This window comes from Castor canadensis, chromosome 5 (genome assembly GCF_047511655.1).
Source record: "Castor canadensis chromosome 5, mCasCan1.hap1v2, whole genome shotgun sequence".
Lineage (NCBI taxonomy): Eukaryota > Metazoa > Chordata > Mammalia > Rodentia > Castoridae > Castor > Castor canadensis.
In genome coordinates, this window is record NC_133390.1 from 96,331,435 (window position 1) to 96,439,761 (window position 108,327).

Genomic DNA, 108,327 nt, shown 5'->3' on the forward strand with positions numbered 1-108,327 from the left:
GGGAAGAAGTTTCCACCATGACACAGAATCTTTTCTTATCATTTTTGCATTTATTTGTGCAATACATTATTTGGGGCATATCTCCCTAATCACACCTCCCCCACACCAGCCCGGTCCAACCACCTAGGAGCAGAACCTGTTCTGCCTTCTTGTCCTCCAATTTTGTAGAAGAAACTACATAAAAGATAGTAAGAAAAACATGGCATTTTAGCTAGTTTGAGGTAAAGATAGCAACATGGGAAGATTCCTTGCGCTGTTTCCATGCATATATGTATTATAACCCAAATTGGCTCATCCAGACCTCTTTGCTACTTCCGAGTCCCCTTTCCATAGTGGCCTCGGCTAGTTTAAGATAGCTGTTTTTGCTCCTATACAGTGAGCACATCAACCACATTCAAGTTTTTGGTTTCCTTCCCTTGTCTTATCCCTCCTGTGCATGGTCTCCCTTTTGTGTGTGACCTGCATCCAATAATATTACTGCATTTGTTTTAGGTCTATAATCTGCATGAGGGAGAACATGAGATTTTTGGCCTTCTGAGTCTGACTGATTTCACTTAAGATAATATTCTCCAGTTCCACCCATTCACCTGGGAATGACAAAATTTCATTCCTCGTGGCTGAATAAAATTCCATTGTATATGTATACCACATTTTCTTAATCCATTTGTTGGTAGTAAGGCATCTTTGCTGTTTCCATAGCTTGGCTGATGTGAATAGAGCTGCAATAAACATGGGTGTGCAGGTGCCTTTGCAGTAACCTGACTCACATTCCTTCAGGTATCCCTAGGAGTGGTATTGCTAGATCATATGGCAGCAATCTATTTTTAGTTTTTTAAGAAGTCTCTATATTGTTTCCATAATGGTTGTACTAGCTTATATTCCCATCAGCAGTATATGAGGGTTCCTTTTTGCCCCCTGCACTCTTGCCAGCATTTGTTCTTGATGGTAGCTATTCTAACAGGTGTGAGATGGACTCTTAGTGTGGTTTTGCTTTGCATTTCCTTTACAGCCAGGGATGGTGAGCATTTTTTCATGTATCTTTTTAGCCATTTGGACATCTTCCTTTGAAAAGGCTCAGTTGCCCATTTCTTCACTGGGTCACTGATTTTTGGGAGTTTAGTTCTTTGAGCTCCCTGTATATTCTGGTTATCAGTCCTTTGTCTGATGTATAGCTAGCAAAGATTTTCTCCCATTCTGTGGATGCTCTTTGCAGTTTAGAGACCATTTCTTTTGTTGTGCAGAAGCTTTTTAATTTCATGTAGTCCCATTTGTTAATCCTTTCTCTTAGTTGCTGAGCTGCTTTAGTTCTACCAAGGAAGTCCTTGCTTACACCTATTGCTTCCAGTGTATTCCCTGCTCTTTACTCTACTAGCTTCAAGATTTCAGGTCTGATATTAAGCATGACAAAAAATCTTAACACAGGAAGTAAACATGCAAATTGTCTTCATCTGATAATGGGTATATACCAAAACCCTCCAGTAGGCAGTTAGTAATGATGAAAACCAAAAGCCTTCTCACAAAAGTTAAAATGAGTTACTTGCTTTTTTTGCCAGAGTTGTCAATACTTATCCAACTTCATGCCTTTCTTATCTTTGAAAACCCCATTCTTTTGGGAGAAATCACACCTCCACCTCCAATAAAATGATAAATGTTTTGTATTTTCTGCCAGAAAAATGCATGCATATGCACAAACACAAAATTTTACCTAAAATATAGGATCCACTATCCCATTTTAAACACTCTTAGCATATAGACACCTATATGACAAAATTTTCAATAATACTAGTGAAAAAATAAGTCAAATACAAAACAGAGCAGAGGTTGATGAGGCATTCATCTTTCATGTTTGCCTATGAAAATTAGTCTGAAAAAATAAGACAGGAGACAAAATACACTTGGATTTTAAGTTATTTATTTACAAGGTTCTAACTGCTATAGTTGCCTTTAAAAAACAACAAAAAAGGGCCATTTACTATTAAAAAAAAACACAAAAAAGGGCCATTTACTAATTTCTGAAGAGGTACATACAAGAAATTAAAAAAAATTGATAGTTAAACTATTAAGCAGATAGCTGAAAATTAAATAAAAAAATGTTTGCAGTACTACCTAAACAGATAGTAAATAAAAATTCACTTATTCATGGGAGCTTGATTATTTTGTATTATTGATTATAAAAAAATACTACTGTGAACAATAACATCAGACTTTGGAAAATACTTTACAATAGCAATTTTCTAATTTTACATTTAAAAAGCTGACCATACACTTATCTACGCATTTTACAGATTAGTAAAAGTGAGGGCAATTTGAGATTACATAAAAATAAAGAATCTTTACCACAATTCTCCCAGATTTATCCTTACAAATAAAATGCGATATAGTATCAAACTAAATCAAGACTTCCTGGTGGCTAAAATCCCTAAAATACACTGCCTGAAACCTCTATAAGTTAATATCAATATCTTCTTTAGAAAAATATACAATGTCTTATAATCTTTCTGTCCTTATCTCAATTTGCAAAAATATGTTGAAACAACATTCCCCTTAACTGTTACACTTGTTAATAAAGGCAGATCTTTTTAAAATCCACATGCTAGATCTTGAACACATTTGACAAGAAAATAAACTGTAAGAGTGTTTAAATTCATCAAACAGTGCATGTGATTACAATAAGGCCCTACTCACTATTCAATCAACAATCTATGCAGGTTTTTATCTAGCAAGTTTTGTAATATCACTTAATCTCCATACAAATTGAGATACACAAATATGTACTTCCATAAATTCATTCACAAATATTGTACAAACAGATTCACAGGAATATTTGGCACCCACCAATAAAATTTATAGTAAATAAATTTAGTATCAGGGATACAAAGCTACTGATATCATGAATAACTTAAATTATTGGTTTTCAGATGAGAAATCTGAGTAAAGGATAAATTACATCAAAATCAATATAATTTTACATGAATTAACTTGAAAACTCTTTCCAGAAGAAAATTAAGTGGCGTGGTTTAGTGTTACTTATCTTCTTTCCAGCTTTCACCAAGTGCTACTTACAAGTACCATGTGAGTCAGTTTTTTAGTAAAGTATGAGGCTATAGATTTCTATAATTTAAGATTTTTTAAAGTTTCATATCAAATGAGTTGTAGATCTACTTAAAGTATGACTTCTCCTTTCAAAGAAGGAAGGAAGGCTGACCAGGGAAGGAGATGGAATACCCTGTAAAGACAAATTTTTATATTTAAATTTTTTTCTTTAAAAACATTGGAACATAGGTCAGTATTATACCTACTATTTTTACATTTTATGAATTACCATTGCAATTAATTAAAATACATTTGATTATTTTAAACCCTTTAAATAAAGGAATTTAAAATCAGGAGAATAATAAAAGGAATAAAACAAAACTATTCTAGAGTTCTTAAAAACTAAATGGATAGACTAGTTAACTGATATTAACTCAAGTGGGAGAGACGTTGCCTAACTGATAATAGTGATACCCAACTTTCTTTGGTGAGGTATGAAAGGCTCAGTGTTGCAGGATATACAAGAAAAAACTTATAAATTGGGAAATAAGTTTTTGAGGTAAAAAAGTTAAATGCTAAGGTTTCTTAATTCATAAAGCAGAATTGGAGGAGTGAAGTCACTTCATGGGAAATACGTTTCTAAAATTAAGTCATACACTCCCTAAGAGTGTTTGTATTTTTTATGTGGAACTTACATTTATATGTGAGTGTGGGTTTACATATTATAGGTAATTTTGTTCCATATGAAAAATGAACAAAATAGCATACTTCTGAACAACAGTAATTATCAAATTGCCGAGCTATCTAAATTTATTGTGTCAGAAGTCAAAGTTAAGCACCATCAGAATGTTTTACTATAAGAAGGAAGCATACAGAAGAATATAAATACCCAAAAGTAGATATAATCTAAATAAATTATAAGGCTCCTATTTTATTTTAGCGTGGATGAACTGCTAATTGTAACCAAATTTACAGCCAAGTTAGCTGGCTATAAGTTCTCATTAACAAGGTAGTAAAATGAATTGCTTAAAGAGGTAAGTTGATAAAGTATTACCATTCAAGTGATAAAACAATGATTTAAAGAGATAAAAAGTTTACATTTTTCTCAAGTAGAACTTTTATGATTTACCACATTAAAAGCATGTATTTTATATAAATGCCCTAAGTCTCAATTAAGAATTAGACTTGGAATATAAATCTACTTTCCATACAATTTCTCTAAAATGATCACTTTCGTCAATCAGAAAATTTCTAATGGAGCTTATGTTTTTTGGACTTAAGAGTAGGTTGCCTTGAAAAAATATTTTTACTTGGCAATATACAAGAAAAACTATTAAGCCTAAATTCTTGTGAATTCAAAGCAGTATTAAAGTTGTGATTTCAAAAGTCCCAACCTACCTAATAAGTGATTCAATAGAGAAAGAATACTTCCATGTTTTTCACAAACACAAATTTCATGTAGCTAATAAGTTCACATTACACTCCATGAGGCTTGTTTCCATTATTGCTTGGCATAGCTCCTAACTCTTCACAAATGTCAAAGATGACTTGGAAAGAACTTTTTTTTTTTTTAAATTTGAAAAATATCAGTATTTCCTTCTAGTATCATTGAAAAAACTAGCTCGGGAGGCAGAAGGACGTATAGAGCGCCCACCAGTAGAGCTGGAGCGCTGACCATAAACATGCTTAGCAAATCCAATTATATTGCTTGTGGAAACTGAATGGGTAATCTGTTAGAACAGAAACATGGAATTGAGAAGAGGACATGAATGTCTCAAAGATACTTCAGGTACTTTTTATGTATGTATATTGTCTACATAAAAATGATACAACTACAGATAATACAAATAAATTTCCTAAAACTTTTCTATAAAATCTACTTACTTCATTTGAAAGATAGTAATGTTTATCAATAGTTACTATACATGGAGAAAACAAATGAGATACTACTATGGCTTTGAGAAAATTTATAGCTAGTGGAGTGACTCAAGTGGTAGAGTGCCTGCTTAGCAAGCATGAGGCCCTGAGTTCAAATTCTAGTGCTGCAAAAAAAAAAAGAGAAAATTTATAATCTAACAAATGAATGCTAATCTGCATTTTGTCAATTTTAATTGACCAAATTATTTTGCATATATTTCTATAACCAACTAGTTACAACTATTTTTGTATTAGTTAAGTTAACCTTGATTTAAAAAAGTCTGAATAAATACACTCACAAATTTAGCTGTAAATCTTTACTGTGTTAACTAAATATTTTAACTTTTGAAAAAATAACACTTATTGAATATTATGGGCCTTGCCTATATAAATGTCATATAATATAAAAGGCAACCACTTATTAAACACTAGAGTCCTAAAATGTGCCAGGTACTGTCCTAAGCACTTAATATATATATTGACTCATTTAATCCTTACAACTACCTTAGAAACATTTCATAGGTAATGAAAGGGAAATGGAGGAATCTATAATAACTTCCCAAAGGTCATACAGCTAATAAATAGCAAAGCAATGTTATGAAAATTTGGGTTCTAGAGTTCATACTCTTAATCATCACTCAAACTACCTCTTAGCATACAACTACATGATATACCTATGTGGATTTTACAATTTAGTTCTTACAGTAACACTATAGGATAAGTATTACTGACCCTTTTTTCTCATTTGTAAAAATGCAGCTAACACAGAGGAAGAAGCTTACTGAAGGGTACATAGATAAAAAGTGGCAGCCATTTACCTTCTAAACCTATTGGGTTAATAATAATTTAACAAAAACAGCAGATATATCACTCATGTACTCGAAAGTAATAAATGTTAGAAATGTCCTTATCTAATTATTATAGCACTGTTGTACATTTGGATTATTCAGGAAACATTAAAAAATATACAAATGAATTTGGAATCCATATAATCCTCAGTTCAGAGATTAGATTCTATTCAATGAAATAGTAAAAGGAATAAATCCAGCTTCTGTGTCATTGGAACCCATCTGTATAAACAGAACCACAGAATTTACATTGGTAAAGTGACAGACCAGATTAAACATGTTTCTTTTCTTCTGGAAATTTTAACCTATCTCAATCCCAATAAAATTTCATACTGAATAAACTACACATTAAGTACATCTCATGTTGATAATAATAATGTTTTTTTAGTTGCTTTATAAAGAGATTTGATTTTTAAACATACATTTAAAAAAACATATAGCCCATTAAGTCGAAACCACTTACTGCTAATGATGATGTGCTAGACAGACGACTCACTGCATGCTTATCACTACTGGGAGGACTTCTTCCTTCCACTGAGTTGTGGGATGGCATAAGAGCCATTCGTAGAGCTCTTCTTGGAGTTTTGGAAAAAGAGAATGCTCTTGTAACCTAGAGTTAAAAAGAGTTACAACTGGTTAAGCCTAGACAAATTTAATACAGTCATAAGAATATTTGGGCATAAAGAAAGTCAAATACACTATTTTTTACAAATAGTACATGGCAGAATTCTCTTGGCATAAGCTATAAGAAAATGTAGCATGTTGCAGAATATTCCATTCTGAATTTATAGTGGAGCAGCTGAGGTGGTAGAATGCCTAGCAAACATGAGGTCCTGAGTTCCAACTCCAGTCCCACCGAAAAATAAAGACCCTAGAGTACTGACGTCCAATGGATGGAAGAAAGTGAGAGGTAAAAAGCTTCTAGCCTGGAGACAAGAAACCTAGGGTCCTTGGAATCAAACCCAGGTTTTGCACAGGTAGGCAATCTATACCATTGAGCTACATTCCCAGCCAAAACCTAGGTCCTTGTCTGTCACAGTATAGTTGTGAAATCTTTAATCCCAACCACTTGACCTCAATTTCTTTACTGAAAGTGAAGGAATTCCTTTGAATCTTCACTTGACATCTTTATGCTGATTAAATGATGGGCAGTACCAGGATGGTACATGGCCTCCCCCCTTCAAAGAGAAACAAAACAAAACTTGATAATCTAGTAACAAACAATGTGGCTGCAAATTTCGCTGGAACACTACAATTTTACTTCTACTTGAAAAAATTCCTATTACATAAGTAGTCATCTTCAATAGCTCTGATAAGAAAGGCAGGCATGTTCATCGTGAGAAGATTAAATAAAACACATTTCTCGAGTTGGGAATAGCTTCTAGGTCTCCAAACCCAGTCATGTGCCCTTTGCTGAAAAAATAACTGAAGCAATGTTTAATGAATGCATGTCCATCTAGATTCTACTAAAGTCTGGTTCACAGAAGTACCACATAATAGCGTGAAAGATAGCAAGTTATTGTAATTAACATGACAAAGAAGTCAATGAACTAAATTACCTCTGTGGGTCATTTCCTAAAATCGAATAATACCTTTGTTGTATAATTTATCTTTCTACTGGTGCTTATAGCAATATTATTTTCTTATAATCTGAAAAACATACATAAGAGATATATTAAATAATTTCCCTAAACTCACCTTTTTTGAAGTCTTTCTTATGGCTCTAGATGCTCTACTCAATGTACTATCCATATCTTTCGTATTTACTTCAAAGGATTCAGGATCAGCCATGTAAATAAGATTCTCCTGTTGAAAAATTATACTTTGTTATTTTAAAATTACAAAAGTAACTTCCTAAAATCAAACCTTTAAGCACTTATCTACATATGAGAACATTTACAAGTGAAGCTACTCAAGATTTGTGGTGTGCCTGATGTACTTTTTACCTTGATATATACTAATTTAAGGGTAGCGGAAAATAAGCACCCAGTAAAAAACATTGCAATGACCATGAACACCAAAGCAAAAAAAAGACTTACTAACAACACTAAAACTAAATAGTTATGAATTTAGAAGACTTAATGCTCAAATATAAAGTCTGCTATAAAACTCATAACAAGTACTTTTCTTAAAATAATCCCAAATTAAAAATGCAGACTTTCAGCTGTGTGTCAGTGGTTCACGTCTATAATCCTAGCTACTTGGGAGGCTAAGCAGAAGGATCGTGGTTCAAGGCCAGCCTGGGCAAACAGTTTGTGAGACACCATCTCCAAAAGTAACCAGAACAAAAATGGACAGGAGGTATGGCTCAAGCAGTAGAGCAAGCACAAAGCCCTGAGTTCAAACTTCACCTCCATAAATAAATAAATAAATTCAAAAATTAGACTTTCTTCTACATTTCTTTCTTCCACAATTTGCATCTGGAAGGATTCTAAAAGAAGGTTCAGACCTGGGCTGGTGAGTGGCTCAAGTGGTAGACTGCCTGCCTAGCAAGCATGAGGCCCTGAGTTCAAAACCAAGTACTGCCCGCCCCCAACAAAACAAACACACAAAAAGAGGTTCTGAACTTGTGATCAAGAGCTACTAGTGTGGAGCTGGTGGAGTGGCTCAAGTAGTAGAGAGCCTGTCTAGCAAGCATGAGGCCCTGAGTTCAAACCCCAGCACCACATTTAAAAAAAAAAAAAGTTACTAGGGTATGGTGGTATTATGGTGGCACACACCTGTAATCCCAGAACTCAGGAGGCTAAGACAAGAGGATTGTGAGTTCATGGCCAGGCTGAGCTACAAAGAGAGACTCTATCAATACATACAAACATATACACATAAAAATAAATAGAGCTCTTAATGTGACAATAGGTAAAACTCAGGGTATATGCTATACAATTCACTTGAAATTGTGTCCAGAATTTTGTGTGAACATGTGCAAAGTGCTTTTCCCTGAGAAGAGTGTTGACAGCTTCTATCACATTCCCAGAGGAGCCAAAAGACCTCATATAAGTCCAGAACCACTGACAAAAAAATTAACCTTAAACAAAATAACTAATCTCCAAGTAATTAAAAATATCTAGTATATTTTATAAATGACTTTTCACTTTCTTTTCTATCCTGCTGATGTATTCCCTAATTTCAATGTGGGCTGCCACAAAGGCAGAAAGTGCACATATTATTTACTTTTTCATCCTAGTACAAACCAAAAAAAAAAAAAAAAAAGCAAATTGTTCAGGGTCTATCAGTGGATGTAGCAATTTTCACTTTAAATTTATAAATCTAAATTGCCAACTTAGAAACTGTCAAATTGCCTCATTACTCTAGGATATTAAGACTATCCCTCAATCTATGGAAACAAATTTTATACAACCTTATAAAAGATGGTTTTTCTGAAAATTTTGTCATACGTGAAATGTGAAAATATCAGTTGTCTAACCCTTAGTACTCATAAAACTTGTACTTTGAAATAAAATGACAAACCTCTTTACACACACAGTGCTGTATTTCTATTGTACAATTAGAAATGCCTGCTTTGCTCCCCACCACTGACAGCTTTGTTTGCTGCAGCTTCTCTAGTTCCTTCACTGAAACAATCAAATCCACTCTGCTGCTCCAGATCCTCTTTTTCCACTTTATCCATTTGCTAAATGACTCTTGAACTAATTTTTTAAAAGCATAACCCACATATCCTGGATCTTGAGCTAATGTAATCCCAAACAGTTAATAGTACTTGTAAGAGTCAATATCTTTAAGAAATATTGTTACTGTATTTTTGGAGTTAAAAACAGAAGACACAAATTTAAAATGATGTAACTCTATTAACCAGTTACTATTCTTTCTTAGAGATATTTTGCAATATACACGCAAAACTACTTTTTACAAAAACAAAATTGGAATCATGCAATTTAGTTTTGCATCTTACATTTTTCAATTAGCCACAGAGTGTATTTTTTCCAAGTCATTAAATACTGAAAGGAATTATTCTACTGCACGGCTGACAGGGCTCTTCTGATTATACCATTTTCTAAGCTAAAACATAAGAAGTAAAAAAAGCAGAGAGTAAACATTTTTAAAGCTCCTGATATGGGAATACTACTTTACCCTACACTTCCAAGACAGGAAAGGGTCATTTTGCCTCACCAGTCCTCTGTACCTTCCTTAAAAAAACAAAAACAAAAAAAACTTTTGTAGTTTGATTTGCAAATGAATTTTACATCTTGTTCTCTTTAAAATTTCTAGTAGGGAATATTTCTCCATATTTTCTGGCTCTTAAAATGTTCTTGTTGTGAATTACTATTTATATTCTTTGCCTATCTTTTTCTATTGGAATACTAGCATTTTTCTACTTAATTATGAAAGTGCTTTTAAGAAATGAAATTTTAAAAACAAGAAATGAATTGATCACATTTTTGCCACTATTTTCTCAAATTTTATTTTACCACTCATTTTATATTTTTTGATTACTTTAACATAGATTATCTATTTGTTAAACTCGATGGATCTTTTTTATTTCTTACCATGCTTCTATGCCTTACCAAGTACTTCCCTATTTAAAAAGCAAATATGTATCACCTATCTTTTTCTTATGTAAGTTTTTGAAACGCTTTCACTTTTTCACAATTAAGTCTTGTATCTATCTACAGCATGTAGATTAGGTTATAGATTTAATTTCCTCTAAGTACGTAACCAATTTTCTTAGTACCATGCATTAACAATGTTAGTTAAGATTCTACATTTAGCACACAATAAAGTCCTATTTTAAGCCATCTATAGTTTTATATGGTCCACATATACATTTTCAAAGAGTGAAATAATGTTCTGATCATTCTAACTTTAAAAGGTAAAATTTAATAACTCATAGAGGAAGTACTATTATCTTATTATCTATTTCTGGGTATTGTTTTTCTTTAAAAATCATCTTTGGAATCATTCTGCCAAATTTCAAAGTTCCATACAGAATTTTATAGACACAGCAAAAAATTTAGAAATTAAAGATGACTCAATATCTTAGTACCAGTTTTCATTTCATTTGAGAGTAAAACAGGTCCCTTTGTTTTGTAGTTTTCTTAAAATAACTTTCATGTGTTTCTTATAAAGATATTTCTAGATATTTCATAACAAATTTTACTACAAAAGTCTTAATTTCCTAATTGGTAAATGTCAGCATAACGGAAAACTACTGGCACATATGTATTTAATATATTGGGGCTACTTTCCTAAACTGTTAAAAGTTCTAACAGTTTTCAATGATTATTAATAATCTTGACAATCATTTCCAAAATAACTGAATAAACACGTTTATTCAGTCAGAAATCAGTCAGAAATGTGACTCAAACTCTGCTTTTCCCTGTACACACACATACACACACACACACACCACGCGTGCGTGCGCGCAAGTTTTCACATTATGAAGACTGCCTACATACCATAGTACAGGAATCACATTTCCTAGATTGCTTTACATACAGCACCACAAACTAAGCATAGATGTATAGTGATGCACCACTTAACAACAGGGATCCATTCTGAAAAATGTATCATTAGGCAATTTCATCATTGTGCAAACATCTTAATGTGTACAGTGTACTTCCACAAAGAAGGCTACAGTGTCACTACACAATATAATCCTATAGGTCCACCACTGTATACATGACAGCTGTTGGCCAAAAAGTGTGTGGTATGACTGCATTTCATTCAATCAACAAATTTACATTGAAAATCTAGTAAGATACATAGACAAATTCAGAAAAAAAATGTTTTAACATTTAAATATTTTCCCATCGTTCTGGGTTCTTTTACATTACAAAGTAATCCATCAAAGTTCATTTGAAATGTGAACTTATCACATTGTTTTAAAAACTGAAAGCTGAAAAACCCAATGGATTCAGCTACAAAATAACTCAAAACAATAGGAGAACTTATTTGAAGTGACTGGCAAGAAAGTTAGCATACAGTCAGCCAGGCACAGTTTGCCCAGGCCTGCAATCTCAGTACTTCAGGAGGATGAATGAGAAGAATCAAGAGCTTGAAGGCAGCCTGCACTACACAGCAAGACCCATCTCAAAAAGATAACAAGGGAAAATCCAACCCCTCTAACTCCCTAAAACACAAGACTAACATACACATCAAAGATTCACAATTTAAAAAAATTTAGAAACAGAAAATAACTTAGAAACAGCTAAAATATCAATTTATAATATAGTATTATGGAGAAAATGGCCTAGGTATAAACCTAATAAATGCACATTTTCAAAGAAAACTTTATGTCTATGGTTATAGTTCCAGAAAGAGAGAATAACAAAAGTCACGGACCTTAAAAGCCTAGTAGAATGAGAGTATGAGATATATTTTAATGTAGTTCTCCTATTATTATTATTATAACTATCACCAAACATATAATAACCACGATGAACTAAAAAGGGAAGAAGTAGCTTCATTATTTTTTCTCAATGAACAAATAATTTGCTTCTGATTTGGGGAAGGAAAAGATAGATACAAGGTCTTTCTTTTACATTCTTCAAAGGCTCTGTATTCAGAATGAACCAAAGAGTATAAACACCTAGGTAGCTCATTAGTGGCTAAAATGACAACATAGATATTTGCTATGAAGCACTTCCTTTAGTTCTCTGCACAGAAGAAAGTAAGTAAGGTTAAGTTGCAGACAAAAAGTGTCAAGTGGGGGTAACCTGTCAATAGTCCCAGGCTTCTGTTAATTTCCTTCCCATTCCCTCGTCTAAAAACATCCTTGTGGTTTTTAATCTACTCCTCTAAATTTCTACAATAAAATAAAAATGAAATTTACAGCATAGCCAAAACTCATTTTTATAACATACTAATATAGTTCTAAAAATTTTTATGACTTGCTCAAAGCATGTCAAGCATTACAGAAGCTTTAAGAAGGCAAGAGTTTTTTAATCAGCCCCAAACTCACATGTACCTAAGACGAGTTCTGAAGACAGATGTGCTGTGCTTAAGATTAGAAAGTAAAAATTAATTTCTCCCATTGAGGTATATGATATCAATTTTAGAAGAAAGTGAGTGTCAGTTAAAGATTTTAGGACTCTATTCATGGGTGTTAATTCACAGAAAAATTACTAGCATTTCAGGTATCTTAAGCCAATGCACGTGAGTTATCAGACCTTTTGTCTCTCCCTTCTTTCCTTAAACTATACTGCCTTACTAGTCAGTCCTCAAGTTCCCAGATACTAAAGAAAAAGTATCTACTATCACATGTGCCCTCCCTAGTCCCTTGCATGTGCCTTGGCAATTTCCTCAAACTCTGTAATCATGTTGACAGCTTAGAGTTTCTTACTTACCAAATTAAGGTAGTACTAATAACAGACATATATATTAACAACTTACTACAGGTTGAACGATCCCTACTCTGAAAAATCCAAAATGTGCCAAAATCTAAAACTTCTTCAACAGTGACACAACACCATAATTGGAAGATTTTATAACTGATTCCATGTGACAGGTTGAAGTCAAAATGTAAATGAACTAAAAATATTGTATGACATTATATGGAACATAAATGAATTTCATGTTTAGACTTGAGTTCAATTCCCAATATCTCATTATGCGTCTTAAATATTCCAAAATCTGAAAAAAAAAATCTAAAACACTTGTGGTCCCAAGCATTTCATTTATTTAGGGATACTCAACCTGTATGTATACCTAATAACTAGCAGAAAAATTATAAATACAAATCATACTGGCTCAAAAGCACAAATGATTCATATATGTCTATTTTTATTCTATTCCTTATATAGTTAGAAGTTCTACTTACAAGTTTAAAAAATTCAAATAAATATTGCTACTCATAAGTACTCAGTGGTGGTGATTATATCTACATGTAGAGTTTTTGATTTTTGAAATAATACATAAAGAGTTAATGGCAAAGTATAGAATTATAGCAAAAAGTATTTAATTATCAAGTTAAATTGGGTTAGAGGGTACCACTGTTTAAGGTCTTCAACAGAGCCACTACATGACCTCAGGCAATATGGGACATTATACGCATGGGGATAAAATCTATCAGGAAGGTATTAACAAGAATGAGGATGTCTGAACTTTAATGTTAGCTTTACAATAAATAGTCATTGCTCTTGGCTTTATTTTCACATGTTTAAAAATAAAAGTTCTAACAGAAATAACAGGGAAACCAGTTTTCCCACAGCAAAAAATTAGTACAGCAACCAGAAGGAAATGAAGAAAACAGATATCAGATCCAGACTCCAACAAAATGAAGATAAACTGTGCCAAAGAACCCAATGAAGCCCACAAGAATAATTTAAAAGAAGACATACTACAAGTACTCAATGAGAATTTTAGAGAGATGATACTGGGATAGGGTCAACAAAAATATACAGGAGACACTCAAGAAATTCCAAGACAACAAAAATAGAGAATTTGAAAAAGCAAAAGAAGAAATAAAGGAAACCATAGAAGCACTGTATAATCACCGAAGTGAAACAGAGAACGTGATTAATAAAGAGATAAATGAACTCAGCACAAAAATACACAACATTAAAGAGGAAACCACCGAGGATATGGAAAACCTCAGAAAAAAGAATGAAACAGAACGGCAAAACAAAACGGAAGGCCAATCCAGCAGAATAGAACAAAAAGAAGACAGAATCTCAGAACTTGAGGATGAAATGGTAATTAAAGGAAAAACCGAAGAACTATTAATTAAACAACTCAAGACCTGTGAAAAGAAAATGCAAGAACTCACCGACTCCATCAAAAGACCAATCTTGAGAATCATGGGCATCGAAGGAAAAGAGGTGCAAGCAAAGGGAATGTGTAATCTGTTCAACAAAATAATAACAGAAAATTTCCCAAATCTAGGGAAAGATATTCCCATACAGATGCAAGAGGCCTCCAGGACACCAAACACACCAGATCAAAATAGAACTACCCCACAACATATCATCATTAAAACAACAAGTTCAGAAACTAGGGAAAGAATACTGAAGACTGTAAGAGAGAAAAAACAAATAACATACAAAGGTAAACCCATCAAAATCACAGCAGACTTCTCAACAAAACATTAAAAGCAAGAAGAGCTTGTGGTGAGATCTTCCGGGCACTGAATGAAAATAACTTCAACCCCAGGATACTCTACCTAGACAAACTATCATTCAAAATAGATGGAGCAATAAAAGTCTTCCATGATAAGCAGAAACTAAAACAATATGTGTCCACAAAGCCACCACTACAAAAGATTCTGCAAGGGATTCTGCACACAGAAAGTGAAACCCAACTCAACCATGAAGACAGGCAGCACAAAACCACAGGAAAAGAAAAAGCAAGAAAGTAGAGAGTAACCTCAACTTAGGTACACACAATCAAACCTTCAAACAACTAAGACAACTAAATGACAGAAATCACCACACACCTATCAGTACTAACACTAAATGTTAATGGAATTAATTCACCCATCAAAAGGCACCGCTTGACGAAATGGATTAAAAAGGAAGATCCAACAATTTGTTGCTTACAGGAGACCCATCTCACCGACAGAAATAAGCATAGGCTTAGGATGAAAGGCTGGAAGAAGATTTACCAAGCCAATGGCCCCCAAAAACAGGCAGGACTAGGAATACTTATCTCTATGACAAAGTAGACTTCAAACCTACATTGATCAAATGAGATAAAGAAGGACATTCCATACTAATAAAAGGGGAAATAGACCAAAAGGAAATAATAATCACCAACCTGTATGCACCCAATGTCAACACACTCAATTTCATCAAACATACCCTGAAAGACCTAAAAGCATATATTAACTCCAACACAGTGGTTGTGGGAGACTTTACCCCATTATCATTAATAGCTAGGTCATCCAAACAAAAAATCAATAAAGAAATCCAAGATCCAAAATATACAATAGATCAAATGGACCTAGTTGATGTCTACGGAACATTTCATCCAACTTCTACACAATATACATTCTTCTCAGCAGTCCATGGAACCTTCTCCAAAATAGATCATACCCTAGGACACAAAGCAAGCCTCAGCAAATATAAGGAAATAGAAATTATACCGTGCATACTATCACAATGAAGTAAAACTAGAACTCAACAACAAAAGTAAAGACAAAAAACATGCAAACAGCTGGAAACTAAATAATTCATTACTAAATGAACAACGGATCATTGATAAAATAAAAGAGGAAATTAAAAAGTTCCTGGAAGTCAATGAAAATGAAAATACAACCTACCAGAACCTATGGGACACAGCAAAGGCAGTCCTGCGAGGAAAGTTTATAGCCATGAGTGCGTATATTAAAAAGACTGAAAGATCCCAAATCAATGACCTAATGATACATCTCAAACTCCTAGAAAAACAAGAACAAACAAATCCCAAAACAAATAGAAGGAGAGAAATAATAAAAATAAGAGCTGAAATCAATGAAATAGAAACAAAAAAACCATACAAAGAATTAATGAAACAAAAAGTTGGTTCTTTGAAAAAATAAACAAGATCAACAGACCCCTAGCAAACCTGACTAAAATGAGGAGAGAAAAAACCCAAATTAGTAGAATCAGGAATGCAAAAGGGGAGATAACAACAAACACCATGGAAGTCCAAGAAATCATCAGAGACTACTTCGAGAACCTATATTCAAATTAATTCGAAAATCTTAAGAAAAGGACAGATTTCTAGATACGTATGATCATCCAAAACTGAACCAAGAGGAAATTAATCACCTGAATAGATCTATAACACAAAATGAAATTGAAGCAGCAATCAAGAGTCTCCCCAAAAAGAAAAGTCCAGGACCTGATGGATTCTCTGCTGAGCTCTATCAGACCTTTAAAGAAGAACTGATACCAACCCTCCTTAAACTGTTCCACAAAATAGAAAGGGAAGGAAAACTGCCTAACACATTTTATAAAGCCAGTATTACACTAATCCCAAAACCAGGCAAAGACACCTCCAAAAAGGAGAACTATAGGCCAATCTCCTTAATGAACATTGACGCAAAAATCCTCAACAAAATAATGGCAAACTGAATTCAACAACACATCAAAAAGATTATATTCACCACGACCAAGTAGGCTTCATCCCAGGGATGCAGGGGTGGTTCAACATACGAAAATCAATAAACGTAATAAACCACATTAACAGAAGCAAAGACAAAAACCACTTGATCATCTCAATAGATGCAGAAAAAGCCTTTGATAAGATCCAACACCATTTCATGATAAAAGCTCTAAGAAAATTAGGAATAGGAGGAAAGTACCTCAACATTATAAAAGCTATATATGACAAATCTACAGCCAGCATTATACTTAACGGAGAAAAACAAACCATTTCCTCTAAAATCAGGAACCAGACAAGGATGCCCACCATCTCCACTCCTATTCAACATAGTACTCGAATTCTTAGCCAGAGCAATTAGGCAAGAAGAAGGAATAAAAGGAATACAAATAGGTAAAGAAACTGTCAAAACATCCCTATTTGCAGATGACATGATCCTGTAACTTAAAGACCCAAAAAACTCTACTCAGAAGCTTCTAGACATCATCAATAGCTACAGCAAGGTAGCAGGATATAAAATTGACATAGAAAAATCATTAGCATTTCTATACACTAATAATGAACAAACTGAAAAGGAATGTATGAAAACAATTCCATTTACAATAGCCTCAAAAAAATCAAATACCTAGGTGTAATCCTAACAAAAGATGTGAATGACCTCTACAAGGAAAACTATACACTTCTTAACAAAGAGACTGAAGAAGACTATAGAAATTGGGGAGATCTCCCATGCTCATGGATTGGTAGAATCAACATAGTAAAAATGTCTATATTCCCAAAAGTAATCTACATGTTTAATGCAATTCCCATCAAAATTCCATGACATTCATTAAAGAGATTGAAAAATCTACCCTGAAATTTATATGGAAACACAAGAGGCCACGAATAGCCAAGGCAATACTCAGTCAAAAGAACAATGCTGGAGGTATCACAATACCTGACTTCAAACTATATTACAAAGCAATAACAATAAAAACAGCATGGTACTGGCACAAAAACAGACATGAAGACCAGTGGAACAGAACAGAGGACCCAGATATGAAGCCAGACAACTATAACCAACTTGTCTTTGACAAAGGAGCTATAAATATACGATGGAGAAATAGCAGCCTCTTCAACAAAAACTGCTGGGAAAACTGGTTAGCAGTCTGCAAAAAACTGAAACTAGATCCATGTATATCACCCTATACCAAGATTAACTCAAAATGGATCAAGGATCTTAATATCAGAGCCCAAACTCTAAAGTTGATACAGGAAAGAGTAGGAAATACTCTGGAATTAGTAGGTATAGGTAAGAACTTTCTCAACGAAACCCCAGCAGCACAGCAACTAAGAGATAGCATAGATAAATGGGACCTCATAAAACTAAAAAGCTTCTGTCATCAAAAGAAGTGGTCTCTAAACTTAAGAGAACACCCACAGAGTGGGAGAAAATATTTGCCAGCTACACATCAGACAAAGGACTGATAACCAGAATATATAGGGAACTTAAAAAACTAAATTCTCCCAAAACTAATGAACCAATAAAGAAATGGGCAAATGAACTAAACAGAACTTTCTCAAAAGAAGAAATTCAAATGGCAAAAAAACACATGAAAAAATGCTCACCATCCCTAGCAATAAAGGAAATGCAAATTAAAACCAAACTAAGATTCCACCTCACCCCTGTTAGAATAGCCATCATCAGCAACACCACCAACAACAGGTGTTGGTGAGGATGCGGGGGAAAAGGAACCCTCTTACACTGTTGATGGGAATGTAAACTAGTACAACCACTCTGGAAAAAAATTTGGAGGCTACTTAAAACACTAAACATTGATCTACCATTTGATCCAGCAATACCACTCTTGGGGATATACCCAAAAGACTGTGACACAGGTTACTCCAGAGGCACCTGCACACCCATGTTTATTCCAGCACTATTCACAATAGCCAAGTTATGCAATCAGCCAAGATGCCCCACCACTGACGAATGGATTAAGAAAATGTGGTATCTATATACAATGGAATTTTATGCAGCCATGAAGAAGAATGAAATGTTATCATTCACTGGTAAATGGATGGAATTGGAGAACATCTTTCTGAGTGAGGTTAGCTTGGCCCAAAAGACCAAACATCGTATGTTCTCCCTCATATGCAGACATTAGATCAAGGGCAAACACAACAAGGGGATTGGACTTTGAGCACATGATAAAGGCGAGAGCACACAAGGGAGGGGTGAGGATAGGTAAGACACCTAAACAATTAGCTAGCATTTGTTGCCCTTAATGCAGAGAAACTAAAGCAGATACCTTAAAAGTAACTGAGGCCTACAGGAAAAGGGGACCAGGAACTAGAGAAAAGGTTAGATCAAAAAGAATTAACCTAGAAGGTAACACACACGCACAGGAAATTAATGTGAGTCAACTCCCTGTATAGCTATCCTTATCTCAACCAGGAACACTTGTTCCTTCCTATTATTGCCTATACTCTCTCTTCAACAAAATTAGAGATAAGGGCAAAATAGTTCCTGCCAGGTATCGAGGGGGTGGGGGAGAGAGGGAGGGGGCGGAGTGGGTGGTAAGGGAGGGGGTGGGGGCAGGGGGGAGAAATGATCCAAGCATTGTATTTATGTATGAATAATAAAATTTTTAAAAAGTTAAAAATAAATAAAAGTTCTAATTCTTACATTATTTATGAATGGGCAAAATGAGTGAAGTAGTATAGAATAAAATAGTTGTACTGGGGGAGAGGGGGAGATGGCCCTAACAATGTATATACATATGAATAAATGAATAAACAATAAAAAAAAGTGGTACTTATTTTAAACTTTTAATTAAGCAAGTTTCAATTATTTAGGACATCAAAAAATATGTAATAGAAATTCTTTAATGCCTATGGATTTAAATAATCAGAGATTTTTACATCTTTTATACATGTATTTACATCTTTATACATATATATTTAGAAACACTTTCTCTTCAACATGGCAAAATATTCTCAAAGAAGACATTGACTTAGGGATTTTTAAAAATTTACTATGTGTAAAATCTTAAATGTACAAAACAGCTCAACTGAAGTCACTAATATCTGAATTTATAAACAATTCTAAGAGCAAAATTTCAACAGACTGAAGTAATTTTGTGGTATATATCAGAGCATAGTTAAATGTTTGCTGCCATCTTGTGGATAATTATATCTTATGAATTTTTTTGCATTTGTTAGTTATATTTCAATTTTAGTATTATTAGCATCTGTGGCTAATAATTCAATAGGTTATACTTTAAAGGAAAATTTTCCATTAGCCTTTCATTTCAGTATTAGGGTTATAAATTTGGAAAAGGCTGCATAAACCATCTAGTTTCATATCCTAACAAATCCATTTCTACAATATTGAATTATTAGACTACTGCAAGGAAGCCCATTTTATATATGAAAACCTGCAACTGGGAAACAAATTCTTCCTTACAATGAGTGTTTTGTAATCTTTATAACAAAAACCTTCCCATCATTTTTCTTGCTGGCATTTTGTTGCATGCACTAGCATTAATTCTTTCTATGAACCTTTTGGTGAAACAAACAATCCTTTATGTATGACAATATATAGTCTTGGTCAACTGAAATTTTAAAAAACAAACAAACCTAAAGGTCTGTTTATTGTTTAATACACTTAAGTAGGAGGATTTAATCATTATACTTAAGTCTTTCAATGTCAGACTTAACTGTGTTTTATTCCCACAAGAATGTCCAAAGCAAATCTCACCATACTACAGTACTGAAAAGGGTCATCTATTATGTTAATACATTCAACTCAATTTCTGTCATTTGTGCAAAATAAAGTTTGTTTGGTTGGGTTTTTTTTCTATCTAGTACATGTCTATCCCATATACAGAGAAGACCTAGCATTCATCCCAAGATCTACTACAGGCTACCAGATTTCCAGTAAGTCAGTTAACTTCAACATTTGATTTTCTCATCTGTCTTCACTTCAACCTGTATGATATAAAGATAATTGTATCTTCATGGTGGTATTTGATTTTAAAAGTTGGTGTGAGAAAAATGGATTTGCAACTTCTTCTGATAAAGAAAGCAACACGCCACAGCCTTTTCACTACAAGTTGGCCATCCCTAATCCAAAAATTTGAAATCCAAAATGTTCCATAAATGGACACTGTGGTGCTCAAAAATTTTTGGATTTTGGAGCCATTTTGGACTTCATATTTTTAGATTTGGGATGCTGAACTAGTAAAGTCTATGCAAATATTCCAAAATCTGAAAACCTTCAAGAATCTGAAACACTTCTGTTCCTAAACATTCAGAAGACATATCTGACTTGTAATGGCCATGTCTAAGAACACAATGAAAATCACAGAGCAGGAATGAAGCAAGATGATGTCTAAGTAAAATCCTACAGATAGTCTCCTCAAAGAATATCAAACTACTTTCACAAGTGCTAAGGAAGCTAGCTGAGAGACCATAGTGTCTGCTTTTAGTCCAACAAAAAGAAAAGATGCAATGAAGAAAGCAGAAAGAAAATTTGCCTAAATAACCCCTCCCCAAACTTCAACCAGCATTTAGAGAGATAACCTCTGGCCTGGGGGAAGGAGAATTAAGCCCAGGTCTCATACTTGAAACTCACTACCAGGCTCACCATGGTGAAACCTGGTGCCTCATGATCAAACAATGAGCTGCTGAACTATGTTACCAAATGGCAAAGAGATTGCCTCTATCACCAGTAAGCCAACTCAAGCAGCAGAGCTGAGATCAAGACTCCATCTGCTGGGGAGTGGGGCATATCTTGCACAGGACTGTTTGGGAGCTAAGTGCTAAGCCCTGTGGTGAGACCCAACACCAAGCAGACACCAAAAGCTCCATTCCCCAGCCAGAGACCACAGGCGGTGCCTCTAGATCTAGCATGGCATCAGAGAGAGACCTATGCACTGGTGGGACAAACTTAAGTTTTGATTTGCACCAGTGCCACCTATAGCATGGGCCTGCTTGTATCAATGAGACTATGCAGGTCCTTGTGGCTGTGAGACCCAAGTACAACATAGCTAGATGTCAGACTTGGTATTCATGACACTACTCTTACCAACACTATAGGAACTATGGGCAGCATAGCATGGAACAGAAGACAGGGTAGTTAGCACAGGACTTCACCTTGAAACTCAGTAGTAGGCTGATAAAATCTAACACTGGGCAGATCCCAACAGATCCTCTGGCCTGTGCCCATAGGGGAAGCCTCTGGAACAGCCCCAGTGCCAGGCAGCAATATGTGGTACAATCAGATTTCTATTTCAGCCAGCATCACCTGTGGCTACTTGCACCAATTTTGGACCAGAAGTCCAAGTCAACAGTAGTCACCCATAGCCTTGGTATGGGCCATGGTCCAGTGTAATGCTAGTCATGGAGGACTATGCACTAAGGTGTAACATGGCTAAGAACTGGGCAGAATCCTTCAGTACCCAACCACAGATTGGTGACTATGAACAAGGCGTCTATCCAGGTCTCCCACAGCCCCAGGGAGAGGCTTGAGAGTATGGACTGCCTTTTTAGGTACTCCTCTTTCAAAATAATAATATACAGACTGCAGATGTAAAACAAACATGGATCACCCTCTAGCACTGAAACAATAACAACGTAAAAGCAGACTGGCAGCAAACTTGAACTCAGATGCTATCTAGTGCCGAAATAGCAAAGTAACTACAGGCTCAGAGAAAATAGGCAGTATGCTTAAAATCTCTGGAAAGATAGGCACAAAGCCAGACTACAAAACTGGGAATAATTACCTACTCTTTCAATGTGTAGGTGTCACATACCAAGGGTCAAGAGCTAAAGGAAACCATGACCTCACCTAATAGCCAAAAGGCTCCAGAAGTTGACTAGATTGCATACAGTATGGGCAAACTCTGGTGCAAAATTTAAAACAACTGCTGTAAGAAAACTCAAGTTTCAAGAAAAAACACAGAGAAAAGATTCAACACTTTAACAGTGTTGAGACATTTAACAGAGAGATGGATGCAATTTTTTTAAAAAATCAAATAGGAATTCTTAACCTGAAAAATACACTAACAAAATTAAAAATGCAATAGAAGGCATCAATATCAGGATAGATCAAACATAAAATTAATAGTTCAAAGGTAGGTTATTTTAAAATATAGTCAGAGGAGAACAAAAGAAAAAGGAATGAAGAGGAATGAAGAAGGCCTGCAGAAACTTTGGGACAGCATTAAAAATGCAAATATTTAAGTCACTGGGGTTCAAGACAGATTTGAGAATGGCAAGGTATAAAATTTATTCAAAGAAATAATAATAGGAAAACCTCCCAAACCTAGAGGAGGATACAAATATATAGGTACAAGCAAGTCAAAGGTCAGATTTAACCCAACCTAAGTCTACTCCAAGACACAGAATAATGAAATTCTCAGAGCTGGAAGAGTGGCTCAAGTGGTAGAGTTCCTGCCTAGCAAGTGTAAAGCTCTGAGTTCAAATCCCAGTCCCACCAAAGAAAAAAAATCAAATCCTCAAAGATAAAGGGTAAAGAGAATAATCTCAAGAATGTAAGAGAAAGCAAACAAATGACCGCAAGGGTTCCCCAATTCACCTGCCAGCAAACTTCTCACTAGAATCTTTGTGGAACAAGAGAGTGGCATATTTTCACAATAATGAGGAGGGGAAAAACTGCCATACAAGAATACTGCATCCAGCAAACCTACCCTTTAGAAATGAAGAAGGAATAAAGACATTCCTTCATAAGTAAAAGCTAGTAAAAATATATCTCCATGAAATCCATTTTACAACAAATGCCAAAAGGGAGTTGTCAAACTGAAAGAAAAAAGCATCGATGGCTAAGACAAAACATGGGAAGGTGCAAACTAACCGGAAGAGTAACTGTATGGACAAACTCAGAACCTTCTAATAATGTGAACATGATATGAAAACCATTCATATTTTTAGTATGAAGGAGGAAAAACAAAATCATTTAAAGTAACTATAATTATATGATAAAGAGATAGGCAGTACAGAAAAATGCAAAATGGGCCATTAAAAATCCAAAGTAGGCCAAGTGTGGTGGCTCAAGCTTGTAATGCTAGCTACTTGCAGGTGGAGATCAGAAGGAGGGCAGTTTGAGACAAGCCTGGCCAAAAGTAAAGCTCAATACACTCCATCTCAACCAATGGCTGAGAGCCTGTCATCACAGCTACACAGGGAAGTACAAATAGTAGGATCATGGTCCAGGCCCACCCAAAGCAAGACCAAATCTCAAAAATAACCAGTGCTAAAAAGGGCTGGGCAGTGGTTCAAGTGTGTTGTGCCTGCCTAGCAAGTACAAAGCCTGAGTTCAACCCCAGTAGTGAATACAGGAGGATGGGTAGGTAAAGGTGGAAATTTTTTAGTGTATTTTCTCTATTTTGTATTTTGTTGTTGTTGTTTGTTTCTTATCGTTAGGATCTTATTAAGTTGCTATCCTTCAAAATAGTGTGTTATAACCAAAAACTGTCTTACATCTTAGAGTAATCAAAAAGCAAATTCTGTGGCAGATAAAACAAAAATAGTAAGTAATCAAACACACGACTAGAGTAAATGCCTTACTCTCAGAGTGTGAAAAACAGAAAGGATCTACAATCAAATTAGAAAACAAGTTACAAAATGGCTATAGTAAATCCTATGCATCAACAATCACCTTAAATGTAAATGGATTAAATTATTCAATTAAAGGATATACAGTGACTGAATGCAAAACCATGTGGTACTTTACAAGTCCAAAAGCCTCACTAAATCAGATCCACGGGAGCTAGAAGGCCTTATATAAGAGAGCCTGTCTGTAAGCCAGGAACCCAATGAATGTTTCATGTGCCTAAACTTTTAAAAATCTTTTCCAAAACAACTTATTAAACTAGTTTTCCTGCATATACACCAAACTAAAATTCTCCTACATTCATAATTAATAAGTCATTAGAAATGTACAGATTTAGTCTGAATGTACTGCCAGAGTTTATACTTTCATTACAACACAGGTTTAAAAAGAACTTACAGCATCTGCTTTACAAATGGTGTTGGCTACATGTCGACACAGCATCTTTAGCCAGTTTTCTTTTGGAAGTTCATCTGATGTCATCTGGAAACTGAGCAGCACATTTGCCTGCTCTGTTGGTGGCCTCACAAGCAAGGCAAAAGCATTATGGCAATCTAGGGTTCCAGAATAATAATAAACATTAAGTGTTACTCCTTAGAGAGTCATCAATTTAGTTTCCTCAGACTATCAAACTTTTAATAAAATTATCTCTTCTCCACCCTGCCTGCCCCCTCTTTTTTCAATTAAAAAAAAGAACAGCATAGTAAAAGCACTGGAAGAAAATCTAATAGTATTACTATACCATGTAAGGAACCAACAATTACTTGAGAATAAAAGGCAGTATTTTCCTTTATATTTAATATTTTCTGTGATGAAGTTTTAAGTTCATAAAATATTAGACATCATTTCTTAGAATTCTAGAATTTAAGTTTCAAATTAAAATGGCATTATAAGAATACATCAATAACAACTTTACTTAAATTACCCTTAAGGAAAAAAACTCGGGCTCAGGTGTGGCTCAAAAGGTAGAACACCTGCCTACCAAGTACAAAAGCCCTGAGTTCAAACCCCTAAGGTGCAAAAATAGAACCTATTTTAAACAATGAGTTCCTTCACAATAAAATCCCTTGAAATGGAAATGATCGAAATAAATGTTCCAGGCAACCCTTAATTAATCCAGAGTTTGAAAATGAGTGAAAACAGCTGCATCAGTTGCTATTTTCTTTAAGAATCACTTCTGGCTTGGGAATGTGGACTCAGTGGAAAGGTACTTGCCTGGCACCGCCCCCCAACCTCACTACTACTCCCACCTCTCCCCCCGAAAAAAAGAAAGAAAAAAAAAAAAAAACACATCTTTCCTTACAATCTCAAACCTTCCATCATAAAAATATACATCTAACATCCAAAATGCAGCCAGCAACACACATCACTAGGTGCTAATTAAACAGGTAACACTGTTTCAGGGAGGTATATGTTTCTGGCAATTTCAAGACCTTCAGACAATCTACTTTAATGCTACTAAAGTTGCAAGTGAAAGTTCCTTAGGGCACTGATGTAAGTTTGGGTCTGGAATATTCCCTAAACACCCATGTGTTAAAGGCTTGGTCACCAGATCAGCAGTACTGGGAAGCAGTAAAAACTTTTAAGAAATAGGGCTTAGTGAAAGGTTTTAGTTCATTGCGGGGGGGATGTCCTTGAAGGGGACACTGTGGCACCCCAGTCTTTCTTCTTTCTCCTCACATCCCAGCCATCAGGTGAACAGTTTGTTCTACCATGCACTCCCCACCAGGATGTACTGCCTCACCACAGCCCAAAGCAATGGGACTAATCAGTCATGATCTTAAACTCCAAAATGGTTGAGCTAAAATAAACCATTCTTTTTTATAAGCTGATGGTTTCAGGTATTTTGTTACAGTAACAGAAAGCTATCACATAAATATTTGACCTTATGGCAAGTCTACCAGTTACTTTGGGTGTATTTATTTTATATAAATCTATTCCTGATCCACATTTTTAAATATATCCTTAAAAATGTAGCCATTGGCAACAGGGAAGGTATTAAGAAATGCAGTACAGATAATAGACTAGTGTTTTCTTTTGGATTCTGAAAAATAAAAGTAAGTTTCAATGTGGGAATAAGACAGACTAGGGCACTATTTTAATGCATAACCATTTCAAAGCCTTTTGACTCCTAAGGGGTAAGAATAGTCTACTTTCATTTGAGACAATACAAACTCGGCTTTGTTCCTACAGATGGAGTTGGAATATGTAAGAACAATAACTCTATCAGACTGACAACTACACTTAAAAAATAATTTATCTATTTAAATAAATGAATACAGTAGTAAATGAAACTTTAAATGAATGTAACATTTATTTAGCAGTAACTTATCCAATGGACATACCTTCGGTCTCTCTGATATCCAGCACCTTCTTAATCTGAGAAAGAGGCATTAGGTGAACATGTTTAAGAGAAGCTGGAGGTCGGGTATGGCCAGGAGGACTCCTAAAAGTGCCAATAACTTTGTGTCGTTTTCTCGCTATCTGATTACAGAAAGTAAAAATGCCATAATCGTAATGTGAACAAACACAAGGAAAGACCAAAAGTTACATGAGTCTATATTCAACAAATCTGAGCATTAGTTATTCCAGAATTACTATGTAATAAAAAGCGGAGTTACAATGTGACAAAAGCACATATGTAATTACAAAGCAGAAATTCTACGTTTATAGGAGGAGAGTCCAAAAGTCAGAAAAGCAGAGCAATAGGAAGGGTATGGTGCAGAAACGTCCCAGAGGTGTGAAAGAACTAAAAGAACCGCTCAAAGCAACAGGATCAATACATGAAGGAGTCGTGAATAAAAGGCTGTGAGTTCATGAGAACGGGAGTATTTAAGTTGCTCTGGGACCTCTGTCTTGGGTTTCAAATATTGCTAATCAAGGTTTTCAGTTTAAGAGCAAAATTTAAAGTACCTCAGACCTGTACATTGACTAACAGTAAATAACATAATGGTTTCTGCTCTCATTACTATTATTTACAAATTAACAAAGGGAGCAATAAAGAATTAAACAATACACTAGACAAATACAAATCATAAGTTTAAAATGCCCTATAACTTTAACTTAGCACTCATGCAAAAGGAAGAGATAGGCAACACTGGAGAGGAGCAAAATCAGAAAGTGATTTTGATTTATGTGTAATTTAGGGTATACTGAGATTCTGTGAATTTTATAAGATCTTTATGGTTTTTTGTTTTCACTTTCATGAAGGTCTAGTCTATTACTTTGCCTTTAACAAAAAAAAAAAAAAAAAGACATGTCCTTTGTAGTAATAATGACAGACTAAGTTAGTAGAATTGAGACTGGCTGGCCATTGTCATGAATCTGATGAAGCATGGCTGAAAAGGTACTTCCTTATGTCAAGGCTAATGAGAAAACACCAAATACTCATCAGTGTATCACATTCACACTGAAGCAGAATATCAACCATGTCTATGCTATATATCAACTATACATATCAAATATTAAATTTTCATTTATAAGTATAGTGAAAATAACTGATAGACTCTTAAAGTCATGTAGTCCAGAATAATATACTTTTAAATTAATTTGGCAAAGTAAAATACTGACATTTTCTTTTGGGGCAGTACTAGGGTTGGATCTTGGGGCCTCACTCTCGCTAGGCAAGTACTCTGCCACTTGAGCTATGCTTCTAGCCTTTTTGTTTTGGTTATTTTTGGATGGGATCTCACATTTTTGCCCAGGCTGGCCTTAGACCAAGATCCTCCTACCTACGCCTCCCCACATAGCTGGGATCACAGGTGTGCACCATGACTGGCTTATATTTGGTTTTGTTTTTTTTTTTCCAGTACTGAGGCCTTCACCTTGAGCCACTCCACCGGCCCTATTTTTATGAAAGGTTTTTCAAGATACAGAACTATTTGCCTGGGCTGTTTTTAAACTGCGATACTCCTGGTATCTGCCTCCTGAGTAGCTAGGATTACAGGCATGAGCCACCAGTACCCTGGATTGTTTCTTGAGATGGGGTCTTGCTAATATTTATCCCTCCAGCTGGCCTCCAACTATGATCCAATCGCTCTCAGCCTCCTGAGTAGCTGGAATTACAGGTTTGGGTCACAGCGCTAGGCTAATTAAGTGTGGTTTTTTTTTTTTTCCTTTCGTGACAGTATGGAGTTTGAATTCAGTCTCCAGTTTACAAGCCCTAATTGAGTGATTTTTAAGGAATTTTTTAAGGAAAAACAATAATATATACAAACACCAATGACACAAATGCTGGCAAATTAAAGTTAAAAGTAACCTCAAAACCAGATGAGATGCACAAAAGGAAAATATATTCTTTAATCTAAAATTAATTTAATTTCAGTAAAATATCACCTGTCATTTTAAGACAACATGCAAATTTTACTATGCTGACTGTCCCTAACTTGTATGAAGTGTGATAACTTTTTATCATGTTAAGATGTATATTTTTCATTCAAAATTTGCTAAGGGTTTTACTTTTCTTAAACAAGTTAGAGAATAAGAGTTTATTAGGATAATGAATTTTGAAGTCCAAATTTAATGCTAGAAATAGAGCAGTTTCACTGAGAGTAGAACAAAGTCACTAGACTAGAGAGAGAGAGAAAGAAAGAAAGAAGGAAAAAAGAAAGAAAGAAAGAAAATTTTAAGTCACTGCTCCACCAGGAATAAGGGGATAAAAACCAGAATGGATTGGCATGAAGGTCCAGATAACCTAAACTAATAGATGTATGGAGCCCTCAGACCTAGAAACCTCAACAGGTAAAAAACTAAAAAAGCCCTAAGAAGCAAACAAATACAAGTATAGCAATACTATGTATAGAAAAATTCCATGATAATGTAAATTTACGTAAAATTATGATTGAAATTGACTTCTTTGCCTAGCCCTTATCCTCAAAAGCAGGGGAGGTTAAAATTCTTATTATGGGGGAAGACATAGTTCAGAATTATATGTTACATGATTTTTTCATTTCAGGAGATGGCTGACTTTTGCTATTGTTATTTTTGTAACATTACTGACCAAATGAAAACATTTTCTATTAACCTCATAACTACAAGATTCTACCTTTAACACAAACATACTTTTGGTGAGATTACATTGCACCTGTAAAGTGCTCTGTGCATGCTTATTCTCTAAGATTCCCTTGTATTCTATAATTTAGATAATAATGCACATGGTATAAGAAGGCAGCACTTCAAGAGAAGCAAAGTAGAGAAGGATAAAAGGAAGGGGTACAGACTTTAAAGAAAAAGGAAAGCTACCAATCACTTTGATGAAAGCAATAGATAGCCAGCAACCAAAGTATCAAATGAGTCATCTTGGTTAACTTCTGTTTCATCAAAATGAACATTTTTCTCTTCTGAGATGAAGAAAAATGCATTCCTTTTCAGTCCTCTAGCATGTTTAGTTGTTTTAAGACACATATTAAAAGCATGAAAAAAAAGAGTTGAAAAAGTACATAAACATAATTCAACAATCTGCCTGTGAGGTATTATGGGAAAAAAAAACTGAGCTTGGATAAGTGAGAAGTTTAGATTTAAAATCATTATGTCCCATCTGATATACTGACCACAATAAAACCTGCTAATTTACAGAGTAATCCAGGATACATAAAGAATTCATAATATTCAATTATCAAGTTATTTCCCTCCTTGACAAGTTATCTCCCTGCTTTGCTGGAAAAATCTACTTAGAATTTCAAAAACAACTCATAATTATTTTATAAATCTTGAATTTATATATCTATATTTATACAAAGAAACAAGAAATTCCCAAAATTCATGACCTAAACATTTACTTGCATGGAAATAAATTAATTTTCATTTTCACTTGAATTCAAAGTCATGGAAATTTATCATTCTTTTCAATATTGAACCTTCTAAAAGCATTCCATTGTATTAAATGAACAGCTGATCTCAATTTAAAAAATTACTTCACTGAAAGCACTTCGAATTTCTATGACTCTTTCATCAAAGCCTGGCTGAAGATATTCAGGGAAGTTACAGAAAACATCAATGTTAGTATACTGTATTAAGCACAATTTTACCTCCAGGCAGTCATTGAAGAGGAAGAGAGTTACTTGTTCCCCTCTGTCACAGGGGTGCTCGCCTAAAGAAACTGTTTCAACTCGCTGGACTAAGCTTCGGTGAGAAGATAAAAGATTAGCCTGTGTAGATTGAAACATTAATAAAAGGGGTCAGATCACATGGTACCAAGCAATTTTTAAGAAGTTGTCCTTTAAAACAAAGTGATGCAAAGAAACCTCATTTAAAAGAAAGAGAAACAGATAATAATCAAAAAATACTTACTGGGCATCCATCTACTTCATAAACAACATCAAAAATTTGCTTTTGTGCTTCCGTTTTTCTCTTATCCTCATTGATATGTCTGCAAATTTAACGGTCATTTTAAAAACTTCGTTTAATACAGAACATACATTTCATGTCACAAAGAAATGTCCTTTAATGTGAATGTCTTAATTTTGATAAGTGAATCACTAAAAATATTCTTTTTAAAGTATCCAACTACATTTAAAAATATTCTATAGAATCTTTCAAAAAAGCATGTTTTATTGATATAACTTACTATATTCTTTATTAGCTATACTTTTTAAAATACACTAAAGTTGTATAAAGACTTCATGTTAACAAACAAAATGTTGTTCTAAATACATGTTCAATTAAGGTTTTATGCAAGTCATTCCGAAATCATATGCTAAACATTTCATTGAAACAAAAACTAAGACTACTTCCAGACAAGATGCAATAAGAAGGAATGAAGTTACCCATCTGCCTGAAACAACTAAAAAGCAATCAAAACAAAGAAACCTTACTTGACATCAGGAAATTCATACTGTGGAAAGCCCAAGACTGATGATAGAAAAGCCTTCAGTCAGCAACCACAAGTTATTAAACATTAGAGAATTTACACTGCTAAAAAACCTTATGAATGTGGGAGTGTGGGAAAGCTTTTGCTTTGTTGAGTCAAACCTAACTCAACACCAGAATGTTCATACTGGTGAGAAATCGCACGAATGAAAGGAATGTAAAATAGCCTTTATTTGTGGAGCAAATTCTACCAAACCTCAGAATGATCATGTTGATAAGAAATCCTTTCAAATGAGAGAAATGTGAGAAGGCTGGAGTTCACACCTTGCTTGACATCAGCAGAAAACATAATGAATACAAACAATATGGGAAGACTTTTATTTTGGTCTTACATATTGTTCAACTTGAGAAAATTTAAGAAAGAAAGCTATAAATGTATGAAATATGAAAAGATCTTTCTTCATGGCTCAGAGTTTAGTGAACATTAGAAAATACATACTGGTGAGAGAAACTATGAATGTGAAGAATAGAAATACCTTTTTTATGGTCAGAACTTAATTGGCAAAGGAAAATACATAGTACAAACAGATTACCTGAATGTGAAGAATGTGAAGAAGCCTTTCTTTTAGATTCATGATATAGGAATACTTATACCGAAGCAGAGTCTTATGGCTAACTGTAAGAAAACTGGCCAGATCTTTAGTCATCACTCATATTTTATGAGCAGAAAATTCACAATGTAAGAATCACTATGAGTGGTCAGACTATGAGAACACCTTTAGTTATAACCCTAATATTGCTCAACATGAGAGTATTTACACTTTTGGCAGTGCTGGGCAGTGAGCCCAGGACTTTGTACATGCTAAGCAGATGGGCTACCTCTAAAGCTATATTCCAGCCCTTAGAATATTTACAAAATCCTATGAATATAAAGATTTTGAGGAAGGAGAAAAAAAAAAGGTTCTCAAGTAGACATTCAATTCCTTAGGGACAGGAAACAAATAAGACAAGCCCTTTAATTGTCCTAAAAATCCCTGGTGAAAGAAGCAAAGTTGAGGGTTGAGTGAGGAAAGATGGCTTGTTCGCAGGGAAGATTACTAGAAAAGAGAGCTGTACACAGAAATAAATCCATAGGTCTGCAGAAAGTTCACTGTGTGCTCAGTTGGCACTAACCAGCACAAGTATACAATAAACTCATCTGAGGTTAAAGAAAAACATATCCAAAAAGAAGTGTCAAGTACTACACAGGAAAGAACAATGGTATCAATCAGAGTGGAAAAACTCAAGATTCATATGGCAATAGGGTGGAATACAAACAAAGGTCTTGTCTTGGATAGGGGAAATTTAATGTATCTAAATGCTGTTCTTACACTGCCTAACAAAGTTTAAGAGCAATACATGAAAAGTTCAAACTTCTTATAATAAGTGTGTATCGGGGGGAATTAAAGAATATTTCTAGGAATACAAACATACGTAGCACTCAACAATGTAAAACTGACATTGAGAATCCAATTAAATAACTCAAGACATGTAAAGAAGCAAGAAAATCTGACTCATAATGAGGGAAAAAGTACCAAAAGGACACAACTAATGGAATTAGTAACAAAGGCAATAGGAAGCACTTGGGAGGCTTAGGCAGGAGGACCACAAGTTCAAGGCCACCCTAGGCTACAAAGAGAGATTCTGTCTCAAAAACAAGAATTGTACAGGGAAGATTTAATATATTAAGCAGAAACATGGAAGGCACTATTCTAATAGACCTAGATAAACTATAATGTCTAAAATGAAAAAAATAAAAAATAAACAGCATGTGAATAGCAGAATAGACATTGCAAAAGATTAGCAAAAGCAAAGAAAGCAATAGAAAATATCCAAAATTAGAGAGGAAAAAAAAATGTGAAAACATCACTAAGCTATGGGACAAATTCAAGATGGATGGACAAAATATTTGAGGAAATAATAGTGAAAATGTCCTATACTTGATAAAAACTATGAAACCACAGAGGCATAAACTATAGTGAAATTCAAGCATGAAAACACAAAGAAAACTAAACCAAAATCCTAAGGGACATTAAGAAAATCTGATCTAACAGATCTGACAAAGAAAAATCTGATCTAGTTAAAACTCTACAGGAGGAAAGAAATAACAGTGAGTAAATCCAAACAAATGAAATAAGTAAATAAGGTTAAACTATTACTACTCTGATTCTTTTAAAAGACATAAATTATGTAAAGTAATATTTATAACCATATGTTGCTGGCTTTGTAACATGTAAAGATACTATGTGTTAAAATAATAGCACAAAGCCAAGCAAGGTGGCACCCACCCACAATTCCAGCACTGAGGCAGCTCGGGCAGGACTATGATTTCAAGGACAGCCTGGGCTACACAGCAAGACTATCTGAAAAAAACAACAAAAAATAGCCCAAAATGTGGGAGAAGAGAATAGAGGAGTAAGTTTCTCTATCTCACTGGAATTAGGTCAATATAAATTCTAAAACAGATTCTGTTAATAGGTATATGATTAGCCCAGGAGTAATCAACCAAGAAAATAAGTAAAAAGCTACATAAAAACTAATTTAAAAAATTAAATATTATATTGAGAATACTCACTTTATGCTTAAAAAAAAAGAAATTAAGAAAAGCAGAATGGAGGAATAAAAGACATGAAACAAAAAACAGAAAGCAAAATGGCAGTGTAAATCCAATTACACCAACAATATCAACACATAAAGGAAGAAAACACAAATCCAAAGAGAAATTATCAGCCTAAATTTAAAAAAAAAAATACAGTCCAATTATACACTATCTAAAGAGACACATTAGATTCAAAGACACTTTAAGTTGAAAGTAAAAGACTGGAAAAAGATATAACACAAACAGGAAGCAAAACAGATAAAATACACTTTAAGATAAAATACATTACTAGAGAGACAAAGGGGCATTTTATAGTGATAAAACAGTCAATACATCAGAAAACAGAACAGTTGCAAACATATATGAACTGAATCCAACATATGCAAAGCAAAAAATAACAGAAATGAAGAAGAACTAAACAATTCAAAAATAACAGGTGGAAGAGCTGGTGTGGTGGTGCATGCCAATAATCCCAGCACTGTTCAATGAAAACAACCTGGGCTAAATATTGAGTTTGAGGCCAGCCTAGGCTACACAGTGAGACCCTGTCTCAACTAAAATAAATAAAAACAAACAAACTAAAAGAATAAATAAAGACTGTAAGAGTTCCATAAATCTACAGAATACTCCACCAAACAAAAGCAAAACATCCATTCTTTCAAGTGTACATGGAATATTCTCCAGGGTAAGCCATAAAATAAGCCTCAGAAAAGTTCAAAAGGATTGAAATCATAAAGTATCTTTTCTAATAACAATGCAGTAAAGTTAGAAACACCAAAGAAAACTTCGGAAATTCATAAATATGTGGAAATTAAGAAACACCTATCCAATGGATCAAGAAATTAGAAAATACTTTTGAGACAAACAAAACATAAACTGGGTGCCAAAGGCTCACAGCTATAATTCTAGTTTATTTGGGAGGCTGAGATTGGGAGGATTGCAGTTCCAGGTCAGCCCAAGGAAAAACTTCCCTAGACCCCATCTCAAGTAATAGCTTGGCGCAATGGCACACACCACTGCTGCATGGAAGGCTAAGATGAGGAGGATCATGGTTCCAGGCCAGCCAGGGCAAAAAAAGTTTGTGAGATCCCCATCTTAACAGGAAAAGAGCTGGGTGTGGTGGTATGGGCTTGTCATAACAGCTAAAATGAGAAGCCTAAAACAGGGGAATCATGGTTCAGGCTGGCCTGGGAAAAAGGAAGAACCAGACAAAACAAAAAACACCAAGCAAACTTGAAGGGTTGCTCGAAGAGTAGAGTGCCTGCCTAGCAAGAGTGAAATCCCGAGTTCAAACCACAGTAACATACAAAAAAAGGAATACAACTAAAGCAGTGCTCAGAGAGACATTTAGTTGGAATCTATTTTCTTAAATTAATAATGTAACTTTCTACCTTATGCTATCTTAAGACAGTCAGGAGGGTGGGGAGGAGAGAATAAACTAAACTTAATACAAACAAAAGGAAAAATAAAGATTAAGAGTAGAAATCAGAGACATAAAGAGTAAAATCAACAAAACCAAAAGTTGTTTCAATGAAAACATCAACAACATTGACAAAGCTAAGAAAAAACAGATAACTCAAATTATTAAAGTCAGTGATAAAAGACAGGACACAAATACCAACCTTATAAAATCAGCCACAAGAAAACACTATAAGAAATAGAGCATTAAGAAAAACTGAATACCAACAAATTACTTAGGTATAAAGAACAAAGCTTTAGAAAGACACACAAACTACAGAAACTGATAAATACAATGTGTATGAATAATACAAAGAACCAAAAAAAAAAAATCAAAGAAACATCTCATAAACAAAGAAAAAGTATTTGACAAAATTTAATAACACCTTTTCATGATTAAAAAAAAAAATTCAGTGAATTACCAACAGGTGAGAATTCTATCTAGCAAAGGGAATCTACAAAAAACCCACAGCTAACATCATACTTAGTGGTGAAAGACTAAAAGCTTTTTTCCTGAAGTCAGTAATAAAACAACATGCCAACTCTCACCACTTCTGTTTAACATTGCTATAACTTCTAGTTAGGACAATTAGGCAAAAAAATAAAATAATAAAATAAAAAGAGCTTGTAAAGGAAAAAAGCAAAACTAACTCAATTTGTAGATGACATCTTTATTTACAGAAAATCCTAAGGAATTCACTATAAAATTACAGAAAAACAAGTTCAGCAAGGTGGTAAGGTACAAGAGCAATATAGAAAATTCTATTGTATTTCTACACACTAGCAGTGAACAATTCAAAAACAGAATTAGGGAATCTTCAGAGAGGGCTTATAGTACAATCCCTGAGCAGAGGAGAGCACAGAACCCTGCATTTTTATATTTCCAAATCCCAGGAAGTGACCAGCCCAAGAATCAGTGTGGACTCAAGAAACTAGTTGTGACTTAAGACTCGGACTCATGGACACAGATCTAATTGGTGGGAAGTGCAAGCCTAGAGTGGTGCAGCAGAGAAAAGCAGAGGTAACTGCAGCCCAAATTCTAGGGAAAGGAAAGAGCCAGCTGTGGTAAGAACAGTAGTGCTAGGATACCTATGAGGTGCTAGGATATGTGAAGTCAGGGCACATCCATCAATCATGGCCCATGCCTCGCTCAGCCAGTAAAGACTGCTTTGGGTTGACTGTTTTGTATACTTCCAGAAGGCCAGAGATTTAGGAGATTCAGGGGATTCAGAGATTCAGAGATACAGGGCAGTTGGAACACTGCCCCTGTATAAGAATTCAGCGCGCACACACACACACACACACACACACACACACACGTAAACTGCAAAAGAAAAGCAGGGCAATGGGTGCAAGGGGTGGGGGATAGATCCATTCTCTTCTCAGAAACACAGATTGATACAGTTATTTGTTATTTTAATTTTAATGACTGCTTGGTCTTTACGCTTACTTTATTGTATTCTCCCTCACTGTATTATTTATGGTATCTTTATCCTATATACTATTTCTCTCTTTCCTAGCTTGTTTGTTCTTTGCTCCTTTCCCCATTCCCTTCTTTTTATTATTTAATTCTTAATACCGTCAGCTTTGAAAAAATGTTAAATTCCTATTTTAACCTATAAGTATCCTAGTTCCTTTCTTTTCTAATTATATTAGGATGAAGTTGATTTTTCTAATTTTTTTTTTACTACATTTAAATACCTGGGTTGTTTTCGAATTGGTTTTGTTACTGCTTTCTGCTTTCTGTCCTCAAAGTGGTAATGGGATCTTAACCTCAAAATAATGCCATCTACTAGGAAGACTCCCATAAAATTTAAAAAAAGAAAGATGGAGGGAGAAAAATCCCTGAAAGAAATATCCAGCCTTATGCACAAATCACAACATAGAAAACAAAATAATGGAAAAAATGACCAAATTCAAAGATATTAAATGACTGAAATGCTAGACAAAGAGTTCAGAAGTCTAATTTTAAAAATGATCAATGGCCTCAAAAAGGACTCAAACAAATAAATGGATGAGTCAGTTCAAGGCATGGATGAGAAATTCAGGAAGGAAATTGAGATTCTGAAGGAAAAACTGGAAATGTTGGAAATTAAAATTTTAATAAAATAAACAGTGAAAACCATCACCAATAGACTAGATCAAGCAAATGAAAGAATATCAGGTACTAAAGGCAAGGACAAAGAAATATTACATTAAGAAAGCAATAAAGAAGAAAAAAACACAAAAAAACCAACCATGACCACACTTTCAAGTACTCTAGTACAAGTACCAGATCAAGAGACTAAACATAAGAATCCATGAGGTAGAAGGAGCTAAGACACGAACGGAAGGTATATGAAACCTATTCAATGAAATTGCAGCAGAGAATTTCCCATTTTAGGTAAGACATAGACACATCCAACATAGACGCATTTAGAACCCTAAACAGACATGATCAGAAAAAACCTCTACAAATCACATTATAGTTAAATGTCAAGAGTACAAAATAAATGATATTGAAAGCTCCAGAAGAAAAATGCCAACTTACTTAAAAAGGCAAACTTATCAGATTTACAACAGGCTCCTCAGCAAGACAGGAAACCATGGAATGATATATTTCAAGCCCTGAAAGTAAACAACTGCCAACCAAGATTATTATATCCAGCCAAGTTATCTTTTAAAATTGAAGGAGAAATAAAGACCTTCCAAGGTAATAATGAACTAAATCAATTCACAACCAGTAAAGCCAGCATTGTGAAGGAAAGGAATCCTTCAAACAGAAAAGGAAGAAAGATAGTCACAAACCTGAGAACTCAGGAAAGAATAAATTTCAAGTCAGTAAATAGATGAACAAATGAGAATTAGGAAAGAATTGAATATGCTCAACTCAGTAAACCAGCAAACTCCTTAGATGAATAAGGGAGAAAGAAGAGAACAAACAGACCTTGAATCAACCAGGAAAAAAAAAAATTAGGAATTAGCAAATACCTCTCAATAGAACCCTAACTGCAAGTGATATTAACTCTCCAATTAGAAGATACAAGCTGGTTGACTGGACTATAAAACAAGATCCAACTGTTTGTGAATTACAAGAAACACCCCTCACTAGAAAAGAGACACACATACTAAAAGTGAAAGGATGGAAAACAATATGCAAAAAAATGGAAGCTGAAGAAAGGAGTAGTTATATTAATATTTGACAAAGTAGACTTCAAGCCAAAATTAGTCAGAAGATAAAAGGAAAGTCACTATACATCAGGGAACAAGCTGTCAAGAAGATACAGTGATTGTAAATATATATGTACTAAACATAAGTACACCCAATTTCATAAAAGAAAGAGTACTAGACATAAAGGAACAGATAGCTCCAGTACAATAACAGTGGGTAACTTCACTATGCTAATCTCATCAAAAAATAGATCATCCAGAAAAAAGAATCAACAAAGGAACCTCAGGGTTAAACTGCACCATAGATCAAATGGACTGAATAGACATCTACAGAATATTCTATCCAACAGCTGCAGAATATACATTCTTCTCAGCACTATAAAAAACAGTTCCCGTAATTCAACATTTTTTGAAAATCCACTATAAGCAAGACACTTAGGGTAAATAAATTCTGAACAAATTCAAATAATGCTGAAAGCAAAAGAAATCTCTTTAATCATCTGCCTTATAGTGCCTTGTAGGGCTTATTATTCCTATAGCAGCCAGTTTGACACTATTCTAAAGGAGGTAGCTGGTCAAATGATTAGACTACTAGCTACTATAATACCTACTGTTAAAAATAACCTATTACTTTATCATGTTTACCAAAACTTTTATACATAAATAACAAATAGCATAAGCTAATTGTTAAGAGCATTCCACTCACTTACCAGGTAAACTAGGCAAATTAAAACCTCTCAGCTTTTCTCTTTTATAAAAGTATGTAAACAATTACTGCCTACTTCATAAAGTTTGTTGAAATACTGTATAGTAGAGTATTTTAAATAGGGTTGGAAAAAAAGACAATTATCACTGCTTCAAAATTATTATCCTTTGTCAGGATAGCAAATCAAAATGATGAAAGCTGGCTGGTGAAACATTGAAAAAGGACATAATCAAAAAAAAGAAAAGGAAACAAAAAAAATGTATCTACATAACCTTTCAGCATCCACAAATGATGATGTTAGTTCATTTGAGCCTTATTCTCTCATTTGAGAGAGGGGTCTCTGTTAGATCTTCTCTCCATAAGATAGTAAAACTTCTAGTACAGTAAAAACTTGCATCCATCTTAAGAAAGGATTTCATAAAAAAGCACCCATGGAATCTAAAAAATCATTTAATCAAATGTCTTAAGATACATTGAGTTAACTGCTTTCCATGAGGCAAAAGACCTGATGGCAACAGAGGTTTTCCACTCAAAGATCACTTCTGAACAGACCAAGGTTTTCAACTTAGACCTATGGTCAACAGTCTAAGTTTAATAACCAAGCTCTCTAAATCAATTTCATTGAGTTTTTAATTTTAATACACTTCCAATCAATGGTGCCATTTACTTCCATAAAATTCTAGGTAAGAAAAAAATTAAGTGAAAAAAGTATTATAAACCTTTTCTTTTTATTTCACCATTGTCAACTTTCCAAGTTACATCTAAGTAATTAATATTAATGTGAAAACAGTAAGATGCTTATGGCTGGAGGTATGTAAAGAAAATGTCTATTTTTGCATTTAGAACATTTTCAAGTTTCTGAACTTGAAAATTGCTCTCTGTACTTGATAGTTTATGATTTCGGAAATATTTTGTTCAACATATTCCTATAATACTTTTCATCTTTTTAATGTATAAATATAGTACTAGAAAAATAATTTAGGTATTATGTTCCAAAAATTTGCTATTGATATTTTTCTATTAATGACTAATACATTGACTCTATTCTAAATCTAAGGAACAATAAAAAATTGAAATAATGCACTCACGTCATTACTTCTTTTAGTGATCCAATAGCTTTTTCTAAAGTGCTTTTGTCAGGATTTTCATCAGCTGTGTGCTTCTTGAGATCTGTCATAATAAAATGTTTTTTCAATGATTAAAAATAATTCAAGTCAAGCATGATGGTGCATAACTATAATCCCTGCTACTTGGGAGGCAGGGGCTAGACAAAAACAAAGTAACCTTTTGTCTCAAAATAAAAAGAAAGGGCTAGTTAGGGGTGAAGCTCAAGTGGTAGAGTGATTGTGTACCATTCATGAATTCCTTGGTTCAGTACTACGAAAAGAAAAATTGTTTTCCATCAAAGTCTTAAAAATTCTGTTGCGTTGTTTTTGGGGGAGGTGGCACTGAGGTTTGAACTCAGGTCCTTATGCTTGCTAGGCAGGTGCTCTACCACTTGAGCCACTCCAGCCCTTTTTTGTGATGGGTCTTTTTCAACATAGTCTCAAGAACTATTTTCCTGGGATTGGGTTTGAACCTAGATACTCTTGATCTCTGCTTCCTGAGGAGCTAGGATTACAGGTGTGAGCCACTGGTGCCTGGCTAAAATTCTGTTTATCTTGATATATGTTCATTGCTTTAAAGATAACATCTAGGGTTGGCTGAGGGCCAGTGGTAAGAAACTACTGCCTAGCAAGTGTGAGGCCCTAAGTTCAAAATTGTCAGAGACAAGGCTCCCTTTGTGAGCCATTCTGTCTTGACCTTGCCCTGGAACATTTTGCGGTTGTTCGTCTTCCTGGGACATCTTGCATTTCTCTGAACATCCTGTGTTCATGCAAATACCCTGCGGTATGGCACCACCCGCCCAACTTCTCCATCTCCAGCACAAGATGGCGCCGTCCCTGCTTCTCTTCTGGGAATTTACCTTGCCGCAGGCGCGAACGTGCACCCTATCAGAAGTCCTATAGCAGAACCAGCCAACCAGCCTGCACCTCGTCATACCCCTCACTCCCTCATCACATAAATACCCCTGTGTGAACAATAAAATTTTGCAGCTTGATCAGAACTCCTGTCTTGCTGTCTCCTTCGTGTCTCTTGTCCCTTCATTCTTCCCCTTCTAGGTTCGCTACCCACACTGATGTGTCCTGCAGGACGGGACACAAAATCCCAGTGCTACCAAAAATATATATAAAGATAACATCTTACCTTTACTTAAACAAGTTTTCAATAAGGAAGCATGATGGTACAGGCCTGTAATCCCAGCATTCAGGAGGCTCTTGAGTTCAAGGCCAGCATTAGGTATATATACTGGGACCCTGTCTCATAAAATCAAGAACTGGCTGGGCACTGGCTGCTCATGTCTATAATCCTAGCTATTTGGGAGGCAGATATCGGAGGATCTCAGTTCAAAGCCAGCCTAGACAAAAACTTTGCAACCTTGAAAACACCCAACACAAAAAAGGCCTGGTGGAGTAGCTCAAGTGGTAGAGTGCCTGCCTAGTAAACATGAAGCCCTGAGTTCAAATTCCAGTACCACACAAACAAAAAAGAAATCAAGAACTGGAAATCTCAGAGGTACCACGCTTGCCTAAAATGTGTAAGGCAAGGGCCAAGCACCAGCAGCCAAAAAAAACCTCTATTTACAATTGTGTTATTTCCATACATTTTTTTACTATTATCTCAATTGCTCTCTAATAACATTTGGGGACCCCTAGATTCCTCAAGTTCCATAGTGCTGAATAATCCTCGTATATGATCCTCAATTAGTTCATAAACCCTTAAATATTTTATATTTCATATTGGAACCCATGACCCCTCACAGAGCACATTTGATGCCCGTAAGCAAGCTTTTTTCTTTTAGAGGCTCATGTTTAACATGTCCAATCTTCTTATCCAGGCTGTTTACTGTGACCTCTATGGCATGCCTGACACATTCCTAACGAATTTATATTCAATCTAGTACCCTGTGAATCTAATCTTTTATGTGGAATAACAGTTAAAAAAAAAATTAAAAGTCAAGTTCATTTCAGTCAGTGACATCTGACAGACTTCTACTTAAAGAAAGCATTTAGTGAAACAATAATCATATTGGAAAAAATGAAAGTTTTAGAAACTTGAGGGTTTGACTATTTAAGTATTGTCATAATCTAAAAACAGAATAAGTTTTAGAGAGTGGGGAATCATTTTATACTAATTCTCAATTCCATGGATAATCTTAAAGAAAAAAAAATCACCAATTTTCAAATCAGTACTACAATTCATACTAACCAAAATAGTTCACAGAAAAATAATAGGTTAAACAGTCAAAAAATTAGCCTCCTTATCTGCTGTTCATATTAAGTTTAGACATCAAAATTCTGTGTTTTTCTTTTTTTTCTATCTTTGTTTTTTATTTTGTATAGGGTCTCACTATGTAGCCCAGACTAGCTTTGAACTTTTGATCCTCTTGCTCAGCCTCCCGAATGCTGGGATTACAAGCACGCACCATAGTGCCTGCCTCAAAATTCCTTAGCTTAGAATTTTTTTTCTGTTTGTAATTTAGCTTTCTTACTTTAACTTTTAAAAATATAATTACAAACTGACACTGTCCTAATAATACTCACTACTTTAACCAAACTAAGTATAAGTGAATGTATATATGCTTTGCTAAAACTAGACACAAAATGTGTTCATAAAAACTACACAATGAAACTCTCTTTAACTGATATTTGTAGGCTTAAGCTCTAAAAATAAATCAGTAAGTAAAAATATAGATTTCAAGAGTATACTGAACAATCTAACACACATACACAAAAGCTCTAAGTATAAAAACCAAGTATACAAAACTTTCCTAAAATTCATGGGACACATGAATCATTATGATTTTGTGGGTAAATTCTGTGTTACTTGGATACAAATTGATTTTGAATTAGTGACACACCATGAGATACAGTATTTTTTCAAGTGGAAAAACAAAGGGTACAATACTAATCAACACTGTTGATATCAGAAGAGGGGTATTTCAGCCAAGACTGAATTTTTTTGTAGCATAGGGTGACTACCTTTTAAGATTATCATGAAGATGTTTTCTATGTAAAAGACAGATAAACTTTCATGCTAAAATCTAAATAAAATAAAACCTAACTCCTTAAGAAAAAACTATTCCATAAAAATATCTAAAGTACTGTGAAAAGAGATGAGACAAGTACCATTTAAAAGTAAAGCGACGCTGGGTAACCTCTGCACTGGTCGGATGAGAAGCTCGACAAGGCTTTGCCGTCCACATTCTGGCTTAGCTTGGTTTATCTGAAAGGAATTCATTTATTCAAAAATTATGCTAAATTTTCTGCAAAAATTAGACAGCCTGCATTATTAAATCCCACATTATCATTAGTGTCCTTGACAAGACTAATAGAGAAGAGGTGGATAGCAGCTGCTCTCTGGTACATCATCACAATTAAATCATTTTTCTGGGCCTGAAATCACTCCTGGCCAGCAAAGGCCAACAACTGACATAGAAAATGAACTCCTCTACACACCTGTGTATATCCTAAGTCTCTCTCCTAAGTCTGTATCATTCACAAGGAAAAGTTTGAAATTATTAATTGTGCTGACATGATCGGACAAACTAAGATACTAGCAAGGGAAAAATATCATTAAGCGCAAACCATGTTGAGAATTAAAAACTTTTTTTTCTTTTTTAAATAACCACACACAACATTTTCATTCACTCAACTGTCTTTTGGCCTCTGCTCATAACATACCAAGTCTTGTGAAGTTACCACTGTCACACACAGGTATAACTAAAATTAAGAAATAATGTTAAGGTGTTTTCTTTTGTTTTGACAATACTGGGGGTTGAACTTAGGGCCTTGCACTTGCTAGGCAGGCTCATACTTGAGCCACTCCACCAATCTGAGGTGTTCTTACATGGATACAATTTTGTCAAAGTTATAATTTATTTTTTATTTTGTTATTTTAATGAATTCCTTCAGAAATTATCTCAGATCTATTTGAAAGAAATGTCGTAGAGTGCTAGGCTAGCATGTGCAAAGCCTTGAGTTCATACCCCAGTAGTTTCAAAAAAAAAAAAAAGGGGGAGGGGGGAATGTATATTACCTTGAGAAAAGCATGAAATCTGGGTTTCTGTTTTTCACATTTAATAATTGTTTCCTTACTCATTTCAAAGAAGTTTACAAAAGGAGGGTATGTTTTCACCAAATCTTTGGACTAGGAACAAGAAAGGGAAAACAAACAACTTGTTACACAGGTTACCTTACAAATGAAAGTTTGCCAAATAGTCAATGGTCACAATCTGGCATATTGCATATGCAAAAGAAAAAAATCTTGCGTAAGAAAATTTTAAAACGAGTTTCTTCACAAATCAATTGCACAAATAGATACTATAAACTTCTCAGTAAAGAGTTAGTTGCTATACACAGTGCATCAATTGTTACAGATAGCCTAAAGTTTTAAAAACCCCTAAAGAAAGGCTTAGAAAGCTTATTATATTGACAAAAACACAAAGATACAATTTTGAAATTCAGAATATATTAATTATATTAGAGCTGATCTATACAGAACATAAAAGTATGTGATTATTCATTGAAGACCAATTATTTATTAAAAGACCAATTATATTACCCCAAAATGCAAACAGAAAAGGAAAATTTGCCAGGCGCCAGTGGCTCATGCCTATAATCCTAGCTACTCAGGAGTCAGAGATCAGGAGGATGGTGGTTCAAGGCCAGCCCAGGAAAATAGTTCACTAGACCTTATCTCAAAAATATCCAACACAAAAAAAGGCTGGTGGAGTGGCTCAAGGTGCAGACCCTGAGTTCACGTCCCATTACCACAAAAAAAAAAGAAAGAAAGAAAAGGAAAATTGTCTTGGGTAGTTGAGGACATTCACAGGCATCAAAAAACTATGTGGTAATAATCTGCATATTTGGAATTTTCAACCAGCCAGAAAAAAAAAATCTATGAGATTATATGGAAAGGAAGTTAGGGAGAGACCTCCAAAAAACAATAGTAGTATGTCTCCAGAACATAAAGCACACTAAAACTTAGAAATCCTACTCAAAGAGATTTCAAAAAAACTTATACAGTAAATCCTTTCCCCAGCATGATATCAAAATGAACATATTTTATAAACTTAAGCTATGTGGTTCATTTTTCTTTTTCCTTTTTTTTTTTTTTTTTTTTTTTTTTGGGACAAGGTCTTGCTATATAACCCAGGCTGGCTTCAAACATGTGTTCCTTTTCCCTCAACCTCCCAAGTGCTTGGATTATAGATGTGAACCACCACACCTAGCATTTCTTTTTAAAGGATACTCCTCTAGTGCTAGAGACTAAACCCAAGGCCTCATGCATGTTAGGCACTGAGCTACACAATCCAAGCTATTTGAACCAATTCATTAGAAGCCTTTAAGCAGAAACAGACATGACAGCAAAAAATGATTTCAACTAAGAAAAAAGAAAAAATACATACAAGGGTTCAATAAAATCATTAATCTGTGAGGATTTAGGCTGGTAAATAATTTGATATATAGTAAAATGACTACAGCACAGTGAGACAATTAGTGCTCTTCTAATGATGATCTTATATTAAGTTTGTGTTATCAGAAGCATTTTTCAACAGTCAAAAACAACAACGATATATTTTATGAACACAATCATATCAAAGTTGTAAAACCTCTCACATTTATACAAGTAAATTTTCTTCTGTGTCAGTCCTCGAGATACTAACCTAAAGCAGGACTAAAATACTTACATATTTAAGAAAGATGTCACCAATGCTTTTGCTTTCATCCCAATTAACAATAAGGTCTTCGAGGTCATCCTGAAATAGACAGCATTTAAAACATTTAAAATTTAACATTTAACTTTATAGCTCCTCAAACATCTTATAGTATTTCCAAGATACTCATTGGAAAGAAGCCTTTACAAAGTGTCTTAACTTGATGTGAAAAATAATATTCCATTCTTTCTCCTCAACATGAATTTTTTGTCTACAAACAACATATTCTTTGAAAAATAATTAAGAAAATATAAACAGCATCAAGTCAGAAAGCCTAATGTCCCAAAATGATGGAATAGATTGATAACTTGTCCAAAATGATGGAATAGATTGATAACTTATCTTATTAACTATAAAGCTCATTGGAATTATTAATTACTTTAAAAATCCTGCTGCTGCAGCATCTTATTTAACATGAGTCATTAAAACTATAGCCTAAAACAGTAAATTTTACCTAAAGACACAGATGGCAAATATTTTAAAGCCGTATGTTTTCTGTCATTACTACTCAACTCTACAGAGTAGAAGGAGCCACAGGCAATATATAAGCATATGAGTGTGGCTGTGTTCTAGTAAGACTCTGTAGTAAAACAAGCTGTGGTCTAGATTTGGCCCATGAACCAGTTTCCTAATCCCTGGTCTATAAAACTCCTCATAGTCACTATAAAATATTACATATTTGAAAAAGTTTAGAAAATATTTATTATAAGATTGATTAAAAAAAAACTTATCAGATGATAAAATGACATGCCAAGAAATGATATGCCCTAATTGAAAGTGATTCTAAAGTAAAAAAATCAATCAATAAGCTTTTATACCAGAGATTCTCAAATAAAAGGAACAAAATGCTTAAATGAGTAGGGCCCTGTGCTCAATCACAAGCACTGAGAGGAAAATGAATACATAAAAAGGAACAAGGTACTAACTAACATGCATTCATACATGAATGTCAAAAACATCCCAAGAGCCTAGCACCAACAGCTCACGCCTGTAATCTATCTACTCAGGAGGCAAAGACCAAGAGAATCTCAGTTCAAAGCCAGCCCAGGCAAATAGTTTGAGACCCCACCTTGAAAAAACCTATCACAAAAAAGGGCTGGTGCAGTGGATCAAGGTGCAGGCCTTGAGTTGAATCCCCAGTACACCAAGTAAAAAAAAAAACCCTGCTGAAATCAACAAAAGAAGGCAATTAATGTAGAAAGGAGAAAAATGGCGGGGATGAACCAATTCAGGATAGTATATACACATGGAAATGTCATAATCAAACTCCTTGTATAGCATTCTTAAACAAAAATGTCTTTAATCAAAACCGGAGAACTGGAAGGTAAAACAGGTCCTGTGGGGGGGGGAGGTTGGTACCAGTGGGAGGGGGAGGATATAAGGAAAGGGTGTGGAGGGTGAATATAGTAGAAATATTATGCACTCATGTATGAAAATGAAAAAATGAGACCTGTTGAAGCTATTCCAGGGATTGGGGGTGTAGGGGCGTAAAGGAGATGATGGAGGGAGTGAATTTAACTAAACTATATTGTAAGCACTTTTGTATATGTCACAATGTACCACCAATACAACAATACGGTAATAAAAAAAGAAACAGGTATATGTTTTTTCACACATTGTATAAAATAACAATCATTTTAATATAGAACATATTCTCTACAAGGAAAAAAGAGACATGCTAAGGGGAAGACAAATACAAGAAATCCATATACTATATATATATGCATTTATATGAAATGCCCAGGAAAGGGCAAATTCACAGAGACAAAGAGAATACTGATTGCTGGGGCTAGGAATGGGAATTAACTATAAATGGAAACAGGGATCTTATTGAGGGTAGAAAGAGAAATGTTCTGAAACATTTATAGTGATGACTCTACCACATAGAAAGTTAATAAATAACAATGTGTATGTGTTAATTATGTACAGCAATAAAGTTGTACAAAAAAATTAACTTAAGAATGTATAAAATTTTTAAATACAACATACAAATATAAACAAAAGTTTCCCAGTTTTTAAGAATAAAAAGGAATCCTGAGACCAAACAATTTAGGAACTACTGTCATGTATACTAGCAGATTCAGAAAAGCTTAAAAAGGAGAGAAGTACTTTTGATAGATGCCACTTTGACAACATAAATGAGAACGTAAATGAGTAATACCTCAAGCATGAGGAAAGCTCAACTTTATTCCACTTGAGAGGAAAAAAAAGGAAGAAAAATATTTTAAGTCAGTCTAGCCTTAGGGCAATATAATGTAGGGATACTGGTGTTGACTCCTGAGGCTTAAATACTGGTTCGAGGGCTTCTTAGTCTTGGACAAGTTTCCAAACTTATATGTACCTCAATTTCCTACTCTGAAAAGCCGTATCTCAAAAAAAAAAAGTTCGGCTACACCTGCCCAAAAATTACTTCACCAAAGAGACTGATAACAAGGAAAGGGTATAGGAGCATGAATATGGTAGAAATATTATGTATTCACATATGAAAATGGATAAATGAGACCTGATGAAACTATTTTAAGAATGGGGCGAAAGGAGATAAAGGAGAAAAATGGAAAACTAAATTCACCTATGAAACACTGCAAGAACTTTTGTAAATGTCACAATGCACCCCCAGTACAAAATGGTAATAAAAAAGTTAAAAACAAAATGAGAAAAAAAATTTAAAAAATAAAAGACTGATACCTGGAAATCATGGATCCATTATCAAAGGAAAATCATTGAAAAGAAAGTAACTTTGCATTTTGTTTTTCACATTTAGCTGCCTACAAATACAGAAGCAAATTAAATGACCTCTAGGACCAATACAGCTTTACCTTTTTTCAAACAAACTGAAACAAAACAAACAAACCCAAGAGCAATGACAGCAGAAAAATAAGACAAATAATACTAGTATCCACACATTTTACAGAAAAGACTTCACAAAGTCTTAATTCCTATTTTTATGATTAATAGCATCACAAAACAGGCAAACATTAAGAAAACATTAACAAAGACAAGTGGTTCAAGAAACAAATGAAGGATCAAAAGTTTGAGGTACAGCTGGGTACAGTAGCATAAATCTATAATCCCAGCACTCTGGTGACTGAGGCAAAAGGATCACAAGTTCTAGGTCAGCTTGAGCTACACAGAGAAATCTGTCTTAAAACAAATTTTATGTACAACTTATATAGGGCCAAAGATGTAGCTTGGTGGTTATGCATTTGCCTACTATGTATAAGGTCCTGGGTTTGACCCTGAATGCTGCAAAAACAACAAAAGTCTTATTTAGCTAATAGTAAACATAAAACATGAACAATAAAAAAAAAAATACAACCAATGTAACATCTACAAATTTACCTTTATCTTAGTGTGTACATCAAAGATATCTGGGATGCTGCCAAAAATAGTCTTAATCTCTTCTGGTGCAAGAATAGGTCCACCACGCTGTCCTTCCTCTTCTAATGGTACCTGAAATAACTTATTTTAAAAAAAGACTAGTTTAAGTAGACTGTAGGAAAAGGGAAAAGAGCTAAAATATAACAGTGATAAAGGAGAGATGAGCTGTTGATAAAGGGAAAAGGGTAGCTGCCAGGCACCGGTAGTTCACACCTATAATCCTACCTACTCAGGAAGTAGAGATCAGGAGGCTTGAGGGTAGAAGCCAGCCCATCTTGAGAAAACCTCATCACAAAAAAGGGCTGGTGAAGTAGCTCAAGGCATAGGCCTGGAGTTCAAACCCTAGTACCACAAAAAAAATTTTTTAAAGGTAGTGAAAAATACTCTCCCTACATTTAAAACTTTTCTAGTCATATACTTATACACTTTGCATATGCATTCATAAATGCCCCTCCTTTACGGAGGCAATACTGAAGTCTGAACTCAGGGCCTCCACTTGCTAGACAAGCATTTACCACTTGAGTCTTTCACAGAGCCCTTTGTGCTTTACTTATTTTTCAGATATGATCCCAGGCTGGCCACACACAGTGATCACATCTATAAATCCTAGCGACCTGAGAGGCAGAGATAGGAGGCCAGCCTGGCAAAAGAAGTTATAAAGATTTGATCTCAAAGAACAAGCTGGACATGCAGTACCTGCCGGTAAACCAAGCTACTCAAGAAGCACAGACAAGAGGATCTTAGTTCAAGGCAGGTCTGGGCAAAAAAGAGCATGAGACCCTATCTGAAGAATAACTAAAGCAAAAGGTTGGAGGCTCAAGTGAGAGAGCACATGACCAGTACCACCAAAAACTAAGAACTGTTCAGTATCTTCAGTAGTATAGCTGGGGGTGTAAGCTCGGCGGTAGACATACTTAGCATGCATGAGATTCTAGCTCAGGCTCCAGCACCAAATGTAACAAGAAAAAACTTTAGGAGCAAAAATTCTACAATCCATTATGTTCTCCAAAACTCACTCACTTAAACATACATACTCTCTCTCTCTCTCTCTCCTCCCTCCCTCTCTCTCTCTCAAACTCTTCATTTCTTCAAGTAGGATGGAAGAATGGACTTTATCTGGGATGTACGCAGCAGTTGGGAGGGTGAGGCAGGAAGATTGAGAGTTCACAGGCCAGCCTAGACTACACAGCAAGACCCTGCCTCAAAAAAAAAAAAAAAAGTTTGTTTGTAGACATTCATGAATTTGAGAGGCTACATTAGTATTAAGTTACTTCAAATCAAATTCCAAAAACTAAAACACTAGTCCTAAAACACAACTTAAAGAGAACACTACCATTGAGCTGGGGATGTAGCTCACTGACAGAGCACCTGCCTAGCATACACAAGGTCCTGCACAGAAATAGAGAGAAAAGCACTATCATGAATATAGGTCACACTCCTTCAATAAACCTTTGATGAGTTTATACTAAGCAAAGCAGTATGAAACTTGTCTCCACTCTAATTTCACGGTCCTTTAAAAAAGGAGTTTTGGTGACTTTAATTGATAAGCAAATTAGAATTCTGAAACTTCAGTGCATTTTACCATGGCCTGAAAGGATTTACATTTCTAGATAATAAATACTACCAGCAAATAGTATATGCTAAAGGAATTTTCTGCTGCTCAACCACATTTTGGCTCACTATGAAAACCTTGGTAAGAAATTCATCTAGGATGATTTCCCTTGAGAAAAAAGAGCAAAGCTGACTTAAAACAAGTTTAATATAACAGAAGGCCTCATAAAACCTTGACAACTTCTAAACAAAAAATTAACTGAAGAATAACTCTATGTCCACCAAGACAGAAGCTTTTCCATTCATGCCTTTTATCAATGGTGCAAGCAAAACAAAAGGCCATTTGATAAAACCTTAATGAGTCACTGTAAGGATTCAAATAAGCTTGGCAAAGGTGGTTCACATCCGTAATCCTAGCTACTTAGGAGGCTGAGATTGGAAGAATTATGGTCCAAGGCCAACTGGGGCAAAGAGTTTGCAAAAGTCCATCTCTAAAATAACCGGAGTAAAATGGACTGGAGTTGTGGCTCAAGTGGTAAAGCGCCTGCTTTATAAGTGCAAATCCCTGAGGTCAAAGACTAAGCGAATACAGCAATTGGCATTTGTTGATCTTTTTCTTGGGCTTACATTTTCTAGTTGTTTCATAACTGTTACTCTTACAAAACTGAGCCCTTGTCATAGTCTACATGTGATTCTACAAGTTTTTACATCATTGAACAAAAAAGATTAAGAAAAAATCCCACTAACCCAAATCAGAAGCTACCTATCATTTTTCTATTCAAATGTTAAGTCTGGTGGCCTTTCCTTCATTTTCTTGTATTTTCTTGCAGGTACATCAAACTATCTTTTTCATTACCTAAAATAAACTTATTCCTTCTTTCCAAAGATTTCAAAATAATGTCTTATTTTGCATCTTTTGGAACCATGAATTCCAGTTTATTCTTTCTTCAATTTTATTTTATAAGGATTCATTAGAACTACTGTTTGTCTTCAGAAATAATCATAGTACATTTTACCAATAGGCAAGCATTGAGTTAAACATTTATGATTTAACCTCTGCCTATTTCATGTGTCACATGAAAAGACTACTAAGAGGGTGGGGGGCAGAGAGAGGGGGCGGAGTCAGTGGTAAGGGAAGGGGTGGGGTCAGGGGGGAGAAATGACCCAAGCCTTGTATGCACATATGAATAATAAAACAATAAAAAAAAAAAAGAAAGGACTACTAAAACAATAGCTTACAGCAACATTGCTGAACTTCATTACTACTGTTTAATCTTTTTTTCACATGTATACAGTATTAAATAAAGCAATGACTATGGAACACATACTTTTTAGAAGGTTTCTACCACTTCTAAATATGAAAGTTGTAAGAATCCAAATGAAAAAACTTGTCAAACCTAACCAAAAAAAAGTAAACTAGTGTAGTAACTAACACAACATACTCAACCAAAACTACAAGATTGTATAGAGGTCATCACAACCTTATACAAAAAGTACTTTTAGCTAGTGGAGTGGCTCAAGTGGTAGAGCACATGCCTAGCAAGCACAAGTCCCTAAGTTTAAACCCCAGTACTGCAAAAAAATAAAAAAGTACTTTTATGAAAACAATTCTCCAGTGAACTCAGACCAACACCCCTGTAATTAATCATCAGGGCCAAGCATTAGTGATTCAAAGAATATGACACAATCCTCCGCAGTTTTGCCTTTGCCTCCATCTGATTCCTTTGAATATACTGGTAGTTTACCATGGCATGCATATTATAACAATGCTTTGCTATTCCCAATCATTTTTCTTTGACTAATCTCTAATTGTTTCAGGTTAACAAAAAGGAACTGCGAAGTTCTGAATCAAACTTGATCAGCTCTAAAATCACCTATTAAGGATTTAAGTCATTAATTTAAAAAGAAGATGTTATTTCTGGATGAATAAAGTTACAACTGTAGGTATGGCACTGCCTTAACAACTGTTTTGGTCATATATGTTCATTCATAACATCTATGTTTAAATTATACTCACATAATTTTCTTGCAAAAAAATATCTTTTATTTTGGTTTGGGTTTGTTCGTATGGTATGTGTGTGTGTACAGTGCTGGGGACTGAACTCAGGGCCTTTCCTATGCTAGGCAAGCACTCTACCACTCAGCTATATCCCCAGCCATTAAGCCAACAAACAAACAAAATAATATTTAAAAAAAAAAATACAGTTGAGCACTGTGGTACACACTTGTAATCCCAGCACTAGGAGGCTGAGGCAAGAATATCTCAAGTTCAAGTCCAGCAGGTTACACAGCAAGTTTAAGGAGGGCTTGGGTGAAACAGCAAGACCCTTTCTCAAAAGAAAACATATATATAATAGAAATAATAAAAATTAAAAAGCAAATCACTAAAATATAGAAGGGAGAACACTGTGGTGGGGCAGAATCTCTTGGATTTTGTACTTAGGAACAATGAAAACCTTTTTATAATCAAACACTTACTTGAATAATTGTTGCCAATATATTCACATAATTACTTTCAGTCTGATAGAGCTCTTTTGCAACTTGCCACCTGGCTGACTGCTTTGAAGGAACTGGAGTAGAATTTTTAGAAGACTTAGTACAAGACTTAGGTGTTTCTGAAAGCATAAAAAGGAAGAAACATTTAATTGGAAGTCAGATCTAAGTACAAAACACTACACACTTAACAGAAAAGGGGGAAGGAAGCAAGCAGGGAATACGTGCTCTTATAAATATAGCACTATATAGATTTTATTACATACATTAACCATGTAGATTTTTTTTTTTTAATTTTTATTTTTACATTTACTTACATGTGAATACACTATTTGGGCCATCTTCCCCTCAAAAACCATTTATCACTTCTTTTCCCTATATTTTTTTTTTTTTTGGAGGTAGTAGGGTTTCAATTCAAGGTCTCATGCTTGCTAGGCAGGCATTCTACCACCTGAACCACTCCCCAGCGTAGATTTTTATTAAACTAAAATATCTGCAAAGGATAAGGCCAGAAAAATATAAATGGCCAAAAATACCATTAATTTCAAATTGTACACATCCTACTACAGCGGCCTATACTTTTCAAAAATATCAAGGTCATTAAAAAAAGGATGTTCCAGATTATAAGAAACTAGAAAGTGGTAACAATGTAAGATCTAGACCAAAAAAAGTGAACTTTATTTTGCTAAAAAGGACATTCATTAGTAAGACAACTAAAGAAACCTGAAATGTACAGTCATTCACCCTATTTATGTTGATTTCTTCCTTACGGTAATCGTAACACGATATTTTAAGAAATGCCCCCTACACAGGATATGTTGGCACAGACCTTATAATCCCAGCACTCAGGAGTCTGAGGCAGGAGGGTCTCAAGTTCAAGGCCAACCTAGGCTACACAGTGAGACCCTACCTCAAAACAAAAGGGGCTGGGGATATAGCTCAGTGGTACAGCACTTGCCCAGCATGCATGATTCAATCTCCTGCACCACTAAAAAAAAGAAAAGAAATGCCCTTATATTTTGGGACAGACATTTAAGTATTTAGAGCTAAAGGATTATCATGCCTGCAACTTATTCTCAAATAGTATAAACATAAAAAAATGTGTGTGCATTTGTTGAGGGGGTGGCATATAGGAAAAGAGATTATTAACTGAATGATCTAAAGCAAACATAACAGAATAATTCCATTTAGAGAATCTGTATAGGAGTCTTTGTAAATCTAAAATAATAAAATGAGCATGTAAATAAATGTAAAAATGATAAAGAAAAAAAGGATTCAGAGAACTCAAAAAATTAAGAAACGTGCAAAAATATGTTTAAAAAAAGGAAAAAGTTGTTATAATCACAAAATTATAATGGGAAACTTTTTATATACATATGGAAGAAGCTCCCCCTTCAAAGAATACCCAACATTAACTAAAAATTCTTTGTTAGTTCCAAGTTCCTTAACAAAATATACAATGTTCAGTCCAATGAGAGTGGAAAAAAGATGCATTAGTATATTTTATATGTACATCATGAAATAAATTTCATAAAAGCTCAAAATATTTTCTCACTATCAGTATGGTTAGAATAACTGGTGTTACATACCACATCTCCTAATGGCAAGTTTTTAATAGGAAAAGGAGTGTATAACATAAAAGAGGAATGGAAAAAAAAAAACAAAACTAGAAATATATTCCCGGCATATCAATTTTTACTTTGATAAATAATTTTAGATATTTTTATATTAAAATAATGTGTACTATGAAATTCTAAGCTCTTTATAAAGATAAAATTTCCCACTTGCCCATACAAGATTTCAGGCTACCAGTTGAAATAGTTTCCAACTATTCTCCTTGGCTACTACACCAGTTCCATAGCTGTATACTTCAATGGGGGTACTTTAATGGGGAAAAAACTGAAATACACTGATCTAACTTTATTATATTCTGTCTAAGCAGGAATTTATAAACTGGGGATTCTGTTTTTTAGAGTATCTACCTAACATTAGTGCCATCTATTTCAATAGTTTATTTCCTTCTTCTGTTTCCTAAACTGCATATTCAAGCTTTACTTCTTTATCATCAGTTCTTACGACCCTACGCCCTTGTCCATTACAAGTATGGAACCAATAAGTTTTCAGATCTACATCATCTAATCACAGTCCTCCTCCCATGCACCTGGCTCAATTTTTCCAAATGCCTACTGGACATTTCCACCTTAACATTACCTGGATTTCTCTAAAACTGCACTACCTTCCTCTAAAATAGAAACATCATTTAAGCCAAGGTAATGTTTGTTTCATCTAAATTCATACTTTGCCTCCATCTTCTCTTATTCCCTTCCTATTACTACAATCTATCAACACTTTCCCAGTGTTTCTTCCTTTTTCTTTACAACCAACACCTATCCTGATTCAGTGCCTTACCATCTCATGGCCCAAGCCACCATAAGACACTACTTGGTCTGGTTGTCTCCAAACTACTTTCCAACTATTCTGCTGAATAATTTGGTAAAAATTATCCTGTTACTCTAGTACTCAGAGGTTTCTAAAATTCTTTGTTGACAATATACAGTTTAGTCATGTAAATCTAAGATTCAAACTTATCTACTATTAGGCCTCAGTTAGACTTTCTAATTTAACTATTACTCCAAAAAGCTGACTGACCCAATATTCTCTAAGGACTCAATTTGTATGCTATTATCTGCATACTTGTTCCTCTTTGTATTCTCAAATTCACATCAATTTTCTGGCTAACTTTAATTCCTTCCAAGAGTATTTAGTGACTACCAACTCTGTACTAAGGTCTGAGAATAAAGCAGAGAATAAGATAGACAAGGTTCTTGTTCTCTTAAATCTTCCATTCTGTTGAAGCAAATCAAATAATAAAGAAGTAAACAAAAAATATAGTTTCTAACAATGATAATTACTACTGAAAACAACCAGGCAAGGAAGGTAGTAGGAAGAAGTGATAGAATAGGATCTAACTTTAGGGAACCCAGTAAGTTTCCCTTCAGGAAGAGAGAGCATTTAGAAAAGTTTTGAGGTACGTGTGTGCTAAAAATATGTGAAGAATAAGTGAAATTTATAGAGTATTATTGGATAGCATGAAACCACATGACTTTGTAGGTCATGAAGGTGATAGCAAGAATACACAGGAACTTAAAAGCTATACAGTATTAACAAAGCCACTGAATGACTTTAAAGCAGAGAAGTGGCATGATCTTAAAAAAATATATATATATATATATATACACATATATATATATAGATATATAGAAAGAGAGAGAGAGAGAAAGAGAGAGAGAGAGAGACCCTTCTATAAGGCTGCATGCAAAGACAAAAATGGAAATGGAGAAATCATTTAAGAGACCACTGCAATCATCTAAGAGAACTTTTTTATAGAATAGACTGATAAAGGAAGGATGGTAAAGGAATAAAGGAGTTGAAAGTGGTAGAAGTAAATCAAATATTCAAATTGGTTACTTTAAGATTTCTATCAGGCATGGACAAGAACATCTCAAGTAGACAGCTAGATAGAAAAGACAAATTTAGGAGTCATCCAAATATAAAAGTTCTTTAAAGCTATGGAATTAAATGAGATCATTTAGAGAGAATACAATAAAGAAACAATGACTCAGAAGTAACATAAAACATTTAGATTTAGAGAGATGTAGGGAAAAGTTACACAAAGGAGAATGAGAGATAAGTGGTACCACAAAAGCCAAAAAGAGTTAAAAATGTGTCCATGAAGAAGTAGCTGTTGATATGTTGAATGCTATGGATTGCATTAAACTGTCTCCCCTGCAAAAACAATTTTATGTAGCAGGGGCTGTAGCTCAATTGGAATGAGGTGAAAAGACAATGAGAAACAAAAGTTAATGGATAAAGGTGATTCTTTGAAAATATTGATGCAAAAGGGAACAAAAAAAATGAGTAAGTGGAGAATTTCATGGCATTAAGAAGCTTTTGACTTTGTGTTTCTCAAATCTAGAACATATTACTTATTGGCAGACTAAAAACAAGAGAGAAAAATACTGGTAATCAAGAGAGAGGCATTAAAGACTGGGACTATGGCTCAGGGGTAGAAAGTTGCCTAGTACTTCAGTTCAGTCATTTGTAAAATAGGGATAATAAAACCTTATCATAAATACAGAAAATATAAAATGCACTAAGCATGTAGAGCTTTATTCAGTCAAAGATTATCCTTAGCTTTTCATGTATTTTCTCCTTGATGAAAACAAAAGTAATTAAAGGCAAGGCCTTTCATAGTTCCTATGGTAAGCATTTATCTATATTCTAATAATTACTGCATACTACTAAATTTTAAAGATAAGTTTTTTCAAATGCGAATTACCTCCATAATTAATGCTAGACTCTGGTGTGTTGGAGATATCTAGGAGTGATCCTATAGAAAGGGAATGCTCAGCAGATGGGCGTTTCCGGGGAGGGAAAGGTGACATATCTGTCTCTCTTGAAAGTTGAGCAAGTGTCTCTTTTAAACGTCGTCTTTTGCGGTTGCTATTTGGGGTATTTAGAGAAAGCAGTGACACTGATTTCTTGAGCTCAGGGGTATTAGCCTGCAATCAAAAGCACAAAAGCTCAATTTTATTTCCATGGTTCTTTACTGAGACAGGAGTAAGAGAAAAATGTAGAACTGGAGCATGGCTCAAGTGGTAGAGCACCCGCCTAAGCAACCACTACATAAATATATATTTGTAAGTATGACAAAATCTGGATTTTGCACAATAATTTTACAATCCTATATGCTACTTGGCACTTCAGAAGCCTCGTAAAACAACAATCAAGAGACCACTATACACTAATTGGCTAACCCCAGCACTATCATCATTACATATTCACCTTTTTGCGTTTACTGTCTGCCCCTCCATTAGTCCATAAACTCCTCAAGGGAAGAGACCAAGCATTTAGTCTGGGCATGGTACTCTCCACTATATGCTGAATAACACTTGATTATAAGAGTTTGCTCCTTAAATCTAAAGCATACTTTTTAAATTTTAAGGGCTTACATTGAGAATAGAAAAGTCTAAAAACAAAAGTGCAATCTGGTACCTACTCAGATTTTATAGAGAAATAATAATCCATACCTCATACATTATTCCTCTCAAAATTATTAAGTCCCAAATTGAAATAAATTTTCTCAAAAAGACTGCTATGATTTGGGTGAATAATATTGCTCTTCCTTAAGATCCAGCAGGAAGACTGGATTTTCCTTGTCTACATTCTACAATTAAAGTCATTGTTTTAATGCATTTTTCCACCTTTCTATTTTTTCAGTGATCCACAATTAATAAAACCCTAACTCTTGAGCATACTAAAAACTTGATTCTGCCTCTCTATTAAGTTTTATCCATTGGCCTTTCTCATATTCTTTTTTGAAAGCCATACTAAACTACTTACTATTTTAATATACACTCAAGCTTTCATACCCTCTCCCACCTGCTGTTCTAACTCTACCTAGTTAGATTAGTATGTTGGCTCAACATTTATGTGGCCCTTTCAATTCTGCTGACTCTCAGAAAGAGTGAGGCTCTGTAGAATACATTACTCAATTATAACATACATTATTTGGCATTGTAACTGTGTGAAAATACACCTTTCCATTAAGTTTATAAATTTCTAAAGACAGAGATGTTACTGCTTATAGCAGTATCACCAAGAATTATCACAGAATGTATCAGATTAACATAATATCCATTATATTGCAGTGTCATCTAATCTACACAAAGACTATTACTTGTGTAATTATTCTGAAACCCCTAAACAAGTCATAAAAAATGATATATATACTGTCATAAGAAATGACATGTAAACTACTTATATCATGTTCTCTAAATAATCTGGATAGAAAAGTATTATTTTTATGCAACTAGGTTCACAAAACAAATACCTAAGGGGCAAAAACATACCTTTTCATACAAATACATAGTTTCTCCAGCTCGTGCATCCATTTGAATACTTCCCCAAAACCACTAGATGAGATAAAAATATTTTAATTAACACTTTAATTTACCATATAAGAGAAACTATCAGTAATATTTTTTTTTAAATCTCATTCTAAAGTTACTTGCCTCTTGTTTGACAACATAAAGTTTCTTTGAAGGTTCAAATGGAAGTTCTTTGACTGTATTCTCTTCAACTATGAGGTGAGTGCATCTTTCATCTCCAACAGATAAATAGCTACCTCCTAAAAGAGGAATGCATACAAGCATAAGTAAGTCAAACTACTCATTTCCAAACCTAAATCTCTAAAGAAGTACTTTCTTTAGAAAAAGACTGGGCAGGCCTGGGAAATGAAATAAATATTACTTTTAAATTATGCTAAATATTACCTTGCATTTCAGTCATTTCTTCCATATTGGTTTTCTCTTCATCTGAAAAACCCAGGAAACTTAAAATGCAATCTTGAAATGGAGGAACTTTAAATTCATTTCTAAAGTCATCAACTGCTGCACGGAAATCCCTAAAAACAAAATACACTTTTCTAAAACCAATCTAACTTATAATTCCATTAGTTAGGTATATCAATTTACAAATCTACAGTAAATCTCAAGTCTTAGCATAATGTATTTTATTGAAAACATATCTTGGTCCTGAAATGCTTACAAAAACTTCAGTTTTTCAGGGCTATAACTCAGTAGTTGATTGTGCTCAACATGCAAGAGGTTTGGGGCTCATTACCAAAAAAAAATGCATCTTCAAGTCAGTCATCCTAGATGTAACTTCCAACAAAAAAATGTGATGATAGATAACCTTTACAAAAAAACTCAAATTCAGCTGGGTGATGGTGGCTCATGTGTGTAATACCAGGTACTCAGGAAGCAGAGATCAGGAGGATCGTAGTTCTAAGTCAGCCCAGGCAAATAGTTGGTGAGACCCTATCTTGAAAAAAACCCATCACAAAAAAGGGCTGGTGGAATAGGTCAAGGTGTAGGCCCTGAGTTCAAGCCCCAGTACCACAAAAAAAAAAAAGAAAATTCAAATTCTTGCTGCATATTTGAAATTTTATATATATATTCTAGAGTTTCTGTAGTTTCATGACATCTTACATAATGAAGTGTCCCAGCAAGGAATTATGAGGTTGAAAAGCTTAGCAAAACAAGGTATTAAATTGCAAGCACCAATTAAAATGGAACCACACAAACATAAAATGAGAAAATACAACACAATCCAAATACACTGATGCATTAAGTATTACCTAATAATTTTAGAATGTTTTGATAAAATTATTTCACAAAGTAAAACCCAAAGATACCTCAAATTCCTTTCAATTTTCTTTTGTTTGTACCCTCTATTTTATTCCCTAAGCTGCTACTATGTAAGCTCAGACTGATAGTGAACTCATGATCATCCTGCTCCCGCCCCAAGAGTGCTATGACTACAGACATTAGCACCATGCCGAACTTAGGAATTTAATTTTTGGCACATGGATATATCTTCACAGCATATGTTGAAAAAAGAAATAGTGAAAAAAAATATTGAATTCACATAATGAACTACTGAATTTCTAAACACTTACTGCTCATTCCGCCTTTCCCATGCTTTATAAATCCATTCTGGCTTCACAATTGGAGTACCCAGGCTAACAGCAACCTAAAAATATTAACTTTAATTGTAATAAATTTTCACTTTATATAGCTGAATTCAAGAAAGTTCTAGCATAGTTTTACATTATGTTTAGCTACAAAGCAGATGAGCGGTAAAGTAAAAGTAACAGAAAAAACTATCTTAAACATACAAGTTAAAATAACTTTAAAACAAGTTCTAGGAGGTATGGCCTCAGTAGAGCGCCTGCTTTGCAAGTAAAAAGCCCTGAGTTCAAACACCAGTCCCACCAAAAAAAGATTCTATGGTACCCAAACTATTCTATTTCTTTTTTGTTGTTGTTGATGGTTTAAATTCAGGGCAGGTGCACTACCACTTGAGCCATGACCCCCAGCCCTTTTTCCTTTGGTTACTTTTGAGATAGGAGTTTGCTTATGACAGGGCAAGGCTGGACCCTGATCCTCCTGTTTACGCTTCTTACATCGCTGGCATGAGAGGTGAGCATCACCATACCCAGCTTTTATTGGCTGAGGTGGGGGTTCTCATGAACTTTTCGCCCAGCTGGTTTCGAAATGTTATCTTCCTAATCTCTGCCTCCTGAGTATTCTGAGTAGCCATGACTGTAGGTATGAACTACCCTGTATGGTTCCTTCTATTTTATTTACCTTTGTTTTTTTTAATTAACGTTACTGGGGTTTGAACACAGGGCCTCATGCGTGCTTGCTAGGCAGGCACCTGAGCCACCGTCAGCCCTTTTCTGTGTTGGGTATTTTTTGATAGGACCTCTCAATGGTTTGCCCAGGCTGGCCTCAAACCTCGATCTTCCTGACCTCTGCCTCCTGAGTAGCTAAGATTACAAGATTGAGCCACCGGTGCCTGGGTCCTTATTCTATTTTCAAGAAATATATCTCTTACTAAGCTCATCTCTATTATATTTTAATGTCTCTTTTTTTCTTTCTGAAAAAAACTGATGATTTCACTAAAACCTTAAATATGAGTCAGAAAACTCACAATAAATTCAAAATTACCCTAAAACTACCATTTGGCTACATAAACATACAGAGGGAAAGTGGGAACAAATGATAAACTTGCTATGATATTCAACTACAATTCTCAGCTAAGATTTCAATTCTAATAAAAGTACTTTTCAGGTGGGCACTGTGGTATACACCTGTAACCCTAGAACATGGGAGGACTGCAAGTTCAAGGCTAGACTGGAGTTCACAGGGATACCCTATCAAAGGGAGGAAGAAAGGGAGACTTTCTCCTGTTCTTTTACAATTTTGACAACCTAAATCATAGAACCATTTTATAAAAACAGAGCTGAGTTTTTAAAAGACCACTTAGACAAGAGTGAAACCTGTTCTCACAGCCCTTTTTGCTATCATCACCAATGGTCAAAGTAATCTTTGCAAATGTTATCCATCTACCAACCCTCACAATCCCAGTCATCTTTCAACACCTAACTCCAAGTTCTATTGCTTCCTCAAAACCTAAGGGGCCACACTCCTAAGATTTATGATTCTTGCTAAGTATATGATAGTGAAAATTGCTTTTGAGATCCTCAATGAACTGTGAGAAAAAAACAGAAGGGTGATTATTAAGCCCATCCCAGAATAATACTACAATGAAATACACAAAATACCACGTTTACATACCCTGAATTTTTCTCCTTGTGTACAGTTTGCCACTAAATGCGTAACTTTTGAATTAAAGTCTTTTCGAATAACTCCACCCATGTGATGAACCAATGTCACCAATCTGACCTCAAAAGAAAAATTGGCAATATTTCATGATTAATTTGAACAAAAATTTAGATAACTCACAATTCATTTATCATTTACTACTTTATAAAGAACATAAAAGATTTTTATGTACATTAAAATGTATGTCCCAAAATATTTTTAAAAGATTAGTTTGTCTTCTACCACTATCTATTTATTTATTTATTTATTTATTTACTTATTTATTTATTTTTGGGGCAGCATTGGGGTTTGAACTCAGGGACTCACACTTGCTAGGCAAGTGCTCTTACCTCCTGAGTCATTCCACCAGCCCAGACAAAATTAACTTAACACAGATAATCCAAGAAAATTAAGTTAATTAAACTGCCTTTCATACTGCCAAAATCCACTGACTGGGCTTTTTATTATCACTATACTGCTTAAATATGCAGATTTTTAAATTCCAGGTTATAGCACATTAAAATTTTCCCCACAAAATTACAGTAATACTCATTAGTTCCAATATACAAAATATTAACTCCCAAAAAGTTTCTATTACTTCTAAGAATATTTTAAAGCTGGATTTGTGTAACAAAAAATTACAATGTGTAAAAAAAAGCTGAGATCACCAATGTTGCTGATAAAGTGCTTAACAACACAGGTAAACAGCCACGGATTTTTTTCTGTTCATTCATATACAAGCCATCCTAGACAATAATAGTCGTCTCTTTACAAGTATTAAAGAGACAAATATTAGCTCTTAAGAACTAAAATTTAAAACCTGATAGAGGCATAGTATTTTCTCCTTCAATATTTTTAAAATAAAATCCTAATGCCAAAAAAGGAAAAAAAATAAGACAATTTAAATTTCTTTTTCTGGAAAAAAATTATTTGAATAGAATTAGTTTTATAATACTTACTAGTTCTTCTTTCTTCCTGAATCCAGTAAAGCATAATACCAGATTCATCATACTTGTACAATACAGTGGACGCCATGAAAACGGCAAAGGCTGAAGAACATAATTTTATATCTGTGAGCTTTCTTTTAAGTAGAAATTAGAAGGTATCTTTCTCAAGCTAAATTTATCCTCTTATAAATCACTTTCTTATTCCAAAGATTTTCTGGCATTTCTCAACATGCAACAAAAAGTAGTAAAAATCCTGATTGCAAATTCCATAATAAAAAAATTTTACAGGTGGTGGCACACACCTGTAATCTCAGCACTCAAGAAACTAAGGCAAACCAGGCACCAGTGGCTCACGCCTATAATCCTAGCTACTCAGGAAGCAGAGATGAGGAGGATCAAGGCTCAAGCCATTTCAGGCAAATAGTTCTAGAGACCTATCACAAAAACCCATCACAAAAAAGGCTGGTGGAGTGGCTCAAGATATAGGCCCTCAGTTCAAGCCCCTGTACCACCCACACACACACACACACAGAGACTAAGGCAAGAGGATCTAAGTTTGAAATCAGCCTGGGCCTCAAATGACATCCTCACACAAAAAATGAATGACTGAATTTCCCATGATTTCCAATCATATTGGATTCATACAATCTAAAAGTACTTCATAACTGGCAAATTAAACATAAAGAAAACATTTATATCTAAATTTTTTGTTTCTAAGTTAAGAAAATGAAGATATTTAGCATAGCCATTTGTTATGGATGAAATATTTACTAAATGGAGATCATGATCTTCACACAGGTTACTTTAATTTCCTTTTTTCGTTCATGTGGCTATTAAAAATGAAATTCACAGACCATATAAATTAATTCATGACTCTAAATGCAGCCTAGCTCTCTCCATTTAGTAAATAGTCCACTCAGTAGTTATATGCCAGAGACAGAGAATGGTTAAGTAAGAGTAGATTTGACTCCCACTATTATACAAGCACAGTGTTGTCGTATGCTCATTACTAGCATCTACAACAACAGAAGGAAAATGACCAAACAATTCAAAGTCAATAAGGCAAGTGTAAGAACGCATGTAATCCTAGCTACTCAGGAGGCAGAAATCAGGAGAATCGCATTTGGAAGCCAGCCTTGGCAAATAGTTCTAGAGACCCTATCTTGAAAATACTCATCACAAAAAAGGTCTGATGGAGTGGCTCAAGATATAGGCCCTGAGTTCAAGCCCCAGTCCCACAGGAAAAAAAAAAAAAGAATGCCCAAAGCAACAAAACCAACATATTGAAATGCTATCTAAAATCAAGAATCTAAAACAGCTTCCCTAATTTTAAATCATATGGTAACTTAAAAAAAGGAAATACAGTATTTTTTATGTACAGCAAAATAAAAGTTTGCATATGTGCATACATTTCTGGACTTTGAGTTTAAGCAAATTATCTCCCAAAGTAGTAAGATTGTGTATGTGTTTATGTACTTACACAGTCATAACTGTTAAATTTTCAAAGGCCTTAAATTTTCACTAGTAAAGTTAACAGTAGGAAAAATTAAAGGAACACACTATAATAGTTATTATTTATCATTCTTATTCTAAATATTACATACTGTAAATAATTAACAGGATTTTTCTGTTTATGAATTTTCATAAAATTCATTATTAAAAAGTCATAATAGATATATATTGTTCTTACCTCTCCCTTTTGTGCACAGTTTAACACAACTGGTGGTCCAATAATTCTACAGTCAGTCTTGTATAAGTCATTAAAGACAGAATCCTGGAAGTCCGTGACTACAAATACATTCTCAAATTCCGGGGAATCCAAACCTTCAAATTCTTCCACTGAGTCCATCTTTATATAAGGCACTTTAATTTCCTTGATTTTTTTCCATTTGGTTATTAGAAATAAAAATAATTTATATGCCACATAAATTAATTCATGACACTCTAAATAAGGCTTAAAAAAATAACTTCCATCTCAACATTTTTAACATATTTAGATTTGCATAAAACTTAAGTTTTATATTATAAACAATACATGTAACAGTGAAAAAATATATGTCTGTACTTACTTGCATTTTTACATATACATAGTCATCCAATTAAGATTTAAAATTTTAAAGATCAATATAAAGGCATAAGATTCTGATTTATTACACTGTGGCCTATAAATCATACAGTATGCATACTAAGTGCCACAAAATTAAAGTGCTGAAAATTTTTTAGGTATACACATTTGATAGCAGAATGAGTTAGAAATTTCCTTCTTTTTATTCTGACCAAGAAAATGAAACCATACGTATGGTTCTTCCTGCACAAATTAACTATCTTCAGAAAAATAAGAAAAAAAAAACTGCAGCACTTAATATTTACAAAAAGGTTACAGGTTAAATAATCATTTCACTACATAGGTGGAAAAGAGAAAGAGGTAAGATACATAGTCAGTTGCAGCATGGCAAACATATGATATAAAAAGTCAAGTTATTTACAGTGAGTTACAGTTAATGCTTTACACAATTTATCTACAAAAGAATGAAGACACTAAAGAGCCTACATAAGGCCCTGGCTTCAATTCACTAGATACATACAAACATACATACATTGACAGATGACTGATAAATGATAGATAGAGGACTGGACATATTTCATACACTGAGGCAAGTTCCCTGATGATTATCACTTGTGATTTGAAATTTTGGAAAATCAGCAAGAATGTAGAGAAGGAGGCAAAGTAAACCTGTGCCTGCTATGTGTTATGAATGAGAGACATGGAAGAAAAAGAAGAAGGAAGAAAAAGAGTTCAAGGCCATGGACTGGAGGGACGGCTCAAGCAGAACAGCTGCTTTGCAAGCTCAAAAGTCCTGAGTTCAAATGCCAGTAATGAAAAAAAAAAAGGTTTAAACTGAATATAAAATTAATGAGAAAAAAAAGCTTATGGTTTAAAGAATACTATCAGATCTTTTGCCCATGCTTAGTCACTTAAATTTAATGATGACGTCCTTAAAACAGATGCTGTAAATCTGGGTTTCAGAAACACCCAAATTTTAGAAGTATAAAAAGTTTCTATTTGTCTAGCTACAGAATGCATAAAAGTCACTTGGCGCCTAATTCCAATCACCATAGAGTGGAGCAATTCAATCGAGGGAAGTGCAGCATGCCACATGCAATGAAATGCTTGACCTACCATATTAGTAACACTTTTTATTAACTTTTCATCTGATTTTCCAGGACAACTTTCTTTTATCTTTATGACAGGGACTTCCATTATTTTAATAGTCTGTGGAAAAGAGACTTCAGCATAAGATTAAGAAAACTATGAAAATATTTACAACTGATAGAAGAAAAATTTCTTTAGTAGAAATAAACTGTAAACCAAAACTCCGTACCTTTAGGGCTTTTATAAGTTCTTCCTGCTTTCCAGCTTCTTGAACCATTATCACTCTTGTTTCAATCTGAGGCATTTCTTCTATTAAAATATAAGATGTTTAAATGTGTTTATCAGGTACTAAGATCACAAGCAGTAGTTTTCAATCCTTCTCTTAGCTGTATGCTTAAATTTTCTATCTTTGAGGTGATCATAACATTCTCCAACATTAAAATGACTTAACTCTTTAATTCAGCAGAAAAATATTGGCCATATATCACTTTAGAAAAAGACAATGTATTGTAGCAGAGTATATAAACATCAGCATTCCTCTTAAAAAAGAAAAGCAATCACTGTCTGGCATAGCATTCCTCTTCAAAGCACATTAAACTTTAGTAAGGACCTGCTTATGAAGTAGCTCCCAGCACTTGGAAGGCTGAGCAGCCTGGGCTACATAGTAAGACCCTTATGTTAAAAAAAACAAGCTGGTTTATAGGTTTACCTTCAACATTTGAAGCAGATCCAATAAACAAGTTGTCCTTAGAAATTTCAGTAACTTTAGAATCAAAAATGGAAGAGTCCGCCAAGCTAGTCCTCCCGGTAGATGTTAATACACTATTGTCAGCCATTGTTTGTACTATTCTGTTGGCTGAAAAACAAAAAATATTGAAAACATGAAACAAACATGATCATTGGGCAAAAACAAGCACTAGTTTCTTCTTTTATCTCTAGAATTTATAGAGCATATTGTCCATTTTCTTAATACTAAACCAAAGAAAGTAACTCTATATCTCTAAGCCTTAGTTTTCTCTTCTGTAAAATAAAGATGCTAACACCTGATTTATAGGAATACAGTCAAAAGTCATCAAATGTATCAAGAAAATAGGGCATTACCTAAAACTAGTCATAAATATTATTCTACCTTCCTCCCAACATGTCTTCCCTCAACCAACCTAATTTTCTTCCTATATTCATTTACACTACCATAACTATCTCAGCAGAAAATTTAGAAATACATCTTTACTCTCCCTTCCCCAAATTCCTGTCAACTCTAACTCAAATATCTTTAGGACCTAGTCTCTCTTCTCTATGCCCACTGGCACGATGGCTACAGGGTCAAATACAACCCAAAACAAGTTTAAAACAGATTTCTGCAGAAATCACACTCCACGTGGTTTTCAGGACTAAGGTCCTAAAAACAACTGTGACCATTATCACTTCCTTCATAACTTCTTCAAGCACCCTCTCTATGTGATCAAATCCCAATTCAACATCAAGTTTACAATTTAGTCCTAGCCTACATATACGACCTATGCTCCAGCAACAATGAATTTCTCAGCATTTTTTAATCCCAAACCACAGTGTACTTCACAACTAACTGTACTTAATACTGCTCAGCTGTCTACCCAGTGTGTATTCCAACCCTGAATTCACACTCTTGACCCATTCTTTATGGATTTCTAGAACCTCTCATGTATAACTAGACTGCTTCCTTATCAGTATTTTCATATTATAATTTGACAAGACAATTAATATGGGTTAATGCCAATATAACTCTGAACTAGGAAAGAAAATCCTTTTGTTTAAGACTTCCAGGATTTAATAGCTAAAAAGTTAGGCCAGGAGGAAATAAAAAGTTTAATTTGTTTTCATTATTTCGAATTGGGGTTTGAGGGGTTGTAGCATGATGGTAGAGTGCTCGTCTAGCACGTTCAATGCCTTAAGTTCAATCTCTAACACTGGGGGAAAATATTTTGTTTTTTTTAAAGAAGTTGATTGTTGGCTGGACGCAGGTGGCCCACACCTATAATCCTAACTACTCAGGATGCAGAGATCAGAAGGAGTGCAATTCGCAGCCACCTCCAGCAAATAGTTTGATAGATTCTATCTCGAAAAAACCCATCACAAAAAGAGGACTGGTGGAGCGGCTCAAGGTGGAGGCCCTGAGTTCAAACCCCTATCTGGAAGTTAAATGCTAAGCAAACATAGCAGGGAGGCCTCATCTTTATCTGGAAGTATACATATGATCTATCTTTTCTGACTTAAAATTACTGAGCTATACAAATATTGCTCCAGTTTCTTAGTAAACAACACAAACTATTCTGTGGGCAAACTGTGAGGTATCAACTGCATTATTTCTTCTGAATGGTGATATGGGGTAGTATGAAATGCACACACTTGTAACAGATTTACACACAGTTGTAAAGTCGTAACTTCGAAGTCAGGCAACTCAGTTTCCTGACTTCCTGTGCATTTAGTAGGGTCAGCCTCAGTTTCCATATGGATGATGCAAACATGGTAATACAACTCAAACCCAGTATATGAAACTGAATCTCATAAAATGACTGACAAATAATTATTCTCATATAACATTCACAACATGGATACTACTTATTGTCGTATCATATATTCATTGCAACTTTTATTCTAAGGTTCTCCGAAAGTGTTCCAATAATTGTAAGACTCTTTATTCAAAATTAATGAAAAATTCTATCAGCACTTTTTTTTTTCTTGTTGTTTTAAATCTCCTGCACTTAATTATTTCCAGTGAAAAAGAAAAGGGCTCTAAATAGCCCTGTGTGCCTTTGGCCATACCACCCTGAAGGAGCCCAAGCTCACCTAAATAGCCCTGGGTGTGGTGGTGCAAACAAAGTAATCTCAGTACTCAAGAGATGAACACAGGAGAATGTAGAGTTTGAGGGCAGCCAGTTTGTGCTATGTAACCAGACTGTGCTATGTAATGATTTAGAGAGAGACAGATGGAGAGAGAGGCCAACCTGCTTTTTAAGAACTGGCAGAGAGATTTTAATAAATCAAGAATACCACTAGATAATGTTTCTACAGTTAGCTACAAAGAATAACTTAAAATGTTCTACTGTATGGTAGGAAAACTATGGTTGACACCTTTTTTTTTTGCCATGTTGGGGTTTGAGATCAAAGCACATGCTTGCTAGGCAGACACTTTACCACTTGAGCCACTCTGCCAGTCCTTTTTGAGTATGTATGTGTGTTGGGTATTTTTGAGATACAGTCTAGCCTTGAACCGCAATGCTCCTGATCTCTGCCTCCCAGAGCAGCAAGGATTACAGCAGTGAGCCATGGCACCCAGCTAATAGCATATTTTTAAATGGTTAGTAGAGAAGATTCTGAATGCTCCCAAAACAAAGAAATGAAAAATGTGATATACCAATTATCCTGATCTGATCAATACACATTGTATACATGTACTGAAACAACACAATTTGGCTAAGGGTTCAGTTCAGTGACAGTGTGTTTAGCATGCATGAGACTCTGGGTTCAATCCCTAACCCAAAAATGAAAGAGAGATTAAACTGTCCCCCATAAACATGTACAAGTATGCATCAAAATTTTTAAAAATACTATGAGTTTACATTTTTTCTATGCTTTCCTCTTTAAAGACCAGCAAAACAGGTGATTAATAATTAAAATTGTTAACTGTATGTATCAATTTATTCTCAAAACAGCTTCAAAATTCATACAGAAAAAGAACTACGTGGCAAACTGAAAATACAATTAACATCCAGCCATCCAATTTCAAGTTGAAATACACTAATCACTGTTTTCCATATTCAGGTATTATAGAAGCTTTTAGTAAAATGACTTTGTTTTGAGGATGGAGAGAGGGCAGTACTGGGGTTTGAACTCAGGCCCTTGTGCTTGCCAGGTAGGTGCTTTACAACTTGAACCACACCTCCAGCCCTCCCAGAATCCTTTAAGAACACAATAGGATCAGTACCCATCAACCTACACAGCTTATTTCTAACTCAGTAACAGAGTCAAGGAGCTTCTCATAGAATACACTGTAACACAGGGTCCCTTTCCACAAATAACTCATTTCAGCTTCTCTTTTAATTAAGTTATTTTAAAGCCATTTTCCAGGATATGTCGGTGTTATTAATACCATTACGACTAACAGTTTTTTAAGAGACAATGCTGTAATACTTGAATGACACAAGAAGCTTATCACAAGTGTGGTGAGCATGCATGTAGAACCGTAAGGCGGGAATGTGATTAGCAATTAACCTCGGCGCTTGCGATGTGGCACTCATCGTCCTGTACCTCTCAATTGCACTTATTTAATCTCTGCAGCGATCCTAGGAGGGGGGACTATTAGCATCGCCGTTTTATGGATAAAGAACGTTGGAAAGGCAGCGATTGGAAGCCACGGCTTGTTAACCACTAAACCATACACAAGTGTGGCCAGGAACGGAAGCCTGGCCCTGCTTCTGCAAGCAAAGACTAAAAATCAAACTTCCTGCAGAATCGCAACCGCGGGGTGAGAACGCGGCGACCAGCGCGCAAAGGCTGCAGGGCGCCGCAGGGCTTGCCAACCCCGGTGCCCACGTCCTTCTCTCCCTCCCTCCGACGCGGGCTCCGGGAAGGCCCCGCGACCCCCGGGCTCCAGGACCCCCGGTGTCCCGCCGGCCCTAGGATGGGGAAGGAGCCGGGAAGCCGGCGCTGGGCGCTCGGGAAAACGCGGTCACCGGGGCGGGGACGCTGACCGCAGGCCCGGCGGGGCCCACGGCTCCTGGGACGCTCGCCTCCTCGCACCTCCCCCACCACGACACACAGTGTCCTCACCCCACTCAAGACACGTCCCGTGAGATCCACCTCTTCAGGCGCCTACTCCCCTCACCAACACCGCCATTCCTCGCAGGGGCTGCCGCCTCCAATTCAAAAAAGCGAGCTGCTCTCTCTAAGAACCATGCCTATTGGCGCGTGATGTCAATCTGCATTTCATAGGCTGGAGTCTCCAGCGGGACGATGATTGGTCGTTGTTCAACGCCCGCCTCCCCGCAGGTGCCGATTGATTGGCTGTACCTGTGTTTCAAATAGCCCAACGGCTTGAGCGTCGAGACGTCAGGAGTTCGTCGAGAAGTGCCCGGATGTGGCCTCTTAGCGATTCTGGAAGAAGCAGGTGTTTCTGTGACTACGGTTTGTTTACCCAGTAAGCATTCCGTTTCCGGAAGACAACAATCATCCCCAACCTTTTTGAAAAAGCGCCATAAAACCCTTAAACTCTTGGTATTCCTCGGATTTTCTAAAATAAAAACAAAAAAATAGAACCTTGCCTTTGAAAACACGGTAGGGAATTGGGGAATGGCCTAGAATTAAATTGCTTCCTCGCTGCTCCCCCTCCCCCCACCGTGAGAACGTCCACTTTCCTCTAAAGTCCAGGCGAGAATTCGTCGTTTTTCCTCTGATGCATATTGCTACCATGAAAACGATTTTTTATTTTCTTCATTTTCTAGCTATAGTACACAAACTCTTAAGACAAATACATCTCTGGACAGGCATGGTGGTGGCAGCCTGTAATCTCAGCACTGGGGAGGCTGAGGAAGCGTCAGGAGTGAAAGGCCAGCCAAGGATATCTAGCAAGACCGTCCCCTCACACGGAACACAAGCAAAAATAAATAAACAGCCGGGTTTCTTCTACCAGGCAATTCGTGCCTGACAATGTTGACTTAAATTTTAAAACGGGGGTCCGCGGTTAGTACCATAACTTTCAACAAGAGGAAGGAAAATTGGTCCTTTGAACAGACACATCCCAAACGGGCCCTGGGGATTTCCACTTCTATACAATTTTGTCAGGCAACTTTACGGTGCCTGAAAAGTCAGTAATGCGACCGCAAAATGAGTGAAGCGGTCTGCAATCCTTGCTCACCAATATTTATACTCTGCCATTGACGGTGATACCGTAATAACCGTTAGGGCGGAAGACAAGACAAATAGCAACTGAAACTTCCCGTAGGAATGTGCTTAGACTTGGGTGTGTCCAGCATTCCACAAAATCTATTAAGCTCCCGTGGAAAGCAGTCCTATTTCCTTTGTGTACTTGTCCAGCAAAACAGGCTTCCCGCCAAAACCACTGCAGGAATCTTATGCTAGCCTAACAAAAGCTGTATTTGCGGCAGTGTGGCTAGCAAATAAACAGACAATACAATCTTCACGCTCACGGTTTTTATTTACGCAGCAGAATTTTACCAATTGGAGGACAGCCCTTGTGATTTCAGGGCTACAAAGATGACTAAGGCACGGACATCTGCTTCTCAAGACCCAGTGACCTGGTGAGGGAGATTAGCAGGTAAACAAACCATTGCAATGCAAGGGGTGGGGAGGGGGGAGAGGGAAGAAAGAAAATGAATGTATACACTGATAGTTTACTAAGCACTTTACCTTATTTAATCCTTTAAACGGCCCAGGAGTACTCATCATTACTTCCTACTTGGAAACTTCAGCAAGGATTCAACTAACTTACCCAAGCTTACCTAGTAAGTGGTACAGCCTACTTTACTACCCAGAAATAATAGATAAGCATAAAGACAGATCTATCTGCAGGTTCAATTAAAGCAATACAAAGGGGAGTATTTCAGATGAGTATAAAACGATTATTTGCCACCAAATCGCACCTAGCAGATGCAGTTGTCTGGTAGAGTAAAACATAATCCTTAACTTTGCATTTAAAAAAAGCTAATGCTGCAAAGAAAAATCTGGCATATGGCTCTTTAACAAGGACAGTCTGGGTAGTTTATTCATAAGTTATCACTCAATAACTATTAAGCATCCAGTTAAGCTCTATACTAGAACTGAAAATACAGCTGTGACAATGTAGACATAGCTCTTGTCTTCATGATACTTCTAGTGGAAGAGCGATATACAGAATGACAATTTATCCTATAGGTTTTCACAAAATTTGAATACATGCCAAACAATAATGAAACTTGTTTTCATTATTGAAAATAATAATGAATAATCTTACAGAGTGAGAAACTCAAGAGCAATCATGCTTCCGGATCAACATGATGGATACTTTTTAAAATAACGTATTTATAGAGTATAGCAAGCTGAATAGATGGCATATTAACCTTTAACTTTAAAAAAATAAGCTAAATTTTAGTTTGTTTACTTGTGTAATATGTAACAGTAAGGGTTGGGTGTGGTTGGACTGCACTATACATGAATGGAAGAATGGGAGACTCAATAAAACTAAGTTAGAAGGAGCTCAGGAGGTGCTTCAGTGTCACAAAGGATTTTATGTTTTGGTTTGTTTTGTTTTCACTCTTACTAGGCAGGTGCTCTACCGCTTGAGCCATGCCTCCAGTCCAGGGACTTAAAACTTTGTATTGAAAGCGCTGAAGATTAATTAAATACCTTGAAACTAGGAAGTTATGTAGTCTGTGTTGTTTTTTAATAATAGCAATCTGACAACAGACTTTCACTTGAAATGGGAAGAGAAGAAAAACCAAAATTATTGAGTTGGAACAGACATGATAATTTGAACTAAGAAAAGATTGTTTGTAGAGATAAAAATAGGAAAAATTAAGCAGAACACCAGTGGCTCATGCCTGTGATCCCAACCACTCAGGAGGCAGAGGTCAGGAGGGTCGTGGTTCGAAGCCAGTCTGGGCAAATAATTCACAAGACTATCTCGAAAAAAACCCATCACAAAAAAAAGGAGGGGGGGGTTGCTGGTGGGGTGGCTCAAGGTGAAGGCCCTGAGTTCAAACCTCAGTATCACAAAAAAAAAAAATCTTTGATTAATCCTCCTGCCTGTCTTACTGTACCACCACTGCTCAGTAGCATTCTCCCAATTTCACCTGAAAATAATTTAGAGAATCTGAATCTTCCCCTTCCAGACACTGCCTAAATTTAGTCCTGCATTATCTGCTATCTTATTTACATAAAACCTTCTAGTTTATCTCTCTGCAACTAATCTCTCTACTCCCAGTCATTATTCACTAAACTATCTTCTTTTAAGAAAGTAAATGCAACTTGTGTAAAAGCAAAACCAAAAATACATATTTTTCTCACTGGTCACAGAATATAGTCCAGGTTCCTAAATACAATAGAGAAGATTCTTCCCAGTAAGACTCTAACCTTATTTCCTATCACCCTCTTTGCTATCATCTATACACTGTGTTCAGCAATACTAAAATTCTTATCAGTCCTCAAACATGCCAGCCTCTTTCGTAAATCTCTACATTAGCATATCCTTTTTCATTTGCCCTGCCTCCTTTATCTGCATGAAAATTCCTATTCATTGTTCTCATGGCTCATGGCTCACTCATGGCTGGCACAGTGTCTCACTCTGTAATCCCAGCTATGTAGAGGCACAGGTAGGGGCATCTCCATCTGAGGTCAACCCAGGCAAAAAGTGGAAGACTCCATGTGAAAAATAACTAAAGCAAAAAAGCCTGGGGGGATGGCTTAAGTGCAAGGTTCTGAGTTCAAACTCCAACATCACCAAAAAGAAAAGACCCCAGTTCTACTGGCTAACTTGATCCTACAAGCTATTATTGTTTCTGTGTATAAATTAAATTATCTACATACTAAATGTTACAATGTGCCTTTTTAACTTTATTTTTCTTGATAAATAGGTAATAACTGTTTCCCCATGTGTTGTTGTTTGGATATAAAGTGTCCCCCAAAAGGATATGTGTTGAAGACTTGGTGTCCAGCTGATGTTGCTATTGAGAGGTGACTGGAGCATGAGGACACTGACCTCACAGATGGATTCATCCATTGATGAGTTCATAGCTGCATGGGCTGGAGGATAGCCCTGGCTGGAGGTCCCTGGGAGTTGCCTTTGAAGCACATATGTGTGCTTGGCCTCTTCCATTCTCTTCTGCTTCTTGTCTACTGTGAGGTGAGCAGCTTTCCTCTGCCATTCCCTTCTGCCATGATGTACTGCTTCACCACAGACCCAGAAGCAACAGAACCAAGTGACCATGGAACCAAACCTGAAAAACTGAGCCAAATAAACCTTTTCCTCCTTTAATTTGTTTCTCTCAGGTATTGTGTCACTGTGATGAAAAACTGACTAATGCACCATGATCAGGGAGCAATATTCTAGGAATAGGACTCAAAATAGTACAAGTTAATGTTTTTGAGAGCTTGTTTGGAGGTTCTAGCAGGGGAGCGCAGCTACTCGTGTACCCTTGACAGAAGAACAGTCTTCCTCTATCAGGAATGGTTGTCATCTTCGGCCGAGGGGAGATGCACATGGAGCAGTGAGGGAGGAAGGACACCCGCCTAGCCAGCCATATCAGCCGAATCAACCCTGGTGATCAGTGGGGTGACAGATGTCACAGCCAGGTCGCCCTCACATCCAAGTTAATGTTTTTAACACAATTGCAGAACCCTGATTTCTTCCAAGTCATTTCCTTGAGATGACTTGCAAATTAACCAACAACAGCTACCACAGAGTTTATTTCTTCCTATGCCCTGTTCCTAGTCTCACTCTGAGCAAGTCCCCACTGTTCACCCTTCTCTCCAGTCTCTTTCCCTTGCCACCAACCCAGGCACCCCCTTTTGCAGAGCAGCCACCAGACTGAGACTCTTCGTTCCACATGCTGTCACTCCCAAAAGGTCCTCTTCCTCCTTGGACCACATAGCTTTGCAAATGTTCCACACCTTAATGCTCCAAAACACTGTTCTAGTCAAGCCCCGCCCCCCCTCGTCTGGTCTAGAAGCTCAAGAGCTTTGGAAAATGGAGCTGGATTCCTTGGGTTTGAGACCTGGCTCTTCCATTTGCCAGTCAAGGGAACTTAAGCAACTTGTTTAACCTTTCAGCGCCTCAGTTTGTCTTTCTGTAAAAGAGTATAGTAGGGCTTATGTCATAGCATTTTTGTGAGAATTAAAAGAGTTGCTTGCGGCCAGGGTGCCAGTGGCTTATACCTATAATCCTAACTACTCCAGAGGCAGAGATCAGGAGGATCTCAGTTCGAGGCCAGCACAGGCAAATAGTTTGCAAGACACCATTTCAAAATATGCAACACATGACAGGGCTGGCAGAGTGGCTCAAGTAGAAGAGCATCTGCCTTGCCTGACACCCTAAGATCAAACCCCAGAACCAAAAAAAAAAGAGTTGTGGTGTATGATTGAAACATGTTTAGACACACAGTAAATATTCAATATATGTTAGATGTTAATCTTTCTACTACCTCTACCACTACAGTGGCTGCTGCACTCCTGCAATCACTACAACTGCTAACTCAGCATAGTCCCTATACTTCATTGCCAGATGGGACTGATGGTTCTTGGCACTGCCTTCTTTATTTTGGACTTTGGTTTTTTTGTCACAAGTCTTGCTATATGGCCCAAGCTGGCCTAAAATTCAATATGTAGCCCAGTCTGGCCTCACACTCATGATTCTCCTGCCTCTGCCTCCCAGGTGCTGGTATTATAGGCCTGGCTTGAACACTGCCTTCTTACTCCAACCATGGGAGCAGTGACACTCATGTTCCCTGCCCCACCTCTGCCATACCAAGGCTGTTCAAATCAGGCATTCTTCTTCCACCAAAGGGAGGACAGTTCATTCTATACCAAACCTAATCTCCTCTCTCTTCTAAGAGAAACCTTGCTGTGCCTACACTGTCTCCCTTGTCTAGAAAATGTGGCCTTCTTGCTCTTGGCCAAGCTACTGTCCCTCCCCCAGGCAAGTGCTAGCCAAGATCCATTACCCTAAATACTAGCCTCTTCCTCCAGCTCTCTTCACTGGAAATTTTATAATTGTTGAATTTATGTCAAGAGGACAAAAACTGTGTAACTGTGATGTGTGTGGGGGTAAGTGTCCATCCAAAGGAGAGTTCAGTCATGTTGACAAGTTCCTTGAAAGAATGAAATTCTTTTGCATCATCCACAGTTCCAAAGATGCTGAATAAAGATGTTTCAGACCCAAAATACTAAAGCAATTGCATTGAATTGAGGTATTTAGAGTACTAAAGTGTGTGACATATTTTTCCCCAAGCAATAAAATAATTTTGGATGTGGAACATAGCACAGCTGAGGTTCTTCCTTTGGAAGACCAATTCCCCCACCTCCATTTCCAAATTGGGTGACACTGAACCATCTGCCATCTTCTTAACTCCCTTCTCACATTTGTTTCTTTTCAGTTTGTTTTTCCCTCTTTGTTTCTTTTTTCCTTCCCTCCCCCTTCCATCTTCATCTTCTTGCTTTTTCACTTACATTCCTTCAGGGCAGCAGACAATGGGGAGTTTAGAAAAGTTAGTTTTGGAATATGGAATAGTTTTCCCTAGCACATACCTACCCTCCTTCACAAAAGAGCAGTATCCTTGCAATCATTCTTCAAATCATAATTGTTTTAAATCTGCTAATGAGAACTGATATATTTGAAAAATTATTAACTTTCTTGCCAAAATGATCTGGGCAACATTTATTGTGGTGATTTTTGTTTTTATTATCTAAAGTTGTGGCAAAATATATTTTCTAGATTCTATTTTAAATATAAAATGTTATGTCATCAAGCAGTAACACTTCCATAGTAAATTTAAATCTTTTATCATAGGATTAATTTTTTTTTTTGGTGGGACTGAGGTTTGAACTCAGAACTTGGTGCTCACAAATCAGGCCCTCTACCACTTGAGCCACTCCTCTAGTCCATTTTGCTCTGGTTACTTTGGAGATGAGGTCTTGCAAACTATTTGCCTGGCGTGGCCTTGAACTGAGATCCTCCTGATCTCAGCCTCCCAAGTAGCTAGGATTGCAGGTATGAGTCACCAGCAGCATTGTTTTACTGGAACTAAATATTAAGATCGTAATATCACATATAAATAATCTCATATAGTTGTTTTTCTCTTATATTGACAACGTTAGCCCTCAAAGCATTTATAAAGTCCATAGCTACAGATAATGCCACACTAGGTACAAGTACAAAGATTCAGTCCCTCCAAGAATTTATCACTTAAGATTCTTCTTCTAATGAATAGCTGTGGAATTCCTGTCCTCTTTTGGAATTATTAACACTTTCCAATTAAAATGTCATATTTCCAAGTTGGTTATAATATAGCATCTTCTAGCCTGTCATCCATTCCTGTAAAATAAGCTTTAGGAATTATAATCACTCTAAGCCGGAAGAAGCTATTTTGCACACCTCAACAGTCAGTAATTAGTATATGACTCTCTGCTTTATGCACATGAATCATTAAGCTATAAATCAATTGACACAGATTTGCAAGACTATACAAATTTAGCACTTAAAGTTTCACTTGGAAAAGTAGAATTAGCGTTCCTTCATGGAACAAAAGTTTTCTAAATATCAGGAAGACATTATTTCAAATTATGTAATTTGACTAGTAAAATGTTAGATGTGGAAAGAAAATCTCTCAAATCTCAAATCCTGATTTTCCAGATGACCTTCACCGAGGCCAGCAATATCACTTAAGGTTAGGTAACTTGTTAGTGGCAAAACCAAGATCAAAAGGTTTATTCCACCAATCTTCTATTTTTAAAGGTATTTGCATTTTACATTATACAAAATTACCAGTATACCTACTCATAATGCATATGTTTATCATTTTAAAAAATGAAGTGGTTTTTCAGTTCTATAAGAGACTTACTGGAGCCAGGCGCCACTGGCTCATGCCTGTAATCCTGGCTACTTAAGAAGCAGAGATCAGGAGGATGGAGGTTTGAAGCCCAGGCAAATAGTTCGTGAGGCCCTATCTTAAAAAAATTCATCACACACAAAAAGTGGGTTGGTGGAGTGCTCAAGGTGCAGGCCCTGAGTTCAAACACCAGTACCGCAAAAAAAAGAAAACCCTAACAGCCTATTGGTCTTGTTCTCCAGTACATCTCCATCACCAGCCAACAGCTCCTGGCCCATATTACATTATCTAAATCTGTCACAAGAGTAGCATTGTAATTGCTCCCAAGAATCCATACTGCCTTCATCTAATCCATTTTTCAGCTTGTATGCATAGTTAGCTGATGAAAATCCAAACCAACTGTGTCATGTCCTCCTTAAAACACTTCAGTCCTCTTAGATCTGCATGGTGTATCCTCTGCCTGCCTCTCCAACTTCATCTGACACCATGTTCATTTCTTTCTTTTGAAGTCTACCTATCCTTGCCTTCCTTCTCAGGGCTTTCTGCACCTGCTGTTCTTTCTACCTACTCCTCCAGTCCCCATTCCTTGGGCAACTTCCATTCATCCTTCAGTGCTTGCCCATTTACAGTTCCTTGAAAGGTCCTCCCTAACTACCCCCCCATCAGAGCCCCACTCAGCAGCCCCCTAGCATCATAAGCTCTCCTTTGTAATAGTGATATAATTATTGGATTAATGTTCATCTCATTTACTTCCTAGGCTACTTGAAGTAGGGATGATGTCTCTTTTTTTGTAGTTGCTATCAATAGGAAATTTACTTTAAAAAAAAATCCGTATGCTAGCATTGGCCCCCCACAAATTGAGCAGGTTTGTTTATAAATGTTATAAAGTTGACCTGCTGAAATTTGTTCACTGAAACATTTTGATTTGCATTAATACTTTATATCCAGTCGTTTATATTAAAATTTCACATGACTGAAAATAGAGAAACTGCCAATACCTGATTGCTGTCCCATTTTCCCACTCGCAGTCATATACTTAGGTACCTTTGGACCCCATGGGGTAAAAAATACCTAAGATTCAGAACTACTGATAACAGGAAGAAGAATGAACCGGTTCCCATCCTAGCATGCGACGTGCTGGGCAGATACAGCTGGATGTCTTGTGGCCTAATTGTTACACATTTGCCATGGGTAGCACACAGGCCAGCCGGGCCTCACTGCCTCCTGCAAAGCGCCATCAGCTCTGGAAGCCAGGTCTGGTTTGGGTTCTGAGCCATTTCGCGCACCAGGCTGGAAGGGGCGCTTGTGAATCCGAAGTTCGGGGGGCTTCTGGTAGCGTCTGGCTTCACCGAGGGCCGCAGGGCAGGCCTGCAACAATGAGGCGTCTTCACCCTCCAGTAGAGGGCGCACTCTAGCCAGTTGTTTCCTGGGGGCTTATAATGGGGGATTTGCAGGCAGTCTGCTCTGTACCAGCCATGGCATAGAGATAGAGAGCGCTTTACCTACCCCACTTTCTTTGGCAGCTCTGGGAGCAGCTGACATTGCAGTTGCAAACACCAACAAGGACTTTTGCTTTAGTTATTTTTCAGGTAAGGTCTTGCATTTTTGCCCGGAGAAGTTGGGCGGGGGGGATGAAAGGGGGTGGGCAGCGGGTGGCAGCAGCAGGCCTCAGATCTAGACCCTCTTACCTACCCCTCCCATGTAGCCAGGCTCACACGGGTGCCCCACCATGCCTTGCTTATCAATTGAGATGGAGTCCTTGTTAACTTTTTGTCGTGTCTGGCCTTGAATCGTTGTCATCCTCATCTCCACCTTCCACATAGCTGGAATTACAGGTGTGAACAACCCTAGCCAGCCACACCAACAATGTCTTTTTGTTCACCATTTTATCTGCAGTGCTTAAAACATAGAAGGCAATCAAATATTTGTTGAAATAACAATTAATGAGTAAGTATGAATTAATAAATTTTTTTAGACAAAGTATCATTAGGTAGCCCAGGCTGGCTTTGAACTTGTGATCCTCCTACCTCTGCCTCCCAAGTGCTGCAATTACAGGTGCGTGCCAACACACATTGCTCTAAATGGACTTACTTTTATTTAATAACTGGTGCTTTTCCCAAGGATGCTAAAAAGAGTTTTTGTTATTGGTATTTTCATCTAACTCATTATTAATGACAATTTTTTTCTGTTGTTTGTTATTAGGTATAATGATGGATCAAGTGACTCATTTCCAGACTTGATCAATGTACATCAAGGATGAAATAATTTGCATCTTTAGTTGATATGAGAGTGAAGAGTCCAAAAATTGAATGATGTTTGAACAGTAGCCAGCCAAGCTATGAGAAGAAGAGAGTTAATGCTAAAAACTACCAAACTGATTCAGTGAAGTCTTGCCAGAGTTTATGAACCTAGGCAATCATACATACCAAAAATTTCATTTTGTTACAACATATTCTTTCCTGCATTATACACTGACAACTGTAAATAGCTTTTTCCAAACCATCAACTGACTTGCAAATAGCTGAGATACCCCAAAGTGATGCTGTCTGCCTGCTTGACTTTGACAGTGACTCCATCTTTGTAGAATAGACCTGCGATCTGAATACTTGATATTTAGGAGTATTACTGTGGTGATTCAAATGCATGGAAAAAGGAATTGCTGAAGAGGTTAAAATAAAAGTGGAACCCAAATCATCAAAAAAGTGATGGATATTTAACATAAGCAGGTCAACTGTAGGTTTTAGAGTACATCCTAGAGGTGATGGGTGTTCTACCAATTATTTAAAGAGGGTTTAATGCTATTTTATACAAACTCCTTCCTTGGCAATAATACACTGATACAAACTTCCTGGGGGGGTTATGAATACAGATTGACAGAGAAAGAGAGACAGAGAGAGAGCCTCTTCAACACAGATGAGACATAAATGGCAACTATATATTTGCAAATCAAGTTCAATAATACATAAAAAGGTCACCCACTATGATCAAATAGGGTTTATTTATTCAAAATTCAATTTAATTCTTGTATTCACAGAATAAGGAGAAAAGACCTTGTGATCATTCCAACAGATGTATGAAAGTGAGGTAATAAAAGTAAATACCCTATGGAGACAGTGGAAAAGCGGCAATTGCTGGAGGTTAGCAGGGTGGGCAAGATGAATAGGCAGAACACACGGCATTTTTAGAGCAATGAAACAACTCTATTATGTGTAGTGGCTGATATATATACTTATAAATTTGTCCAAACCCAAAGGATGCACATCAAGAGTGAGCCTTGGGAGACAGGCAAGGTGGCTCACTTCTGTAATCCCAACTCGGCAGTAGGCAGAGATGGGAGAATTGAGGCTCAAGGCTGGTCTTTGTCAAAAAAAAAAAAAAAAAGTTAGCAAGACCCAATTTTAAAAATCAAGCCAGGGCATGGTGATACACACACCTGTAATCCTAGTTAGGCAGGAGGCAGAGGTAGGAGGATCACACTCCGAGACCAACTGGAGGACAATGTACAAGACCCTACCAGAAAAATAAACTAAAATACAGAGGACTGGGACATGGATGGTTCAAGCGGTTGAGTGCCTGCCTAGCAAGTGCAAAGCCCTGAGTTCAAACCCCAGTCCTGGGATTTAAAAAAAAGGGGGGTAGAGAACCTTAATGTAAATGATGTGCTTTAGGTGGTAGTCATGTGCAGTGCAGGCAAAGTTGTAACAAAGGCACTGCTCTGTGGGAGCAGATTATAATGGGGGCTTGTGCCTGTGAGGCAGCAGGAAAGAGGCAGATGGAGAGCTCTGTGCTTTTTGCTAAATACGGCTGTGAACCTTGAGTTGCTCTAGGAAATACTTCTTAAATGTAAATATGTATTAATGGCTGGGCACCGGTGGTTCACGCCTGTAATCCTAGCTACTCAGAAAGCAGAGATCAGGAGGATCATGTTTCGAAGCCAACCCAAGCAAATAGTTCATAGACCCTATCTCAAAAATGCCCAACACAAAAATGGGTGGCAGAATGGCTCAAGTGGTGGGAGCACCTGCCTAGCAAGCCTAAGGTTCTGAGTTTAAACCCCAATACCACACATACACACACACACACACACACACACACACACAAACCTATTAATGATAAAAATTCTGACCAAACTAGAACTTTTCTCAATCAATGCATTTTCAGTGAAAGACCTATCGATAAAATTCCATTTAATGGTAAAATATTTAATGAGCAAGTAAAAAATGCCCTTTCTTACCATTTCTATTCAGTATCTCACTGAAAGTCCTATTCACTTCAGTAAAATATGAAAAGTAAAGGCCTAAGATCAGAAAGAATGAAATGAAACTACCTTGATTTGTGGGTGATAAAACTGTTCCATAGAAAATCCTAAAGAATCTACAAAGCTACCCTCAGAAATAATAATCGTGTTTAGTAAAGTTGCAATATGCCAAATTAATATGCAAAAATCAATTACGTGTTCAAGTCTAACAGTGACCAATTTGAAAAGTAAGTTAGAAAAAAATTCTACAATTACAATTGCATCAAAAAATATGAAATACTTAGGAATTAATTTAACAAAAAAAATGCTGGCATTCTGCACTGGTCAGTTTTATCATCGTTGTGACCAAATACCTGACATAAACAACTGAAAAGGAGGAAAGATTGTTTCCGCTCACAATGTCAGAGAGTTCAGTCTGTGCTTGGCCACACGCACTTAGGCAAAACGCCATGGTAGCAAGAGCAGGAGCAAGAAAGTCGTGGCGGACAGGAAGCAGAAAGGAAGTCAGTAAGGGATCAGGGACCACATACCCCCAAGGACTTGCCCCCAGGGATCTACTTTCTCCAACAGGCCCTACCTCCTAAAGTTTGTAGAACCTCCTAAAATTTATCACCAGCTAGGGACCTAGGCTTTAACACATGAGCCTTTGGGAGACATTTCACATCCAAATCATAACAACTTCTATACTGAAAACTACAAATCATCACTGAGAGAATTTAAACATGACCTAAAATATTGGAGAGATATAACGTATCCCTATATTATAAAGCTTAGTAGTGTTAAAATACCAATTTCCCACAATTCGATTGATAGACTAAAAGCAATTCCAACTGGGATCTCAGAAGACGTTTTGTAGAAGTTTGTAGGATGATTCTAAAATTTGTTGAAAATCAAAAGACCTAGAATATCCACAGTATAGTAATCTTGAAATCGAACACAGAGAACTTCCACCTGACCAAGACTTACCTAACACTGTAGTCATCAGAAATGTGTTACTAGTATAAAGATGGACAAATAGATCAATTGAACAGAATACAGTCCAGAAACAGACCTCCTACTTACACAGATTTCTGACTTCCTACAAAAAACACCAAAGTAATTCCATACAGAAGGAGAGTCTTCCCAACACACGGTATAAGAAGAACTTGATATCCATATGGAAAGATTCTCAACACTTACCTCATAGAATACATAGAAACTAATTTGAGACGGTTCATAGAATTAAGCATAAAAGCTAAAATCATTAAGTTCGTTCAAGAAAGGGCTGGAGGTATGGTTGAATTGGTAGAGTGCTTGCCTCGCAAGACCTGAGTTCAAACCTTAGTACCACCAAAAAAAAAAAAAAAACCCAAAACTTAAAAACTAGAAATAGATTGCTCACTTTGGCAGCACATATACTAAAAACTAGACATAGAAATATTTGGGTTAGAGGTGTGGTTCAAGTGGCAAGCACAAAGTCCTGAATTCAAACCCCAGTACTGCCAAGAAGGGAGGGAGGGAGGAAAGGATAGAGAGAGAATAAAGGAAGAAAAGGAGAGAGAGAGAGAGAGAGAGAGAGAGAAAGAGAGAAAGGAAAGAAAGAAAGTGTGAGGGAAAGAAAGAAAGAAAGGCATGGAGGGTCGCACCTGTAATCCCAGCTCTCAGGAGGCTGAGGAAGAAGGATTGCAAGTTTGTTCAAGGCCAGCCCAAGCAACAAAGTGAGAACCCTTTATGTTTTGGGGTTTTTTTTTTTTTTTGCAGTACTGAGATTTGAACTCAGGGCCTACACTTTGAGCCACTCCACCAACACTTTCTTGTGATGGGTTTTTCAAGATAGGTTCTCATGAACTATTTGCCCTGGTTGACTTCAAACCACAATTCTCCTGATCTCTGCCTCCTGAGTAAGTAGGATTATAAGTGTGCATCCAGCTGTGAGATCCTTTCTAAAGAACTGGTACCCAGGATGTGTATGGTAAGCCACCCTTCCCCCTACACAGACATAGACATCTCCAACACATATACAGGATATATATAAATGATATAGATCATGCAGCAATGGATACAGATTTTTGTCTCTATAGGTCATATCTTTCTGTACATCCTACAACTCAATGACAAAAAGCTTAGAAAACCAATAAAATATTGTTTACAAATGTAATACACAAAAGATTTGAACAGACACTCCACAAAATAATATGGTAAAAGCTAATGACCAATAAACAAAAGAGGGCTGGTGGAATGGCTCAAGTGGCAAAAGCGCCTGCCTGGCAAGCATGAGGCCCTAAGTTCAAACCCCAAGTACTGCCAAAAAAAAAAAGGTGTTATTACAGATAACAATCCACTTCAGTTGCCAGGTGCTGGTGGCTCACACCTGTAATCCTAGCTACTCAGGAGGCAGAGATCAGGAGGATCACGGTTCAAAGACAACCAGGGTAAATAGTTCAAGAGACCCTGTCTTGAAGAACCTCATCACAAAAATAGGGCTGGTGGAGTGGCTCAAGGTGAAGGCCCTGAGTTCAAACCTCAGTACCTCAAAAAAAGCAAAAGAAGAAAACTTCCAGTGTCATTAGTCATCAGAGAGATGCAAATTAACAGAAATGTAATAACACTGCACACCACCAGAATAGCTAAAATTAAAGACTATTGTGAAAACATCAGAACCCTCGTACTTTGTTAGCAGATATAAACTGCTTTAGGAATCAGTACACCTGTCCCAAAAAGATGTATAAGAATGTTCACAGGCTGCCGATATGCCTCAGTGGTAGAGCTCTTGCCTAGCATGCAGGAGACAAGGCTCTGCATTTGTTCCCCACACCAAAACAAAAAGTTTATAACAGTTTTATTTATAATAACATATTGGAAACAACCCAGATGTCCATCAGAAAACACATAAGCAAACTGTGGTATATTCATACAACAGAATATTACTGAGCCAAAAAAGGAAGGAATCATTGCCACAACATACATGACTCAAAACATCATACTGACTCCTTACTACTAAAAACAAAGCAAAAACATGACACTGAATTAGGGGGTAAAAGGTTGCTGGGCATCAGTGGCTCATGCTACTTGAGAGTCTTGAGACTAGGAGGATTGCAGTTTGAGGCCAGCCTGAGCAGATAGTTTGTGAGAATCCATCTCCAAAATATCCAGAAGAAAAACGTCCTGGAGGTGTGGCTCAAGTGGCAGAGTGCCTGTTTGCAAGCATAAAGCCCTCAGAACAAACCCCAGTTCCATAAAAAGAAAATAATAAGGTTAACATGAGGTTCTAGAATGATTAAATCTAATCTATGATGGAAAAGAATCAGACCAGACCATCTTCTCAGAGAATGAATGAGAAGAGCCATGATAACACTTTCAGTGTTCTTTGCCATTGGGTTACACATGTACCCGCATTTGTCAAAACTCAATGACTAGAGCAGGCAGAGTAGTTCAAGTGGTGGCCAGGCCGCCTCACAATGCAAGGCCCTGCGTACTGCCCCAAACAAACTAACTCAGTGACTATGCAAGTAGTATCTATATATTGTATGGAAATCTTACCACAGTAGACAAAGTAAATAAATATTGCCCTTTAGTTAATGATTAACATGTTGAAGTATTTAAAGGGGATTGTACAGATCTCTATAATTTACTGTGTGTGTGGTTTTTTTCCTCTAGTGGTGGTGCTGGCGATCAAACCAGAGCCCTGAGTATGCTAGGCAAGCACTCTGCATCGGTAACATTCCTGGCCCCCACGTAATTTACTTTGCTATGCATAAAAAATAGATGGCAAGATGGATACATGGAGATACGTGATAAAGCAGAAACAGTCAAACATTAGTGGTATGACCTAGGTGACTTGTAAATAGGTGTTTATTATAAATTTATTTCAACTTAGCTGTAAGAAATTTTTCATAATAAAATGTTAGAGAAAAGATTCAATAAAATTTTTACTGAATGGCGGTAAATTTTATTTACCACCCTGCTTGTAATTCCAACACTCAGGAGGCTGAGATAGGAGGATTGCAAATTTGAGGCCAGCATAAACTATATAGTGAGATCCTGCCTCAAAACACCTACACCAAAATAAAACAAGCAAACCAGAAATTACTAAAAGGCTTGGGGGGTCATAGTTCAATGGCAAGCACTTGCCTGGTATGTGTGTAACCCTGGGTATGATTCCCAGCGCCACACACACACACACACACACACAAAATTTACTAAATAAATAAGAGAATATCAAGGGAATGTGAATAGTCACTGGATATTTGATAATATTAAGGGATTGTCTTTTTATTTTGTGATAATGGCATTGTGGTTATATTTTTTTTAAAGATCTAATCTTTTTTCTTTTTTGTTTACCATGCTAGATATCCAATCGAGGATCTCACGCATGCTAGGTAAGTGCTCTACCACTGAACTACCTCCCCAGCCCTAGCAATACACTCTGAAATATGAAAATGAGACTTTTTCTTTACTGGTATGTATTTTTTTCTTACCTTGTGGGCTTCCCAGCTCCCTTCTGTGTTCCTAAGGTTGAAGAGACATTGGCCATGCTTATGGTACCACTATTAAATCCTAGGCCAGAAATAAAGCAAAGAGGTGACTCTTCTTGCAGAAACTTGCAGCTTATGGGATATCAGTTTAAAAGACACTGGGTCAGAGAGAGTTTGTAAGTCCATAGCAATAGAGCTACTGAAAGTGCAACAAGCTCCAGGGACCAAGTAAACTGTGAATGTAGTGCCAGAGAGGCACAAAAAAGCAAAGAGATTCTATATTATGGACAATGGAAGCAAGTCAGCAGAAACATAAAATTCAGGCAATTGTTATGATTCCATGAAAGTTCTTAACCTTTGCCCTATAGTGAATGAAGAAATGGTGTTGTCTGAGGCTTGTATAAAAAAGTGTTGTATTGAATACTGCCTGACACATAGAAAGCTTTCAATAAGTGCTTGCTATTGCTGTTATTACTTATGTGACAAATATTTATTAACCAGGCACTCTGCTGTGAACTAGGAATAAACCTATGAAGTAAGCTGATAGGGTCTGGTCTAGATAACTCCACTTCTACTGTGCTACTTTCTTTTTGGTACAACTGTAAGTACACAGGTCTCATAGCATTGTAATCATCCATAACAGACAGGTAATTTTTTGTTAATTTGTAGGTAAAAAGACAATGCTTCCCTAATGCATACTAACGTGACAGTTGTGATACTTGATATAGTCACAGATGTAGGGGTAAAAATAACGCTTTATCTCTCATTTTCACCACACACACAGAGTTGAACTTAGTTTTATAGAAGCTATTCAAATATTGGACTATTTTCCCCTTCATTAAATATAATTTTCTTTAATTTTTATAAACGTTTTGCATGCTTCTGTTTTGAAGATTAAGTGGAGCTGTTACATATATCATACAGTTAACATGTTTATCAAGCTGTGGCCAAAGTGGTTAGAGTGCCTGCCTAGCAAGCACAAGAACTTGGGTTCAAACCCCAGTACTGCCAAAAAATAAAAAGAACAATGTTTATCAATATTTTTAAATTATATTTTTCCATTTTCCTAATTAACATCTTTTTTGTTGTTGTATTTTCTTTTTTCTCCTTTTTTTTTTTATTTGCAGTGCTGAGATTTAAACTCAGGGCCTACACCTTAAGCCACGCTACCAGCCCTATTTTTGTGATGGGTTTTTTCGAGATAGGGTCTTGCAAACTGTTTCCCCAGGCTGGCTTCAAATCGGTATAATTTTTGTTTTTTGTCTTTTTTTTTTTTTTGGCAGCACTGGGGTTTGAGCTCAAGGCCTCATGCTTGATAGGTAGGTGCTCTTACTGCTTGAGTCACTCTGCCAGCCCTTTTGTATTTTCTTAAGGTGACTGACCAAAGACCAAGGAATTAATATATATTGTCACTGCTCTTGAGAACACTAATATGAAATTAAAAGGCAAGAACATGCTATCATTTGCCGAACTGTTAAAAGTAGATCCTTCTGGATCTACTTTTCTATTTTGCTTGATTTTTTAAAAATTGTAAACATAGGTTATTTTTAATAACTTAAAACATCCAAAACAAAGCAGCCTTTATTGTACCATCTTTATTTTATTTTTTGAGACAAAGTCTCATTATATGACTTAGGCTAGCCTCAAATTTTCATCCTCCTGCCTTAGCCTCCCAAGTGCTGGGATTGCAGACATGTGCCATCTTCCTTATGAAAACTTTCATGTCCTGTAAGGTACCAATGGCATACATTTAAGCACTTTGCCATGAATGTCCAAAGTATTTTACTAACTCTTTCCCTAAGCAGAAAGAACAAACATATTTTCATGCTATGAAATAAGGAATGTAAGTTGAAAGGCTTATTTACTGGAACACCCTGGAATATCTTAAGATAGAAAGCATAACTGATATAACTATCTGAACTTTTAAAATAATATTATGGCAAGGATTGTAGCTCAGTGGTAGAGCTTTCTCTTAGCAGGCACAGGGCCTAAGGCCTGGGTTCAATCCCCAGCACACTGGCAGGGATAAAAACATTAATAACCATCTACCCATAGTCTACTCCATCATCATATTAAAACAATAATTAGGACTGGTGGAGTGGCTCAAGCAGTAAGAGTGCCTGCCTAACAAGTGAGGCCCTGAGTTCAAACCCCAGTGCTGCCAAATAAATAAACTATAATGAAAATACTTATCTTTCTATCTTAGGTCCATAAAGTTGAATATATGTGTAACAAGATGATCATGGGGAAAAGAACTTTAACTAAAACAAATTTTGTATTATCTTGAGCAAGCTTAAGTGTACTTTAGAATTCTTCAAGAAAAAAATGTATAATTGTTATAGAGTTTCTCTTCTTAAACCAGGAAAAAGGATTTATTCCTAGGCCATGGAAATAAAGGGCTTGGTTCTGGTTCACTGAGTTTGGCTTAAGACACATTACTGGGCTTCACCTCTACCTGCTTCACCTGGTGGCCCTTTCTGTCCCTTCTCTCAAGTTGGACATGTAGCACTCTCTCTTTCCCGTAGGTCCTGAATAGCTCAGGCTCTTTCAAATGCTCTTGGCAACACTACATTTATAAAGGATGAGCATCTGCTTCACAATTCTGGGCCCAAAAGCATCAGTTTCTTTTGTTCTCCAGTATTTCCTATGCCTGCTACTCATTAGGATTGCTGGAAATTTTAACTCACCCCATTTAGCTGATTATATAAAGGAGGAGGATAAGGCAGGCTCTACCCTCTCTCTAGGATCATAAAAAGTCTGGGGCAACCAACTGCTGCCCCATCTTTTGGTCTTAAAATACCATTTCTCACCAAAAGGCTTCTTGGAGAAATCCCCAGGTATTTCATGGCAAGCCATGAGTGTGAGGCTGAGAGCCAGGACACTGAGGGAGTCTAGTAGAGTCACACCCAGGGCCCAAAAGCAACCCGAAGCTGGATGCTGGTGACTCACACCTGTAATCCTAGCTACTCAGGAGGTAGAGATCAGGATGATTGCAGTTCAAAACCAGCCCTGGGCAAACCCAGCACAATAAAGGGTTGTTGGAGTGGCTCAAGGTGTAGGCCCTGAGTTCAGTACCACACACAAAAAAAGAGCAATCTGAAAAAGACCCTGTCCTCAGCCAAACATGGGGCAAAGTTTGATCTTCAGTAGTGTAAGAAGTGTAACATATCGAAATGTTTAAACACTCATGTTTGTGGAACTCTTGGGAAAAGAGAGGAATCAGCTTTGCAGGACGAGGGGAGTCAGTTCCCTCTCCTAAGAATGTGTGAGTCAAGTGGACCAACTGAGCCTTTCTACCTGTGCAAAATGTCTTTCTGCACAGGTGAGTGTCTACAAAGCATCCAGCTAATGAGTGCAGAAGAGAACAAACCAGAACTGACCATTGAAACTAGACAGGAGACACCCTGGACATTCCTTTCCACCCTGGGTCTTACCCACACCAAGTTTTGCCAAAGTTATTGAAGGTAAGTCAGACTTGGCCTCTGGATCCTGACTGCAGGATGCAGAAGCCATGGCCAGACCACAGCCAGCTCCACAGGCCCAGTGGTCCAGAGACTACACAGGCTAGGAAAGGACAGAAGGGGGCCAAACCAGCCTGAGCAGATACAGGAGAGGCCAGAGGTATATCAGGTAAAGAAACAGCAAGACTCAGCCACTGCAATACTGATGCTTCACATGGGGCCTCCATGCAATCTCTAAAGACAAGAAAGTGATTTTGATTTTGGAAGTTAGGCTAGGGCTATGGGAGTGGTTCAGCAGTAAACCACTTGCCTAGCATGTATAAGGCCCTGGCTCCATCCTCAGAAAAAAATGAAGGAAAAAATAAGTCAGGAGGCCGACGGTGACTTGGAGAATGGCGTATACCTGGACATGAGACTTGCCCCTAGGGTGGCTGGTGCCTTTCTTTTTATTTTTAAACAGTTTTGTTGAGATGTCATTCATATTCTGTTTTAAATGTACAGTTTATAGCTGGGGTGTGGCTCAATGCTGGAGCACTAGCTTAACATGCACGAGACAGTGCTTTTGATCCCCAGAACTATAAAAATTAATTGATTAATTAATTAAAATAAAGAAAGGGAAAAAAGTCAGGGCACTATACACAACCCAGAACACTGGGTCTTAGAGGAAGGAGTCTGGTCTTCAGTCCATTTTGATCACCTCTGGGATATTAATTATCAATCCCAGCATAAATTATTTGCAGGCAGTCACCTCTACTCCTTTCAGATCAAGTTCGAGCTGTCATAATTCCCAAAATTGTGACATTTAGTGTTGAGTCCCCAAGGACCTGCAGCTGCCCCTGAGAGTCTTTTCCTGATGGTGTGCTCTGTGGAGTGGGTCTGAGATCCCCATGCAGCTCAGGACTGCCTCATGGTTCAGGAAAAATGCACAGGAGGTCAGACCAGAATCCATCTTCACCTCTAAGAACTGGCCTCTATTCTCCCACCCCATCTCAATGCTTTTAAAATACAAACTGGCTTATTTCCTCTAGGGCAATGCTGACAGGGGCTTCATTGGCCTAGAGCTTTTCATAGAAAGGAACTGTCAATATTGTAAGTATTTTGTTTAACACAACTTATTACACTAAATATCTAAATGATTTATTATGAAATGTTGAAAACAAATTAACATCACTTATTTAATGAACACATTGAAACATATATAATCAAAGTTTCATAATTAATACTTAAAATCACAAGTCTAAGCCAGGCACCAGTGGCTCATCCCTATAATCATAGCTGCTCAGGAGGCAGAGATCAGTCAGGAGGCTATTGGTTTGAAGCTAACCTGAAAAAATAGTTCGAGAGACCCTGTCTCGAAAAAACCTTTCACAAAGAAGGACTCGTGGAGTGGTTCAAGGTGTAGGCCCTGAGTTCAAACCCCAGTACTGAAAAAAAAAAAATCACAAGTCTAATAGATTATCTTAGCCAGGCATTGTGGTGCATGCTTGTAATCTTACCACTTAGGAAGCTGAGGCAGGGCAATCACAAGTTTAAGGCCAACCTGACCTCAAAAAAGTAAAAAATAAGAGTAACAGATTATCTTAAATATTGTATCAACATCTAACAAATTGAAAAACAGAAATATTTATTGTGAAGCATATTAACTACATTTATATTAAGCAGTTAAAAGTATTAATACCATGGATTATGCTTTGTGCCTTTTCATTGTTTCTCTATGATTTGCATTTTTATTTCTTATTCCTTTTAGGAGTTACCTTCCTAGGATTATAGAAATGTTAGTTTTTGGGGTTATATCACCAAGTGGAAAGACAAAAAACACCAATGAAGACCAGACAAGGTTACATATTCTGAATGGTCATCGTACAGGGCCTACCACAGCAGAGCTTCTGGCTTTTTTATACAGTATTAAAATATTGTATTCTAATACTCATTTTTTGTGGGAAAGACTCTAAAGTGGAACTTAGAGTTATATACAACTTAGGTCTTTTGTGCCAATCAAGTGAGAAAAAATAAGAACAGCAGGGGATAAGTCACAAAACGTTAGAGCCAGAGAGCATCTTAAAATCAGTCTCTGCTCAGTTCATTTTCTAAATGATGAAAAGGAAAGAAAAGGAAGCAGATACTGCAGCAGGGAGACTTTTGTAACAGTGCAGGAGTCATGACTCTATAGCCCTGAACAAGGAGGATGGCAAGAAAAAAAGAAGCAAATGTGAGAGGCAGGGTAAACAAAAAATGAAGATTTGCTGCCAGCTGATGAGAGGTAGGAGAATGACATAGAGCTCAATTGAAAGGCAAGCTTCTGTAATTGGCAGCCTGCTGGGGAGCTTAGACGTCACCTATTGCCGCAGAGCTGCCTTGTTCCTCCAGACAGCAAGATCGTTAGAACCACTGGCTAGAGACTACACTGCCTTCCATCCCCAACAGATTTGCTAGCCAATTAGCTTTTCTTTATACTATGCAATAATCTTAGGTGTTTTAAAAATAGCACTTCCCAATGTGTGATCTGAAGATCAGAGCCAGTCTATAAACTGTTACCTGTTCACAACAATTATAGAAATTGAGAGAAACTTCAATAACAATTTAATATTGCTGTGACATCTGAGTACATGATATGTGACAAAAACATCAGTCAGTGTGGTACATTTATCTGTAGTCTCACCTACTGGGGAGGTTGAGGCAGGAGGACCACTTGAGCCTAGGAGTTTGAGACCAGCCTGGGTGACATGGTGAGCCCTATCTGGAAGAAAAAACAATAAATAATTAAGTAAAAACAATCATTTTAAAAGCATAACATTACTTTTTATGTTGTTAAGCAGTTTATATTTTATTGCCCTCTTGGTTTTTTAACTTAAATTTAAGATCACACCTCTAAAATTTGATGTACTATATACAGATGCTGCAGAATATCAGTATGAAGAGATACACATTAGTCCATGCCCAAAAAGATTTGCTACAATACAGAAACATCTTCATAAATACATATAAAATTCTTATGAAATTAGAGGGGACCAGGTTTTTTGAAACATTTTCCAAAGTAATTCAAGGCACAAAATATATACCATTGTAAATATACCCACTCTAAACTTTGCGCTTGTGATATAGTCCATCAAAGATTTGGCTTCATGACTTATAAAACTAAATGTACTGAATGAGATTGTATTCCTTGAGTGAAATACCACAGATCTATAAACACCATGTAGAATAATGCTACTTTTGAGAGCCAGTTTACATCTTTCTTGGGTCTTACTAGACTTATAAACTATAGGTTAACATTTAGAGGGTTGTAGTTGAAAGAAACACAAGAGATCACGTAATGTGAATTCAGAAGTAAAGTTTTAACATAAATAAGTCTGGAACCATAGTCCACCACTGCCACTGCCTAACTTTGGGTAAATTACTTAACCTAACACATCCTCTCTTTTAGTCTAAAATAATACTATTTTTATTTTTTAAATTTTTGTTGTGCTGGTTGAGGTACATTGTGGCATTTACAAAAGTTCTTGCAATACATCAGATACATCATACTTGAATCCACCTCCTCCATCATTCTCCTTTATCTCCCTAGAATAATACTATTTACTTTTTTTTTTTAGCAGTGCCTGGCAAAGCATGAGCTCAATAAAAAAAATTAGCTATTCTCCACCATTCTCACTTACTTATGATGAAACTGAAGTCCAAGAGGCCCAAGATCACATGGTTGCTCCATACTTGAACGTGAACAAGGTGCCAGTGCTCTTTCCAGCACCCCAAGGTTCTTATTAAACAACCATGGTCTGCAATTCTATGAGTTTTTAGAAATGTGTCAGCACTGTATTTGTTTTGTCTTTTTAGAAAATACTTATTAGGTTCAGTATATACTTTAATTTTGTGCATATGTGGTACTTCTTATTTTATGTCAGGCCTATGCACTAATTGCAGAAATGCAATGGTGTAGACCTGTAAATGGGTTGAAAGAGGGAGAAAGAACAAATGCAATAAGGTGTGAGACCTGAGTATCCAGTGAATGTGTCATCACTGGTGAGCCTCTGCTTGATTAATAGGCTGGGTTTATAAAGCAGTAAAAACCATCATTGTGAATCATGCTGTTAATGGTTATGTTAGTTAGGTTGGTTATATTAGTTAGTTGGTTTAGTTGCAAACAGAACCAACTCACTTAAGTGAGCACTTCCATAGTATGCTTGAGGCCCTGGGTTTGATCTCCAACACAGCATTGGGGGAGGGGAGAAAGAGAGCGTAGTACAGTGGTTATCAGAGACTGGGAAGTGTGGTGGAAGGAGAGCCAGAAAGAAGTTGGTTATTGAGCACAAAAAGACACACAGATAGGAGGAATAAATTCTAGTGTTCTATATAGCACAGTCGGGTGACTACAGTTAACAATAATTTAGTATATATTTCAAAATAGCAAGTAGAAAGGATTTTGAATGTTCTCAACACATAGAAACTATAAATACATGTTAATTTCTCTTGACTTGATCACTGCATATTGTATACATGTTCTGAAATAGTATACTGTATTCTATTAAGATGTACATTCTCTGTTCTATAAAGATGTAGTACAGTTATTACACATCAATTTCTAAGCTTGGTATGGTGATGCCTGTAATCCCAGAACTCAGGAGGCTGAGGCAGTAGTACTCTGAGTTCAAGGCCAGCCTGGGCTACATAATAAAACTGTCTCAAAAAACAAACAAACAAACAAGACAATAGTTATCGTCATTTATGATTCTGCCCAGAAAATGAGCAGAAAACACCAAACATCAAGCAATAAGCAATTCCTGACTATGGTATATATCCTGGCCTTAAAGGTGAGATGGGGACAGGTAGACAGAAAGGCAACACACACAACAACGGATCCAGAGAACCATGTCTGGGTAAATTTTGCCAAACATCCGGCTCCACCATTGTCCAAGTACAATAGTTGACCATGTTAGAGGCTACATCTTGGTACAGTGGCTGGCAGTCCCTCAGCAGGAAGTTTCCCCAGAGGCTTCATCTACATTTTGTTATAGCTGCTGTTTCCTGTATACACCTCACCTCAAATCACCATCACGGCTCTGAGGATACCTTATTAGGCATTCTCCCATTCTTGCAAAATCCTTCCATTTCTCAGAAATCTCCACAATTGCTGGGCAACAGTGGCTCATGCCCATAATCCTAGCTACTCAGGAGGCAGAGATCAGGAGGATCATGGTTCAAAGCCATCCTGGGCAAATAGTTCACAAGACACTATCTTGAAAAAAACCCTTACAAAAGGGTTGGCAGAGTGGCTTAAGGTGTAGGCCCTGAGTTCAAACGCCAGTACTGAAAAGAAAGAAAGAAAGAAAGATAACTCCACAATTACGTGCATAAAATTAATATATTCAATCACTTGCAGCCCATAAAAGTGCCAAAGACCCATGATCTCTGGAACTTGACTGCTTGGTCAAGATGCCTACCCTCAGTTTCCTCTGAAGGTGTACTTTTGCTTTCACACTTGCTTGTGCTTTAATAAAACCTTGCTCTGTTAAAACTTCTCTGTATGTCCACCCCTGAATTTCTTTCTTTAGTGAGAACAAGAACCTGATATTCATCTCCAGTGACAAAAGTAGCTTCGGGTTGTTTCTCAACAATTTATGACCTGATTGAGATGAAAGCTTAGCCTAAAGTTAGGGAGCCATTTTGCTAAGCAAGGGATGTTTAGCAAATGGACCTTCTTTTTGGCAAGGAAGAAGTCCCCATAATGAAATTTTATTGAAGAATTCGTGTTGGTTCTTATCAACTTAGGCCTTTAGGAGAAAAAACACATGACTCAGAAAGCTAGCAAAGGATAAGATTCATAATAACAAATGTGAAAAATTTAATAAAAGAAACTTCAGTGATATGCAATTAGTGAGAAGCAGATGACCAAAGAATTTATAAAGTCAGTGAGATCTCAAATTAATAGAAATAGCCTGCTATATGCAATTAAAAATCAGTACATGAATATTTTTCAGAATAGCCCATGAAGTCTCTTCATACTTCATTAGTAAGATTGCAAAGAGCAAGATTTCATTCACCAGATGATAAGATCTCTGCCACTGATTATAGAATTAATCTTGAAATTCTATTGAAAAAGTAAGTCTTCTTTTACAAGTTAATTTGGAATGAGCTAGTCACAAGCATTGCAAAGGCTGAATGATTCATTTTACCTAAGAAAAGGAAAAATAACTTTGGGTCAATGAGTAACTTTAGACCATATTAAGCCATAGAGTTTAATCATACTCCATATTTTTTTTGCAATGATACAATTTCCTGCCAAGTATACACTTCTGTGATCACTCTTGGGCTTCTTAATTTTCCCCCTTGTATTTTTCTTATTAAAGTACATTTTTAGGGCTTACTGAGCCTTTAAAATATACTTATTTATATTTGCATTCTCATATAATTAATAGATCTTGGAACTAGAAAAACTCTTGGAGGTCCTGGGTCCACACCATTATTTTACAAGCAAACAAACAAAGAATGCTAAGCATGCTGGGATTGTAACTCAGTGGTAAACCTACATGCTTAGCATGTAAAAGGACCTGAGTTCAAAAACTAAGTAAATAATTTTCATGAAGGAATATATTTTCTAGCAGGGCACCAGTGGCTCACACCTGTAATCCTAGCTACTCAAGAGGCAGAGATCAGGAGGATCATGGTTCAAAGCCCACCCAGGCAAATGGTTTGAGAGACCCTATCTCAAAAAAGAGGAATATGTTTTCTAAACAAAGACTTTTATTACAGGATCACTTAAAAAGGAAACTGGAAACTATTTACCTACTTTCCCATCTGTTTGATCTATTCTATCTTTATAATTTTTTGGAGAAAAAAAGTAGGATCCTGAAGTTTTGTATTCCTTAATTCTTGGTAAGGTTAAACACTTTCCCATCTGTTTGTTAAATAGCTGTATTTCCTGCTAAATGAAAATATACTGCTAAAATGTACTTATTTTTATCATAGATCTTTGTATTGACACAAACTTCAAAATTCCAAACTTTCAATTTTTAAACAAATGTATCAAAGATCTTTCATACTAGTACAGGAAATTATCATACCTAAGTCACAAACTCTAGGAAAAAAATTCCTTAAACAGTGTGCATGATACAGTATTGCAATAGTGGACTCACTTCCCATGAGTCTTGAAATTACAACTTGTTGAATAAACTATAAAATGCTTCCCTTAATGACATATATATGTGCAAAAAATGAAGTCCCATACATTCTAACTTTTTTCTTGCCTTTTAGCTCCTTGTATCTTTAAGAAGTAAAAATAAAAATGAGTCTAGAGATGTGGTTCAAGGACTAGAATGTCCACCTAACAAGCTTGAGGTCCCAGTACAGCCAAAAAAAACAAAAAGAGAGAGAGAGAGAGAGAGAATCTGTGTATTCCTATGCGATCTCTCTCTTTCAGTGGGCATACCCAAACTTGTACATACACGGAAGGCAGATTTGAAATTAGTAAACAGGTTTTTAATTTTTTGTTTTTGTTTTCGAAATGTTAGAGGTTGAACCCAGGGCTTCACCACATGCTAGACAAGTGCTCTAAGTGTTTTTTATCCCCATTATCATATGATGTACATTTTTGTACCTTATAATATAAAATAATGTAATATGATAATATATTAGATTTTATCAGCTGTATATATTTGTTGAATCTCAGCTATGAACTTAGAATTGAGTCGACGATGGGTAGCTTAAGGAAGGCAATGAGTAGGTAATAGCTTTAACTCTGGGTTCAATTAAAAAAAAAAGAAGAAGAAGAAGAAGAATTTCTGGCACCTGAGCACTTGGCTCAAGTAGTAGAGTGCCTGCCTAGCAAGCACTGAGTTCAACCAACCAGCACTGCCAAAAAAAGAAAAAAACTTTCTGGCAACATACTAGGGACCTAAGAAGAGTAAATACCCAGCAGAATTAACCAATGTTTGTTTTTTCAAGATAAACATTTAAAAAGCAAAAGGTAACAAAAACAAAAACTGAATAAATAACCCACTTGATTTTTTTTTTTTTTTTGCAGTACTGGGGTTTGAACTCAGGGCCTACACCTTGAGCCACTCCACCAGCTGTTTTTTTTGTGATGGTTTTTTTTTGAGATAGTGTCTTGTGAACTATCTTGATCCTCCTGATTTCTGCCCTCTGAATAGCTAGGATTACAGGTGTGAACCACCAGTGCCCAGCTCTCACTTGATTTTTTTAAAAACATAACTAGTCTCTAAAATTTAAATATCATCTGAGTGTTTGGCCCAAGAATTTAGGTCATTGAGTCTGAATTACTGGTGAATGCCTGTAATCCCAGCACTTGAGAGTAAGAGATGGGTGGATCATGAATTCAAGATTGGTGTGGGCAGGGCTACATAGTGAGACCCTGTCTCAAAAACAACAACAAAAAAAAAGAAGAAGAAAAATAAAATAATTTAGCCTCTAAACACTTAACATTGTTAATAATTATTATAAAGCTTATCTTACCAATATAAATGGTTTATGATTTATTCCTGAGATACACATGGATTATTCTATCATTGATTTATAAAAATCTAACTCAGTCAGTGAGTTATATTTACAAATTGCCAATTCTAGTTCAACCAATAGTTCAGTTCAGAACAACCTTGAAAGGCTGGTGGAGTGGTTTAAGAGGTGGAGCACCTGCCTAGCTCAAACCCCCATTACTGCAAAAAAAAAAAAAAAAAAAAAGAAAGAAAGAAAACAGACCTGAGGCTTTAGGTTTGACCCTTAGCACTGTAAAAACAGACCTGAAAGTTCTTCTGATAAGTCTTATTGTTTTATATCATTCAGAAATTTGGTAGAAGCTGGCTGTAATGGTACATTCCTGTAATACCAGCTCTCAGGAGGCTGAGGCAGGTGGATCACCAGTTTAAGACTAGCCTGGGTTACATAAATTAAGTAGATCCACCCTCACCCAATGTGGCTGAAGGCAGAGGAACGGCAAACTCTTCTGGAGCTGGGTACATTCCCTTTTCTCCTTCCCTGGGACATCAGAACTCCACGTTCTCCAGCCTTTGGACTCCACAATTTGTAACAGTGGGCTCTCCAGTTTCTCAACCTCACAATGAGAATTAAACCGCCAAGTTCTCTCATTGGGTGGACCTGGACTGAGCAGTGCTTCTGGCTTCATTGGCTCTTTGGCTTACTGTAGGCTTACGATGCGACTTTTCAGCCTCTATAATTACAAGAGCCAATTCCCCTAATATATGCTCTGTCATGTGTACAACTATATCTCCTATTTGTTCCATCTCTGGAGGACCCTGGCTAACATGGTATGCACAAAGGTAGCAGGTACTTGTTATATATTGTGATATTATGTAAGCTTGTATATTACCAATTCCTTGATGTATAGTTTCATACACGGAGTATAAAAATACATATGGTTCTTGAATGTGCACATAGAATGAAGGATCCACTTTACATCAAAAACTATAAAATCATTTTCCCAGGGATTTTAGGGTTATATACCTTAAAAACGTTACCCATGGTCATTGTTTTGGTCCGAAAATCTGAGGAAAAATGGAAAACGGAGAGAAATTACTTATCTAGAACTCTCCTAAACAATTAATATTTTTTCTTTCTATCTTTTTTTTTCTTTTAAGCAGAGTCTTGCTATCCAGCCTAGACTGGCCTTGAACTCCCCAGCTCCCTCAGTACTGGGATTATAGGCTTGTGTCACCATGCCCAGCAAAAACTAACTTTTTAATTAGGCAGTAGACAGAGATCAGGAGGATCACAGTTCGAAGCCAGCCAGGACAAATAGTTCATAAGACCCTATCTTGAAAAACTCATCACAAAAAAAGGGCTGGTGGAGTAACTCAAGGTGTAGGCCCTGAGGTCAAGCCCCAGTACTGCAATAAAAAAAAAAACTGTCTTAGTATTTTCAGAAATATTGATAATAACCTTAAAATATGTTCCTTCAATATACAAATTCCAATAATATAACTATTTCTATAATACCCATCTTCACATAAAGCTAAGTAATTGTAATTTAAGTTGGCTTTGTGAGAAAGATAAAATTTCACTGCTAGTTGGTCAAGTAGCAGTTATAGTAGGTGCTTATGTGACAAGCTTTGAGGCCCGAATCACATGCTGAATTTTAAAATACTGTCACTTTGAGGAATTGATATTTAAGCAGATGCCTAAATAATAAAAATGGGCCAACCAGGATGAGAAGTAGGAGGTAGAGAGTGCCATGCAAAAGAAAGAGCTGGAAAACAACAAAACTCTAAGGCAGAAAAGCCTTAGTATGTCTGACTACTCTGAGGAAGCCAATTTGGTTGTCACAGAAGGTGGGTAGAGAGGGAAAGAGTGAGTTACACAGATTAGATAGATCAGGCAGGGTTCCTTGGCTTGGAAAGGACTTTGGAATTCATTTGAATACAGTATTCAAATTCACAGATAGTTGGCTGGAAACTTGAATAACAATTTACCACTAACTCTAAGACACTCCAAACCAACAACTATGCCCATTCATCTATAAGGGCCACAACATTTATTGCTGGACAGATTGATCAGAACATTAAAATAACCACATTTCTTGGAGGGCAGAGAAGTTTTTAAAACATAGAATGTGCCTAGTTTTGAGTGATAAATATCTTTGATCAAAGAATACAACTTGTGCCAAGCACTGGCCAATGACTTTATAAAAGGAGGAAAAACACAGACTGCCACACAGACAACCATGCGAAGAAAGAGGCAGAGACTGGGTACATTTTCATCAGAAGTGTTAAGGATTGGCAGTCAACACAGAAGCTAGGATGAGGCAAAAAACGATCCTCCTCTAGAGCGTTCAGAGACCATGGCACTTTAATTTTAGATTCCTAGGAACCAGAACAGTGAGAGAATAAATTTTGTTGCCCTATTTTTCTTTCTTTCCCCTTTGGAACAAATTACACACCAAGGGTCTTTTTATTTCTTCAGAAATTTCTGTTGTTTTAAGCCTCCAGTTTTGATACTTTGTTGCAGCAGTTCTAGGAAAAGGATACAGTTACTGAAGGCAAGAGTCCAGCAGGTAAAGATGAGCACCAGCTGTGAACCAGAGCAAGTGCCTACAATGGGAAGAGGAGGCAGTAATTTTCTCCCTACAAGAGAGCAACATCCTGGAGGTGCCATGGCCTGGTTTGGGCTAGATTTTTTAAAATAAACGCGATCTGTTCCGTGATGATGTAACAGGACAACTCCTAGTATTCTTTGAACTCAAGCCAAGATTTTCTTTCTTAAGTGCGTATGATATTGTCCTGATTGGCAAGATCAGGAATGAACTTCAACTTGGTAGGCTGATGCAGGAGGATCACAAGTTTGACTCCTAGCTAGGCTCTGTCTCAAAACAAACAAACAAAACAAAAAAGAATGATCTTCAAAGCTGGGAGTGGTGCCACATGCCTGTAGTTCCAGCATTGGGGAGACATGCAAATAATGAATTCAAAGTCAGCCTAGATGAATACATAGTGAAATCCTGTCAGAAAGAAAGAAGGATTCAAATAATAATCAGCAGAGGATGTTATGCTAATTAGGCACATACATTATAAATACAATAATTGACAAACTAAATTTCTTTGCACATGTAGTAACTTTAACCTTAATCAAATTTAACATTGCATTTAGACCAGATAGTTAAGAATGTCATCAAATATAATTCTGAGTAAATTAAAAACTTTGTAAAGGCCTCTGTAGACTTCAAAAAGTTGTACCAGTCTTTAGTATCAGTCTTCTTACTCTACACTTCTACACTGTGTGTTAATACTTGATGTTTTATATCAGTGGTTTAATATATGTCCCTGGATGCTTTTATTATATACTTTGTGCTCAGTGGTTTAATATTATCCTTTGTATTATGAGTGTATCATATGCTTTGTATTATATATTTTGTATCAGTGGTTTAAAATATTATGATACACAGATCACCCATCCTGGCTATTGCCCCTACCATCCTGACATTTCTCCTTCTCCTAAGTCTTCAACCTCTAAGTCTAATATCTTGCTGGATTTCTCCAGAAGGTACTTTACCTTGGGTACATTTCAGGACTGAACTCAACCACTTATCCACAAATCTGCTTTCCTTTCACTATTTCTTATGTCATTTAATGACAACATCCAAAGTAGAAATTTAGAGGTTATTATTGACGCCATCCTCTCATTCTTACTTTAAAATTCAGTCAGGACATTCTACCAATTCAGTTTCTCAATGAGTTTTCCCTCTCATTGTCTATCATTACTTCATTTCTCTAACTCAGACGGGACTCTGGCCACTTTTACTTGGCCTCTTTTGTCAATTTATCCTCCCTCTCTTAAACACTAAATGCCAAGGCCTTCTACCCTGCTTCTCCCACACCCTTCAACATCTTTCTCATCCCCTGAAACAGCTTCTGTTCTAGATAAAGTCATTTACATCTCCAGCTTGTACCTGTCCAAAGATCACTTGACTTGTGTGTCTAGAAGCCTACTCACTGTTACTTAAATGTTTCACAGGTGCCTCAAATCTGTTCCAAATTATTCTTCCACCTTTTTTTTCCTTTTGAGACAGGGACTCATTGTACAGCCCAGGATGGTATGGAACTCACTGTATAGCCCTGGTTGGCCTCAAACTTGGTATCTTTGGGCTTCTGCCTTCAGAGTGCCCTGCTGTTTTCACCATGTTTTTTCTTTTTTTCTTTTTTGAGGGGGAGGTGGGCAGCACTGGGGTTTGAATTCATTCCTTGGCTGATTGGATTGTGATGCTCCCATTTGTGCTTCATGCAGTAGCTGGGATGACAGGTACACACCACTACACCCAGCTTTTTCTGTTGAGACAGGGCCTGGAACTGTGATTCTCCATCTCAGCTTCCCTCTTAGCTTGGATGATACAGCACATACCACCATGTCCAGCTCTTGGTTGTGATGGGGTCTCTCAATCTTTTTGCCTGTTCTGGCCTTGATCTTCTTCAGTTTTCCCAATCTCTACCTCCTGGGTAGTTGGTATTATAGGCATGAGCCACTACTCACAGTGCCATCATTCTTTATCTCTGAAAAGCAAATCATCCTTCCAGTTACTTCAGCAGAAACCTGGGAATTCTTGATTACTGTTTCTCTTCTCCATCAAACCTCCTTGATTCTACCCCTTAGACATCTTTTAACTCTTTATTTACCTCATCATCACGTGAGACAACAAGTGAATATCTCCTTCCTGGATATCTTAGAAGGAACACTCACCCAACAGCTTCCCCGGTCTCTCCCCACTGATGTACCCTGTACATTGCTACAGCGTGGTCTTTTGCAAAACCCTTCACTGCCTCCCCACTGCCAGCAGGATTATGTTCAAACTCTGCCACCATGCCTAAGGTCCTGCAGCCTGCAACCTCAAACTCTTCAGGTTCAGCTCTCACTGCACTCTACCTCCCTGCATTTGCTGCTCCAGAAATACAGAACTTCTTGTAGTTCTTTGCTCACATTATCCTTCAGAACTTTGCACATCCTCTTCTGTTTGCTTAGGGTGGTCTCATTTGTTAGTACCCTGCACACCTCTCTTCCACCTATAGAGCCTGCTCAGTCATTACCTTTTAGGTGATCTTACTCCTCACTCTTCCAGAAAGGAATTCTGATTTCAAATAATTCATTTCTCTTTTTTTTTTCCTTTAGAGACCGAGTCTTATAGCCCAGGCTGGCCCTTGAACTCATGATCCTCTTGCCTCTGCCTCCCAAGTGCTGGAATGACAAGCATGAATCACCATATCTGGCTGATGGTGGACATTTCTGGTGGAGAAGGAGCCATAATTTCATCACTCAGTGCCTACCTTATGGATAAGATTCAGTAAATGTTGAATTAAGGTTTGCTTGTCTAGGATAAAGAAGCGTACTTCATATGGTATCACATATGGCATTTGGGATAAAATGTTTTAAGTAATAAAAATAAAGATTTTTGTGGACTATTGTTTTTGCTGTGTCATAAATTCAGGAGATTTTAAGAATAATTTATGGCAATTCTATAAAAGCAGAAAACTTAATTGCTTGACTCAAACTCCACCTTATTTCCTTAAAAACAAAGGATTTTATTGATCTCTCTCTCTCTCTGTCTCTCTCTCTCTCTCTCTCTCTGTGTCTGTCTGTCTATCTCTCTTTCTTTCTCTCAGCTGTATTGAGGTTTAAACTTTGCACTTGTTAGACAGGCTCTCTACTACTTGAGTCATGCCTCCAGCACTTGACTTCTGTATTTATCACTCTTCACAATCTATGAGTATGTCTTAACTCCTCAATCTGTACTCTAAATTCATCTCCTTACCTCCATTCCACTACTAAGCTCTCCTCCAGCCTGTCATTATCTCTCACCTGAACTACTGCAAAGCCACCTGATAGGCCTGCTCTCCACAGACCAGCTGCAGTGACCTGTGGAATGCAGGTCAGACCACACTGCTTCTCTGCTTCAAAATCTCTGGTTGCTTCCTATGGGCTAGAATATCCAGGCAAGATCCTTATCCACAGCTTACTGCTCCCAAATGATCTGCTGGTCCACACCTCCCTGCCTCTCTAATGAAGACTGGACCACTACCCTTCACTAATTAGACCTACCTCATTAGCACCCTTTCTGTCTGTGGTGACAGCATCTTTGAGCCTCTGTACTTCTCTCCTTGGCCGCCAGGTCCCAGCAAGGCTGCTCCATCTAGTCATTTTTTTAAATTATGGAATAATTCATGAATTTGCATGTCATCCTTGCATAAGGGCCATACTCATCTTCACTGAATGCTGCCAAAGCAAGAACTCCTCTTAGACAATGAAGTCTTCTCCCCTTTGAGATATTATTATTGTTGGTTTGAGGAAGGATCTCCATATATGGTCCAGACTGGCCTTGAACTCCCGAATGCTTGGGATTATAAGCATGTACCACCACTCCCAGCTTTGATATGTATATGGTATCTCCTCAAAAAGGCACTTCTCCATCAACTTATAGCAGCTCCCAACCCAGGGAGCCAACTCCGGTCTTGTATTTTCTTCACATTCTTTTCTTTTTCTTTTTTTTTTTTCAGCACTGAGGTTTGAACTCAGTGTCTACACCTTGAGCCACTCCACCAGCCCTATTTTTGTGATGGGCTTTTTCAAGATAGGGTCTCTTGAATTAGTTGCCTGGGGCTGGCTTTTAACCAGGATCCTTCTGATCTTTGCCTCCTGAGTAGCTAGGATTACAGACGTTCATTATCACTTAGCAGTAGAGATGAATGATAAAGCCCATGAGAACTAGGCCCAGGTTCGGTGAGCCCAAATCCCAACAAGCTGGGTGACTTGCAGCAAAGTACTTCAGTTTTCTATGCCTCTCTTTTCACAATAACAATAGAGGATCACAGAATTCTTATAAAAGCTAAGTCAATCCTTTCAAAGTGCTTGCCACAGAATCTGGCTGGAAGTAAGCACACCAAGCATACAGGCTATTGCTTGTTTATTGTTCAGCCTTCCCTAAGGTACCTTTCTTATGCTCTTCTCCATGCACCCCCAACCAAACTTGTAAAATTAAAAAAAGCAGACCTTACTGCCTTGCTTTCCTCTATCTCCCTTATTTCCCAGTGTGGATCAGGTGTATTTTTTTTCTTTCAGGTGTATTTGTTGAATGAATGAATGGAGTATTAAAAATAAGGGATAGGCCGGGCATGGTGGCACAAGCTTGCAAATACTAGCCACTCCAGAGGTGGACCAAGAGGATCTCCAGTTCAGGGTCAGCCAGGGAAAAGTTAGCAAGGTCCTAAACAAAATACAAACAAAATATGAACAAAAAGGGATGGGGTGTGACTCAAGTGGTAGAGTGCTTGTTTGAGGGCCTGAATGAGTACTGAATTCCCAGTACTGCAAAAACAAAAACAAGACAGATAACAACAATGAGCAAATGATGCAAGTGTTTATCTTGGATTGGTCTCACTAAAAAACAACAGCAACATACTCTCTGACAGGGATATAGCCCAGTGGCAGAGCACCTGCCTCACATGTTCAAAGCTCTGGGTTTGATCCCCAGCACCATGCTTACACACACGAAAGATCAAAACAAAACAAAACAAAAAAACCCAACACAACTCTTAAGCCGGTTGTGCTGTCATCACCAGTAATCTGAGCACTATAGAGACTGAGGCAGGAGGATCAAGAACTTGAGGTTAACCTGGGATACATAAGAGATCTTGTTGCAAAACGAAAAAACAATAGCAAACAAAAACTTCTCTCAGATCCTCAGAATGAAGAATTATTGACTTTCTTTGTTCCATCCTAGTGTCTATCTCTCAGTGTACTGCTTTAGAGGAGCTGCCTTCTCTGGGAGGCAGAAAAGTAAATATTGGTTCTTACTTATAACCTAGAGGATGGTTCAGCTGCTCTAGTCCTCAGAGGCTCGTCTATTATAACACTGAGCTGGTTACTACTGGTTGAAGATGAAAGGCTGGGTTAGGTAGGGGGATTTTGCTTTTGTTTGGTTTTGTCATTTGCTCTAAAATCTATGATTTTATGAATATATAGTCAAAATCCAGAAAGATAAAAGTTTAAAGCTGAATTATTTTTCAGGTTATCTGAAAACAAGGAATCAAATCCAGGAGTCAGGTTGGCTTATATCTTTGAGATTATTTCTAATTACCCTGAGGATTCACTTCGAACTTCATGCACATACACCCTGTCAAAACATGTATAAACCTGTTATCCAATAACTGCAATTTAAAAAATCAGAAAACAACTCCCTCAAATTTATGTTTGAAACACCATTGAAGTGTGCCCTTCAAATTAACAATTACCACCAAGATTCTCCTAATAATCTCATTCTTAGTTCCGAATATATAGTTATCTCACTCC

At 36.4% G+C, this 108,327-nt stretch overlaps 1 protein-coding gene and 2 non-coding genes across 4 annotated transcripts; all 3 read right to left on the reverse strand.

The window, feature by feature from the left end:
• Window positions 1–1,890: 1,890 nt before the first annotated feature.
• Ect2 (epithelial cell transforming 2) lies at window positions 1,891–71,757 on the reverse strand. Of its 2 annotated transcripts, XM_074073759.1 has the most exons (25): window positions 71,598–71,757; window positions 67,498–67,644; window positions 67,018–67,097; window positions 66,816–66,908; window positions 65,325–65,507; window positions 63,647–63,736; window positions 62,661–62,768; window positions 60,977–61,050; window positions 59,790–59,920; window positions 59,529–59,644; window positions 59,367–59,429; window positions 57,794–58,016; window positions 53,440–53,576; window positions 49,372–49,491; window positions 46,006–46,074; window positions 44,352–44,462; window positions 43,442–43,538; window positions 40,301–40,382; window positions 30,742–30,820; window positions 30,480–30,599; window positions 26,799–26,937; window positions 24,853–25,007; window positions 7,497–7,604; window positions 6,262–6,408; window positions 1,891–3,226 (listed from the first exon to the last, which is right to left on the reverse strand). In XM_074073759.1, exons 2-25 carry the CDS (start codon window positions 67,622–67,624, stop codon window positions 3,137–3,139), a joined length of 2,742 nt encoding a protein of 913 aa, XP_073929860.1. In that variant the 5' UTR covers window positions 67,625–67,644; window positions 71,598–71,757; the 3' UTR covers window positions 1,891–3,136. The 2 variants fall into 2 exon arrangements, with proteins under 2 accessions (XP_073929860.1, XP_073929861.1); XM_074073760.1 differs by lacking the exon at window positions 66,816–66,908.
• LOC141423708 (small nucleolar RNA SNORA31) lies at window positions 8,908–9,040 on the reverse strand. The gene has a single exon (XR_012448532.1). It is a non-coding gene; the product is annotated as a small nucleolar RNA SNORA31 (small nucleolar RNA).
• Window positions 71,758–106,184: 34,427 nt separating the features above from the next.
• Window positions 106,185–106,287, reverse strand: LOC141423658 (U6 spliceosomal RNA). Its single transcript, XR_012448494.1, has one exon. It is a non-coding gene; the product is annotated as a U6 spliceosomal RNA (small nuclear RNA).
• Window positions 106,288–108,327: the final 2,040 nt, after the last annotated feature.

What these genes read in the sequence shown, in the direction of transcription:
- Ect2 (XM_074073759.1), bottom strand. Translation starts at nt 67,624, where the DNA reads ATGGCTGACAATAGTGTATTAACATCTACCGGGAGGACTAGCTTGGCG. An exon ending in ATGTACACACTAAGATAAAG is followed by an intron (nt 46,075 to 49,371) that starts GTAAATTTGTAG and finishes TGTCTATTTCAG; the next exon opens with GATGACCTCGAAGACCTTAT. An exon ending in CTAGCACATCATCATTAGCA is followed by an intron (nt 3,227 to 6,261) that starts GTAAGTGGTTTC and finishes TTGTCTTTACAG; the next exon opens with GGTATTCCATCTCCTTCCCT.